This window comes from Nicotiana tabacum, chromosome 22 (assembly GCF_000715075.1).
Source record: "Nicotiana tabacum cultivar K326 chromosome 22, ASM71507v2, whole genome shotgun sequence".
Classification (NCBI taxonomy): domain Eukaryota; kingdom Viridiplantae; phylum Streptophyta; class Magnoliopsida; order Solanales; family Solanaceae; genus Nicotiana; species Nicotiana tabacum.
Window position 1 is genome coordinate 193,054,844 of NC_134101.1, and position 144,179 is coordinate 193,199,022.

The following is a 144,179-nucleotide window of genomic DNA, read 5'->3' on the forward strand; positions in this document are numbered from 1 at the left end:
GACAGTGATGCATGCACAATTAAACAGAGTAGGGTTTCTATAAGGTATTAGACCGGTACCCTTGAGCGGACAACTCAAGAGGGAAAGGCATGGAACCGTCGACTACACCGTTGATCGACTGATTTTACCGCAAATATGCCTTTGCCAAATTTAGGGGGTAATGATATCGGAAGGGCGCAACCACTCATTATAACCGTTGCTATGGTATTTTGTTTGGCACGAGTGGAATATGATGTTGAATATGCAGTTACAAGTTGTCATGTATTTGCACGTTCATAAAGTAATGATTACAATAATTGCTCATAATTACAATAGTATTGAAGGAAAGTAGTAAAAGAAAGCATTAAAGAAAAGAAACAAGGAGCCAAGTCAGTTTCGTAATAGAAGAGAAATAAAGACAATAAATAAAGGCAATAAAGAAGCAGTAAAGTCACAAATAACATGAGGTGGTAAAAGCCTAAAAGAAATATCCCCAGGAGAATCGCCACGCTGTCGCGCCCCCTTTTTCTCGTGAAATCGGGCTTGTGACATTTGGGAGGACAACTCGTTCCCTTTTGGGAATTAGGTTTTGGAACTTGAATAGTCGCCACCTAATGATTAAGTACATTAGGACACTAAGAAGGGTTTGAGTTTGAAGAACCATAGTTTGGGTAAGGGCTAGAAATTATCTCGAGGGGAAGGTGTTAGGCACCCTTCAAGATCCACTAGTGTGGTTCCCGGCCATGTTACAATTGTGACTTCACATAATCAAATAAATAATTAAGAGATCAAGTAAGAAGGGGTTCACATATTGTTGCAAGCAAATTGAAAGTTTGAAGAGAATAAAGAAAGCAGAAATTTTATGGAAATATTTCGGACAATAAAACAAGTTAAAAAGAAAGGGGCTCCTAGGTTTACAAACAATATGGATCACATCAATGCAATACCCGGTAATCACTCCTCAAAAGAGGGGTTACACGTGGTATTAGCGCATCGGTCATCATATCCATATCTACCATTTCCCACCCCGTTAAGGTATTAAGCGCAGAATAGTATCGTTACTTATTGAATGCTAGCACCCGCCCCAATCCTATCAGTCCCGGAAGCATTTGGGACTACTAGTCCTAAAGGGATGGGAGATTTGGCTTTTCAGAGTTTTAAAAGGATAAAATTCTAGGGAGACAATCAAAACATATAAGGCAGGTATGAGGAGAAGACATAACAGTTTAAAGGGCTCAAACGGGCCTCCTCATTTAAAGAAACAAATTATTTTGCATGACTTACAAATACTGGTTATGTTCTGAATTTAAAGCGCTATGGTAGGCTAATTCATCACATATTTCTCAGATGAGGAGTCCGAATTAGCCTTCCCTGGTTGTAATTTATCAAAGACTGATGCAGTTAATCAATTATCTACTGGCTTGCCTAGGTGAAACTTATAGGCATGATATCTAACGATGCTTACTCTGATTTTAAAGAAGGCTTACTGATTGTAAAAAAACATAAGATCTGCAGATATTAGACAACATTGCAACTGATTTTAAACTTGTAGATGAAATAAACAAATCAGATTCAACTGGTAACACCTATAGGCATGATTTCTAGGTGTTGTTGGTTTTAAGACGATTATGAAAGTGCAGGGAGTCCTATTGACATGGTATCTAGAAGGCAGCTGATTATTGTTTTAACCTATGACCGTTTGCTTAATGATAGATAAAAATGCAGAAATGCAAGACACCTATAGTCATGATTTCTATATGCAGAAGTGCAGAAACTTATAGGCAGGATTTCTACATGATGTGCATAAGTGCAGAAACTATAGGCAGAATTTCTATATGACGTGCATGAGTGCAGAAAACTTATGGGCAGGATTTCTACATGATATGCGTAAGTGCAGAGCTTGTAAATAGTAACGCCTTTGAGCATGTTGTCTACCCTTTGCATACATAAATGACCCTCCCCTTTTCACTAGAACCCCATAAGTTATTACAACATATTACAGACCAGAATGAATTAAGAAAAGTAAAATTACATCAGAAATTAAGCTAAAACCAAGGAGCCTAATTCAGATTCAAAGTCTAACAATATGAGATGAACCAACTTCCAGGATCAGGTTTCCAAAGCCTTTCTCTTATTTGGGATGTATAAAAGTTCCCAAAAGTCTCAAAGGGCTCCGGGCAATGCTTACATCCCAAACACATTGCAGAATTAAGAGCATAGTGCAGTGTGGAAATGGCAGCCCTCAGATGCCCAAGTTCAGAGGGAACTCAAGGTCCCAAGCAAGGCTCATAAGAGAGGGACAGAACTTAGAGTCTAAGAGAGATTTCAAGTGCATAGAGGGGCAATTAGGGAGAGTCGTGGCAGGTAGGTGGTTATGCCCATTAATTAGGAGAGCTGGCACACCCCTGGCCAGCCTGTTAGCCAAATTTTGAGAGTTGGGATCCATTGAGGATCAGGTTCAGACCTAAGCAGCAATTTGGATGTTGTCATGCCCTGAACCTTAACTTAAACACATAAAAGGGAGTGGGTTATAGGGAATTCACAACAAACATGTACAACAGATGCAAAGAGAGAGTAGCATATTCAGTACAGAACATGAACAACAAAGTAGACAGGAGTGAAGCAATTGTAAATTAAACACATAGGGATGGTGCTGAAATCAAAATTGAGACACACCAGTTTTAGGGAAACAAATAAGTGAAAGCTAAAGTCTTGTAAACCAAATTGCAAGCAAACAGTACAAAAGATCTCAGAAGAGAGTAGAGTATTGAAAGAGTATTGTAATTGAGAGGTGTGTGTGTAAAGTATTGAATTCGAAGTGTTGAACTGAAGGTTCAAGGTTAAGTTCTCTGGTCTTAAAATTGCAAAAGGGAAGCCCCTTTTATAGTGCAGAGAAGCAAGTAAGAAAGGCAAAGAAATATCATTGAAATCAGTCTCCCTTTGGTTAAGGGATTCTGATTCCAACTGGTAAATTTTAATTAAGGAAAGAAATTTATAATTAAAACCTTTCAAAGTAGACAAAAGGGGTAAATACATAGAAGTTATTTAAGGGAAAAGTTCAATAGTACACGGAGTGGAAAAATAAGGAAAGGGAATAAATCAAACAGCTAGGGAAATCAAAATTACAAGTTTAATTTGAATGAACCAAGTTAGGAAAAGGTAAAGGAGGTTTAATTAAAGAAAATCAATAACAATCAATCAAACCCCCGTTAGAGGGTTTTAGAATCAATTAATTAGTTGGTAAAAACCTTTTGAAAGCAGAGTCCTTATATATAAAGCACACAAATATGTAAATACCAGAAGGGATTGTCAAATTATTTAGAAGAGAGTTTAATCAAAGAAAGGTTCAAAATTATAAGCAAAGGGATACATGTCTAGTTTGCAGGCTCACAATGATTCTGAGAGTCCAGGGTCCCAAAGTGGAACCCTAACTCGCACACAAAAGATCAAATTGCCAAGAAATCCCCAAATCTTAGGGTTTCGAATTGAGTCAGACGATAGAGATCAGAAGGCAAGCCACTCGATAGAGGCTCAGGAGTTTTTTCCAAAGACTTATGAGAAACAAACAGACGCGATACACAGTCAAGAGCATAGAGAACACGTTTTGAGAAAAAAACGCAGAACTTAAACAAATTCTTAGGTAAAAAAATATGAATCATGCTTAGTAATAACATAAACATAGTCTAGTAAAGCAAACAACATCAAAGAACTCACAGTAAACACATATAGTAGAAGAGTAAGGAAAACATAACACAGATTAACATGTGAGTACAAGAGAAAAGAAAGTAGAAGGATAGTACATGCGTAGTAAAAGAAGTCATACGAGCATAACACAGACGAACACACATAAAGAAAGAACAGAAAGAATCAGAAAGATATTTTGAAGAAACCTTTTAGAAACCCTAAATCGAGATTAAATGATTTTGAAAAGAAAATTTGGGGAAAAAGTTCAGTAGACCACAGACATATTCCAAATCTAAGAAAATAAGCAAGTAAAGAACCTCGGACAGCTTAGGGTTTCAGAGAAAAGCCTAGAAATGAGAAACGTCTTGAGGAAAGTCAGATTCTGAGTCGAAAAGACTCATATTGCTTGAACATGCTGGAATAATAGTCGGAGAAGCCATAGATCTACAGATGAAGGATATGAAGAGAGCCATCGGGGTCGGTCCTTAAAATATCGAACATCCAAGTTTGAGTGGTGGAGGGGAGTGAGTACCAACCATCCATGGCTTGAGAAGCCATGGATTCCGGTGAAAGGCGGTTGAAAAGGGGTAGGAGGAGGCTAGGGTTCCGTAGAGTTTTGAGAGAGTTTGAGAGACGAAGGGTTTCAAGGCGGTGGGTCAGGTGAGAATGAGGGAGATTAGGGTAGTCGTTTAGGAGTTAAAAAGGAAAGGGCTAGTTTTGGCCGTTGATCTTGAGTGATCAACAGTCCAGATTTAAGTGGTAGGTAGGGAACGGGTTGGGTTATTTAAAATCGGGTCGTGGGTTGGGTTAAAATTGGAATTGGGTTGGTTTTAATTTGGGCGGAATTGGGGTCAAATTGAGGTTAAAATTGAAAGTAAATGAGGCTGTAATTGAAATAGAAATAGGCTAAATATTAAATAGCTAGTTTTCCCTTTTATTTTATAAAAATAGTAAAATTGATTTTAAAAACAAATTAAAAGTACTGACCCAACTAATAATGCGTAAATATTAATTTAAAAATATTGAAACTAATTTTACAATTATAGAAATGCTATTAATCTTAAAAAAGGCTATAATTGCAATTATATGCAATTTAGTCTTTTAAATACCAAATAAATTTGTAAAAATATAAAAAATTATCTTAACTATATGTTGGTATACATATGGGAATAAAATAAATTATTCACCAAAATTGATGATTTTGGGAATAATTATGGATTTTGTACTGTTAAAATTGATAGTAAATAGATTTAAAAACTTTTCAAAAGATTTGAAAAATACTAAAACACTTGGGTATGCTTATGTATGCATATATATATATTATTTTGAAAGTATTTGTATATAAAAATACATAGGGAAAAAATTGGATATCAACACCGTCGTAGTTCGAACGAGGTCGAACTTATACTTTCGTCGATGGCCTTGGCCATTGGGATGTTGCTTCGAACTGTCGTCGAAGTAGAATCCCATTGTAGTTCGAACGAGGTCGAACTCATACTTTCGTTGATGGACTTGGCCACTGGGATATTGCTTCGAACTATCTTCGAAGTAGAATCCTATCGTGGTTCGAACTAGGTCGAACTTGTACTTTTGATATTGCTTCGAACTGTCGTCGAAGTAGAATCTCGTCATTGTTCGAACAAGGTCGAACTTATACTTTCATCGATGGCCTTGGCCATCAGGATGTTGCTTCGAACTGTCGTCAAAGTAGAATCTCGTCGTAGTTCGAACGATGTCGAACTTATACTTTTGTCGATGGCCTTGACCATTAGGATGTTGCTTCAAACTATAGTCAAAGTAGAATCCCGTCGTAGTTCGAATGAGGTCGAACTCATACTTTCGTCGATGGCCTTGGCTATCGGGATGTTTCTTCGAACTGTCGTCGAAGTAGAATCCCTCGTAGTTTGAATGAGGTCGAACTTATACTTTCTTCGATGGCCTTGGCCATTGGGATGTTGCTTTAAACTGTCGTCAAAGTAGAATCCCGTCGTAGTTCGAACGAGGTCCAACTCATACTTTCATCGATGGCCTTGGCCATTGAGATGTTGCTTCTAACAATCGTCGAAGTAGAATCCTGTCGTAGTTCGAACGAGGTCAAACTCATACTTTCGTCGATGGCCTTGGCCATTGGGATGTTTCTTCGAACTGTTGTCGAAGTAGAATCCCATCGTAGTTCGAACGAGGTCGAACTTATACTTTCGTTGATGGCCTTGGCCATTGGGATGTTGCTTCGAACTATCGTCGAAGTAGAATCCCGTCATAGTTCGAACAAAGTCAAACTCATACTTTCGTTGATGGCCTTGGCCATTGGGTTGTTGCTTCGAACTGTCGTCGAAGTAGAATCCTGTCGTAGTTCGAACAAGGTCGAACTCTTACTTTCGTCGATGGCCTTGGCCATTGGGATGTTGCTTCGAACTGTCGTCAAAGTAGAATCCCGTCGTAGTTCGAACGAGGTCCAACTCATACTTTCGTCGATGGCCTTGGCCATTGAGATGTTGCTTCTAACAATCGTCGAAGTAGAATCCTGTCGTAGTTCGAACGAGGTCGAACTTATACCTTTTGGAGATTTGATCATATTCCCGTAGGAAGACGTCACATGTCGATAGTGGAGATCTGGTTCTGCACATATAATGGAGATTTGATTCCATTCATACAATGGACATTTGATTCCGTACACACAATGGAGATTCAATTATCTGTGTAGTCCCTTCATTACTTTGATCAGGAGGTCGTATCGACGGGTCGAGGTAATGAACAGCATGTCGATTCTTAAGGCTACCCCCTTACTGCCTCGTTAAAAACCTCCCTGGGAAAACCCGATTGGGACAAAACTCGGGTAAGGGAAAAATTTTACGACTTAGGTGACACCTTCTTTTGGAAGTGGAAATACTTGAGATGAGCGATGTTCCAGTTGTTTTGGAGTAGTTTTCCCCCCATTGTTTCTAGCTGGAACGCTCATTTGTTTGCTGCTGCTACGATTTTGTATGGTCCATCCTAGTTCGTTCCCAATTTTCCTTCATTAGGGTCTTTTGACGCTTGTGTTTTGGCCTTGAGAACGTAGTCGCCAACTTTGAGTGGTTGCACCTTTGCTTTCTTGTTGTAGTATCTTTCTACTTGCTGCTTCTAGGATACCATTCTTATGTGAGCCATGTATCTTCGTTCTTCAACTTTATCCAGATCTTGTAGCCTACTTTCATCGTTGCCTGTTCCGCTCTTATTGGAGTATCTCAAACTGGGCTCCCGACCTCGATGGGTATAACTGCGTCGGTCCCGTAGACCAGTGAATATGACGTTTCTCCTATGATAGTTTTTGGCATAGTGTGGTATGCCCATAATACTTCTGGTAGTAGTTTAGGCCATAGCCCTTTAGCTTCCTCAAGCTTCTTCTTCAATATGTTCAATATTACTTTATTGGAGGATTCGGCTTGACCATTGGCGGCAGGGTGGTATGGCATGGAGAGTATTCGTTTGATGCGCCACTTTCCGAAAAACTCAGTCGTTCTTTTTCCGACGAACTGAGGTCCGTTGTCGCAGCTAATTTCTTTGGGGATGACAAAACGGCAGATAATATTTTTACATATGAAGGGGATGACCTCTTGCTCGCGTATCTGAGTGTATGCACCTGCTTCCATCCATTTAGAGAAGTAGTCAGTTAAAACCAGAAGGAAACGTACCTTACCTCGTCCTACTGGGAGGTGGCCAACTATGTCCATTCCCCACTTTATGAACGGCCATGGCGAAGTAACGGAATGAAGGAGCTCCCCTGTTTGGTGTATCATAGGGGCATACTTTTGACATTGTTCACATCTCCTGACATAGTCGGCAACTTCTTTTTTCATGGTGGGCTAGTAGTATTCGGTGAGGCATCGGACGAGGGAGGAGTTTCCCGTATGGGCGCCGCAGTGCGCTTCGTGTACTTCTTCTAGTACTCGCCTTGTTCGATGTGGCCCAAGGCATTTAGCTAGGGGGCCGCCGAACATTCTTTTGTAGAGATCGTCGTTTACTAGGTTGTACCAGGCTGCTTGTACCCGGAGTTTTTTTGCTTCTTTTTTGTCTTGCGGGAGCGTTCCATCCTGCAAATAGGCTACAAAGTGGTTACGCCAGTCCTAAGTTAAGTTTATAGAATGTACCTCGACGTGGTCTATTGCGGAATGAAGTAGGGTGACCACGTTTTCCTTGTTGATATTCTTGGTGGCCGCATCCAGTTTAGCAAGGCCGTCTACTTCGATATTGTGCGCCCTGGGTATTTGGTCGAGCCGGCATTCGTCAAATTCTGGCAGTAGTTTGTGGATTTTTGACTGGTATCTTTGTAGCCTCTACTCCTTGATTTGGAAAGTCTCGGTGACCTGATTTACCACAAGTTGAGAGTCGCAGTGGAGGACTAGTCGTTGAGCGCCATATTTGAGAGCTAACTTCAAACCTGCAATCAAAGCTTCATACTCGGCCTCGTTGTTAGTCATCTCGGGGCATCGTATGGACTGGAGAATTACTTCACCTGTAGGGACTTCGAGGACGAGTCCCAGTCCCGATACCGAGGCATTAGAGGCCCCAGAGGTCGGTACGTGTAGAAGTGTGGAGTGTTTTCTGTTCTACCTCGGGCAATATTTCTGTGCTGAAATCAGCGACGAAGTCTGCGAGCACCTACTACTTGATGGCAGTTCGCGGTTGGTATGTTATGTCGTGCTCGCTTAGTTCTATGGCCCATTTGGCTAATTTACCCGATAGTTCGGGTTTGTGTAGGATACCCCTTAGAGGGAAGGTTGTCACCACTATAATGGGGTGACATCGGAAGTACGGTCTAAGCTTCCATGAAGCTACGACTAGTGCCAGAGCTAGTTTTTTGAGGTGAGGGTACCTCGTCTCGGCATCGATTAAAGTTTTGCTGATATAGTAAATCAGGGATTGTGTACCTTTATTTTCACGTACCAAGACCGTGCTTACCACGACTTCGAAAACTACTAGATACACCAGTAGGCATGCACCTGGGTCCGCTTTAACGAGCAGTGGTGGCAAAGATAGATATGTTTTCAGCTTTCTCAGGGCGTCGATACATTCATCATTCCATTGCAACCCATTATCTTTCCTTAGTACATTGAAGAATTTATGGCATCTATCTGAGGATCGTGAAATGAACCTTGATAGGGTAGTTGTCCGTCCTGTCAATTATTGCACCTGCTTTTTGTTGGTCAGTATTTCTGGTATTGCATTGATGGCCTTGATTTGGTCCGGGTTGACCTCAATTCCCCTTTGTGACACTAGGAAATCGAGGAACTTTCCAAAAGTCACGCCAAAGGCACATTTTTCGAGATTTAGTTTCATTCCGTACTGCCTTAGTATTTCGAAGGCTTCCTTCAGATGACTAATATGATCTTCTTTCTTTGCCGCCTTCACTAGCATGTCATCGATGTAAACCTACATTATCTTACCAAGCTGTTCTTTGAACATTTAGGTGACTAACCTTTGATAAGTGGCCCTTGCATTCTTTAGCCCGAATGACATCACCTTATAGCAGTATGTACCTCGGTGAGTGATGAAAGTCGTCTTTTCTTGATCTTCTTCAGCCATTAGAATTTGGTTATAGCCGGAGTATGCATCCAAGAAGCAGCAATTCGTGCCCTGCTGTTGCATCGATAAGTTGGTCGATGTGGGGTAACTGGAAAGAGTCCTTAGGGCATGCTTTGTTCAAATCGGTAAAGTCGACACACATTCGCCACTTCCCATTCTTCTTTTTGACCATGACCACATTGGCAACCCATTGGGGGTATTTTGATTCTCTGATGGAACCGTTGGCGAGTAATTTATCAACTTCTTCGCTGACCGCCTCATTGATTGCGGCATTGAACTTCCTCCTCATTTGTCATATTGGCGGATAAAGTGGATCGACATTTAGCTTGTGTGTGGCGATATCCCTTGGTATTCCTGGCATATATGAGTGGGAAAAAGCAAATAAATCGGCGTTGTTAGTTAAAAACTCACGATACTCACCTGGCTCCGAGAGGTTGTGTCCAACATAGGCCTTTTTTGTACAGTCGGTGTTATCTAACTAGACCGGATCAAGGTCCTCCATGGTTGCTCTGCAAGCTTCTACAATGTCAGGATCTTTGATGGCCTCTACTTGTATGTCAGGTTTGGTGCCCGACATGGCTGACTGTTATGCTTCCGCGCTTGCCCCTTTTAGCTGCTTGGTGTGTGTGCAATCTTGGGCGATCCGGTATCATTCTTGGGCAGTGCATGGCTCGCCTTGGACGTTGAATATCCCCCATGGTGTGGGAAATTTGATCACTTGATAGAAGCTTGAGGGGACGGCTCGCATGGCGTGTATCCATGGTCGCCCTATGATGGTGTTGTAGGCATTTTCCTGGTTCATGATGTGAAATGTTGTTTCCAGGGTGACCCCTCCTGCTAGGACAGGTAGCACTATTTCTCCAGATATCCACTCTACTGCATTATTAAAACCCATTAGTGTTATGCAAAGTGGTATTATTTTATTCTCGAGCCTCATTTGCATGAGAACTCGCGGGTGAACAATACACCTGCCGCTTCCGTCATCCACCATGATTCTTTTTACATCGGTGTCAGCGATGCGTAAAGTTATAACCAAAGCATTGTAATGAGGGAAAGACAAACCATTGGTATCTGACTTATCGAAGATGATACTATCATCGAGGTCATCATATCGTTCATGGGCGACTGTCTGTTTGAGTTTGTGAGTGCTAGTGAACTTCACATGGTTGATTACCGTATCATCGCCGCCACCAATGATCATTTGTATGGTACGCACTGGCGATGGTGGCTTTGGAGGTCCTTGAGATGGGTCGCGCCCTCGAGCGAAGTTGGCCCTTTCTTTATCGCTTAGCAGTTCTTTCAAGTACCCCTGGTTTAACATCCTAACTGCTTCTTGCCGCAGACCTATGCAATCTTCGGTCGTGTGTCCTCTTTCTTGGTAGAATTTACAAAGGACGTTCGACCTCCTGGTGCTTGGATACGATTTCATCTTTTGCAGCCACTGCACCTTTATGCCCAGTTTCTCCAGTGCGTACACTATTTCTGAAGGGGAAACACAAAAAGTATGAGCAGATAGTAGTGGAGGCATACCTCTTTTGTTTCGGAGGGGTGCCGTGTGTCGTGGCACGACGTCCGCGTGTCGCGGAGGGGCGGGTTGGATGTACGGATATAAGGCTGATGCCTTTCTTGATTGAAACATGGTGGTTGATCTCTTCGCCCATCGTTACGTCAATCTCTCCTTGTCTCGGTTTGGATCGATGTTAATCACTGAAGCGATCCGTTCAGGTCGTCCTCATCTGCCCTTACCTCGGCGCAATAGGCATTGTGGATTTCTTCTCATGTGGCAGGAGGGGTACTTCATGAGTCTACTGAGCAGTTTTTTGGTTGCCTTTGTTCCATTCCTGTTAAACCCATTTTGAAAGGCTTTTACTGCCATCCCTTCTGACATGTTCGGTATACTCATTCTTACTTTGTTGAATCGGGCCAGGAAATCCCGACGTCCCTCGCCCGTCGTTTGCCTGACGATAAAGATATCGTTGAACCTAGCCTCGGCCTTCTTCGCTCCTGCATGGGCGGTGGCGAATTTATCCGCCATCTCTTCGAACGCCGATATCGATCGCGCTGGTAGTTGGGAGTACCATGTCAATGCTCCCCCTGTCAAAGTTTTGCCGAACTTTTTTAATAGCACAGACGGTACATGTTCTTTTGACAGATCATTGCCTTTTACTGCAGTAACATAATGGATTAGGTGATCCTCCGGGTCCGTGGTCCCGTCATATATTTTCAAATATGGCGGCATCTTGAAGGTCTTTGGAATAGGATAAGGAGTAGCCCCTTCACTGTATGGTTGTTCGACGAATCGGCCCACGTCGCGTTTTGGTAATAGCATCGGAGTGCCCGGTATTTTATCGACCCTCTCCTGATGTTCCTTCATTTGGTCGCGGAGTGTTTTGTTCTCATTTTCCATCTCTTCCATTTTCTTTAAGATGGCCATGAGTGCATCGTCACCTGCATTAGTAACAGTGCGGGTGTTACCTGTTCATGTAGCACTTGGCTCGTCGGGGGTATCTGTGGTTTCCGTTGGTGGCACGTCTTCAACATCTCCTTGAGTGGGTTTCTCGAGCATGTTGCTCAAAGCACTCGTTAGCCATTCTTCTAGTAGCCTTTTGACTGCAGGTGAGGCTTCCCCCATCGTGGATGTTGAGGTTCCCCTTTTGCATAAGATCGTTAGATCTCCGTGTGGAAGAGGTGAGATCTCTCTCTCCGGTGTAGCGCTTGATGTTGCATTCTCATTGTCTTCTGTTCCGGTTTCGTTGAGGGACTTCAGGAGATTATTCGAGACATCTGCTACCGCATTTAGCCTCGCTTCCTTTCCCACCATTGTTGGTTTATACGAAGTTTGAAGAAAAGTAAATATCACCTTCAGGGATCTAGATGAGAACTATGGTTTAAGCTATAGAAATCCTCACAGACGGCGCCAAATTTTTTGACTCAAAAGAATTTAAAACTTTTTTAGACAAATCAATCAAAGATGAAGGGGTAAATCGTAGTTGAAGATAATAATCTCTAGAATAATAATAAGTAAAAAGAAGAGAGTTGCCAAGTTTTCGTTTTGTTCGAGATGGATAAGTTTCCCAGAATTTCGCCCCCTTTACAAGGTCCTGTTTTTCCCCTTATATACTAGAGAGAAAACATTCGAAATTATAAGAAATAAAAATACAAGGAATATTCGACGGAATATTCTTAATGTCTCCTAATGGGCTTACATTTTTACAAGGGTCGTACAGTTTCTACTTTTGCCTTAAGGTCGCCTCCCTCGGGACGCCGATTCGAAGATATTCGGTCGTTGGTCGTACTCATCATAGGTTGAGGTTGGTCAAATTTGGACTCATACAGTTGATAAAAGTGTTATGCGATATCAAAATATCCAAAAAATGAAAGAGAACATTAATCTACTAAATGGTGTAAGCGAACAATTTTACCAATGTCTTGAAAAAGGATAAATTATTGTAGATTTTAATTTAACTAATCTCATCTTATATTCCTTAACAGATATTATTTGTATAACTTAGACATGCATGTCATCTCCTAGTTATGCGATGACAGCTTTTACCTTCGTGTTAGACTCCCCTTTTAAAGCCAATAATGTTATATGAACATGGTATATACATTTACATATATATTATATAAATATATTCGGGGTGTAACCGAAAAAGATTTGAGTGCCTAATGTCGAAAGTTGCTTTACAAAGAAATAATTGAATGTGTCATGGCTAAGATGCGTAGAAGCCGTCAGTCGTCCAAGGTCAACGGTTTATAGCCTGTTTAGCCAAGCTTCTCAAGGGAAAAAAGTGTTTTTTTTTTCAAAAGCACTTTTTTTTTTTAATTTGAGGTATTTGGCCAAGCTTATTTGGGGAAAAAAAGTGTTTTTGGAAAGACGCAGAAGCAGTTTCAGAGAAGCAGAAAAAAGTAGTTTCTTTCCAAAAGCAGAAGCAGAAGCAGTTTTGGCTTTTCTTCTTACCTAAAATACCCTTAACAAAATATAGTATATACCAAAATAACCCTTAAACCTAATACTTAGGATATTAGTTTATAAATATTTCTTCTTATTTTTAGGAAAACTTTTTAATATATAATGACTTTAGGGGTGAATGCTTTTATATTTGTTGAAGGAATTTTAATATATTTAACTTATATTAAAAGAATTAAGTACTTTTAAATTTTATTTTCATATTTTACTTAAATAAAATGAATTTTTTTAATTATTGCATGTAATAACAAAATTTTGATATTATTTATTTACTTATAATATTAATTATTAAGTAAATATATTCATGTCCTTATTCGTAATTTGACACTTAAAAGCACTTTCTAAAAAGCTTGGCCAAACACAAATTATTTCTCAAAAGTGCTTTTCAGACTAATTAGTCAAACACAAACTGCTTCTCTCCAAAAGTACTTTTTTCAAAAGCACTTTTGAAAAAAGCACTTCTCAAAATAAGCTGGTTTCTCCGGCTTGGCCAAACAGGCTATTACTCGCCTCACTTTTTCCTTTACAATAATTACTTGACCTAACTCTTGCTAAATTCGAATGAAGAATGAAATATCTTTACTAAATAAGCAAAGCTCTTTCTTTCTTGGTTACCATGTCTGATTGCAGATAAGTACCTTTGGTAGAAGCGGAAGCTGCTATTTTTGGCTCGAGGTTTATTTAGAGCAAATGATACTGGAAGTCAAACCATTTTAAAAATCTAATTGTCGCTCCTGAACAATAATATCAGTCTCTAGCCCTTCTAACTTTTTCCGTGGAAGCCAATATTTAATATTGCATAAATTTTCAGGCGACAACTTAAAACGCAGTGTTTCAGCTTTAATTGTTTTTCTTTTGCTTCTTTTCATATTTCTGTTAATTTTTTACTTAACCTGCGATAAAACGTAACTTTGTCTAAAGTGTGCATAAACTACCATGAGAACATATGATATAGCATTAAACATGTTAAACTAGACCTTCCTCTCACTTCTAGATCTTAATTGTTTCTCTAGTATATAATCCTAAATATCAAATATTAGAGAATACTTTAAACTGCATGAAAATGCATTTCCGCAGGTGGATTTAAAACATTAATTTTAGGGAGCTAAGACCAAATAGTGGATGATATGACTTGGGACGACACGTGGCACCTAGGATTGACTTGCGGTTACCAACCATACCACCCAGGCAAAGACTAGACAAATGTCTTATCAACACCACCAAAATGTCCTTTTTGGGGTCACTTTGTCTAAATCCATCTCCCCCACCATCCCAAACAACCTGTCATTGGCCTCTATAATATAAAAGAGAAAAAAATAAGAAAAGCTATAGCACTCATAACACAAAAACATAACTTTTTTTTGGGTATACTAAACTTTTATACAACATTAAAGGTATAAACTTAGTTATAATATTAGAGTAATATGCAATAATTGTTACAACCGAAAAAATCTAGGTGTCATGCAAAAGTTAATAAAGCAAACCTTGAACGACGATAAATCAGATAACAAACAAGAAATATACCAAAAGAGATAAAAATATTTAACGTGGTTCGGTCAATTGGCTTACGTCCACGCGGAGATGAGCAATCAATTATAATAAAAGAGAGTACAAAATATCGAGAGAAAAAACTCACGAAGTGGCAAACACAAGTGGCACACTAACACTTGTCTCGTAAAGTTATCCCCCTAAACATTACTCTCAAGCCTCATATGGCTACATTGTGGATGCTAGTGAATGAGAAGGAATGATCCTCAATTTATAGAAATCTAAAACCTTTTCCCCAAAGAAAAGGGACTAGTCAAATATGAAAAAATTATATTTTCCTTCTAGGAAAAGAAAATCAAATTGTGATGAACATGTTGCCTTTCCTTCAAGAAATGGGAGAACCAAATATGGTAAGAAATTAGGACAAACACCTAACAATACTTCTCTTTGGCTTGAATTTTCTAACAAAATAAATTTGATCCACCTTTTTCACATGGCCTTCAACAGGTCGCATCTCCAAATATCCACCGCAAAGTTTGTCCCAAAGTTTGCACTTCAGTCAAATTTTTCAGGCAAAAATCATGATTACCATCAAATAAGTTGCGGTTAGAACTAAACCTTCCAAGATGAACCTGTCTTGAACCTTGCTCTGATACCATTTGTTAGAACCGTAAAAATCAGGTGTCATGCGGAAGCTAGTAAAGCAAACCTTGAACGACGATAAATCAGACAACAAATAAAAAATATAGCAAAAGAGACACAAACATTTAACGTGGTTCGGTCAATTGACCTATATCCATGACAGAGATGAGCAATCCACTATAATAAAAGAGAGCACAAAATATCGAGAGAACAACCTCTCGAAGAGACAAACACAAGTGGCACACTAACACTTATCCTGTAAAATTCTCCTCCTAAACACGACTTTTTGACCGCATATGGCTAAATTGTGAATGCTACTGAATAAAAAGGAAGGATCATCAATTTATAGAAGTCTAAAATATTTTTCTCAAAGAAAAGGGACTAGCCAAATATGGAAGAATTATATTTTCCTCCTGGGAAAAGAAAATCCAATTATGATAAACATGTTGCTCTTTCCTTCAAGAAATAGAAGAACCAAATATGATAAGAAAATCAGGGCAAACATCTAAAGGGTTTCTAAACATGTTTTCTAAATTATACACCAATACTGATTATAAGAAATTACTAGTAATTGCTTTTAAAAGATATATATATATATATATATATATGGGTTGACTTCGCCAAAGTGTCAGTGACAAAATAGCCTGTGCGGCGCTCGTACTCCTACCTGACTACATGCCAGCTTTTTCTTATCCCCGATTTTCTAGCACGATCCTATGCCTATGTTGAATCTTGCCTTAGAGGCTTAGCTTAATTCTCGGTCACAACCCAAATCCTAACATGTCGTGATGGCGCCTATCGATGGTACCAGGCAAGACGACATTTTGAAAACACTTCCGCTATTACACAGAAGATAAATCAAAAGGTCGTAAATAAAGCAGAGTTTTCGAAAACGGAGTTTAATCTCAAAACACAAGTGCGGAATAATAGCCCCAACATCGGGATGTCACTAACTCATGAGCAATCTAAGCAGCTAGTCTAAGAAATAGCGTCTACAAGAGTCTGTATCAAATACAAATAGAGAAGAAGACAATGAGGGAGAAACAAGGACTACGAACGCCGGCAGCTACCTCATAAATATCCGACAGTAAACCGAGCATGAAATCAACGCCACCGTGTCTTGAAATACCTGGATCTGCACATGAAGTGCAGGATATAACGTGAGTACAACCAACTCAATAAGTAACAATAATAAATAAGGAACTGAATGATAGTGACGAGCTACACAAATATATTGCATTTTTAGTAGTCTCAGCAAGGAAATATAGACATGCTTCCCAAATTCGGTAAATCAAGTCAAATCGGTTTGTTTAAGTCAGGCTCAAGTAAAAACGGGATAAAAATATCTTTCAAAAGTTTTTAAAATAATGATATAGGGCAACTGTGTGCATCAATAATAAAATCATATACAACCTCTCATGCAATCATCACTCAGTCTTCCCATGCATTCCAGCCTCACAGTTACTCATTCCTCACAGTCACTCATTCCTCATGATCACTCAGCACTTATCACTCGAAAATCACACTCAATAGGTACCTGCGCTCACTGGAGGCATGTACAGATTCCAGAGGGGCTCCTACAGTTCAAGCGTTATACTAGGCCAATCATGGCATAAATTAGTGAAACATGATGCGGTGCGCAACCCGATCCCATAAATATCCTTTCAATCAGGCCCTCGTCCTCACTCAATCATCAATGTCTCCAGTCTCTCCGGCTCTCATAAATCAGAAAAAATCAGCCCAAATAGCAATAATATTTTGTATCAATAAGGATAATAGAGACTGAGACACGATATGCGAGTAAAAACAGCGACTACATACAAATAACATTTAAATGGCAATTAATAGATAACGCGATCTTTGTAGGACGCAACAATACTAACACATAGCCTAAACATGGTTATGACATGATTCACAGTCAAACTTTTGTAACACATAGAGAGCATATAGATAACTACAAGATATTCATTTTTATAGTTTTACGGGACAGACCAACTTACAATCCCCTCGGTGCACGCCCACACGTTCGTCACCTAGCATGTGCGTTACCTCCAAAATAATCACATGACAAAAACTTCGGGGTTTCATACATTCAGGACCAGATTTATAACTGTTACTTACCTCAATCCGAGCAAAACGCTACTACAAAATGCCTTTGCCTCACGAGTCGGCCTCTAAATGTCCCGAATCTAACCACAAACAGTACAACACAATCATTACAGGCTAAAAGAATCAATTTCACAAGAAAAATACAAGATTATAGCTCAAAATCTGAAATTGGCTCAAATCCGGCCCTGGCCCACGTCTCGAAATGCGACAAAAGTCAGAAAATTCGAAAGCCCATTCATTCACGAGTCTAACCATACCAAATTTACCAAAATCCGACTTCATTTGGCCATCCAAATCCCCCCAAATTCACTTTCTAAATCCCTAGCCCCAAACCCCCAAATTTAACCCCATAACCACACAATCTAGATGGGAAAAATAATTGGGAAACAAATTTTATGATAAAAAATGAGTACAAGAAGCTTACCTCAATAATCCCCTTGAAAATCCTCTCCAAAATCGCGTAAGTCAGAGTCCAAAATGTTAAAAAGAGACTACAATCGCGAACCCTTGTTTTTAAATATTCTGCCCAGGCTTTTCGCACCTACGACCACCTATCCGCACCTGCGGAACTGCTTCTGTGGTTAAATTCCCACTTCTGCGAAAGTCACTTATCCAGCTGCCTCCGCTTCTGCGATCACAAGATCGCATCTGCGCATATCGCAGGTGCGGAAATACCATCGCACCTGCGGATCAAACTCGCATCTGTGCCCTTCTGCCCGCTTCTGCGACCATCGCAGGTGCGGGAAAGTCTTTGCACCTGCGACCTCCGCTCAACTCTTTCCTTGGTCGCTTCTGCGATTCATGCCACGCTTCTGTGGGCTCGCACCTGCGGTGCCCACTCCGTAGGTGCGGTTATACTAGTATCAGCAGCCTTTCAGCTGCTTCACCAACTTAAAAATCTAGTTCGTTAACCACCAGAAATCAACCCAAGGCCCCCGGGATCTCAACCAAACATAACAACAAGTCTTATAATCCGGTACGAACTTAGGCGAACCCTCAAATAACCTCAAACAATATAAAAAATACGAATTACACACGGATTTAAGCCTAATGAACTTCGAAATTTCTAAATTCTACAAACGACGCCAAACCCTATCAAATCACGTCCGATTGACCTCAAATTTTGCACATAAGTCATGAATGACACCACGAACCTACTCCAACTTCCGGAAATCCAATCCGACCCCGATATCAAAAAGTCCACTACCGGTCAAACATTTTAAAATTCCAACTTTCCTCAATTCAAGCCGTATTCTACTATGGACCTCCAAATCACAATTCAGACGTGCTCCTCAATCCAAAATCACCTAACAAAACCATCAAAATTCAAATTCGAGGTCGTTTACACATAAGTCAACATCCGGTCAACTTTTCCAACTTAAGATTTCAATTAAGAGAGTAAATGCCTCAATTCGCTCTGAAATCACTCCGGACCCGAACCAGCTAACTCAATAAGTCATATAATAGTTGTAGAACATAAAATAAGCAGAACGTGAGGGAACGAGGCTATAACTCTCAAAATGACCGACCGGGTCGTTACATTCTCCTGTGCCGCCCGTTTGATGCCAAGGCTTCAACCTCATCTTATTGACATACTCCTGTGGTACATTTTATAAGTTGGGTCTTGATACTGCGCACACCAAGGGTTTGGCTACGGACATGTCAATCCCTCGCTTGGCATTGAGTGTTGCTCTCGTGCACACAGTCCAGGCCTCAACCTTGACACTCGCTTGGGCCTTAGCACGTTGTTGTGTGGGGCATTTGCATCTATACCCGCTTTTTGGGTCACATTTTAACTTGTGCCCGCTTTGCAAAAAAAATTGAAAGCGCACCCACTTTTTCACATAACTTCAGCATACAGGGCTGAAGTAGCAAAGGCAATAACGCAAAACTTCAGCATTCTAGTAGACGAGCCTGAAGTAGCAAGTGTGTTGAACCAAGTGTGCTGAAGTTTTTATTTGTAATTGCTGAACTTAAGCATAGTAGCTGAAGTTTTGTTCTCTATTTGCTGAAGTTTTTGTTTGTAATTGCTGAACTTAAGCATATTAGCTGAAATTTTTTCTCTATTTGCTGAAGTTTTAGTTTGTAATTGCACTAAATAAGCTGAAATTTTTTGTCCTAGATTCATTAGTTTTGTCATTAAGCTTTTTCAAAAACTTCAGCAGAAAGATGCTGAAGTTATTTAGTTCATTTATAAAAACTTCAGCAATAAATAAGCTGAAGTTTTTTGACCTGGATAAAATTTTTCAAAAACTTCAACAGAAGATGCTGAAGTTATTTAGTTCATTTATAAAAGTTTCAGTACTAAAAGTTGAAATTTTTTGTCCTGGATTAATTAGTTTTGTCATAAAGCTTTTTCAAAAACATCAACAGAAGATGCTGAAGTTATTTAGTTCATTTGTAAAAACTTCAGCACTATATAAACTGAAGTTTTTGAAAAAGCTGAACATAATTATCATTGTATACTAACTTACGTACGTGGAAATATTCACAAATTATTGTCTACTAACTTAGTAATTATTTATAATTTGTTTTAAATAATATGATAAACATAGTTATGACAATCATCCTATGAACTGAAGTTTCATAGCAGCACCAACAACAACAGAAGAAAGAAGAAGAAGAAGAAGAAGAAGAAGAAGAAGAAGAAGAAGAAGAAGAAGAAGAAGAAGAAGAAGAAGAAGAAGAAGAAGAAGAAGAAGAAGAAGAAGAAGAAGAAGAAGAAGAAGAAGAAGGAGGAGGAGGAGGAGGAGAAAGAGAGCTGAAGTTGTTTAAAAAGTGGGTACAAGTTAAAACTTTTTTAAAAAATGGGTATAGGTTAAATGGGGGTAGGGGTGGCAAAATGGTTCAAAGAAAATAGTTAACCACCCATATTATCCACTAAAAAATGAGTTGAATAATGAACTTTTTAAAAACGGGTCAAATATGGATAAGAACCATATTATCCATTTAGAAAATGGATAACCAATAAGTAACCAATGGATAACCAATGGGTCTAACTTTTATATTTATAAAGCCTCAAATTGGAGGTTCCTCAAGTTAGGGAGACTAAGAATTCTCTCAAAAGTGATTATATACAAGAAGTTATGGATAATATGGGTAACTCATATTATCCGTCGGTTAACCCGTTTTTTATCCGTATTAAATATGGGTCGGGTCGGATAATTGATCCGTTTTTTTATTACCCGTTTTCGACCTGAATCATATCCGACCCGACCCGTCCGTTTGCCACTCCTAAATAAGGGCGACCAAATAGGACATCCCGTGCAATTTTTACTGGTTGTGCTTTGCCCGAGTAAGTTAACCTTCAATCCTTGGGCTTTGCCAAAGGCACCTTTATATATATATAATCCTTCTACTCTTGGTTCTATACAAAAATTGATATTTTCTCCCATTACTTTTTTCCTTTTCTATTTTCCAATCTAAATCGAATCATATCACAGATCTCTTAGGACTGCTATGCTGTGGTTACTAAAACTAGTTTTAATTGTCGAAGTAAATTAGAAACCGTTTAATATTCAATCGAGAAGAGACTCTCTTTTTTTCTATAATAAAAAAAAAAAGAACATTTTCTAGTATAGTTAATTAGTGATTTTACCCTATAAAATCAGCCGTGGATTGTAATTTACGGAAATAAAATAACATTGATTAAATCCGACCAAATAAACTAGAAAACGAAAAGGCATGACTTGAAAAACTTGATACTTACAGCTCGTTTGGCCAAGTTGAAAAAAAAATAGTTATTTTAAAAAGTATTTTTGTTCAAAAGTACTTTTAAAAAAATACTTTTGGGGATGAACAATTTGTGTTTAGCTAATTCATTTGAGAAGTGCTTTTGCAATATTTGATAAACATATTGTGTTTGGTCAATCATTTCAAAAATTACTTTTGAGTGTCTAATTACAAAAAGTAGAGCAAAGATTTAGTTTACAATTAGTATTATTTAAAAAAAATATTTTTTGTTAAAAAATTAAAGTATTTTTTTAGTTTAATAAAAGCATAAAATATGAAATAATATATACTAAATTTTCAATCAACATAAAATATAGAAATACCAAAGCAATAATACTGGCGAGTACATATATGCTTACAAGTTATAATGTATAAAAATAACTATTATTCTTGAGAGCACAACAAACTAGGTAATATATTATTTTGTCAACAATAACATATACGTACACGTTAAAAATCATATAAATAAAAACATAAACTGGAGACCATATAATTTTAGTATATTACAAAAGAAAAAAAATTATATTTTGTGAAGAGAGTGCTTGAATCCGATGATTGGCCTTGTTATATTAAAAAGTAATAGGAGACAAAAGAAAAATGACGGAAGATAAAAGAAGAGATATATTCGTAGTAAAGAGATTATTCCACAGAGGACTAGGAGGAGCAGAATAAAAATACTATAAAAATAACAACAACAAAAAAAGGAATAATAAAAACAAAAGAGGTAAAAAAAAAAGATTATATTATTGAGGGATAATTTAGAAAATATGAATTTATGGTAAGGATATTTTGTCTAGAAAGTTAATTTTCTGCTTCTGCTTTTTGAAAGAAGTTAGAATTTGTAACTTCTTCCCAAAAGCAGAAAACAACTTCTATTGCAGCTCAAGAACACTTTTAAGTCTTGGCCAAACACCTTAGATTTTCAAATAAGTACTTTTTTTATTAACCAAAAAATAATTTTAGCCTCCTAAAAACTTAGTCAAACATGCTCTTAGAGTCTGTTTGGAAAGTCACCCTGTAATTGGAATTGATGCAATTACTAGGGTAGTAATTACACAGCCTAGTAATTACATAGTTGTGTAATTACGACGACTTATTTATTTGTCATAGTGTAATTACAGTGTAATTACAAGTTTACTGTTTGGTTGCACAAGTGTAATTACACTGTTAGATTAAATTTTAAATTAAGTACTTATCAAAAATTAAAAGTTAATAATAAATATATGCCTATAAATTTTTATAAGTGTAATTGACATTATATTTGGTATTTAAGATGTATATTTTTTCGTGAATATACATTAATTAGTAATCATATATTTATAACTAATATTGTAAAAATAATTTATATATATTTTTTAAATTAATAATATTTAATTTAGATACTTGCAAAAACTAAAAATATACGTTTTGTAAGAACATCATGGAATTCATGTTTGATAAAATAAATTAATATTCATAAATATAGTGTTATAACTGTGAGCACGTGATTCTTTCCCTAAGCAGATTATTCCCAAAATCCCAAACAAAATAATTTTTCTAATACTGCTAAAATAAGTAAATTGGAACCATATCAAAATTCAAAAACAAAAAAAAAATTGTTTAACATATGTCAAATTCCAACATAATATTAGTAAGTCCCACTGCAACTTAAGATTAGGAAACATGACAAGTCTATAACCACATTCAACAACGAAATTTCACTTTAGTTTCATCACTCATTATATGTGTCACCCCTCCTTTTTACACACCCGAAGGTAGTACAAGGGAGTTTTTCCAATTAAAGTGACATTATTCGAAATGTGATTATTTATTCAATTCAGAGTCGCCACTTGGAATATTTTAATTGGTGTTCCAAGTAACCAGTTCAAATCCCGAATCGAGAAAAAGATTGACTCTGTATTATAGTCCGCGAACACAGAAATCCGGGTAAGGAATTCTGTTAACCCGGGAGAAGGTGTTAGGCATTCCCGGATTCTGTGGTTCTAGCACGGTCGCTCAACTGTTATATTTGGCCTAGATACTTGATTTTAATATATGTTTTAGCCTATGGTTCAATTTTAACTTTAAAACCGCTTTTATTTATTATTTTTAGAAAAGATTCAACGTCATCTAAAACACGTCTTGAACCACGTCACATAAATGCACTCGTGGTTCACGACACATTCTGTTTAACCTTATTGAAAATTGGATTTGGGTCACATAAATGCACACCCGAATTTAGAAAGATAACTTTTAAAAATAACGCACTTAAAGCAAACTACGAAGATCATTGTAAATGGTTTCCCTAGACACTGTTAAAATAGTGCCTATAACAAACAATTTCCTCCAGTTAACTCTGAACAACAAAACAACAATTATTAGCGGGAAGAATTTCCTCATCTTATTTAACAAACTAACTCTCCTGCCTATACTATAAATATCCAACCATGTTAATGAAATGCTATGTACGTTAAAGTAAATCTGATTTTCAATCCAATTAGTACCTCTGTCTAGTTTCTTTGCATCGTCATGAAATATAAAGCCAATTGAGTCATTGTAATCCAGAAATTATGCACTACAAACTCATTCAAACAGGGATTTGCTAGGAAAAAAGACACAAAGGGAACATAACATAATACTAAACGACACAAAATTAAACAAAATTTCAGAAAAACGCTAACAACGCAAGCCAAACAAGAATATTAACCAAACGATTCATCAAACATGAAGAGTAGTACTTCTGAACATACTAGCCGGCGACAGAATCAGCACCGGAGACTCGACGCGACAACCTCGAAAGGGCTTCGGCCAAAAACCAATAGAAACGATCATCGATATTCAATCGGAAAACTCGGGACTCGCCGGAACCACGACGACACTCAACAACGGGCCTCATCGTGAATTCCAATCGCTCAACAAACTCCGTTCATGGAGAAATGAAAATCTGAAATTAGGGAGATGAAACAAAATGTTTTATGCGCTCTATTTTGTTGTTGTCTTGTGAGTTTTACATCAAGGAAATCTCAAAGTATGTAGGTTCTTGTGTGTGTGTAGAGATCCGCTGGATGGCTTTTGTTTAGCCGCTGTTAGTTCTCGATGGAGAAGATGAAGTCCAGGTCCAAAATGGCGGATCGTCTGCTTCAGGTTTTGGTCGTTGTTTGGGTGTAACGAGGAGTTCGCCGCTGGTGGGGAGCGGAGAGTCCGGCGTGAGCTATGGAGATGGAGCTAAGTTCTAGGGCTTTGTGGTGTTCTCCATGAAGAAGATCCAGAAGTTACGCTGGGGGGCGCTTGGAGAAGACGACGCGTGGGGGGGGGGGGGGGGTCGTGAAAGCGGCGTTGTAGCTTTTGCAGAGTGTCTCCTTTCTTTAGATTTTTAGGTGTCCTCCTCTTTTAATTTAGGGATTAGGTACTATTATATAGAGGTAGGGATTAGGTTAGGGGTATGGGCCTAGGAATTATGGGCTATGTCCAAAATTAGGCATAAAAATAGGTTGCTCAAGCCCAAGTTTTATTCTTTCACTGCGAACAAGATTAAAAATGCGATCTCATTTATTAATTAATCCTACTTAAGTAAAATAAACTGTTAAAATAAGATTGACCGCTAAAATAAACTATTATTTTTTTTGGTATTTTTCAAGATTAAAAATGACTACAAAAATATTAATGAAACTATTTTTTTGTAATTTTTATTTTCCTGTAATAAAATAAAGTAAAAGAGTCAAATTAATTAAAATAGCTATATTAGGCCTAAATTAAATATTTACATTCTAAAATATAAAAAATCTTGGGGAGGGTCAAAAATCACATGTCTACAGTTGCCCCTCTTTGACTGGAAACACGAAGAGTTTTCAGACAAAGAATGACTAGACAGGTTTTTTGACCCGACCCTTATTTAAGGAGACCAAAAACTAAGAGAAATGAGAATGTGACCGAGCCCTGGTATCTGAGCTGCCTACATATCCTTGGCTATAAAGGAATCAAGCCACGTGTAGTTGAGAAGCGAATGAAGTGATAGAGTATACTGAGGTGGAGAGCCGGTCGAGGTGCCGTTCCTCTGAGGTTCCGGTCCGCGGTCCCGTTATTACATCATAATCAAAAATGAAAAAGACTAACTAAGCCTATCAGCTACGAGTTACAAGATTCCTATCATGAGTCTTCTGAAGCTTGATCTTAAGTCTTGGTTGGTTCTTCATGCGGACCCTGATCTGAATCTTGATGCTTGTTAGCTGCAGGTGTTGGTTCAATCTTCTTCAGCTTTTCAAACCAAGACGGGACATGCAGAGCTTGTGACCTGAGCTCTGTCTTGAGCAGCTCACATCTTTCATCAACTTCTGCATTTGGATTCACTTGTTGTCTTTCTTTTTGTTTTTTTTTTCATTCTGGATTGTGACTAACTTCTGTTGATCATCAAAGACTGCTGACTCGCATTCTTGACGCGAGCTTCTTTTGTTGCTGACCTGAATTGCATTCTAACATGAATTGTCTTCTTTTGAGACTTGAACTCCTTTACCTTGAAACTCAAACTGTTTTCCCTTACACCTTAAACCATTTTCCCTTGAAACTTGAACTGTCTTCCTTCAAAACTGTTTTCCCTTGAAACTTGAGTTGTCTTCCTTTAAAACTGCTTTCCTTTAAAACTTTAGTTGTCTTACCTTGTTCTCCAGGTGGGAGCCTAATTACAACAAAACAGACAAACAAAAGAAATTTTCCTGCCTCGGTTTGATATTGGGAACATCTGTGAGTGTTAACAAAACTATAAATCACCCGCGCTGGTGATGAAGGATGCAATGATGAGAGTAAAATTAATGACTCGACTAGGATGTGCGTCCCCTAAACGTGATTGAGCTTGCGAAAAACTATAAACTAAGCTTGACTAAAGTAAAAACTGACCCTATTCTCCAGGCGGGGCCCCATGACTTCAAGAAAACTAAAAATTGACCCTTTTTTTTCAAATCCAGACTTCCCTTCTTTTTTTTCGAATTCAGACTTCCCTCTTTTTAATTATTATCCTAGGAGAAAATTCATCGGACTAGGTTTTCTATCTTAGGAGAAAGATTCATCAGACTAAGATTTTGATCCTAGGAGAAAGTTCATCAGACTAGGTCTTTTTTTCGGTATCTTAGGAGAAAGATTCATCAAACTAAGATTTATATCCTAGGAGAAAGTTCATCAGACTAGGTCTTCTATCTTAGGAGAAAAATTCATCAGACTAAGATTTTGATCCTAGGAGAAAATTCATCAGACTAGGTCTCTTTTTTTTTCGGGATCTTAGGAGAAAGATTTATCAGACTAACATTTCTATCTTAGGAGAAAATTCATCAGACTATGCCCTTTTTTTTGGTATCTTAGGAGAAAGATTCATCAGACTAAGATTTTGATCCTTTGAGAAAGTTCATAAGACTACGTTTTCTATCTTAGGAGAAAGATTCATCAGACTAAGATTTTGATCCTAGGAGAAAGTTCATCAGACTAGGTTTTCTTATCTTAGGAGAAAGATTCATCAGACTAAGACGTTTATCCTAGGAGAAAATTCATCAGACTAGGTTTTCTATCTTAGGAGAAAGATTCATCAGACTAAGATTTTTATTGGAAGGAAAATCCATCAGACTAGGACTTTTTATCCTAGGAGGAAAAATGTGAAGATCAATGGCAAGATTTTATGCACAATAGCAAGACAAATAAAGGCAAAGATTTGAGAAACTTCCTGTTGTCAGCTCTTCTTTCTTTTTTTTTCTTCTCTTTTTTTTGTTTGTTTTTTTTTCTTCTTTTTTTTTCTTTTTTTTTTTGAACCACTTTCCTTGCACTGCTTTGTTCCTGTTTCACACAAAGAAAAAATTGTCAGTTTTGAAAATGGTGGTCGGTTTGTGGCCTTGAGTCTTGGGCAGCTTGGCTTCTGCTCAATCAGCTTGAGTCGGTTTCAAGAGACTTTTGTTCTGCACCAACTCTGATTGTTTCACACCCAGTACCGTTTGTATTTGTAGCTCAAACAACCTTATCCCAACTGGAGATCTTTGCTTAGGTGACCTTTTTCGATATCTTGAATGACTTCCTGCTTTTGAGCAATTTGTCTGTCAGAGAGAATCACCAGTTATCTTTGCTTGCGCCAAGTAGGCTGACAAGAGTCTTTTTGGGGGAGCCTTTGCATGAATCCTCAAGGCATGTTGACAGTAACAACTGAGTGTGCTGGCCAAATTTACTTTATGCAACTGAAAAGCTGGTAGCAGATTTTGAAATCTTTTCTTGCTTGTTTTGACAAGGACTGACTCAGAGTGGAGGACACAATGGTGCAAGAAACAAGTATTAACAAGAAATGCCCCTGTCGGAAGGACAGAAGGTAGAATTTTTTTTCTTTTTCTTTTTAATAACTAGCCTTAATGATCATGACATGCATTTTGAATTCAACGACCTGATCTATCAAACTAATCCAATATTTCCTTTTACCATTCTTATGATCTTTGAAGTCGGGCCTATCCGTGCCAATCCTTTGCATCAGCTTCACGACTCACTTTCGACTAATGGTGCCCCGAGGAATTTTCACCAACAAGCCTCTCTCATTTATTCATCTCTACTTACCGTCGCCTTACTGTGCCCGTGAGGGTTTTCACTAGTAAGACTCTTTCATTTTTCTTTTTCTTTTTCTTACTTTTTGTGAGTAACTTGACAGTGTTATATGTCATGTGACAATCGTTGCTCATTGCATGCTTCTCTTGGCATTCTTGAAGGCATATTGGGAGGTCTTTATTTGGAAGGTTTTTGGATAGGGTTGGACGAAAGGCCGACATGAGGCTCAAAACAGACTAAAGATGACGGGGTTGTATACTTACAACTTTTGGAATCGACTCTTTTAAAAATGAAATAAAATCTTTGCCCTAGTTTTAGATACTGAGGGTTTTTTTATTTTTCTATTTTTCTTTTTCTTTTTCTTCTAAACTCTTATTTGGTTGGACCGAACTGTGAGGCTGCCTACGCATCCTTTTTTTAAGGAATCAGGTCGAACGTAGTTCAAACATCTGACCTAACTAATTTTCTCATTTTTCTTTATGTTTTTTCTTTTTTTTTTTCTTTTCTTTTTTCTATCTTTTTTTTTTCAAAACAAGTTGCCCCAGCTTCTATATTTTTTTAGGGCATGGACCTTTGACAATTCTTCTTCTTTTTTTCTATTTTTTTTACTTTCTAAGAGTTGCCCCAGTTTGTACTTTTGGGGAATGGACTTCTCTTTTTCATCATTTTTTTCATTTTTTATTGGAATTTTAACTCTAAACTTGATTCCAAAAGAGGGTGGTAAAAGAAAATAACACGGGCTCAAAAGGGGTAACAAAGGGTATAAAGTGTTTGGATAACATAAAAAATGCCTTCGTCATTCCAATCTTCAAACTATGCCAAGTACAAACAAATACAATTTAACCAAAGAAAATCATACATAGTATCTCTTGACTGCATCGGAATTGATGGCCATCTCTATACACTTGCCTTCTATATCTATTAAATACAAAGCACCATTTGACAACACTCTAGTTACGATGAACGGCCCCTGCCAGTTTGGAGTGAACTTGCCTTTGGCCTCAGCCTGATGTGGAAGGATACGTCTCAACACTTGCTGACCCACTTCAAACTTCCGTGGACGCACCTTCTTATTATATGCTCTTGCCGTTCTCTGTTGATACAATTGGTTGTGACACATAGCTGCCAATATCTTCTCATCGATCAAACTCAATTGTTCCAGGCGGGTTTTGACCCACTCATCATCATCGATTTCTGCCTCCACGACAATTTGAAGGGATGGGATTTCCACTTCTGCGGGTATCACTGCTTCGGTGCCGTACACCAGCAAATACGGAGTTGCCCCTACTGAAGTACGAACATTAGTGCGATAACCCAGCAATGCAAAAGGCAGCTTTTCATGCCACTGTCTAGAACCCTTCATCATTTTCCGAAGTATCTTCTTTATATTCTTGTTGGCCTCTTCAACTGCTCCGTTTGCCTTGGGGCGGTAAGGGGTGGAATTACGATGTGTAATCTTGAACTGCTGACATACCTCTTTCATCTGATGACTATTGAGATTAGCCCCATTGTCTGCAGTGATCACCTTTGGTATCCCAAACCGACAAATGATATTTAAGTGCACAAAATCAACCACCGCTTTCTTATTTACAGACTTGAATGTTTTAGCCTCTACCTACTTGGTGAAATAGTCGATGGCCACTAGAATGAACCTTTGCCCATTTGATGCTGATGGCTCAATTGGCCCAATGACATCCATGCCCTACGCAACAAAAGGCCACGATGCAGACATTGTGTGTAATTCAGATGGTGGAGAATGAATCAAATCTCCGTGCACTTGGCATTGATGACACTTGTGCACGAAATTAATACAATCTCGCTCCATAGTGAGCCAATAATAACTTACTCGGAGAATCTTCTTTGCCAGCACGTATCCACTCATATGCGGTCTACAGACTCCAGAATGTACCTTGGTCATGATAGCTGTGGCCTGTCTAGCATATATGCATCTCAATAATCAAAAGATCTGGAGTCCTTTTGTACAAAACCCCTCCGCTGAAGAAAAATCTGCTCGCCAACCGATGAATTATTCTCTTTTGATCACCTATGGCTTGTACCGGATACACCCCCATCCCGATATATTCCTTGATATCGTGAAACTAAGGCTCACCATCAAGTTCTTCTTCTACCACATTACAGTAAGCATGTTGATCATGGACCTGAATATGCAACGGGTAAACATAAGCCTTATCCGGGTGATGTAACATTGACGCCAAGGTAGCCAAAGCATCAACAACCTTATTATGGATCCTTGGAATATGCCTAAACTCTACTGATTGAACCGTTGACAAAGATCATGCAAACATTGTCGGTACGGTATGAGTTTCAAATCTCGTATTTCCCATTCCCCTTAAATCTGGTGCACCAGAAGGTACAAGTCCCCCAAGACTAAGACTTCCTGGACACCCATGTCTGCAGCCAACCTCAAACCCAAAATACATGCCTCGTACTCAACCATGTTGTTAGTGCAATAGAAACGAAGCTGAGCCATAACAGGGTAGTGATGCCTTGTTTCAGAAATGAGTACAACCCCTATCCCGATGCCTTTCATATTAGCAGCTCCATCAAAGAAAAGTTTCCAACCTGGCTCTCCAACTGGTTTCAACTCATCAATGTGCATCACCTCTTCATCAGGGAAGTAGGTCTTCAACGACTCATATTCTTCATCCACCGGATTCTCGGCCAAATAGTCGGTCAATGCCTGGGCTTTCATTGCAGTCCGGGTCACATAGACAATGTCGAATTCTGTGAGCAAAATCTGCCACTTTGCGAGCCTTCCTGTGGGCATAGGCTTCTAAAATATATACTTTAATGGATCCAAACGAGAGATGAGGTAAGTAGTGTAAGATGACAAATAATGCTTCAACTTTTGTGCCACCCAAGTTAGGGCGCAACATGTCCTTTTCAGGTGAGTGTACTTAACCTCATAAGATGTGAACTTCTTGCTGAGATAATAGATGGCCTGCTCCTTCCTGCCAGTGATGTCATGCTGACCCATCACACAACGAAACAAATTGTCTAAAACCGTCAAATACAAAATCAAATGTCTCCCTAGTTCTGGTGAGACCAACACAGGTGGGTTTGAAAAGTACCCCTTTATCTTATCAAATGTTTCTTGACACTTATTTGTCCATTTGACCGCATCATCCTTCTTCAACAGTTTGAAGATAGGCTCACAAGTTGTCGTAAGCTGAGCAATAAACCTGCTGATGTAATTCAACCTCCCTAATAGACTTATCACCTCAGTTTTGTTCCTTGGGGGTGGAAACTCTTGGATAGCTTTGATCTTTGATGGGTCCAATTCAATACCTCGACGGCTGACTATGAATCCTAACAATTTTCCAGATGGCACCCCAAATGGGCATTTTACAGGATTTAGCTTAAGATTGTACCTGCGAAACCTTTGGAAGAATTTTCTCAAATCTCTGACATGATCAGACTGCTTTCTAGACTTTATGATTACATAATCCACATAAATCTATATCTCCTTATGTATCATGTCGTGGAATATGGTTGTCATTGCCCTCATGTAAGTTTCCACAACATTTTTCAAACCGAAAGGCATTACCCTGTAGCAGCATGTTCCCCATGGCATGATGAATGCCGTCTTCTCTGCATCTTCCTCATCCATTAGGATCTGATGATAGCCTTCGTATCAATCCACAAAAGACCCAATCTCATGTTTGGAGCAATTATCAATCAAAATGTGGATGTTTGGTAGTGGGAAGTTGTCTTTGGGACTCGCCTTGTTGAGATCACGGTAATCAACACACACCCTGGTCTTGCCATCCTTCTTTGGCACAGATACTACATTGGCTAACCAAGTGGGATACCGAGTGACCCGAATGACTTTTGCATCGAACTGCTTGGTGACCTCTTCTTTGATCTTCACACTCATATCAGTTTTAAATTTCCTCAACTTTTGCTTGATAGGAGGGAATGCCGGGTCAGTGGGCAATTTGTGAACCACCAAGTTAGTGCTTAAACCCAGCATGCCATCATATGACCATTCAAAGACGTCTTTGTACTCAAGTAACACTTTAATTATCTTCTCCCTAAGTTGAGGTTCAAGATGGACACTTATTTTAGTTTCTCTGATATTATCTAGGTCCCCTAAATTGATTGCTTCTGTATCACTCAGGTTAGGCTTAGGTTTTTCTTTAAAATGGCTTAATTCTTTACTAATCTCTTCAAAAGCCTCATCCTCATCATATTCTGATTCATCATCACACTCTATTTCTTGAATTACTATTTCATAATTAGATTGGCTTTTAGGACTAGGCCGAAGATTCCTCATGCATGTCATGTTATTGAAACCAGCATAAAAAGAACTGTACAAGGAAGAAAAGAAAACAAAAATAAAACTACCAGGAATGAAGAAAAAGGGAAATTGCATTTCATTGAAATTAAAAGATAACAAGGTTTATACATCCAAATAGACGGAACATAGAATCTGAATTACAACCCTGGAATAATCCAGATAAACTGAAAGAAAATCAAAGCAAACTACCAAAACTCATTCCTGGTGAGGATAGGAGTAACTTCCCAATTGTTAATCTTTGCACTGGGCCCAACAAATTACACATATGCCTTGCTAGAACCCTCTCCAGCTTCCACCATGTTCACATCATTGAATAACTTCTCGAACCTTTCAATCAACTCTTTATCAGGACCAACCACAGAACTGGGAACTGTTGTTACTGGGCGTTTCTTGGTGCCAGGCCTGACAAATGATCTAGAGAGCCGTGGGATGGGCTTTGGGAGGACCCAGGCCCTCTGTTTCAACTTTCTGGCTCTTTTCACGTACACAACTATGGGCTTGCGGAGATGCACCCAAACCCTTGTCTGGTACAAAACCATTTTTCAACATTTCAACGGCTACCATGACTGATGCAACAGCTACTCTTGGAGTTGGAACGCACTTCCCTTCTGGAATTTTTTCTACCAATACCGTGTCAAAAACCTGATAAACCCATGGCCCCTTGTCGTCTTCAAACTCTATGAACGGAACAATGGCGTCACTGGGAACACACAAATTATCTTCGCCGTGCACAACAATTTCATGTTTATCCCATTCAAACTTGACTATTTGATGCAGAGTAGATGGGACTGCTTTGGCCGCATGAATCCAGGGTCGAGCTAATAGCAGATTGTAAGAAACAGCCACATCGAGCACCTAGAACTCCATGGTAAATTCAACTGGCCCTATTGTAAGCTCAAGTACTATGTTCCCGACTAAAGCTTTCCCTCCACTGTCGAATCCCCGAACGCAAATACTGTTCTTGTGAATTCTTTCATCATCCACCTTCAACTTGTTCAGCGTGGAGAGAGGGAAAATGTTCGCACTAGAAACATTGTCGACCAGTACCCGAGTAACCACGGAATCTTTGCATTTCACCGTAAGATAGAGGGCTCTATTGTGCTCAGTACCCTCCACGGGCAACTCATCATCAGAAAAAGTGACTCTATTTACCTCAAATATCTTGTTAGCTATCTTTTCCAAGTGGTTTACTGAGATTTTGTTAGGAACGTGGGCCTCATTCAGGATCTTCATCAAAGCCCGACAGTGCTCGTCTGAATATATCAATAATGACAATAGTGAAATCTGAGTCGGTGTCTTCCTCAACTGCTCCACAATGGAATAGTCCTGCACTTTCATCTTTCTCAAGAATTCTTCTGCTTCTTCCTCGATCACAACTTTCTTCACTAGCACCGGGTTATCTTTGGATATCTTAGCTTTTCTCAACTCTTCGGGGGCAAAGCATCTCCCCGATCGAGTCAAACCATGGGTCTCACAAACTTCTTGTTTAACCTCTTTTCCCTTGTAAGTCACTGTCACTCGTTCATAATTCCACGGGACAGCCTTGCTGTTGACTATTGGTAATTGGGTGATAGGTTTGATAATTACAGGATCTGTGCGAGCACCCTCCATAATTATGACAGGCTTGTTCGCTACCCCTGGCACCACCACTTTTGCTTTTTCCTGTTTCACTGCAACACCACTTGAAGACCCTTCCTTGACTACCGCAGATGGTTCACTTTTTGCCCCGCTCAACCTAATCACTGATTTATCAATTATTGGCATTTCAAACGGCCTGACTTCACTGGACCGAATCATCATGACGGTCTGTGAAGGCTTATTAGGCTCCCCTCCCCTTTGCACTATCTCGATCATATTTGTCTCATGATGGGCCGACAACGGATTCTGGTTGATATTGGGCGCCTCCAGAGCTTGAACCTCAATCCGATTAGTATCAATGAGCCCTTAAATAGATGTTTTCAATTGCCAACATTTATCTGTGTCGTGCCCCGGAGCACCAGAACAATATTCGCAACTCACAGAGTGATCAAGATTCCTCGAGGGAGGATTTGGCAGTTTTGGCTCGATCGAACTCATCATACCCAATTGTTGCAACATGTGGAACAAACTGGTATAGGATTCTCCCAATGGAGTGAACGTTTTCTTCCTCTGCAACCTCTTGTTCTTAAATGCTTGGTTGGGCCGGAAACCTAATCCAGGAGGGTTTCAGTAGGCTCTTGGGGGTGGATAGGCATTTTGTGGGGCTGGGTATGTATTTTGTAGGACTGGCGCATGCCATTGTGTGTGGGCCGGAGGTTGGCTGTATGTTTGGGCATGATGGACAGAAAAATGGGGGTCTGGTGGTGGGTAGTAGTGTTGTGGTAGGCTATATGGGGTATGAGGGTAGGTTTGGTGGTGGGGTCGAGGCTGGTTATAGTAATGTGATGGGCCCCTGGGTCCGAACCAAACTCCTGACTCGATCGTTGCGACATCCTCTTTCTTCTTCTTTCCAATTGCTCCCCCAGTTCCACTTTGAATAGCCTGGGTGGTTGCCTTGATCGCCGAATAGCTCATGATTTTATTTGTCTTGAGCCCTTCTTCTACCATACCGCCTATTTTTACCACTTCATTGAAGGACTTGCCTATAACCGATACCAGATGTCCGTAATAAGTAGGTTCTAAGGCCTGCAGAAAATAATCCACCATTTCACTTTCTTTCTTTTGAGGGTCAACCCTCGCTGCCTGCTCTCTCCAACGAAAACCATATTCTCTGAATATTTCATTGTGCTTTTTCTCAAGTTTCGTCAAAGACAGACGATCCGGAATAATCTCGAGATTGTACTAGAAGTGACAAGCAAATGCTTGGGCCAGATCATCTCATGTGTACCATCTTCCGTTATCCTGCCAAGTATACCATTCCAGCGCTGAACCACTCAGACTCTGACTGAAATACGCCATTAGCAGCTCGTCTTTCCCGCCAAATCCCCTCATTTTGCTACAAAAACCTCTCAAATGCGCCACTAGATCACCGTGCCCATCATACAAATAAAACTTGGGCATCTTAAACCCTGCCGACAATTGCACATCTGGAAACAGACATAGGTCTTTGTAGGCCACACTTACTTGACCTCCCAACCCCCGCATGTCTCTGAATGACTGTTCTAGGCTTTTAACTTTCCTGAACATCTCCTCATATTCGGGATTTTTAGATTGTTTTTCGGTTTCCATAGAGAGGTCAAAATAAGAAATGTAGGAATAGGGTCTGGGAACCTTGAAAGTGGGCTCTGGGGGGTAATACTGGTTGTCATTAGTCTGGAATAAAGGCTCACTGGAGGATCAGTGTAATGCAGCAGGTGGGGGTGCCACAAAAATATGAGTGACTGGTGGAGGAGGGTACAAGACTTGTTTGGGTGGTGGAGTTTGTGATGTATGGGAAGTGGTGTCGTGGCATTATTGGTAGAGGGGAAAGGCCGGGGATGAGTTCACAGTGGGAGGTTCCTGGGGCTGAGCCAATGGCGGGATAAAAGCAAGGCTAGCGGGGTAAACTAGCAGTGGGTGCCCTTTTGCCCATGCTTGGTATATTTCAGCCATCTTCTGCTTCAACTTATACAACTCATCTTTCAGATTGACCTCCGATTCTTCCATCTCTTTTGACGGATCGACAATACATGCCTCAAGTTCCTGGTTGGCCATGTTCAACTTGTTTTTGGACCGGGTGTTGTAGGAGTGAGTTTCCAGAATGCCAATTAAACTGACCACCTGCCTGAACTGGACTTCATCAATAACAAACTTGTTAGCGATTAGGGCTTTAACAGATAGGCAACCACATATTTGAGGAGTGAATGCACCTAAGCAGTTAACCGTTTCTATTATGCATTTGATCAGTTGCTTGCGTCATTCCAGCTTTTCCTTATTTCCATTTGCAACTTCTCTTCTCTCTCTCTTTTTTTCTCTTTTTTATTCTTGCCTTTTCTTGCTTGATCTCTCTTTGTTTTTATTCTCTCATGTCTTTTTCTTGTTTTGCCATTGTTCCCTCCCCATGGTTTCTTATTTTTCTCTCTTTTCTTTTCTTGTTTTTCTCTTCTTTTTTCTTCTTTTTTTTCTTCTTTTCTCTTTTTTCTTTTGGTTATGGTTGAATCCTATGGAGATTGCCTACGTATCATGACCCCACATGAATCAGACCAAGCGTAGTTCTGGGGGATAAGTGTAAAAGTAAATGATAAACACATTTTGGGATTTTCAAACAAACAGTTTTGATTACAACGACTCGTCCTAAAAACTAATAGACTCGATAAGGGAAATTGACAGACCCTGACTCAAAACAAGACCGATAGACTCTGACAGAAAGGTGAAAATAACAAATTTGAAAACCAACTAATAGACTCCAACAAAAGAAAGTACAGACTCGCAAACAGACTAACAGACTCCAATGAAAATCATGAATACATTAATGCCTCAAATGCTCCTAGGGCCCGTGGGACATCATTCGGTCTCGCCACGGACCTATATGCAAGATCCCTTTGAAGCCTTTCCAAGTCTCTCATTATCTGTCGGACAAATGTCATCACTGCCACGAAGAAGGTGGTGCGAGTCATATCCTCACATGCTTGGCATTTTACAACAATGTAGTCGGCGATGGTTCTGATCCTCTCTTGGATTCTACCCTTTTCCTAAAGCAGACGCCCGACCTGCTAATTCCGGGCTTCTAACACCTAAGTGTCGTGGAGACGTTGATTTTGCAGTTGTTGTATTTCTTCCTCCATCTGAGCCATCAAATCATAACAGTGTTCCCTGTCAGCTTTAAAGTCCTTGGCCTGCTTGGCTGCCTCATTCTCGAGGGTAGTCATTTTTCTCTTCAGGCTGGCAATTGTCCCTTCATACTTTCTTTTCATTTATTGCACAAACTGTGCTCGCTCTTCCGCCTTCTTTGCCCATCGTGCCCAGACTTTTGCTAGGCTGGCCTCAGACTTTTCCAGGTCATCTTGACACTCAAAGACTTTCTTTTTCAGACTGCTTATAAGCCTTTCATCCGCTGGGCTTCTTTCCGGGTTTCTAGCAGCTATTCTCATTTTCTGAATTTGAACTTTGAGGGCTTCATTTTCCTGAGTTAACTTCTTCTTCTCACCTTCATCTGCGACGGCTTGCAACCCATTCTCAAACTGAAGGTCCATGACTTGCTTTTCCAGCCTTCTTATGGTGGCTCGGTACTCATTTTCTTTGGCCATCCAGTCCCCTTGCTCTTGTGACGTCTCGATAAATTCTTGAAGATGGGGCCTTTTGGCCGGCCTTCTAAACTCAACTTCCCTTTTATACCAAGAAAGGTATTCTGGTGCAACTTCACCTCTGGAAGATCACATACTCGAGTGTTTGTCGTCAAGTACTGACACTCGCTCCAAATCTGGCGAAGCACTGCTTCATGAAATTGACCATCGGGACCAATCTCGACCAAATGGCGACTAATGTCTTCATTCCTGGGAACTATTTGACATCTCCCTAACTGTCTCAAAACCTGATATGGGGCATAAGGCTGGATACTCCTGAGACCCATCAAAAGGAAGTGAGGCCCGGTAGCTGGCATGTATATGATCTCATCTACGAGAAGCCACCCAAACGTCCACTCTATTTGACTTGCACTGATGGAACGGAGATGTGATACCCATTCTGTGACCCCCTATGGTAAGCTAAACCCATCAACTCTTGTATGGAATTCCTCTATGCAGCTCTTCTCTGTCAACCCATAACTCATGAATTGAGGACGATGACATAGATGTTCAATCATCCACATTTGTAATAACAAGTTGCACCCTTCAAAGAAGTCTCCTCCGACTTTGTAAGTTGTGAGGGCGCGGAAGATCTCAGACACTATCATGGGTGCGAGGGTACCTTTAGCTTGAGTAAGCAAAGTGCTGACAACCCCAGCTATCCGTATATCGATAATCTCATCTTTCCGGGGAAACACCAATAGGCCCAAGAAAACTACCATAAATGTGAAACACCTGTATTTGAGGTGGCTTCCTTTGCTGCAGATTTTGTTTTTTGGATTGTTAAACCCCCTTATATGACCATATCTCTTGTATATAAACTGCAGAGTGCAAAAACCAGCTGCCAGATCTGGGTTGTGGACCCCCTGCTTATCTTTAAAGAATCTAGGAACCTGTGTACGACTACGACCCTTGGAGCAATCAAGTACTGGTGTCTCAGAGGAACTTTGGGACCACCAATATATCTGGCTATTTTTTCCAAGGTTGGAGTAAGTTCAAAGTTTGAGAAATGAAATACATTGTGGGCCGGGTCCCAGAATGTAACCAATGCATTTACGATGTCTCCCCTAGAATTAATCTTCAGCAACCCGGTGAGGCCTTCCAAGTATAGATTGACCGTATCTTGCCCTGATTTACCGAGATCGTTCCACCACATGTGCAGCTCCAAAGGGATCTTGTTCATGAATTATTGACAAATTTTGATTCGTGCTCATTCTGCACATTTATTAGGGTGGTTAAGCAAAATCATAATTCATTTGACTCCAAAAACAAAGTTAACACTTTTTTTTCATGTCAAAAATAAAAATCCGGCTTTGCAAATATGGCCTTTCAGCACTTCCGTGAGAAGATTTTAAGGCCGTGTTTGATAACCGACCAAAAATTTGAAAAAGAGACCAAAGGCGGTTGTTCTTGAAAAAATAGTCTTCTGACATCCTTTTAGGGACATTCGGCTATTTTTGACAAGAATGGCGTCGCCTTGCTTGTTCACCACAAAAAAACAATAAGATTTTTGGTTCTTTTGCGCTATTTTGCAAAAAAGGAAGTTGGACCCGATGAAGGTTGCCTACGTATCCCACATCCGGTGAGAATCAAACTGGCGTAGTTCGGGCAATTTCGATAAAACAAAAACCAACTCTTTTTTTAAAACAAAACAAATTTTTTTTTTCAAAATTTCGGCAGAGTTTCAGTATATTTTGGGACATCGGTTTTTCAAAACACGAAATTATCTCTCTTAGCTTTTCATTGACTTTCCCTAAGTTTTTCTCCTACGAGCCGGTCAACATGCAAATCTGAAGCAAATGAATGCACAAGTAGCAAGTAAGATGTATCAGGATGGTCTTTTCATTTCGGGTACACCTGTCCTAGATAGACCCAATCCCTGTGTTGAGTCTCTAAAGTCAAATGCACATGATGCAAACAAACGTTCTAGGGATCCGGCATGAGGCTGAGTTATTCTAGGTTCAAAACCTGGGTATTTGTTCTAGACTTGTGTACCCGAGCGGACAACTCGAGCCGAGGAGGGGGCTACGTACCGGGAACCAAAAGGCCATCCGGCTTAGTACCTTGTCCGAGCCTCTTTCTTATTTCAAGGTATGACACTAATAGAATAGGGAGTCTCGACTAGCGAGCACATCCCCGAAGATGAGAAGAGAAGGGTTTCATAACATATAGTTCAGATAATATCAAAGCGGTAAAAGCAACATTTAGCACATTAGGCCCAAACATGCCATAAAATCAGATAACAAATAAAACCAAATATAACAATTCATCTTAGATCGAATTTTTGAAGCCTGAACCAGAGATTCTGGGTTCGATCCCTAGCAGAGTCGCCAGAGCTGTCACACCTCCTTTTTACACACCCGAAGGTAGACAATGGAGTTTTTCCAATTAAAGTGACATTATTCGAAATGGGATTATTTATTCAATTCAGAGTTGCCACATGGAATATTTTAATTGGTGTTCCAAGTCACTAGTTCAAATCCCAAATCGAGGAAAAGATTGACTCTGTATTACTGTCCGCGAACACAGAAATCCGGGTAAGGAATTCTGTTAATCCGGGAGAAGGTGTTAGGCATTCTCGGATTCCGTGGTTCTAGCACGGTCGCTCAACTGTTATGTTTGGCCTATTTACTTGATTTTAATATATGTTTTAGCCTATGGTTCAATTTTAACTTTAAAACCGCTTTTATTTATTATTTTTAGAAAAGATTCAACGTCATCTAAAACACGTCTTGAACCATGTCACATAAATGCACCCGTGGTTCACGACACATTCTGTTTAACCTTGTTGAAAATTGGATTTGGGTCACTTAAATGCACACCCAAGTTTAGGAAGGTAACTTTTAGAAATAACGCGCTTAAAGCAAACTACGAAGTTCATTTTAAGTGGTATCCCTAAACACTGTTAAAATAGTGCCTATAACAAACAATTTCCTCCAGTTAACTCTGAACAACAAAACAACAATTATTGGCCGGAAGAATTTCCTCATCTTATTTAACAAACTAACTCTCCTGCCTATACTACAAATATCCAACCATGTTAATGAAATGCTATGTACGTTGAAGTAAATCTGATTTTCAATCCAATTAGCACCTCCGTCTAGTTTCTTTGCATCGTCATGAAATATAAAGCCAATTGAGTCATTGTAATCCAGAAATTATGCACTCCAAACTCAGTCAAACAGGGATTTGCTAGGAAATAAGACACAAATGGAACATAACATAATACTAAACGACACAAAATTAAACAAAATTTCAGAAAAACGCTAACGACGCAAGCCAAACAAGAATATTAACCAAACGATTCATCAAACATGAAGTGTAGTACTTCTGAACATACCAGCTGCGATAGAATCAACACCGGAGACCTCGATGCGACAACCTCGAACGGGCTTCGGCCAAAACCAATAGAAACGATCATCGATATTCAATCGGAAAACTCGGGACTCGCCGGAACCATGACGACACTCAACAAAGGGCCTCGTCGTGAACTTCAATCGCTCAAGCAAACTCCGTTCATGGAGAAATGAAAATCTGAAACTAGGGAGATGAAACAGAATGTTTTATGCGCTCTATTTTGTTGTTGTCTTGTGAGTTTTACATCAAGGAAATCTCAAAGTATGTGTATTCTTGTGTGTGTGTAGAGACCCACTGGATGGCTTTTGTTTAGCCGTTATTAGTTCTCGATGGAGAAGATGAAGTCCAGGTCCAAAACGGTGGATCATCTGCTTCAGGTTTTGGTCGTTGTTTGGGTGTAACAACGTGTTTGCCGCTGGTGGGGAGCGGAGAGTCCGGCGTGAGCTATGGAGATGGAGCTAAGTTCTAGGGTTTTGTGGTGTTCTCCATGAAGAAGATCCAGAAGTTACGCTGGAGGGTGTTTGGAGAAGACAACGCGGGGGGGGGGGGGGGCGTGAAAGCGGCGTTGTAGCTTTTGCAGAGTGTCTCCTTTCTTTAGATTTTTAGGCGTCCTCCTCTTTTAATTTAGGGATTAGGTACTATTATATAAGGGTAGGGAATAGGTTAGGGGTATGTGCCTAAGAATTATGGGCTAGGTCCAAAATTAGGCCTAAAAATAGGTTGTTCGAGCCTAAGTTTTATTCTTTCCCTGCGAACGAGATTAAAAATGTGATCTCATTTATTAATTAATCCTACTTAAGTAAAATAAACTATTAAAATAAGACTGACCGTTAAAATAAACTATTATTTTTTTGGTATTTTTCAAGATTAAAAATGACTACAAAAATATTAATGAAACTATTTTTTTTGTAATTTTCATTTTTCTTGTAATAAAATAAAGTAAAAGAGTCAAATTAATTAAAATAGCTATATTAGGCCTAAATTAAATATTTACATGCTAAAATATAAAAAATCCTGGGGAGAGTCAAAAATCACATGTCTACCATATGCCAAGTTTGTTAATGACTCATTATTTCTAATATTAGGAGGTGTAGTTTCAAATAATATAATAATAAAATAAATAAAAAATAAAATATAAGCAATTACATGGAATCACAAGAAGTAAAGATAGAGAAATAAAAAATAAATAATGTACAAATAAAAATATATTTTAAAATTTCAAAAGAAATTAAAAAGTAAAAATAAAATTTAAAAATTAAAATAACAGAAATAAAAAATTATAAAGAAAATAAATTAAAATAAAAACAAAAACAAAAACGAAAAAAACTAAAAAGCAACCTTGTAATTACACAGTGTAATTACCACCAATTCTCAACTCCCCTTTGAGAATTGAAGAGTGTAATTACCCCCTTCAATTATACCCAATTCCATGTTGACCAAGTAATTACTTGGCCAAACAAACATGTCAAACTGTGTAATTACACCCAATTACACTCAAATCCATTTCTAAAGTGGTTTTCCAAATAGGCTCTTAATGTTTAACTCAATGAATCTCCCTAGAGTGGAGGACTTCATAATGTAATTTTGCCCCAAAAGTAGCATATGCCTAATATTTACTCGTTTAAATTGTTAGTTTAATTTCTTTTCCTGAGGATTAACTATCTATTTCTTCAATTGAAATATTAAGAGTAACTTTGATTTTTCTAATGAAAAGGATGAATGGTACATGGAAAGCTCTCTTTCAATATATCGATATGTGTTGTACATAGATTTATGTATATAGAGTATAATCAAGAGTTCTAGAGCTCCACATACGATAACAGAACCTACTCAAGCTACGCAGTGAGCTTCTAAACGTAATTGAACTCTACAGACTAAACATTATCCTTCATCATTCCCCCTCTAGTTGAGGAGGGTGTTGAACCACGGTCTGCAACAACCAATATATTGTTTTAAGTTCTAATGTTTCACCTTTTGATTTGAGATTTTCTATAAGTTCATATGGTATTTTAGAACTTGTGAGGTGGTTGGTTTCTAACCCCTTGGGACTTGAGAGAATTTCGACACCATTTGCAATGAAAGTTTAAGGAATTTTAATAGCAACCATACTCCTCCTTGCCAGTGTTTACGCTCCGTTTTATATTTTGAGGCTTTGAATGTGAGATGATCCATTGTGTTTTAGAATCAAATCGGGGTTTCAAGGCCTAAAAAACCTCATTTCCCTTCTCCTCGATTTATGTCAGTTTGTGCGTATTTCCGGAAAGCTTTTATGTAAAATTTAAGAAAAATATTGAAATTTGCTTTTAAAATTGATTAAAGTTGACTTCGGTCAATATTTTTGGTAAACGGACGCGGACCCGTAATTTGATGGTCCCGTAAGGTCCGTAGAAAAATATGGGACTTGGGTGTATGCCCGGAATCGAATTCCGAGGTCCCTAGCCCGAGAAATGAATTTTTGAGGAAAAGTGTTTGCTGGAAAATATAAGGATTTTTTAGAAATTGATTAATGTTTGAACTTGATGATATCGGGCCCGTATTTTGGTTCTGGAGGCCGGTACAGGTTTGATATAGTATTTAAGCCGTATCTATGAAATTTGGTAAAAAACGGAAGAGATTTGATATAAATCGGACCATTGGTTGAGAAAATAGAAATTTCAATGTTCTTAAGAATTTCATGAGTTTTGGTATTAAATTCGTTGTTTAAGATGTTATTTTGGCGATTTGATCGCACGAAAAAGTTTGTATAATATTTTTGGACTTGTGTGCATGTTTGGGTTGGAGCCCCGAGGGCTCGGGTGAGTTTTGAATCGGCCACAGAGTAAGTTTGGACTTAGAAAATTTCTGTTGCATCTGGTATTTTTGTTGCAGGCTCTGATCTCGCAATTGTGAGGTCAGACTTCGATTGCGAGCCTCACAGGCTTGGCAATTGCGAGGGCTTGATCGCAATTGCGAAGAAAGCCCTGGCCAGCACAGTTCACAATCGCAAACATTTCCTACGCATTTGCGAAGTCAGCAGGGAGGGGTCAACCATCGCAATTGCGATGAATTGCTCGCAATTGCTAGAGGAGCAGACAAGCAACAAGTTTGCAATTGCGAAGCCTGTCTCCCATTTGCGAGTTTCGCAATTGCGAAGCTCCTGTTGCAATTGTAACATCTGCACCTGATCAAAACATCACTTGGACGGGATTTTGAACTCATTTCACAAATTTTCAAACCCTAAGCTCCCATATGCGATTTTCGAAAGGAGAGTTCTTCCCCAATCATAGGTAAACGATTATTAACTTATTTTCTTCAATCTATTCCATCTTTTTACATGATTTTATCTCAAAATCTAGGGGTTTTCATGGGAAATTGGGTTTTTTTAAGTAGAATTTAGGAATTTCGAATTATGGGAATTTAGATCTCAAATTGAGGTCGGATTTCAAAACCAATTGCATATTTGGGTTCATGGGTGAATGGATAATCGAATTTTGGTTCGAACTTCGAGTTTTGACCAAGCGGGTCTGGGGTTAATTTATGACTTTTTTGGGAAACCTATATTCATGCATTAGAATTGGTTTATTTAACATTTATTGATGTTACTAAGTAAATTATGACTAGATACAAGCGGATTGGAAGTGGACCGAGAGGTAAAGTGGTAATTGAGGCTTGATTTTGTCCGTGGAATCGAGGTAAGTGTTTGGCCAAACCTTAGCTTGAGGGAATAAGAGTTGTTGTCTTATTTGCTATATGTTAGTGTTGAGTACGACGTATAGGTGTGGTGACGAGTATCTATACATTGGTGTCGAGCATGCAAGTGAGTCTTAAACTGTGACCGTTGTGATTCTTATTATGTACTATTCATGCTTAAGTTGATGATTATCCATGTTGAACAAGACTTATGATATTTTTCTTGGTAATTGACCATTGTTGAGTATTGAATCAAGTTGAGATTTATTTTGTGAAGTTAACTATTGAAACGAGTTTGTTTATAGCTGATTCCCTTGCCGGGATGTTATTGTTTCTATTGTTTATTCCCTTACCGGGATGTTATTTTTTCTATTGTTTGGGTAAGGAAGAGTGTAAAGCACGAAGGGTGATGCCGTGTACAATATTGTGAGAGAGTGTTAAAGCACGAAGGGTGATGTCGTGCCATATTCAGTGAGTGTTAATGCACGAAGGGTGATGTCGTGCCATATTTCTGTGAGTGTTAACACGAAGGGTGATGTCGTGCCATGATTATGAGAGAGTAAAAGCACGAAGGGTGATATCATGCCGTCTTTGTTGATTTCTATGGTGAGGACGAGAGTAAAAACACGAAGGGTGATGTCGTGCACTTGTTACTGTGTTATCCGTTCTGTTGGTTCAAAGTTGATATTTACCTTGCTTCTTTACTTTATAACTGTTAGAATTTGATATTCCCCTCAGCATGTTCTCCTTTCCTGTCTTTATCTGTTCAATTCTATTATTACTGTTTCTCGTATATGATTTAACTGCACATTTATATGGTTGTCGTATCCTAGCCTCGTCACTACTTCGTCAAGGTTAGGCTCGACACTTACCAATACATGAGGTCGGTTGTACTGATACTGCACTCTGTACTTTTTGTGCAGATTTAGGTGATGGACCACGTGAGTAGTGTTGACGTTGCTGCTTTTAGTCCATGCGAAACCCTAGGTAAATCTGCCCGCGTTCGCAGACCCTAGAGTCCCCCTTCCCCCCTATTTTGGTTTATCTGTCTCTTTCCATTCCGAGAACAATTGTAATTCCTTTAAACCAGTATTTGTAGAACTTCTTAGACGTTTGTGAATTGTGACACCAGATAGTTGGGGTAAATATGTATTGGAGTATTTTAAACTGTATAACTTCTGCACTTTATATTTGTTTAGCATTAATTACTCTTTATTTCTATTTGGGTTAATTTTTAATGTGTTAAAAATCGTAGTTATTGTCTTGCCTAGCATTCAATAATTAGGCGCTATCACGATCCCAACAGTAGGAAATGCAGGTTATGACAAGTTGGTATCAGAGCACTAGGTTGCTTAGGTCTCACAATTCACAAAAAAGCCAGGTAGAGTTCAAGGGATCGGTACGGAGACATCTGTGCTTATCCCCCAGAGGCTACAAAGTTTAGAAATGACTTCACATCTGTTCTTCTCTGTCGTGCGATTTGACTTCTCAATGCTAACTGAACTTCTACTCTGTTTTTTCGCAGATGGCGAGAACACGTACTACTTCATCCGCTGATCAGCAGCCTGAGCCTCCAGTGGCAGCTCCTACGAGTGGTAGAGGACAAGGTCGAGGCCGTGTTAGAGGACAAGGCAGGGGCATGGCTCAGCCTAGAGCTCGAGCACCAGCACCAACATCGGAGCCTCAAGTAGTGTTTGAGGATGAGGTTCCGGCCCAGACCATTCTAGCAGGGCCAACTCAGGTTCTAGAGGGGTTCATCGCTACCCCGGTACTTCAGGATGCTTTGGTCCATCTAGTAGGCCTTATGGAGAGTGTCACTCAGGCAGGCATACTTCCTGTAGCACCAGCCGTCTCTCAGGCTGGGGGGGGAGAACAGACTCTCGCTACTCGCACTCCAGAGAATATGGCTCCTCAATTCCAGACTCCAGTAGCTCAGCCAGTGGGAGTAGCACAACTAGTTGTTATAACTCAGGTCGTTGGTGATTCATCTATGTCTTATGAGGCTTTGTTGAGGTTGGATAAGTTTACCAAGCTTTTCCTGGTTCATTTCAGTTGGGAAGCTTCTGAGGACCCCCCAAGATTATCTTAACCACTGCCATGAGGTGTTGCGGGACATGGGGATAGTATAGACCAATGGGGTCGACTTTGCTGTGTTCCAGATCATAGGGTCTGCCAAGAGTTGGTGGAATGATTTTGTGTTGACTAGACTAGCTGGTTCGCCTGCCTTGACTTGGGACCAGCTCTCTCAGCTATTTCTCGAGAAGTTTCTTCCTGTCACTCAAGCAGAGGACTACCGCAAGTAATTCGAGCATCTTCAGCAGGGTTCTATGACTATTACCCAGTACCAGACTAGGTTTGTTGACTTGACTCATCATGCTCTTCTTATACTCTCCACCGAGAGAGAGAGGGAGAGGGCGAGAGAGAGAGAGAGAGAGACTAATGAGGTTCATTGAGGGACTCGCTCAGCCTATCAGATTGCAGATGGCTAAGGAGACGGGTAACGAGATTTCCTTTCAGGTTGCAGCCAATGTGGCCTGGCGAGTTGAGGCAGTTCTAAATCAGGGGATTGGTTAGGGGCCTGACAAGAGGCCTCGTCATTTTGGTAGGTTTAGTGGTACCTCGTCTAGAGGCAGAGATTCTTTTGGTAGGGGCCATCCTCCCAGGCCATTTCATTTATCACTTTAGGCTTCTCACGGTGCTCCAGGTGGCCGTGGTTCTCATATGTAGTATTCTGATCAGGTACCCTATAGTGCATCACCAGCTCCTATCAGTGCACGTCCGCTCTAGAGTTTTAAGGGTGGTTACTCAGGCCGTTAGGGTCAATTTCAGTGTCAGCAGTACCATCAGCCGAGGACTTGTTATACTTATGGCGATCAGAGGCACATTGCTAGATTTTGCCCTCGAGCATCGAGCAGTTCTCAGCATCAGGGTTCTCGTGCCGTGGTTCTGGCACCGGGTGTTCCACCGCCTGCTCAGCCAGCTGGAGGTAGGGGTTAGCCAGCTAGAGGTGGAGGTAGAGGTACTAGAGGTGGAGGTCAGGCCGCTAGAGGTGGAGGCCAGCGGCAGGATGCCGCCCTAGGGATATGGTTCAGAGTAGTGGGGCCCAGCCTCGATGTTTTTCTTTCCCAGCCAATCCTGAGGTTGAGGCATATGATGGCGTTATCACAGGTACGGTTGCAGTTTGCAGTAGAGATGCTTCAGTTCTATTTGATCCAGGGTCTACATACTCATATGTGTCATTTTATTTTGCTATATATTTGGTTGTGCCTCGTGATTCTTTGAGTGCTCCTATATATTTGTCCACACTAGTGGATGATTCTATTATTGTAGATCATGTCTATCACTCGTGTGTGGTTATTACTGGGGTGCGCCGATGTTGTTTGTTAAGAAAAAGGATGGGTCGATGAGGATGTGCATAGATTATCAGCAGTTGAACAAAGTCACCATCAAGAACAAGTATCCATTGCCAAGGATTAATGAATTATTTGATCAGCTTCAGGGTGCCAAAGTGTTTTCGAAGATTGATTTGAGATCTGGCTACAATTAGTTGAAGATTAGGGCCTCCGATGTCCCTAAGACAACTTTTCACACTAGTTACGGGCAATATGAGTTTCTAGTGATGTCATTCGGGTTGACAAATGCCCCAACAACATTTATGGATTTGATGAACTGAGTGTTCAAGCCCTATCTGGATTCCTTTGTGATTGTTTTATTGATGATATGTTGATCTACTCCCGCAACAGAGAGGAGCATGAGCAGCATCTTCAAGTCGTTCTTCAGACTCTGAGGGACAACCTGTTATATGCTAAGTTTTCGAAATGTGAATTTTGGTTGAGTTCAGTTGCATTCTTGGGTGATTTTGTATTAGCAGAGGGCATTCAGGTGGATCCTAAGAAGATTGAGGCAGTCAAGGACTGGCCTAGACCCACATCAGCTATAGAGATCTAGAGTTTCTTGGGTTTGGCAGGCTACTACCGTCGGTTTGTGGAGGGGTTTTCATCCATAGCAGCCCCGATGACCAGGTTGACCCAGAAGGGTGCCCAGTTCAGGTGGTCAGACGAGTGTGAGGCGAGCTTTCAGAAGCTCAAGATAGCTTTGACTATGGCACCAGTGTTGGTATTGCCCACAGGTTTAGGGCTATATGTAGTATATTGTGATGCATCTCGTATTGGACTTAGTGAGGTGTTAATGTAGAATGTCAAGTTATTACATATGCTTCGCGGTAGTTGAATATCCAAGAGAAGAATTATCCAGTTCAAGATTTGGAGCTAACAACCATTGTTCACGCGTTGAAGATTTGGAGGCATTATTTATATGGCGTGTCGTGTGAAGTGTTCACGGATCACAAGAGTTTGCAATACATGTTCAAGAAGAAGGGTTAAATTTGAGTCAGATGAGGTGATTGGAACTATTGAAAGACTATGATACACTATCTTGTATCATCTTGGGAAGGCCAATGTAGTGGCCGATGCTTTGAGTAGGAAGTCAGCCAGTATGGGCAGCCTTGCGTATATCCTAGTCGGTGAGAGACCACTTGCTTTGGATGTCCAGGCTTTAGCCAATCAGTTCGTGAGGTTGGATATTTCTGAGCCTAACCGTGTTCTAGCTTGCACAGTTGCTCGCTCTTCATTATTTGAGCGTATCAGAGATCGGCAGTATAATGATCCTCATTTGGTTTTCCTTAGAGACACAGTGCAACACGGAGGTGCCAAGCAAGTTACAGTTGGATATGATGGCGTTTTGAGGATATAGGGTCGAGTTTGTGTGCCTAATGTGGATGGAACTAGAGGATGCCCATAGTTCTCGGTATTCTATTCATTTGGGTGCCGCTAAGATGTATCAGGACTTGTGGCAACATTATTGGTGGAAGAGGATGAAGAAGGATATTGTTACATATGTAGCTCGGTGTTTGAATTGTCAGCAAGTTAAGTACAAGCATTAGAGACCTGGTGGTTTGTTTCAGAAGATTGAGTGGAAGTAGGAGCATATCACTATGGACTTCGTTGTTGGACTCCCACAGACTTAGAGGAAGTTTGACGTAGTATGGGTTATTGTGGATATGCTTACTAAGTCAGCGCATTTCATTCCTGTGGCAGTTTCCTATTCTTCGAAGCGGTTGGCGGAGGTTTATATCCGTGAGATCGTTCGTCTCTATGGTGTGCCCGTGTCTATCATTTCTGATCGAGGTACGCAGTTTACCTTGCATTTCTGGAAGGCATTACAAGGTGAGTTGGGTACGCGAGTTGAGTTGAGTACATCGTTTCATCCTCAAACGGATGGGCAGTCCAAGCGTACTATTTAGATTTTGGAGGATATGCTCCGAGCATGTGTTATTGACTTTGGAGGTTTGTGGGATCCGTTCTTGCCGTTAGCAGAGTTTGCTTACAACAACAATTATCAGTTGAGCATCCAAATGGATCCTTATGAGGCATTGTATGTTAAGCGGTATCGGTCACCGGTTGGATAGTTTGAACCGGGAGAGGCTTGATTGTTGGGTACAGATTTAGTACAGGATGCCTTGGACAAGGTTAAAATCATTCAGGATAGGCTTCATATAGCTTAGTCCAGGAAAAAGAGTTATGCCGACCGTAAGGTTCGTGATGTGGCATTCATGGTCAGAGAGCGAGTGTTGCTTCGGGTGTCGCCCGTGAAGGGCGTGATGAGATTTGGAAAGAAGGGCAAGCTAAGCCCTAGGTTCATTGGACCTTTTAAGATCCTCGATCGAGTGGGAGAGGTGGATTACAGACTTGCATTTCCGCCAAGTTTTATCAGATGTGCATCCGGTGTTTCATGTGTCCATACTTCGGAAGTATCACGAAGATCCATCCCATGTGTTAGACTTCAGCACTGTCCAGTTGGACAAGGATTTGACCAACGAGGAGGAGCGGGTGGCCATTTTAGATCGACAGGTTCATCAGTTAAGATCGAAGAGTTATCCGTCGGTTCGTGTGCAGTGGAGAGGTCAACCTGTTGAGGTAGCTACCTGGGAGTCCGAGTCCGATATGCAGAGCAGATATCCCCATCTTTTCTCCAATTTAGGTACTTTTCTATGTCCGTTCGAGGACGAACGGTTATTTTAAAGGTGGAGAATGTGATGACCCAAAGGGTCATCTTATGTTTTAGAATCTGAATCCGGGTTTCGAGGCCTTGAACACCTCATTTTCTTCCTTCTCGATTTACGTGCACAGTCCAGGCGCGTTTTCGGAAAGCTTTTATGTGAAATTTAAGAAAAATATTGAAATTTGCCTTTAAAATTGATTAAAGTTGACTTTGGTCAATATTTTTGGTAAACGGACACGGACACATGATTCGATGGTCCCGTATGGTCCGTAGAAAAATTTGGGACTTAGGTGTATGCTCGGAATCGAATTCCAATGTCCCTAGTGTCACGACCCATTTTTTGAACAAGTCGGGACCGCCACCCCATCATTAAACATGACCGAGCGAACCATCTGCGCTTATCAAATCTATTATAACTTCAAAATTTACATGCCACAAGGCATTACTGTAACCAAATACTTTTAAATAATTTAAATATATAAAATAAGCCAACTTCAAAACTTTATTTGTAGTAACTAATGAAATGCTGCTAAGTTATTATCAAAAACATCTGAATCTTCACCCACCGACTGTGTCTATGAAGCCTCTACTGATAAACTAACGCACTGCTCAGGACATGAGATTTTCTGGACAGTTCTCTAAGTAAACAAAGAAATAGCTAAGTAAAGATGCCTCTAAGGAATACTCCACGAACAAAACCGGAGCTCACCAATAGCACTGGAAGAGAAGGAAGTCCTAACCCGTAGCCTGCTCGCCTGCAAAATCGGTTCCTACATTGTATCACAGACCAATGTAGGTTCCCAAAGGTGAACGTCAGTACCATCCATTGTACTCAGTGAGTCTTAACGATAGGGGACGAAACTTTAATAACATATACATTACGAGCAAAGATTCTAAATGCATGTAAAACATAAAGCTTATAAGAACAATTCTAAAATAATTTCATAATAGCAGTTTATGAATATTCTAAAAGAAATTCTTTTCTTTTTCTTTCTTATAATAAGAAAAATACTTCACTTTATACTTTGGGAGTTCCAACTACCCTGACTTAATTCTGTCTCAGTCACCGTGTGATCGGCATGAGTTCGATCCCAACCTGATCGAATAGGCCCAATCCACGAGGTGTCACTCACTTCATGGTTCTCAGCGCTCATGTATCATACCTTAGCATGACTAAGTAAGTTCTCAGCAACGAGAACCTCGGCTCGTGTGCTCCCTACTTTGGCACAACTAGTTTCAGAAAGTCAATGCTTTGGTCAGGACCCTCGACCTGGACGATGGCCCCTTCTCAGAATAAAGGATACTTCCAAAAATCTTTTCTTTCTAAAACTTCTTCTTGTGAATTTCAAGTCTAAATATTTTCTTTTTGGAACATCATGTACATGCTCATGCTGCTATCCTTATATGTAAAGCATGACATAAGAATGAAATAAACATCTAAAAGTATTTCTAAATATTCTTGCTTCTTCATAAATTTTCAACATGAAAATAACATATAAGAATAATACAAAAATCTGAAAATTTATGCACATATATCATAATAAATCATCTAAACTTTTGCTAGAACAATTCTAAGTTAATAGGTACTCACTCGCTCCAATTAAGTAAATATAAATTCTTTTAAGCAATTCATCAAACACCTTGTATGCGTGCTTTTATGAGTTAAACCACTTTAGTAATGGGTTGTATCAACTTACCTCAAAACTTCTCGAGCCAATACGTAGGCCCCAGTCCAATTGACACCAGTCAAACAATCGCTTCTACAATAACCAGTGCATTTTAATCAATTTTAAAGTTTCACACCTAAACATGAAATTTACTGTTGATATAGAAGAAGGGAATTAACTATTCAATTCTTGCCTATTACCACTGTAGGATAATTGACAATAGAAAAATTTACGTACCCGAGTTCAAGAATTAGTGATTGATAAAGAACCCTAGAATTTTATTTTATTATCTGCGTAACAGAACAGTGTTCTGTTTCTTGTGAGTATAACTTTGTCACATTCTTTCATTGGACCTTTTACGTCCAGGCTAGGCTTTAAGGCCTTAAGCCTTCCCTTTGTCTTCAACAGCCCTTTATGGGCTTTAGTCCCTTCTCCTTTTTTTTAACTTAACTAATAATTAATGATACTCACCTTTAATAATTAAAAATATTAATATTCTCCTAATTGTATATCCAATTATTTATAAATAGAAAAGTAACTCAAAAATCAATCACATGGGTTTAAATCCGTAATAAAGTATAATTTAATATAAAAAAAATTAAATTCTATATTTAGCGTATTTTGAAACTTTTATAAATTTGAGGAGTGTTACACCTAGCCCGAGAAATAAATTTTTGAAGAAAATTGTTTGCTGAAAAATATAAGGATTTTTTAGAAATTGATTAATGTTTGAACTTGATGGTATCGGGCCCGTATTTTGGTTTTGGATCCCGTTACAGGTTTGATATAGTATTTAAGTAGTATTTGTGAAATTTGGTTAAAAACGGACGAGATTTGATATAAATCGGACCCTCGAGTGAGAAAATAGAAATTTTAATGTTCTTAAGAATTTTATGGGTTTTGGTATTAAATTCATTGTTTAAGATGTTATTTTTGAGATTTAATCTCATGAACAAGTCCGTATAATATTTTTACACTTGTGTGCATGTTTCGATTGGAGCCCCGAGGGCTCGGGTGAGTTTTGGATAGGCCACGGTGTGAGTTTGGACTTAGAAAATTTCTATTGCATCTGGCATTTTTGTTGCAGGCTCTGATCTCGCAATTGCAAGGTCAGACTTCGCAATTGCGAGGGCTTGATCGCAATTGCGAAGAAAGCCCTGGCCAGCACAGTTCGAAATTGTGATCATTTCCTTCGCATTTGCGAAGTCAGCAGGGAGTGGGTCAACCATCGCAATTGCGACGAATTCCTTGCAATTGCGAGAGGAGCAGACATGCAGCAGGTTTGCAATTGCAAAGCCTGTCTCGCATTTGCGAGCTTCGTAATTGCGAAAATCTGCACCTGATCGAAATATCACTTGGATGGAATTTTGAACTCATTTCACAAATTTTCAAACCCTAAGCTCCCGTAGGTAATTTTTCAAAGGAGGGTTCTTCCCCAAATCATAGTTAAATGATTTTTAACTCTTTTTCTTCAATCTATTCCATCTTTTTACATGATTTCGTCTCAAAATCTAGGAGTTTTCATGGGAAATTGAGTGTTTTTGGGTAGAATTTAGGAATTTCGAAATTTGGGGATTTAGACCTCAAATTGAGGTCGGAGTTCAAAACCAATTGCATATTTGGGTTCATGGACGAATGGGTAATCGGGTTTTGGTTGGAACTTCAAGTTTTAACCAAATGGGCCCGGGGTCGATTTTTGATTTTTGGGAAAAATATTGGGAAATCTATATTCATGCATTAGAATTGGTTTATTTAGTATTTATTGATGTTATTAAGTAAATTATGACTAGATGCAAGCGGATTGAAAGTGGAACCGAGAGGTAAAGCGGTAATTGAGGCTTGATTTTGTCCGTGGAATCGAGGTAAGTGTTTGGCCTAACCTTAGCTTGAGGGAATAGGAGTTGCTGTCTTATTTTCTCTGCGTTAGTGTTGATAATGACGTATAGGTGTGGTGACGAGTATCTATACGTTGGTGTCAAGCATGTAAGTGAGTCTTAAACTGTGACCATTGTGATTCTTATTATGTACTATTCATGCTTAAGTTGATGATTATCCATATTGAACAAGACTTATGATATTTTCTTGGTAATTGACCATTGTTGAGTATTGACTCAAGTTGAGATTTATTTTGTGAAGTTAACTGTTGAAACGAGTTTGGTTATGCTGATTCCCTTACCGGGATGTTAATACTTCTATTGTTGATTCCCTTTCCGAGATTTTATTATTTTTATTTTTTGGGTGAGGAAGAGTGTAAAGTACAAACGGTGATGCCATGCACGATATTGTGAGAGAGTATTAAAGCACGAAGGGTGATATCGTTCCATATTCAGTGAGTGTCAATGCGCGAAGGGTGATGTCGTGTCATATTTCTGTGAGTGTTAATGCACAAAGGGTGATGCCTTGCCATCTTTGTTGATTTTTATGGTGAGGACGAGAGTAAAAGCACGAAGGGTGATGCCGTGCACTTGTTACTGTGTTATCCATTCTATTGGTTCAAAGTTGATATTTACCTTGCTTCTTTACTTTATAGTTGTCAAAATTTGATATTTCCCTCAGCATGTTCCCCTTTCCCGTCTTTATCTGTTCAATTCTGTTATTACTGTTTCTCATATATGATTTAACTGCACAAGTTTATATGGTTATCGTGTCCTAGCCTCGTCACTACTTCGCCGAGGTTAGGTTCGACACTTACCGGTATATGGGGTCGGTTGTACTGATACTACACTCTGCACTTTTTGTGCAGATTTCAGTGCTGGACCATGTGAGTAGTGTTGATGTTGCTGCCTTCAGTCTACGGGAGACCCAAGGTAGATCGGCCAACGTCTGCAAGCCTTGGAGTCCCCCTTCCCCCTATTTTGGATTACTATCTCTTTTCATTCCGAGAACAGTTGTAATATCTTTAAACTAGTATTTGTAGAACTTCTTATACGTTTGTGAATTGTGACACCAGATCGTTGGGGTAGACATGTATTGGAGTATTTTAAACTGTATAACTTCCGCACTTTATATCTGTTTAACTTTAATTACTCTTTATTTCTATTTGGGTAAATTGTTAATGTGTTAAAAACGTAATTGTTGGCATGCCTAGCATTCAAGAGTTAGGCACCATCACGATTCCGACGGTGAAAAATTCGTTTCGTGACAGAATGGTTCATATAGTAATTTTAGACTTGTTGAGATAATTTAGATGGACCCTAAAGTCTCCTAGTGAGTATCGAGTCAATCAGAGAGGAAGAGTAAAATTAAAAAAAAATTGCATGGTAAGGAATGGGCTCCCATCGCACATCTAAATCTTGCACACATTCTTTAATAAAATGGGTATATTTTTTATACAATATCTAAATGAAAATAAGTTGAACCACTTAAAACTAGACTTAAAGTGCTATAATTTTGTTTTATAAGTCATCCCCAACTTCGCTATAAAGTGGGAGCTATTGTCTTGCAAGTCAGGCCAAAATTTCATGCCTGAGAGTACTTATGCATGCGATGCACACTCATAACCACAAGAAAAATTCCAAATTTCTATAAATAGCCTTTATTTTGTAACATTCTTTACCATGTTGTAGAACTGGGAGTTCGATTTTGAGTGTCTTAGAGTAAGATTAATATCTATAATGTTGAGCTAAATGATCTTAAATCGAATTTACGATTATATCATGGATCTATCATTGATTTTATATTGAGAAAATAGATTGAAAAGGTGAAATTGATGATTTTTTTGGAAAAAACCTAGATTCCCTTAAATATCAATATGAATGACTAAATGGGCTAAGAATGAAAACTTAAGTATAGATTTGGACTCGTAAGTTTATGTGTTAGTATGATTTGACTTTTGTTTTAAAGCTTAACTATGGGGGCTCAAGTTTGTATTTTTTAGTTGACTTTGACATCAAACTAGCATTAAATTATGGAGTTGATTCCTATGTATTGTTTAACCTCATTGAGTATACTTTTGGCTAGATCAAGGTCAATTGGAAGATTTTGAGGGGAGAAACGCGTTTTTTGAGACTTGCCTTTAATGAGGAATTTTTTCTCAAATCAGCTTATTTATCACGTGTTATGTGTTTGGTGATAATGTATATGTGAAGTGACAAGCTATATGCAAATGCCATGTATTTTTGTATTTGGGTAGAAAGATAAGCTTCATATACTTTATTTGTTTTACTTGATTTAATAGCTTAAATGACTACTTGAGAATCTTATTCTTGCTAGTATTATATTATAAGCATTTCTCCACATGCTAATTTAACATGATCATGTTATCTATGTTGGATTACATAAGTTACTTTTCAATCATATACTAATCATTTCTAATCTTTGAGTCATGAATATTTATGCATTTTTAAATACTAGTATCATATTATAGGTACCTCTACACATGCTAGTTTAATATAATAGGTTACATGAATGTCGAGTTACATGCTTGTTTGATAGTCATGCACTGAACATATGCATCTTCATCTGCATATGAGGTTCACAAATAGATGTGGTTTTGGCATGTTGAGTTGTCCCTGTGGGTTATATTGTGCATGTTGATTTGGCAATGCAGTCTGGGTGTGTGGATTTATGTTCCTATTAAGATATCAGTTACGACATGTTATGTCATGCTCCTGCAAGGCGTGTGAACATACATTGCTATTTAAGTATTAGTTGGGCATGTTTCATCATGCTCTTCTAGGACATATAAGATTTCTGTTCCTATTTGCGCATGGATATGAATCGCCCCTCATAGGTCACTTGATCACCCGTATTACCTTGGGTCGTGTATGTGTAAGTTTGTAAGAAAATGATGACTTTTTAGTTTGGTGGACACTTTAAGGATACCATTTGAATTAAAGTTCGAGTGTTTATCAAGCATATGCATTCATAGACTCTTATTTAAATGCTGATTAGTGCATATCATTAGATATATGCTCTTTCGATTTATTTCACACATGCGTTGAGTTATTTGTTAAGAAATCATGCATCATATTATATGCTTCTCTGAATTTTCTCTATTTTTGCGATATATATATATATATATATATATATATATATATAAAACCACATTCCCAAATTTGAAGATGCACCAACGTTTCTAAATACAAGCTACTAGTTGTTCATGGTAGCCTAGAGACTGTGCTTCTGTTTATATATATTTAAACTAATGACATATTTTCTTCATATCAACGTTGTATCTTATTCTTAGAAGTTTATTGTCATGACCCAAAATTCTATCAAAGATTGTGATGGCGTCTAACTGCTTGCTAAGCAAGCCAACACATAACAACAACAATAGAATCTAATTATTAAGCCACTTAATTATTTTTTATTATATATATATATATATATTCGGAATGGACTGGTCTTCGGCGGTTAAACAGTTATCAAATATTATTTTCTACTATAATTAGAAGTGTACCTTATTTAGGACTCCCCTATTATATAAATGGGGATCCCATTCATTTGTATGGATTCATAGTGATTGCTTCAGTGCTTATTCTGATAACACACGTTATTTTCACACTTTTTCGTGTCAAGTATTTTTCTCTCATGTTAAAGCATGTCAAACTCGCAAAACGCACCCGTACATGGTGATGATGGTCTTGGATTTCACAGGGAAAATGACAATGTAATTGCTCTAGGAGCTGGGGTGCCACCGGCTAATCTCAGGGGAGCACCGGTCGCCGATCCAGTCGATATCAGTTCGCATGTTGCTCTAAATAAGGACATAGGCGCAACCTCGAAGGAGTGTATGTAGGGAAGGCCAGTCTGGTGGCCAAGGTACACATGGTAGAGAAGACGAGGGAATTAGCCTCCAGATTATATTCGAGATGCTACAGTCTCAGCAGGCCGCTATTGCTCAATTGCAAAATCAGCATAGGACTCCAAGTGTGGTCGAGCCGGAAATCACTCGCCGTACCGAGCCAGTGCCAGAAAGATCGAATGGTAACAAATCAAGGATTGATCCTGCAATAATGAAAATGCTATAGGAGCTCACCAAAAGAATTGAGTCGGGAGATAAAAAAATCGAAGATAATGATAAAAATGTGGAAACATACAACTCCCGAGTTGATCAGATACCGGGGCACCCCCGATCCTGAAGGGTTTGGATTCGAAAATGTTCGTGCAGAAGACTTTTCCTCATAGCGCGGCTCCGAAGCCCATTCCTAAGAAGTTCCGTATGCCAGATATACCTAAATACAATGGGAGAACCGATCCTAATGAACACATCACTTCGTACATGTGCGGAATAAAGGGAAATGACTTAGAAGATGATGATATCGAGTCCGTTTTGTTGAAAAAATTTGGGGAAACTTTGTCAAAGGGAGAAATGATTTGGTATCACAACCTTCCACAAAATTCCATCGACTCATTTGCCATGTTATCAGATTCTTAGGCCATAAAGGTCGCAACAAGAAAATCAAACGTTTTCAAGATAAGACAAAGGGATAAAAAAATGCTGAGGGAGTTCGTATCCCAATTTCAAATGGAACGCATGGAGTTGCCACCGGTCACAGATGATTGGGCCGTTCAAGCTTTAACCCAAGGGTGAACGAGCATAGTTCGATAGCATCACGACAGTTGAAATAAAATTTGGTCGAGTATCCAGCTGTAACTTGGGCAGATGTGCACAATCGATATTAATCGAAGATCAGGTTCAAGGATGATCAATTAGGATCACTTTTCGGTTTAGTACATCCAAATAGGTTGGTAGTTAAAACCCTAAGGGACATAGATAGGGAGCCAAGGTCAAAGGAACAATGGTTCAGGATGCAATCCCTCCCAGAATGATCGAAGAAGCGACCAAAGACAGAATTCTCGGGGACTTATGAGCAAAAATGGTTTTGATAAGAATGCCGATCCGGTAGAGGCACCTCGGTTATCGAAGTATAACTTTAGCATCGACACATCAGGCATCGTATCGATAATCGGAAGGATCAAAGATACTCGGTGGCCCAGACCCATACAAACCGATCCTTCCCAAAAAACCCAAATTTGATGTGCAAGTATCATGGCACCCATGGTCACAAAATAGAGGATTACAGGCAACTAAGGGAAGATTTAGCCCATCTATTTAATGTGGGCCTCCTTCGAGAGTTCCTCAGCGATCGAGCTAAGAATCATTTCAAAGAAAGGGACGCCAACAGGAAAAATGAACAGGAGGAACCCAGCATGTCATTCATATGATCGTCGATGGGGTCGATGTTCCACATGGACCCATATTCAAATGCACTAAGGTGTCAATCACTAGGGAAAAACGAACCTAAGATTATGTGCCCGAAGGCTCCTTATCATTCAACAACGAAGAAGCAGAAGGCATTTCTCACCCACAAAACAACGCTCTGGTAATTTTTATCTTATTAAATAAAGTTTAAGTTAAGCGTGTTTTAGTGGATCCAGGTTGCTCAGCCAATATCATCCAATCGAGGGTCGTGGAGCAACTCGGCCTACAAGATCAAATCATGCCCGCAGCTCGGTTCCTAAACGTCTTCAACATGGACAGTGAAAAACTAAATGAGAGATTATTTTACCGGTGAATGTGGATGGAACCATTAAACATACCGAATTCCACTTCATCGAGGGTGACATGAGGTATAATGCCCTCCTCAGAAGGCCTTGGATCCACAAAATGAGGGCAGTCCCCTCGACTATCCACCAATTGATGAAATTTCCGACGACGAACGGTGTAAAAACAATACACGGGGAGCAGCATGCCGCAAAAGAAATATTTGCAGTCGATGAGGTAACACTAGTATCAACACTATCAACTTCGGAAAGGTCGAGCATAAAACGTAAATATGAAGCCAAATAGCAATCACAGCCACTAGCCTCGACCGAATCGGGAAAGCAGGAGATAGAAAAAGAAGAGGAGGATTTTCTAATCCCTTGAACCTTTATTATTCTGTAAGACTCCAATGCCTCCAAATAAATGGTCGAAGAGCTGGAACAAGTTATATTGATCGAGTACCTGCCCGAGCGAACGATATACCTAGGAACATGATTAACCCCCAAATTCAGGAAAAAGCTTATTCAATTTCTTATTGATAGCATGGATTGTTTTGCTTGGTCCAATTTAGACATGACAGGGATCCCACCAGAGATAATAATGCATCGCCTAAGTCTTGACCCCAGGTTCAAATCATCGAAACATAAGAGAAGGCCTCACTTTGAGGTAAATCATGCATTCATAAAGGACGAGGACCATTTGGCTGATTTGCAAGAAATGTTCGAGATTAACATGAAGCTCAACCCGAGAAATGTGTTTTCGGTGTCGGTTTAAGCAAATTCCTGGGCTTTATGGTGTCGAATCGGGGGATCGAGATCAACCCCGATAAAATCAAGGCCATTGAATACATCACCGCCGTGGACAGTGTAAAGGCCGTGTAGAGGTTAACTGAATGGATAGCTACTTTAGGCTGATTCATCTCGAGGTTGTCGAATCGAAGCCACTAATTTTTTTCTTTGCTCAAAGAAAGGAATGATTTCACCTGGACCCCGGAGTGCCAAAAAGCATTAGATGAATTACAGCGATACCTATCGAGCCCACCACTACTTCACACTCCAAAGGCAGATGAGAAACTTTACATGTACTTGGCAGTATCAGAAATCACGGTAAGTGGTGTCCTAGTTTGAGAAGAGCAAGGTATGCAATTTCCCGTTTATTATGTAAGCCAAACCTTAGGAAAAGCAAAAACTAGATATCCACACTTAGAGAAATTGGCACTTGCATTGATAAGCGCTTCTAGATAGTTAAAACCATACTTTCAATGTCACCCTATATGTGTATTAACCACTTACCCACTTCATAATATTTTGCACAAGCCCGAATTATCTGGCCGATTGGCCAAATGGGCTGCCGAACTCAGCGGGTACGATATCGAGTATCAACCTCAAACAACCATCAAGCCCCAAATTTTGGCGGACTTTGTGGCCGATTTCATGCCAACCCTTGTACCTGAAGTTGAAAAAGAAATTCTATTAAAATTAGGCACATCATCGGGGGTATGGACCCTTTTCACAGACGGTGCTTCGAATGTGAAGTGGTCCGGGTTAGGCATCATTTTGAAGCCGCCCACGAGTAGTACTATTAGGCAGTCTACCAAAACTTCTAGATTGACTAACAATGAGGCCGAGTACGAGGCCATGATTGTAGGTCTCGAGCTAGCTAAAAGCTTGGGAGCAGAAGTCATCGAAGCCAAGTGTGACTCTTTATTGGTGGTGAATCAAGTAAATAAAACCTTCAAAGTTTGAGAGGATAGAATGCAAAAGTATTTGGACAAGCTGCAGGTAACCTTGCACCATTTCAAGGAATGGACTTTACAGCATGTACCTCGAGAGCAAAATAGTGAGGTCGATGCACTTGCAAATTTGGGGTCATCGGTCGAGAAAGATGAGATCAGCTCGGGGACTATCGCTCAACTCTCGAGATCTGTGATCGAAGAAGGTCATGCCGATATAAACTCTACAAGCTTGACTTGGGATTGGAGGAATAAATATATTGAATACTTGAAGAACGAAAAGCTCCCATAGGACCCTAAAGAGTCGAGGGCCCTACGCACCAAAGCTGCTCGATTCACATTGGATAAATATAGAACATTATATAGAAGGACATTCGATGGACCATTGGCAGTATGTTTAGGACCAAGAGACCCCGATTATGTTTTACGAGAGATCCATGAAGGCACTTGTGGGAACCCCTCCGGCGCTAAATCATTGTTTCACAGAATCATTAGAGCAGGATACTACTGGGATAGCATGGAAAAAGACACTAAGGAGTTTTTTTGAAAATGTGATAAATGTCAAAGGTTTGCACCGATGATCCATCAACCCGGAGAGCAACTTCATTCAGTCCTATCCCTGTGGCCATTCATGAAATGGGGGATGGATATTGTCGGTCCTCTACCAACACCCCTAGGTAAAACTAAGTTAATTTTATTTATGACTGACTATTTCTCTAAATGGGTTGAAGCACATGAGTTCGAGAAAGTAAGTGAGAAAGAGCTTATAGACTTCATCTGGAATCACATCATATGTCGATTTGGGATACCTGCCGAAATAGTGTGTGACAATGAAAAATAATTTATCGGCAGCAAGGTAACAAAATTCCTTGAGGAGCACAAAATAAAAAGGATATTATCAACACTGTAGCATCCTAGTGGGAACGGACAAGCCGAATCGACGAAGAAGACTATCATTCAAAACTTAAAGAAAAGGCTGAACGACTCTAAGGGGAGGTGGAGAGAAATATTACCCGAAGTCCGTTGGGCATATCGAACAACATCAAAGTCCAGTATGGGGGAGACCCTATTCTCTTTAGTATACGTCTCCGAGGTCTTGATTACGATCAAGATTGGGGAACCTAGCGCTAGATTTTGACATACGGTAGAAGAATCGAATCACAAGGACATGAATACTAGCCTCGAGCTATTGGATGAAAAATAAGAGATTGCGCTCGTTCGGATGGATGTGCAAAAGCAAAGAATTGAGAAATATTATCATAGAAGAACCAACTTTTGCCACTTGAGAATCGGGAACTTAGTTCTAAGGAAAGTCACCCTCAACACTCGAGACCCAAATGAAGGCAAACAAGGCCAAAATTGGGAAGGACCATATCGGGTCCTCGGTGTCATCGAAAAAGGATCTTACAAACTTGGTACAATGGAAGGTGAAAAATTGCCAAACAATTGGAATGTATCATTCCTCAAACGATATTATTGCTAAGGTATGATCTTCCCCCTTTTCTATTTGTATTAGATACTAACTTGTTTCAGGTGTTCGATCGAGGCGTCGAGAAACTTTTCAACACAAGGACCTTAGGTTTTAAAGCATGCGTTGCACTCTTTTTCCCTTAGATAGATTTTTATCCCAAATGGGGTTTTCCGGTGAGGTTTTAACGAGGCAACAATTATGTGCTACCTAAGGAAAATTTAATAGTATCCAAGGCTTCTTTTCAATCGACCTTGAATACTCAGGGTCATCATCCTCGGACGTTATATTTTCGAGGAAAATACTTCATGTCAAAGGGTCTCAATAGGAAAACTTTGTAATAGGCCAAAAGTTCGAATAAATAGTGTCCATATAGATTAGTCAAGCCCCGATAGCAAAACATGTACGCATGTATAAATTATTTCAAGAAGCATTCTTTCTATATCAAATATTTTGTGTCTCAAAGAAAACTTTCTGCTATACGAGCTCCGTACTTATGATTTTGTGAGAAATGGATTAAGGGCCAAGCACAAATATACCTCGAACAATTGAGGACTATCATCGACGATCAATATATTCGAGTTATCTAAACTCGAATTCATAAGACCTCAAAGAGGCACCCCTCGATCTATAGGCCAAGGTCATCATTCCCAGGGACTAACACCTCGAACAAGTTTGAAGTGTTATTGGAAAACAAGCCCATGGGGAATACCCAAAGGCTACGGTTAAATTCATGCGGCTCGGAGATGTCCGAATCTCGCAATAAAAATTAGGCCTTCCAATTGTTTGAAAAACCTGTTAAAAAAGGCTACCCTTAGCAAATAATCAAAAGGGCTTAGATAAAATGAGCCCTCGAAAAACCTTAAGAGGTATCATACTATCTTAACACAAACGTGCTAAGGCACAACAAGCAGAGGGGTTTTAATCGACATCCTCAAAAAACCCAATGGGTAAAAAATACATGCTAAGGCATAACCAAAATTTTACTAAGTATTTTAAGCCGAAAGAGGGGAATAATAGCCATCTTTTAGAGGCCATATTGGCCCGATCTAAAAATCCTAAGGGCCAATACACTTAGAGTTAGAGATCTTGTTCGCACTCCATCCGAACCCAAGGGTTCGAATATCCCGAGCCCAAACAAAAAATAACTTGAATATGGCTCGGGGACTCACCTTTATCCGACACAAACCCTTAAGGGTCTATGCCTCAAGTTCGAACCTTTTTCGAATTCGACTATGGTGACTTCGAGAAAGCCACCCAAGACCAAAGTCTCGAACACACCATTCAAAGCATAAGATTGTGCTAAAAATTTTACAAGACAAAAAACATGTTTATAAAGACCGAGAAGGCATTTAAGAGAAAATTTCCTTTTTATGTTTGAAGAGGGATATGTACAAGAGACCGACAGAAGTCTTACAAAAAAAATAAGGAAAAGAAAAATAAAATCCTAACTATGCCCGAGGCTGGTTTCTCCCTCGGGGGGAGCTTATCCTTCGGGCCCCTCATCATTATTAGATCCACCTTGGTTGCCTTTGTCATCATCATTATCATAGGAGGAGACAAGTAGCCTGGCAGCAGCTTCAAGCGTCTTAGCTTGAGTTATCTCTTTAGAGAGGTCAAAACCTCGAGCATGGATTTCATCGAGGGTCTCCCTCCACAATTGGAACCTCGCCAAGTAATTGCTCTTTTCTCTCGATCGAAAGCCTCACTTAGCTATGCCTGAGCAGCGTCGACATCATCCAAATACACGGGTATGGACTTATCAACCGAGATCTTCATCTTCCCGACCACCCCCTTGGACTCAGTAAGCTCGTCTTCGAATCCTCGATCCTTTTGGCATGGGCTAAAATTTTCTCTTTGATGCCTCGAAGTTGGACCTTGACCGACGACAATTTGGCCAAGGCAACCTCTTTATCTGTAGCAAGGTGGTCCATGTTCTCTTTCCATTGATCGCAGTCGGCTTTGACCTGATCGACTTCCCCTCGGAGCAGCTCGATACTTTCCATCTTTTGCTATAGCTGAGATATTGAAGTATTAGCTTCCACAGTTGATTCGAGACCAAACGCTTTCAAAGGATAGTTACCTACGTATCTAGCTCGGTCTTTTCCTTACGAGCCTGGGCCAAGTCTGCTCGGAGGTCCCTGATCTCCTCTTCTTTCTTCACATAGAGGCATTAGAGGACATCTCTCTCCTCAGTAAGCTTCTTGAGTTCGTACTTACACCGGTTCAGCTCAGACTGGGACTTGGAGAATGCTTCTCGATGAAACACCGCAGCCTATGGAGAAAGGGAAAAAATCAACAAAAAGAAAATAAAAGCAAACATAATAACGGGGAATGAAGTTTACCTGGTTCTGGATACGCTGGGCCTCGTCAAAAACCATCTTCATATCTAGGTCGGAAACATTATCGACCCCCACGAGGAAACTACAAAATATGTGTTCCCAATCGTGGGGTGTTCCCACATCGGCAGTCCCCATATCCAACCTCCCAAAATTGCGCTTCAAAAAATTCAGGGCCAGGCGGCGAATCATCAATATGGATTTCTCCAAGCAAGTTACTTGGGGAATACATCCCCTTCTAAAGGGCCCTAGAATCAGACCCTTCAGGCACATTCGCCGGTTGTTCATCATGGTAGGAAATATCTTGGGCCTCCGATGATGCGGGGACTTTGCTCGGAGTACCTTCTGAGATATCCTCAGTCCCCGGGTGAGTCTCCTCGACCATCACTGGCCCAATTGCCTTAGAAGCTTCGATGCTTCCCCTATTTCGAGGCATTAACTCATAACCGACGTCCTCTCCCTGCTCTTCCTCATCTCGTAGCTTTTGGGCTACACCGACAGACAAAGCAATAAAGTCATCCTTCGGCTTACGAGCCCTACTTTTCTTAGGCTCTGGGGTATTAGAAGTCGAGGCCCTTTTACTCTTCTTATCCTTGGCCGGTTTGGGAACAACCTCTTCCCCAAGCGAGGCCGACCTCAATTCAGCAACATCCCCGAGACATGCGAAAAAGGGAGTCAAGTATGAGCGAAAGGAAATGTTTTAGAAAACGACGTTGCAAGCATACATGATAAACTTACCATGATATTTAGCCTTCCATCTACCCCTGGGCAAGTCACGCCAGCAGTGCTCAACATGGGAGGAAGTTGAGACCAGCTTCCGAACCTAGTCTTCAAGGTCGGGGATCGCGTGAGGCATCCATGCAACCGCCACATATAGATGAAATTGTTACACAAAGCAAAAAATAAAGTACAAAGATTAATGGCTAATACTTACGATCGAGGTTCCACTTCTCGGGGAACGACAGTTTCTCCTCGGGGATGAGGTCGCAGGTCCTTACCCGCACGAAATAGCTCATCCAACCTCGGTCCTTGTCCTCATTGATACTTGAAAAAAGGACTTCATTGATCGGCTTTGAAGCTTGATTAATCCTAGATAAAGTCAAGGTCGATACAGCCTTATGAGGTGGCTGATAGTGAGTTCCAACCCCTTGGCCTTACTAGTGAAGAAGCAGAGCATAATCACTATGCACCAGAACGAGGGATGCACCTGGCCAAGGGTAACCTGGTACATCTTGCAAAAACTGATGATATCTAGGTCATGAAGACCCAATGTGAAGGGGTAAGTGTAAACACATAGAAACTCCTCCACATGAGTTGTGATACTTTCTTCACGGATGGTGAAAGAGAAGAGACAGAGAGAGGAAAAGACTTGGAAAAACTTGATGAAGATGGAAGTAAAGTTTTGATTCAACTAAAGAACCAGTATTTATAGATCCACGACGACGTTTTGGTGGTGCTAGTGGCTGACCACCCACTGACAGTCATTAATGATTTGGGGAACTGAACCGACAGGACATTTCTATATGCGGCGAAATCAGAGGGCCTAATTTCTTGCTATCAATCACTTTAGACGGATATCCCGAGACCCTGAGGACATGGAGTTGCGACCGAATCCCCTCCCTCGGGGCTCGTCGAGGCCCGACTCAAAGAAGACGAAGATCGAGGCTAGAGCAAAAATGGGAATTCCCAAGGCACGTGGTTTAGACTGATAGAGCCGGCCTACCCAAAGCCTGTGTCTAGGCGTCACATCTAGCCATCCCATATCCATGCTTTTATAAGTAGTATATGTTGTGCTATAACTGAATTTCCCTCCTATATAAAGGGAATCCGCACCACTTTGTAAGAGGCTGTTGTTGCTTCAACCATTCTACATAAGATCAATAATATCTCTCTCTCTCTTTTCTCTCTAACTTACTTGCTCGAGGCTACTCTTTCCATTTCTTGCTTTCATACTTGTTCTTCATTTATTGTTCGATATTGGCCATTAAGAGCCTTGTTTAGTTATTTCTTAACTGTTATTCCCTTTCCCGTCTACCCTCGATAGCTCGAGCTCGAGCCGGATATAGACCCGAGGCCTTTCATCGACCAGTCCGAAGCTTGGGTAGCAAGCCATTCGGTTTGATCACTGCCTTGTTTTAACTCGTATTTCATCATTAAACTTCATATGCCCAGCATCAACTGCTCTAACAACTAGCATAAAAATAGATCACATATTTTTAGAGTCCCATTTACAAATTTAGATGTTGTTACCATTTTCACAGTAAACAGTTTGGCGCCCACCGTGTGGCTAAAAATAATAGCGATTATTTTTTTGCTTGTTTCATTACACGAACGCAAGTTATCTTTCACGAATTTTCTTGTTCGAGATCTTTTGATTTCCGGTCAAAATGTCTGGCTTGGTAAATAGAGTTGAGAATGACAACCTCGAAAATAACGGGGAAAGTTGTGTAGCTGTTCCGGCTGTCGGCGCTCCACCACAGAATCCCGATAGCGCGCCCGAACCGATTTTAGCGGATGCAGATTCATAGGACGCACAACAGGTCAACGAAACCTAACACACCGATAGGAGCATACGACATGTCGACCAATAGGAAGCCCAAAAACCCCAGCCCGGGAAGAATAGAAAGTTAGTCTTCATATTTTGCAGGCACAACAGTTGGCCATCGCTCAGTTACAAAGCCATCCGAAGACTCCTAGCACAGCAACACCGGAAACATCTCCCCCAGTCGAACAGGTACCTGAGAGATCGAGCAATAACGGATCGGTAGCCGACCCTGCCATAGTAAAAATGCTTGAGGATCTCACCAAAAGGATCGAATCGGGCGAAAAAATGATAGTAGCCAACGGTAAGAAGGTCGAGATCTACAAGGGCATGGATTCAAAGAAGTCAATACAAAGGCTGTTCAACAAGGAAGCTGCCCTGAAACCCATCCCAAAGAAGTTCAGAATGCTAGAACTCCCTAAGTACAACAGGACCACCCACCCTAATGAACATGTTACTGCCTACACCTGTGCAGTAAAAGGAAACAACATAAAAGACGAGGAGATCGAGTCTGTCTTATTGAATAGGTTCGAAGAAGCGCTCTCGAACAGGGCCGGGAGGCAGCACCATAGCCTAACTCCCAACCCCATAAACTCACTTACGTACTGGAGTAGTAGCAACAAGGAAGTTCGACGTAGTCATGATTAAGCAGAGGGAGAATAAAATGCTGCGAGAATTCGTATCTTGCTTCCAGACGGAACTAATGGAACTACCCCTGGTCTCCGACAACTAGGCGGTACAGGCCTTCACTCAAGGCCTGAATGAACAAAGCTTAGTGGCCTCAAGGTAGCTGAAAGAGAATCTGATCGAGTACCCCACTGTAACCTGGTCAGACGCCCACAACCGGTACTAGTCAAAGATCAAGGTCGAGGATGACCAGCTGGGAGCCCCCTCGAACTCAGAATATCCAAGAAGGATCCTAGCAAAGAAACCGATGTCAAACAAGGAGAGACACCAGTCGTACGCCGTAGATAGGATAATGCCCTAAGACATAACCTACCTCGCTATGATTGGAGAACTGATTAAGGACAATATCCTCAAAGAATCATCAGTAGAGCCAGATTCGACGGGGACACAAGGCCAGGAAGGGTGCCTCGCCCATCAAAATACAATTTCAACACCGCTATACCAAACGTTTTGTTCACCGCCGGCGAAACTAAGGACGTCAAATAGCCCAGACCAATTCAGTCGAATCCCTCTCAAAGTAACCATAACTTGGTGTGGGAACTATATAACAAGTACGGTTGCGGGGCCAAAGATGTCCACCAGCTCCGAAGGAAAAAGGCCAAGCCACTCAACAAAAATCACCGTTGAGAACTGCCGAGCAACCGGGCTCAAGCTCAGTCCCGAGTAGGGAAGGCGGCCAAGAAGAACGAAGCAAATGGGCCGCGACATATTATCACGATAGTGGAGAAGCGACGACACTCTCCAAGAACTCATAAAAAGGAGAGTAAAAATGCTCGTCACTAGAGAAAAGCGGGTCCGGGGATATATTCCCAAGGACGCCCTCACATTCGGCGAAGAGGACACTGAGACCCTGTCTCAACACAACAACGACACACTGGTAATCTCCTTCCTTGTAAATTCTTTTCAAATAAAACGTGTTCTCGTGGATCCAGGTAGCTTGGCTAATATTGTCAGGTCGAGGGTGATAGAGCAGCTCAGATTGCTCAACCAAATCGTGCCCGCCACTCGGTTCCTCAATGGATTCAACATGGCGAGCAAAACAATGAAAGGAGAAATCATCCTCCCAGTTACTGTGGCCGACACGACCCAAGACACCAAATTCCATGTCATCGAAGGAGACATGAGCTATAACGCCTTATTCGGATGGTCGTGGATACACTGCATGAGAGTAGTGCCATCCACCCTTCACCAGATGATACAATTTTTGACAAAGGACGGAATTAAAACCATCTACAGGAAGCAACACGCGGCAAGGGGAAAGTTCGCATCACATAACGTATCGCCGGTACCAGTATATCCACTCCAGAAAGAGTCAAAGGGTAAGCAAACCATATCTTCGGCCGAGCCCGATTAAACACAGCAGAGGGCTATACTAGAGCCCTCGCTCCAAAATAGTAGGGACATATCGGACCTCGGAACATCGCCCGTGCATCCCGCAGTAAGGTAAAACTACCTCCTTCCTTCGTTATTTTACGCTAACTTGTATGCAGACACCCGTCCAGGGCGTTCGGAAGTGTTAACTCTACTCGAAGATCCCAAGGCCTTAGCGGCACCCGTCGCACTCTTTTTCCTCAGCCAGACTTCCGCCCCGAAGAAGGTCTTGCTGGCAAGGTTCTTAGCGGAACGACATGCCTCCTAAGGAGGATCCGATAAGCTAGCAGGGCTTCTTTTGCAATCAACCCTGAACGATGGAGGGCACCCCCCTTGAAGGCGTCGCCCACTCGGAAGGGACGGGGAACAACAGACTAAGTTCCAATAGGAAATCATGTACCGGTCCAAATGGTCAAAGGAGCCGTGCCCGCGTAGATTGAGCTCACGGCAACGAAACAACATGTATTTACACCAAGCAATCAAAGAATATCTTTTAGCATCTCGTACTCCAAAAAAGAAAAATTTGGCATGCTCATGGCAAGGATTCCCCAAACGAGTACGTCCCGAAATACTCAGAGACTTAGTATCAATAATTTGGCACCCGCACGACCTCAGGGTCGGAACTCTGTGCTCATAAGGCCCAAGAAGGAAATTCCAAGCTCACAAGTAACGACCTTCGAGCCTAAGCAAACTCAATGACTCGGAGACTGTCGCCAATCACCATTTACTGGAAAACCGAGGCCGTAAGACCCCGAGCGGGCAGACTCAGTCTAGCCAGATCTAGTCTATGCAACAACAAAAACTATAAAACCTCAACAGGCATGAAAAAACTGTAAGACCTCAACAAGCATGAAATTTTTTGTAAGACCTTACTATAGGTATAAAACTCAATCCCGAAGTTTAGGCTATACGCCGCATTTGTAAGACTCCCGAAAAGAGCATACCCTCGATGTAGACGCCTCAACTATCACTCGGGATCAAAAATGGCTCCGGCCAAACACATATGACTACAGTCAAAACGGCTGCACCAGCAAAATTAATGCAACTCGGGGATGCCCGACCATCGCTAACAAAATAACAGGCCAGTACTTCGAATCTACTTCGAAAAAACCCGGTTAAAACAGGCTACCCTCAACAGGCAAACGAGCTTCGACCATGTCAACGCCAAATCACAAGGCTTCGAGCTACTCAGCCTATGAGCTAAACCTTTCGAGGTGCTTGAACATCGCCGCTAACGACTTGAATTAGACGTTCTTCCCGAACCGACGATGGGTCAGGCAAAATTATTTCAAAAAGTCCTTAACGAGAGGAAAACAAAGCCAACATATGCCTATGGGCAAAAATGTAAGAGCCATTGTCGCCAGCTAAACGAGCCTCAGGGCCACATATTAAAAGGTTGCAATGACCAATAGCATAAGAGCCACTATCACCAGCTTAAAAATTGAAAACTTGAGGATTAAAATGAGCTCGAGTCGTAACCCGATTTGGAGATCGGATCCAAAATAGCTAACTGCACATGCCTAAGGGCAAAAGCATAAGAGCCATTGTCGCCAGCCAAATGAGCCTCAGGGCCACACACTTAAAAGGTCGCTTCGACCCAAAGCATAAGAGCAATATCATCTGCCCATGCAGGCACAATTGTTTTTAGGGTCAATTAAGCTCGACTCGCAACCCGACTCGGAGACTGAACCCAAAGTAGTTGAAATGCAAATGCCCAAGGGCAAGGCGTAAGATCCGTTGTCATCCGCCCGTATAAGCACATAAGATTAAAGGTCAAGTAAGCTCGAGTCAAAAACCTGAATCAGAGACTCAACCCAAAACAGTTGAGCAAAGCATAAGAGCTATAACGCCAGCTTGTACTAAAGGCCGCATCTACCAAGCGTATAAGAGCCTCCGGGCCTACCTGATGAGATATGGAAGACTTATTACGAATCTAAGGGTTCCCACCAAACTCCGAAACCAGCCCGCCTGGTCAAAAGCAATGTACAAAGAGATACAAAAGAGATAAAGCTTCAAGTTTTTTTTATTTACATACACAAAAGATGCGTTCTCCATCTATAAATGTGCTCCGCAAATATCTAGTACAAAATGGAAAAATCTACGCTCCGCTCCAGAAGGCTACAGCCTGCCAGCCCCGTCTTCACTCTCCATGGCATCGGCAAGAAGTGATCGAGCATCACACTCGTCCGCCCTCTCTTGAGCCAACTCTTCGAGGAGAACAAAACCCCTGGCGCCAATCTCTTCAAGCATCTCTCTTCGGGATTTACAACGAACATATTCCTCAATCATCTTTTCACGATCGGGGGCCCGCTTTAACTCGGCTTGGCATCAGTAGCGTCCTTCAAATGAATCGCCATCTCCTGATCAGCCTTGGTCCAACTCAATGCTACTACATCCCGAGCATTGATTATTTCAGCCCTGACCTTCGAGAGATCGGATTCGGGTTTCGCGATCATATCCGCTTGAAATGAAGCGTTGTCATAAGCCAAGCGGAGTTGGGCCTCGAAGACGGGAATTTTAGCCAAGGCACCCTCCTCCTCTGAAGCTTGAGTCTACACCTAAGCTCTTAGTTCATCACAATCATTCCTAACTCGGACGGCTGCACCCCTAAGGTACTCCAGAGCCTCCGTCTTTTTCTACAACTGAGATAGGAAAAACAGATTAACCTTAAGGTTTAAAAAGGCGAAATGCATACTACAAGAGGTTACCTGCTTCATCAAATAACTTTCGTAATTCGAGCTCCAAAATGCCTCATATTACTAGTGCATCAACTCAACGTCTTTCTCCTCGCAGAGGAGCCTAAGGGACCTACCCTTATCCAGAGCTTTCCGAAGCCTAGCCCCACGATGGAGCAACTCAGATATGAGCCTATCAAAGGCTTGCAGAAGAAAAACTCGATAAGGAAGGGAAGACACGCGACGCGGAAAGACTGTGCTGAAACTCATCGCAAAGTGAAGTCGGTGGACTTCCTCGAAGTTCGAGCACACTCCTGTTGGTCCAGCCTCCTCCGCCATGGGAGAACCGACTCCTGTCGAAGCATGATCACTCGAAGGAACCACCACTCCGAAACCGGAGACTTCAGGAACAGTAGGCTCGGGCGATGTTTTCTCCTTAGAGACATAGACCCGTTTAGCCCCGCTAAAAGCTCTATCGCACTGCGAGTGCAAATCTTGTTTATCGCCATCGTCCCTTGGTTCGGAGGCCGATGACTCCTCCCCTTCTTTGGAGGAACACAGCCTCGCCCCAAGGAACCACCTAATACCTATGACGGCAAATCTAGTACAAAATAAAGAGGAAAATGTCATCTCAAACCTACGAAGACCAAGGTAAAAGTAGCGTATGCACATACCTTGGTGTTTCGCTTCCCATCTTCCCCGGGACACAACTCACCACCTACGCTCGTCGCAAGTCGAATGGGTCGCCAACCTCCGAAACCAGCTACACAAATCGGGACCTTTGCCCGACGTCCATAAAGTTGCTGTAGAAAAGGAGGAAACACAATTACTCAATTGGTTTTCGCTATAAGCGAGTCTAAGAAAGCACGATACACTTCACTCACGCGCGTAATTCCATCCCTTGAGAAATGGCATGAGCTCCACGGGGATAATGTCAGCCATCCGAACCGGGATGAATCGACTGACCCACTCTTGATCCCCATCTTCCTCATCATCAACGACAAAGGGCATAGGAGAACAGCACCGCAGAGTTAGCAGGGCTCGATGGTGGAAGGGTCGATATAGCCTGATGAGGTGACTAATCATTAATTCAAGCCTGGCCTTCTCCGTAAAGAATCTCATCATCAGCACTACTCGCTAAAACAACGGATGTATCTATGCCAAAGTAACACGATACTTCAGGAAGAATTCAAGCACGACCCTATCAAGAGGTCCTAGTGCGAAAGGGTATAAGTATACATTCAAGAATCCATCAGCAGAGTCCGTAATACTCTCATCCGGGGTAAGTGCCTGTAATGCCACCCGCTCGCCCAATCCATAGTTTCTCCTCACCATCTCTAGATGTTCCACTCTTATCGAAGACATAGTCTTTAGAGTAAGCTCCCGCAGATCCTAAGCACTGGGAGTGGAATTCTCTCCTCCCTGGCAGGCAAACCCTGAAGTGGCAGTCATAACTATGGTGGAATTGACAAACTAAAGCAGGGACGTACGCCAACACTTTTGTGCTTGAGGTAACAAAGGACTCGATGCCGAGGCGAAAAGGTAGATATCTAAAATAGTGGGATCTTCCAAAGAAGCAAAAGACGGCCCATGTATATGCGGGATACAACGACAATTCGCCTACCTAGGATAAGCCCCGGGAGGCCAACTACCTGAGAATGGATCCTGAGGTGGTGCCCGACCCCGGAGGTCTCCATCAAGAAGAAGTTAGACCACAGAGGGTTAGCAACATCGTCTCCAATTCTGAGGTGGTACCCGACCTCCATGTTTTGCCTCAAGAAGAAAAAATAAGCACTTCGAGCCCCGATCACGAGGGCTTGAGCGTAGAAAATCACCTAAATACGAATAGCCCCTTCCTCAGAAGCCTGCCTACAACAACTTAAAAGGTTATCTACATCAAGATCAAAGTAAAAGCTCCAAACGACCGAAGTCGACTTTCGCTTCGGTGCTCTATCTCTATGAGGCTCAAAGGGCCTGATGATCCAGGTTCACCGGATCACTTCAGGCTTGATTTTGGGAAAAACAATGAGCTCGGAAAGGAGCCATTTCTGTCGACTGAAGGTCGGAAAAATATTGACGATCGTCAACAGAGGCATACATACAAAATCTCCACAAACACACAAGAGTATACAAGAACGTGACAAAAATCAAAAGCAGAAGTAAAGGAAACATCTTCATATTTCATAAATATTAGCTACAACGACCCTCGAGGGGTCCTTACAAACAAATTACAAAAGCCCGCAAGGGGTCCTTATGCAGAAACAAAGAAGCAAAGGGATGCACACACGTGCTAAAAGCCTAGAGCCTAATCTACTCTCGAAGGTCCGCCTCCTGCAACAACGCCTCTGGGCACGCATCCTCAGAAGCCTTATCCCGGCCTTCCGCACTAATATCCCTAAAGGATAAGTCGAGAAACGGGGAGGGATGAAAAAATGCCATAGCCCGCCAAAGGTCGAGAACCCTCACTAGCCAAGAGAACCTCAAAGAGACAACAGACCTGGCAAACATCAGCCTCGCTTGCACGGCTACTTTGAATCCATTTCTTGGAACATTAAGTTGTGCAAGCGGCCACCCGGGACAGAGAGCCACGTCGAGCCGGGGTATAAAGGTGAGCAACAGTGTATAATCCGAGCCCCCTTTTGAGCAACAGTATATGATCCGAAGAACTTTTTACGAGCAAGGAAAGTTGAACCCCACATGTCATCATATCGAGCAAACAGGGACAGCGACAACAGATGTAACAACAACCACAATAGTGATAGAACAACATAGTCATGCTCGACAAAGGGAAGCTCAGGTAAGAGGCCACAACACTGCCTATGGGAGCTCTTCCATACGACCTTGAGGCCGCAAACCCCAAACATGATATTCAACAATAGAGGAAGATGGCAAGTAGAAAAGGGCAAACAAGTTGATGAAGACACTTGGATAGAAAAACAATGCCAGAACGCCTCCATTTATAGGAGGTAATAACGCGGTCATCGAGGCCTTTAAAAGGCTGATCGGTGGATGCAATTACTATGTTCTTGAAGAACTGAATCGATGGTGGTACTTTCACCTTGGAGAACGGGAAGCGACAATGCATTAAATGATGTCGAAAACACAAGTCTATGGGATGTACCGATTATCACAAAAACTTGTGCCATAGGTTGAGTCATCAATATGATGTCGCCATGAGAAGCTAGAGGAATTGGGTGTCAGTCGTTTCCCATCACTTCGTTCTGAGAAACGCGGAGACTATCTGTTTGCGGCGAAATCACATGGCCTAATTTATTGCTATCAAGTCACTTCGGAAGGATATCCCAAGACCCCGAGGATGTGGAGTTGCGACCGAATCCCCTCCCTTAGGGCTCATCGAGGCCCGACTCAAAGAAGACGAAGATCAAGGCTAGAGCAAAATGGGGAATTCCCAAGGCACGCGGCTAAGCCTGACAGAGCCGACCTACCCAAAGCCTATGTCTAGGCATCATGTCCCATATCCATGCTTTTATAATTAATATATGTTGTACTATAACTGAATTCCCCTCCTATATAAAGGGAATCCACACTACTTTGTAAGAGGCTGCTGTTGCTTCAACCATTCTACACAAAATCAATAATATCTCTCTCTTTCTCTCCTCTCTAACTTACTTGCTCGAGACTACTCTTTCCATTTCTTGCTTTCATACTTGTTCTTCATTTATTGTTCGATATTGGCCAATAAGAGCCTTGTTTAATTATTTCTTAACTGTTATCCCCTTTCCGGCTACCCTCGATAGCTCGAGCTCGAGCGGGATATAGACACCGTGGCCTTTCATCGACCAGTCCGAAGCCTGGGTAGCAAGCCATTCGGTTTGATCACTGCCTCGTTTTAACTGATATTTCATCATTAAACTTCATGCTCCTAGCATCAACTACTCTAACAACTAGCATAAAAATAGATTACATATATTTAGAATCCCATTTACAAATTTAATTATTGTTACCATTTTCACGGTAAACAGTTTCGATTACCTCGACCGCTTATGTCACGGGGATGACGTCATTATCGAGGTCTCCAGAAAATCGAGGCTCAAGTCGTTTCTTATCATTTTATTCTAAGAAACGAGGGGATTATCTGTAAACGGTAAAAATTGGGGCTACCCGATTTCGTTCTTCGATGAAAAAGTGTTACTATGTCGGAAGGCCAGGACGCCGAGCTCGGGGTCAAAGCTCCTTTCCATTGTCGAGGTCGATATCACTCACCGAGGTCAAAAGAAGGCATGCTTCGAGATGATTCCAGTATGATTCAGTAATGGAAAGAGCGAGATACCCGCAACGGGCCGGAAATCACAGCGTGAATTATTCGGAATGGACTGCTCTTCGGCGGTTAAACAACTGTCAAATATGATGTCCTACTATAATTAGAAGTGTACCTTATTTAGGACTCCCCTATTATATAAAAGGGGATTCCATTCATTTGTATGGATTCATTGTTCACTGATAAGAAAATATACGCACATTACTCTCTTACTATTTCACTTACTGTTGATCAAAGTTGTTTTATCATTTGTTATTCCCATCATTATATCTCGAGACTATCACAGGTCAAGATCGAGATTTAGCTTACACACTGGTTTGATCTACTTTGTTCGTTAATTTATCTATTTAATTCCTTGTTTATCAATTGGTATTAAATTAAATCACATATCATTAAAACCACAATATAAGTTTAATTGTTACTCGAATTTTAGGGTAAACATGGTGCAAGATCAACAATATAAAAAACCTTAATATGGAGACAAATTTTGAGATTGTCATATTCCTTATACTAATTAATCAAAACAGAAATGGCAAATTCTTTATTCGATACATAAGATAAGGGGAATGGTCGAGGAATTATGAAGTGGAATTTAAACATATGGCCAACTGGGTGAAAGTACCAAGAGGAAGACTTTATTCACTGAAGCTATCTCTCTTCCAAGACAGGTGATAGCGACACTGAAGAATTTTCATGAAGGAAGATGTAACTTTAAAACAATGCCTAGGAATGGTTTCTTTACTATCAAAATATTTTATTAGTTGGGGAACAATTGTTTAGGTCCCAGCTTTTGTTTTTGCCTATTTTATACGCATTTATGGATGTATGTTTAGCCAGCTATTTAGAGGCAACATGCTTATCGAATGTGTAATGAAACGGCTAGGTCTGGTCCTCCTCTTTGTAACCTCTTTTGTGCTGTGAGTATCACGATTCAAAATTCAACTAATCGTGATGGTACCTAACCGAACCCGCTAGTTAAGCCAATTAACAATAAACCATAATATAATGATAATGATAAGAGTCAAAAATGAAATAATTGAATTTTGTACAATTCCCCAAGGAATGGTAGTACAAATCATGAGCTTCTATGTCTTAGAGTTTATAAAGCTGGTATACAATAAATACACCATCTGTTCAAAACGTACATTAACAAACTAATAAATTTAAAGCTACCAAGAACAAGAGGCAACTATAACCAGAACGTAAGTACATCTTCAAAGCCAGCTCCCATCACTCGCAGCAATATCAACTCCAAAATCTGCACGCAAGGTGCAGAAGTGCAGTATGAGTACAACCGACCCCATGTACTCAATAAATAACAAACATAATCTTAAGTTGAAAGCAGTGACGAGCTTGAAAAACAGTCAAAGTCCAACACCAATAGCCAAGAACAACTCGTAACAATATAATAAAAGTAGCACAAGTAATAACTCAAAGATATGATGCTTAGCTCGTTCACAACTATGGAAAAATAGGCATGTTTTTCAGGTATAACAGTAAAATCCAAATATTTCACCGAAATCACCAAAATATGAGTAAATCAGAAAACTGTAATTTTCCCCAAAAACATTCAACAACAGATAATATATTTCATTCTCAGATAGCATGAGGAAAGTGCATCTCTATGCCTATATGTCAATGTGCATGTGAAATCATGAATGTCACAAAACCGTGTAGCATGAGTAAATGCATCTCTATGCATATATGTCAAGTATGAATATCAAATGCAATACATCATAGTGATGAACTCATATGCTCACATTCTTAGAGTACTCAATCTCACTATCTCTCATTCCCACACATCACGCTCAATTGCTCAACATACTTAGTCACTCAGCACTGTACGGTGCCTGCACTCACTGCTGGAATGTTAGACTCCGTAGGGGCGGATCCTGCCCAAGCGCTAATATAAAACAAATATGACCTGCAACTGCGTGTAGCCTGATCTATCAATAATAATAAAGCCTATAAGGCCTGTTGCGGCGTGCAGCCCGATCCCAACACACACACACACACATACATACATATATATATATATATATATATATATACACACACACACACACACACACACATATATATATATATATATATACCGATCCCATCAATATCACTCATAATCCTGCCCTCAGGCCCTAACTCAATCATTTCTCTCCCCAGTCTCTTGGTCTCACAGATCTCATGCCAATTAAACAATGATAACATGATGTGACAACAAATTATAAGAAAGACTGAGATATGATATGCAAATGAATGAATATGACTGAATATGTAATTGTAATTTAAGGAAATAACTCAATAATAGAAATGACCTTAGTGGGTCCCAAAATAATAAGCATATAACCTAAACATGATTTCTAACATGGATCACAGCTCAATTACTCTAGCATGTAGAAATTTCATAGATAGAAACAAGATTAGGTAACTACATAGTACCACAAAATCAAGCGAGTCATACTTCATACAGTGCATGCCCTCACGTCCGTCACCTAGCATGTATGTCACCTCAATACCAAATACATAACATGTTTGTTCAGGGATTCATAACCTTAGCACTAAGTATAGAAGAGTTACTTACCTTGAATAAGCCGAGTCCTATATCGAGCTAGCCAAACAATATTCTAGAAATGCCATCCCGCATGTACCGATCATCGAACAACTCGAAACTAGCAAAAAGCACCTCAAGAACATCAAATAATGCCAAAATAAACCTAATCCATTAAGGTGAAATCTTTAATCAAAAACCCAAAGTCAACCAAAAAGTCAAACTCTGTTTGACATCTCAGAATCTAATAAGACATACAAAATCCTATAACCCATTCAATTATGAGTCCAACCATACTAGTTTTACTCAAATTCGAATACGAAGCAATATTCAAAACTCAAAAATTCTTTTTATGAAATTTTAGACAAAACACCCTAAATATAACTTTGAAATCATCAATCAAATGCCAAAAAAGGGAAAAACCCTAAACCCGAGCTCTGGCGACAGGAGATCGGCGAAGACAAACTGCGCACAGCTCTCGCGAGGTCTTCAATAGCCTCTCCGGCCGGCAGCCAGCCTCATCCTATGGCTGGTCATCCCTACCAAACATCCCCTTCCATCCCTAAAAACAGTACAACAATCCCCAAGCCATTAGATTACTCAAACATATTGAAACTAGCCACTATAAATCCATCAGTGTGTGCAAGTCCTAGTTCGCATCAAATAGTTGAGTCAATTCCCATACTTTAACCTACATTGCTTCATGGAATGCCCATCGTCAAGTTTACTGAATCGGAAGTGGAGAAAATGAGCATGATCGAGGGTCTTTAATATGTTATCATTGGTAAACTATCCTATGGGTGTCCAGATTTGCAACAATTATGACGCTTGATTCCTGGACAGTGTGGTATCAAAGGAGAGTGCAATATTGGTGTTCTAATGTACAAGCATGTTTTAATAAGAATGACATTATGGGAAGACTTTATATGTTTTACGTCGAAGAATGCTCATTACATTAAAGATAAAGATGGTTATGAGTATCACTTAAGGCCTTTGATCTATGATGCCAAATTCAAAGTTAGTGAAGAAACTCCAAAAGCCATGGCATGGATATCATTCACAGGTTTGTTGCCTACATATTTTGTTAAGGAATATTTATTTTCCTTAGATTCTACTGTGGGAAAATCTTTGCACCTAGATATGGCTATAATCAATAAAACTAGGCCTAGTTGTGCGAGGGTAAATGTTCTAGTTGATCTTCTTGCTAATTTTCCTAAAAGGGCAAAAATGGATATTGAGAATCAGGCAACTGCTGAGATTGAGATAGAGACTGAATGGGTAAAGATCCAGTATGATATATTTCCTAGGTATTGCAAAACATATAAGTTGCAAGGACATGATGAATTGGAATGCTGGAGATTACATCCAGAGTTATATATGGACAAGGATAAAGTAAAACAAGATGTGAATGCTAATGCTCAGAACAATACTAACCAACAACCTTTGATGGTTCTTACGAGTGGAAAAGTAGTGGGGAATGTAGCTGGTACCTCAAAGGAACAATGGAAAGAAATCAAGGATAATAGTGTTAAGGCTATCTTTTTTCCAGCAATCCGCTAAGCAAGCGCCTAGGGCTATTTTTTTTATTATTAATTAAAAAAAGAACAGAAAAATACAACAATTAGGAACAGTACAAATAAGGGGGACAATAGCACCGGTATTGTTACCTATATGCCTTGGCTATATAATCACTCCTCTGCGCCTCACATTGCGTTATGATGGCAGCCTCATGTAGAGGATTCATGGTGTAGCTGCCGGCAATGTCTCACGAGGGCATATAATCTCATAGCCGTGTGGATATTTTTCCAAAGGCATAGGATCAAGGCAACTCAACCGGGCTAAACCTTACCTTACTAATCCTATTGAGGCAGAGAAAAGGCCTCACCTACTAGCACGCATGTAAAAAATAAGAACTGGAGAGTACCAAATATTCAATGATCATCACAGAGTTTATAACATACTCTGTGATGATATTACAAATGAGAATACTAATAAAGTGGTATAATAGAATGAAGTACCAATTTGGTTCATGTCCCTTCTTTTCCAAACATGTAAAATCTTCAATTTGCAGTTCTTTGTTGTTTTCCTCAACCGTGTTCAAAAAGTATTCAAAAATTATCATTTCTTTTTGAACGGTTGGACCTCGTTGAGGTAGTTGGGGCAGCCTTCTTTTGTTTGGCAACTCTCATTGGAGGTCGCCTAACATTTAAAAAATCACTGACCTTGTCGTCCCAACTATTTTTCCTTGTATGTGCTTTTTTTTTCCACTATGCATAGGTGATAGGTCACCTTTTCTTGATGCCTCTGCCCGACATTGATTTAAGATATCATCTTCCTCCCCTTCTTCATATATATCTCTACCTACCAAAATTGTATTTGGCATGTGTTGAGAAACACCTTGAGTCATCAATGTATTTCCAGCTTGTGCAGGAACCATATTTGCCCTACTTTGTTGTTGTTTTTATGATTTGTTCCTGCTCACATTCACACGACAAGTGCAAGAGACTGTATGACTTAAAGAAAGTAGAGGAGCAGTACTTACAATTACATCAAGTAGTTGTCTCTCCTCAACCGAAATAATTGGAGTAGTTGTTGTGAGTTGCTGCTGCCCAGAATTTGGTTTTGTTGCTACTGTGCGATCACCAGTATGCATACTAGTTGAGGCGTGCAAATCATTTTGTTGCTGCTGCATTTTAAGTGTTGGTGTAATCACAATTTGACTTGTATTAACACCTGGAGTGGCCTGCTTGGCACATGTTTCCGCAGCGCTAACCAACCTTCCAGCTGCTGCATCTGGCATAACAGCAGTAGTAGAGTTTCTGCGGATGAAAATAGGAGAATGAATATTCAATTTGGTCGTGGGACTTGATGTTGTTGCCTCATGAGGCTTTGGCTTTACTGGAGGATCGATCTCCTCACCTGCACTCTCCTGATCAACCTCCTGCTCACATTCTTCAGATGAATAGCCAGCAAACCCATCACCCCAATCATCTTCATCATCCTCCTCTCGTTGTTCACGCCACAACTTAGAATTGATAGCCATTTCCTTTACCTTTTGTTGGATAACCTCATTGTTGTTCCCAGTTGATAGGACAAGCTGCCCAGATTCACCTTTGAACTCCCCAAAAGACTCTACTGACTGAGAAGGGACATCAAACACGGATGTGTTCAAAGTCACCATTGGTTGTTTAACCAAGGTGGTGTTCATTACCATTTCTGCCTGGGCCTGTTTGATAATGTTTTCCACTTGTGAACTGGAAAAAAGAATCGTAGGAGTGCTGGACCTTGGTACAAGCTCGCCCTTTGACACTTCTGCTACACTGCTATTTATAGAATTTTGTCGCTGCTCAACCTGCATCATTTTTTTCCTATTTGGAGTGCCTTTTTTGCTGGAAACCATTGTCCAGTTATTCTTACTAATTTGCTGTCCAGCTTCCTTTGTATCTTGTCCAGCATCTGTAGGTGTTGAAACAATTTCAGCTGGAACTAAAACAGCAGTAGATACATCTACAGGAGTTGTACCTGCTGCTGCTGATTTCTCAACTGGTTCAACTAGTGCAACAACATGATCAACAGTTGTTTTCAATGCAGTAGTAGACTTCGAATGTGCACCTACACCACTATGTCCTGCCCCTGCTACCTTTAGTTGGTTATTAGCAATGTTTGCTTGATTCAAAAACTCCTCTTGCATATTATTTTGTGTAGAAGTTCCTTGGTTTTCCTGTTGCCCAGCCATATACCTTTCTTTCTGCACATTACCTATTGGTTTTTTAACCAAATTAACAAATGCAGCTGTAGTTTTAGGAGCCCCAACCAAATGTCGCTCCCCCGATGCAGTCAATACAACAGTAGACTCCAACGTTGAACATATAGCAACTGCTTCAATTCCAGATTGCACAACATGTCCTACTACTACATCTGTTGCATTATTTGTGGCCTTGGTTTCTCGATCAACAGTAGTATTAGCCATCCTCGCAGCTGAGACTTGAAGTTGTTTAGTTTGTACATTCACCACTTTATACCCTATTGAAGCTGCATATTCCAACTCCATAACATCTACATGGTTTACCTCAACAGTAGTTTCCACACCAGTTTTTTTTGAAGTAACAGCTCGATCATTACTATTTTCCAGAGTCCCAGCAGTATGTTTCAAAGGAGCTGTAGGTTTCAAAGCTCCAATATTAGCCTGTACACCTGCAGCTGAATTTTCCATATTCACAGCCTTACAGGCTGTAGCATCAGCACACTCCAAGGCCTCAGTACTTACATGTTCCTGCCCCTCCTCATTCACAATAATAGCTTTGTATCCTGCTGCATTATCAGCTTGTTCACCTGTACCATTAATAGGTCGATCACCTCCCGCTACTGTCCCTATAATACTGCCATTCCCTCGATTCCTAGCTAAGGCACGATCGACAGGAACAATAGCGACACTCTTTGAGATCCCAGAATTGCTGAGAATCTGTGCACCATCAGAGATATTAACATCAGTTTTTTCTACTTGCACAGCACCTCTAACACCTGTTGCATCTGCCCTTTTACTCAAATCATCACCCACCTGCTGCCTAGCATTCTTATCATTTTCTGATCCTTCTATAAGTTGTTGCCCAGCTCTCTTAGCATTCAAAAAATCTCTTGCATCACCCTGCAATTTTTCAACTATTTGATGCTTATTCTCATCACAAACACGAGCTGTTTGAACTGCCTTTCCTTTTAAGCGCCGACATTGATTTTCTTCATGTCCTTGATGCTTACAATGGCCACAATACGAAGGCAAATTATCATAGATAATTTCCTGGTAATCCTCAACAATCTTACCAGTTTTAACATCAAGATATTGAAGCCTAATCTTTTCAGGAAGTTTGTCAAGTAAATCAATGATAACCTTGACTCTTGCCGTGCTAGGACGAGATCTAACTTGTGTTGCCTTATCAATTGCGATTGGTTTTCCAATAGCAGCTGCAATGGACAATAAAGGCTTACGAGCAAACAGTTCAGGCGACAAATTCGGCAAAGAAATCCAAATAGCCACCTTCGAAGTTTCCTGGTTTGGATTATATCCAACACTCGATGGGAAAACTCTATATTGATGCTCCCTTCCATTATGTTGAAAATAGTTTACAGATCTTGCCAAACAAGCAACATAATCTTCATGTTGATCACAACGAATTAAAATTTGTCGTGGAGCCAAAGAACCGAACAAGCAATTACCTTTGATACCAAAGATTTTCGGCAGAATACTCCTTAAAATCTGTAAATTTGGTGCGTCGCTGGACAGTTTTATCATCACTGCTTGATGTAATCCTTCCTCCTTTGCAAATTCTTCACGTTCATCCATGGAAAATTGAATCGTAGGAACTCCATGAACAATTTCAAAAGGTTTCAAACTCATTTTTGTGAGAGATGTGGCAGATTGCTTTTGATTCAAACTTGCTGCATATGTAACAAAGTTGTTGATGTTTGGAGTAACTTCATTTGAGTTTGGATTCTGCTCTCCCACAGCCAAAGGATGGGGAGAGACGTTGGCTTCCATGGAAAGGCTCTATTACGCAAAATTTTCAACACTACATCGCACAGAAAAGAAGAAGCTGCCCAGATACACTATTTTGCTACAGTAATGGACGAACCAATTTGTAGATCTGTAACAATTGGCTAAGGATTTGAGGGTGAAACCAATTGGGAATTGTGCACAAAGAGAAAATGAATCTTTTGATATAAAGTTTGCGAAAATCCATTGCTAGATTCCGAAGTTATGGCCGATGAATAGTAACGGATTTACTATTCACCCTTCTTCCTAGAGAGAAGGAAGAGTCTTACCTTTTTTTAAGGCTATTTTGCAGTAGCCTACAGAACAAGCTAATACCGGGAAGGAAATTGTCCCAGTACAAAAGGGAAAAAAGCAACTAAGGTAATAGAGGAATTAGAGATAAGAATGATGGAAAACAGAATGAACTTCAAGGGAAGACTAGGAAGGAACTTGTACCAGTAGATCAAAGAGGAAGTAGTTAGGTTCAAGTGGGAAATAAGTTTGCAGTTTTACAAGTGATTAATGATGAAGAAGAAACTGATAACCACTTGGTATTGGTGGTTGATCAACCAAGTCCTAGGCCTGCAACAACTAGGAATCTAATGTAACCTCAACAAGTTCAAAAATCTATTCCTAAGAATGCAGGGAAGTTAAATTCTGTAGCTCTAGTTTTTAATCCAAATTCAACTGGAACTGGCTCAACTACTGGACGTATGTATGCCACTACAACTGGAAAAGGGAATGAGACAGCTAAAGCGAAGCAATCAACTACTCAGTGGGTACAAAGAACATTTAATACTAATGTAGTTGGTATTAATACTTCATGTCAAGACATATTATCACAAGACACTCGTGTAGAAAGAGATCTGGCCAAAAAGTTCAGAAAATCAAGCTAAAAAGAGGAGTGATTTTCCTAAGGTGAATGAGAGAGTGTAATGGAATGGTGGCAGGCTATGGTCTGAACAACTTGAGGAGGATCCTGATGAAGCTGAATTTCCAGATAGTGTATCATATGATGATGAACCAGTAAATGATGATCAAGAGGGAGAGTAACAAAGTGTAAATGGAGATCCCAATGTTAATTCAATTAACACTACTGAGAAGACTCCTAACAATGTTACTATAGAGGCCAAGGAACATGAGGATGGGTAGGGAACACTAAGAAGTGATGGAATGGGTACAGAAAACACTGAAAGAATAGGGACAACTACTGTTTATCCAGGAGGAACACGGGAAAGTACAAGACAAAAGTTGATTGTTGATGATAATCCAAAAGTGTTAGCAAAGCTTGGGAAAGAGTAGCTGCCCATTTCACATCTTCTAGTTGAACCTAGGAATATTGTTCCATTGGAGTCCACACAATTGAAGTTGTAGAAGAAAGGAGAGGAACATGCTATGGTGCCTAAATTTCAGAAGTCAAATACTGTGGCTGCAATGGGTGGTAATGGTGCCAATGATGTAGAGGAAGAAATTGACATAACAGGCAGGGATTTGGATCAGTAATCTACAACCCAGAATTTTCTCAATGTAGCTAGGCAGGGTGATCTCTTACCCAAGCATATTGAGAAGGTAAAATCTACAACAAAAGGAAGGAAGAAACGATAGAAAGATAACACTGTTGTGGATACAGGAAGTGTTCAAATGAGGAGGACTCTGACCAAATTAAATAATCAGTAATGGATGAACTTATCTGGAATATAAGGTCAGTAAATACACAACAAGCTTTTGAGAGGCTGATCAAAATGCATAGGCAACATCATTTTAAATTTATAGTATAAATGGAGCCAATGCAACATGCTAGAAAATTGGAAAGGTATAGAAGGGAAATTGGTTTTGCGCATGCAATTGCAAATGTTTCAAACAAGATATGGGCTTTCATTAATAAAGTATTTAATGTTACCATTCTATATAACATGGTTCAACAACTGACTCTAAGGCTATTGCATATTGAAACACATGTAGAGTTTATTCTTACCTTGGTATATGCTAAATATGATGCCATTGAGAGAATAGAATTATGGGATTCAATATATGACATGGCAAGGGACATGACTGTGCCATGGCTTGTAGGTGGAGATTTTAGTGCCATTTGGGATGAAGAAGAAAAGTTTGGTAGGCTGCCAGTATCCTTGAATGAAATAGATGATTTCAGCACTACATCAACACTTGCAACTTATTTTATCTTGGCTTCAAAGTAGTATTTTTACTTGGTGGAATTGGAGGGAATAAGATGATTGTATCTTCAAGAGGCTGGATAGATGTCTCACTCATGCTGAATTTCAGCAAACATTCCTAGGAATTGAAATAACACATTTGTCAAAGATAGGATCAGATTACAGTCCTATGCAATTGAAATGTGACATAGAGGCTCGTCCAGTGAAGAAACCTTTCAAGTTCCTTAATTTTTGGGTTGAGCATGAGTCATTTAAAGATGCTGTGAGGGAGAATTGGAAGGCTGATTTTGTGCAAGTCCATTTGTCATGTTCAATTACAAACTAAATAAGTTAAAAAAAGGCTTTGTTAGTGTCGAGTAGAGCAATATATGGAGATATATTTCAGAAGGTTGCAAGTTTGGAAGAGGTTGTTATGGTTCATGAGGTAGAGTTTGAAGCTAATCCTAGAAGAATGAATAGAGAGAGGTTGTAGAAAAGTGCAGGCAAAATTGATCAAATTTCTAGCTTTGGAGGAAAAATATTAGAAGCAGAAATCAGGCATGGTTTGGTTCAAAGATAGTGACAGAAACACTAAATTCTTTCATGTTCAAGTCAAAGGTCGAAGAAAGAGGTTACAACTTAAAAGGATTCAAAACAGTCATGAAAACTGGATTGAGGAAGATGAAGAAATTGTTGTTGAAGTAGTTAAATTCTATGAAGATTAGTTTAAAGAATCAGTAGTATCTACCTCATTTGGCATTATGTATCATATGCCTAATCTGGTTGATATGGAGCAGAATATAGAACGGGTAAAGCATCCAACAAAGAAGAAGTTAAGAATACAGTGTTTGGTTTAATTTGGGACAGCGCAGGAGGGCCAGATGGTTACACAGGCATCTTGTATCATTCATGTTGGGACATAGTTGGATATGATCTATTTGATATGGTACGAGATTTTTTCAATGGCCATGAACGGCCAAAATATGTAACACACACAAATCTGGTCCTACTTCCAAAGAAAAAAGAGGTGACGACATTTTCTGATATAAGGCCTATATGCCTTAGCAATTTCTCAAACAAAGCTATCTTGAGGGTGATTCATGAGAGGTTAATTGGGCTACTGCCTAGTCTTATTTCTGAGGAGCAAGCTGATTTTGTAAAAGGGAGAAGCATTATAGAATATGTATTGCTCACATAGGAGATCATTACAGACATTAGACTTAGAACGAAAATTGGTCCAAATATGGTAATGAAGCTTGACATGACAAAGGCATATGACAGGTTATCTCGGATCTTTCTGACTAAGGTGCTTAGGAAAATGGATTTTCAGAGAGATTCATTTGCTTGGTGTTTGGTATTGTCTCAAATAATTGGTATTATGTTCTCATCAATAGGAAAGCTGATGGTTTTTTCAAATCATCGATAGGAGTCAAGCAAGGAGATCCATTATCGCCTACATTATTTATCTAGCTGCTGAGGCAGTATCGAGGGGTCTAAATGCTTTGCACTTGAATTTATACTTCTATGGCTTTGGTTTATAACCAATTAGCCTACGCAGATGACCATCTAGTCTATGCAGATGATACTATCATTTTTTCTTCTTCTGATGCTACATCTTTGTGCTTAATAATGGAAGTTTTGAGTGTATATCAGGTTGCATTAGGGAAGTTGGTAAACAAGACAAAATCAGCTATTTACATGGACCATTCAACAAATATAGAGCTGATTACAAAAGTGGAGAGAATCACTAGGATCTGTAACAACCCGACCAGTCATTTTAAGAATTTACGCTCCGATCCTCTATTAACTGCATTCCCTATGTTTGTTTCTGCTATTGTGAGTGGCCGGGAGGATTTATTTGGAGTTTCGAGGAGTTTTGGGACATTTAATCCCTAAATGAGAGTTTAAGTTGTAGAATTTGGGCCGTAGTCGAAGTAGTGTGAAGACGACCTAAGAATGGAAATTTGATTGTTCCGTTATCTCCGTTGGGTGACTTCGGGATTAGGGGCGTGTTCAGATTGTGTTTTGGATGTCCGTAGCTTAATTAGGCTTGAAATGCCGAAAGGTGAAATTTTGAAGTTTCCGGTTCGATAGTGAGATTTTGATATCAGGGTCGGGATGGAATTCCGGAAGTTGGAGTAGCTCTGTGGTATTGAATGTAACGTGTGTGCAAAGTTTCAGGTCATTCGGACGAGGTTTGATAGACTTTTTGATCGAAAGCATAATTTAAGAGTTTTTGAAGTTCTTAGGCTTGAATCCGATGCTAATTGGTTGATTCGATGTTGTTTGAGGTGTTTTGAAGATTCATATAAGTTTGAACAGTGGTATTAGACTGTTTTCTGCTTTTGGTTGAGGTATCGGGGGCCTTGGGGTAATTTCGGTTGGTTGATGGAAAGATTTGGAAATTTGAGTTTGCAGCTGAAGTTATGGCTGCTGTCATAACGACATCTGCGGTTGAGAGGCCGCAGATGCGACTCCTGCAGATGTGGATTTTGGGTCGCAGGTACGGCGAAGGGAATTTAAGTGGGAATTGCATAAGCGGTTACCTTGACCGCAGAAGTGGCCTCGCAGATGCAGATTTACTGGGCAGAAAATGGAAATTTTGAGGGTTTAGTTTCAAAAGTTAGAAAATTAATTTGGAGCTCGGGAGAGGGCGATTTTGGGAGGATTTTGAAGAGGAAATCAGTGGATGACTATTCCTAATCCCTTTCTAGTTGTATTCCTATACTCTAATCTTAGTTTTGTCATTTAATTTCGGATTTTGGATGAAAATTGAGGAAAATTTGGAGAAAGTTCTTAGACCTAAATTTCAAGTTTTGATTGGGGTTTTGACATTGGATAATTTTGGTATGGTTAGACTCGTGAGAGTGTAAGGTTTCTGAATATATAAATTTTACCCCGATTCTGAGACATGGGGTTGAGGGGTATTTTGGTTATTTTACCTAATTTCGCGTATTAGCTCAGAATTAATTAGTGAAATCAATTACTTTGTGTGTTATTTATATTATGCAATTGATTTGAATAGATTCCATTTGGAGTCGAGTACTCGTGGAAAGAATTTGGTTTCGAGTTGATTGATCTGGTTCGAGATAAGTGGCTTGCCTAACCTTGTGTGAGGGAAACTCCCTTTAGGATTTGGTATTATTGGTATTTGAAATGCCTTGTACATGAGGTGACGAGTGCGTACTTGTGCCAATTGTTGAAAATCCGGTTTTCATTAAGTAATTATAATTGTGTTTCTTTTTCCAATTTATTCTACTTGCAATTTAAGCCTGCAGTTAGCTTAGGGAATCATGTCTAATTAACTTAATTGCTTTATTTGCTAAAACGGCCTTATTTTGACTATGTGAAGCATGCTAGGTTAGAAATACATGTTTTACCTTGGAGTGAAATTGAATTTAATTGAGTATTCTTTGTGTTGTTGCTACGTGTTTAATTTGGACTACGGGACGGTATCCCGGGAGATCCCTTGTACATATATATTGATTTGCACTATAGTGCGGGATACCAAGAGATCCCCAACACATATTGAGGATATTAAGATATCCTTGGAATACCGAGAGATCCCCGACATATATTGAGAATACTAAGAGATCCTCAGGATACTAAGAGATCCCCGACACACATATTGAGGATACTAAGGGATCCTTGTGATATCGAGAGATCCCCAACATATATTGAGGATACTAAGAGATCATCGGGATATTAAGAGATCAATAACATACATATTGAGGATACTAAGAGATTCTTTGGTTACCGAGAGATCCCCAACATATATTAAGGATACTAAGAGATCCCAGACACACATATTGAGGATAGTAAGAGATCCTTGGGATACCGAGAGATCCCCAGCACATATTGAGGATACTAAGAGATCCTCGAGATACTGAGAGATACCCGATTGTTATTTCCGTGTTATGCTGTATTCCTTTCTGAGATTATTGTGTCTCTATTATAGTCGTTGTTGTTCTTTCTATCCGGTGTTACTTCTTACTGTTGCACTTAATTATACTATCTTATTCTATACTGTTATACCTTATATTTCATTTAACCTCAGTAAGGCCCTGACCTTCCTCGTCACTACCAGACCAAGGTTAGGCTTGGAACTTACTAAGTACTGTTGTGGTGTACTTTTGCCCTTTCTGCGCATGTTTTTCATGTGCAGATCCAGGTACTTCGACTCAGTCCTATCACCCTTGAGGCGGGGCGCTGTTGTAGAGACTCTGAGGTATATCTGCCGCACCCGTAGACCGAAGTCTCCTTTTCTATTCTCAGTATTACTAAAGCCCTTATGTATTTTCCTTGTTGATAGACATTTCTGGAGTTATAGCTTTTTAGGTAATCTCTTAGCTTGTGATTCATGAGGTTCCGAATTTTGGGAGTGTTAGGTTGAGATTGTTGTACCGTTATATGCTAGGCGACATCTTAAACACTATTTCATTTTGCTTTCTCAGTTTTTAAATTTTTTTCTTTCCGCAACTGTTTCTTTTCTGCATTTGTTAGGCTTACCTAGTCGTAGCAACTAGGTGCTGTCACGATAGTTCATGGAGGGCGAACTAGGGTTGTGACAATTTGGTATCAGAGCTCTAAGTTCATAGGAGTCATGAATCACAAGCCGGTTTATTAGTGTCAAGCGGATCAGTATGGAGACATTTGTACTTATCTACGAGAGGCTATGTAACCTTTATGAAAATTCCACTTCATTTGATTTCCCTGTCGTGTGAGATTTTTGAAATTACAATCCTAAACCTTTATCTTCCATTCTCTCACAGATGGTGAGGACACGTGCTACTAAAGATGATCAGGCACCCGCACCCCCTACTGGAGCCATAAGAGGTCGGGGTGGGGGTAGAGGTTGAGGACGCGCACGTAGTAGAGCTAGAGCACCCGTGCGAGCTGCTACTAGCTGTTCCAGCTGGAGTCCAGACACCTAATACGCCTACTGCTACTACTACTTCAGCACTTTAGGAGACCTTAACATAGTTCCTGAGCATGTTTGGTACATTGGTTCAGGCGGGATTGATTCAGGTTGTACCAACTACTTCACAGATTGGGGAAGGGACCCAGACTTCTGCCGCCCCCACTCTAGAGCAGCGCATTCGCATTGGTCAGGTTCTAGGTTTCATGGAGACACAGCCTGTGGTCCCGGTTTAGTGGGTGGTGAGGATCTCTCATCGAGTAGAGGACGGATGGGTCCAAGAGAGAGATGACAGACGAGGTTAGGAGAGAGAGTATAGGGAGGCAAGGAGACCTTGTAGATCAGAGAAACCCACTGGTCCTTATTTTGGAGGAAGTGTATGATATGGTAGAGGTTTTGTGGGTCAGCTAGCTCAGTTTGTGCCTCAGGCTTCACACAATATTTCAGTTGTTCAGGGGTCTCGTAGTACCCGTATCGCACAGTTCCCACTGTCACATCAGGTGCGAGGTTGTTTTGAGTGTGGTGACATACGCCATGTGGTGAGGTATTGCCCTAGACTAGGTAGGGGTACACCTCCACAGATTGTTCAGCCACAACATGCCCCGCAGATTTCTCAGGCTATAGTTACAGCTCCAGTTGCAACCCCACCTGCTCAGCCAACTAAAGGTCGAGGTTAGGGAGGTAGAGGTCGCCCTAGAGGGGGAGGCCAGGCCAGATATTATGCCCTTCCTGCCCATACCGAAGCCATTGCCTCCGATTCTGTCATCAAAGGTATTGTACTAGTTTGCCATAGAGATGCATCGGTTCTATTCGATCTAGGCTCCACTTATTCTTATGTGTCTTTTTATTTTTCTCCGCATTTGGGTGTACCTCGGGATTCTTTGAGTTCCTTTGTTTATGTTTCTTCTCCTGTGGGAAATTCTCTTGTTGTGGACCGCATTTATCGATCGTGTTTGGTTGCTCTTGGTGGTTTTGAGACTAGAGCCGATTTATTGTTGCTCAGCATGGTAGATTTTGATATTATCCTGGGCATGGACTGGTTGTCGCCCCATTATGCTATTCTTGATTGTCACGCCAAAACTGTGATGCTGGCTATGCCAGGTATACTGCGAGTAAAGTGGAGGGGTACCTTAGATTATACCTCCAGTAGAGTTATTATATTCCTTAAAGTTCAACGAATGGTTGAGAAAGGGTATGACACATACCTAGCTTATGTGAGAGATGTCAGTATTGATACCCCTACAGTTGATTCAAACCCAGTAGTACGGGAATTTCCTGATGTGTTTCCAGCTGATCTTCCGGGCATGCCACCCTATAGAGATATTGATTTTGGCATTGATATGTTGCCGGGCACTTAACCCATTTCTATTCCTCCATATCGTGTGGCCCCTCCTGAGTTGAAGGAGTTGAAAGATCAGTTACAGGAATTGCTTGATAAGGGTTTCATTCGGCCCAATGTATCATCTTGGGGTACTCCTGTCTTGTTTGTAAAGAAAAAGGATGGTTCTATGCGTATGTGCATTGGTTATCGCTAGTTGAACAAAGTTATAGTGAAGAATCGTTATCCTTTGCCCCATATTGATGATTTGTTTGACCAGTTACAGGGCACACAAGTGTTTTCTAAGATTGACTTGCGCTCAGGTTACCATCAGTTGAAGATTCGGGAGTCGGATATTCCGAAAACTACATTCAGGACTCGGTATGGTCATTACGAGTTCCTTGTTATATCATTTGGGCTGACCAGTACCCCAGCAGCCTTCATGCATTTGATGCAGAGTGTGTTCCGGCCATATCTTGACTCGTTCATCATTGTCTTTATTGATAATATTATGGTGTATTCTTAGAGTCGGGAAGATCGTGGGCAGCACCTGAGGATCATGCTTCAGACTTTGAGGGAAAAGAAGTTATATGCAAAGTTCTAGAAATGTGAGTTTTGGTTGGATTTCGTGGCATTCCTAGGCCACGTGGTATCGGGTTGGGGTATTTAGGTAGATCCGAAGAAAGTGGAAGCAGTGCAGATTTGGCCCAAACCATTCTCAGCTACAGAGATCTGCAATTTTCTTAACTTGGCGGGTTATTACCGTCTATTTGTTGAGGGGTTTTCATCTATTGCAGCCCCTATGACCAGGCTGACCCAGAAGGGTGCTCCGATCCAGTGGAGGAAAGAGTGTGAGGCGAGCTTTCAGAAGCTCAAGACAGCTTTGACTACAGCCCCAATTTTGATATTGCCTACAGGTTTGGGGTCTTATACTATCTATTGTGATGGCTCGAGGATTGGCCTTGGAGCAGTATTGATGCAGTATGGTAGGGTGATTGCCTACGCATCCAGACAATTGAGGTTACATGAGAAGAATTATCATGTCTATGATCTCGAGTTAGCTGCCATTGTTCACGCCTTGAAGATCTGGCGTCATTATTTGTACGGTGTGCCTTGTGAGATTTATACGGATCACCAGAGTTACAACATCTGTTCAAGCAGAAGGATCTTAATTTGCACTAGAGGAGATGGTTAGAGTTGATGAAGGACTTTGATATCACTATTTTGTATCACCCTGGCAAGGCCAATATGGTAGCCGATGCTTTGAGTCGTTGGCCGGAGAGTTTGGGGAGTTTGGCTTATTTACCAACAGCGGAGAGGCCCATGGCGATGGATGTTCAGGCCTTAGCCAGCCAGTTTGTGAGGTTGGATCTTTCGGAGCCCAGTTGAGTTCTAGCTTGTGTGGGTTCCCGGTCTTCTTGGTTGATCGTATCCGGGAGCATTAATTTCATGACCCTCGTTTGACGTCCTCAAGGATAAGGTTTAGTACGGTGATGCCAGAGATGTGACTATTGGTGATGATGGGGTATTGAGGATGCATGGTCAAAATTGTGTACCCAATGTTGATGGGCTTCGGGAGTTGATTCTAGAGGAGGCCCAAAGTTCGGGGTATTCCATTCATCCAGGTACCGTGAAGATGTACTAGGATTTAAGGCAGCATTATTGGTGGAGGCGGATGAAGAAAGATATAGTTGGGTTTGTAGCTCGATGCCTCAATTGTCAGCAGGAGAAGTATGAGCACTAGAGACCGGGTGAGTTGCTTGAGCAGATAGAGATTCTAGAGTGGAAGTGGGAGCGGATCACCATGGACTTCGTACTTGGACTCCCACAGACTTTGAGGAAGTTCGATGCCATTTGGGTGATTGTGGATCGGCTGACCAAGTTCTTGCATTTCATTCCTATGTGTACTACCTATTCTTCGGAGTGGTTGGCGGAGATTTATATCCGGGAGATTGTTCGTCTGCATGGTATTCCAGTTTCCATCATTTCAGATAGAGGTACTCAGTTCACATCACGGTTCTGGAGGGTTATTCCGCATGAGTTAGGTACTCGGGTGGAGTTGAGTACTGTATTTCACCCTCAGACGGATGGATAGTCCGAGCATACTATTCGGATTCTTGAGGATATGCTCCGTGCGTGTGTGATTGGGTTTGGAGTTTCTTCGGATCAGTTCTTGCCATTGGTGGAGTTTGCCTACAACAGCAGCTATCAGTCCAACATTCAGATTGCACCGTATGAGGCTTTATATGGTCGGTGGTGTAGATTCCCGGTGGGTTCGTTTGAGCCGGGTGAGGCTATATTATTGGGCACAGACTTGGTTCAGGATGCTTTGGAGAAGATTTAGATGATTCAGGATAGACTCTGTACAGCCCAGTCCAGATAGAAGAGTTACGCGAACCGGAAGGTTCGTGACGTTTCCTATATGGTTAAAGAGCGGGTTCTACTTTGGGTTAAGTCTATGAAGGGCGTTATGAGATTTGGGAAGAAAGGGAAGTTGGATCCGAGGTTTATTGGTCCTTTTGAGATATTGCGGTGTGTCGGGGAGGTTGCTTATGAGCTTGCCTTACCTCCCAGCTTGGCAGGAGTTCATCCGGTATTTTATGTTTCGATGCTCCGGAGGTATCACGGTGATCCGTCGCACATGTTGGATTTCAGTTTAGTCCGAGTTGGACAAGGATCTATCTTATGTTGAGGAGCCAGTAACAATATTGGACAGGCAGGTTAGAAAGCTGAGGTCAAAGAACATTGCATCAATAAAGGTGCAGTGGCGGGTCCAGCCGGTCGAGGAGGCGACCTGGGAGACTGAGCAAGATATGCGCAGCTTTTACCCTCACTTTTCACTACTTCAGGTATGTCTATATGCTCGTTCGAGGACGAACAAATGTTTAAGTATAGGAGGATGTAATGACCCGGCCAGTTGTTTTAAGAATTTTTGCCCCAATCCCCTATTAACTGCATTTCCCGTGTTTGTTTCTGCTATTGTGAGTGGCCGGGAGGATTTATTTGGAGTTTCGGAGAGTTTTGGGACACTTAGTCCCTAAATGAGAGTTTAAGTTATATAATTTGGGTCGTAGTTGGAGTTGTGTGAAGACGACCTCGGAATGGAATTCTGTAGGTTCCGTTAGCTCCGTTGGGTGACTTCGGGCTTAAAGGCGTGTTCAGATTGTGTTTTGTAGGTCCGTAGTTTAATTAGGCTTGAAATGCCGAAAGTTGAATTTTTAAAGTTTCTGGTTAGATATTGAGATCTTGATATCGTGGTCGGAATGGAATTCTGGAAGTTGGAGTAGCTCCGTGGTATTGAATGTGACGTGTGTGTAAAATTCCAGGTCATTCGGACGAGGTTTGATAGACTTTTTGATCGAAAGCGTAATTTGAGAGTTTTTCAAGTTCTTAGGCTTGAATCCGATGCTAATTGGTTGATTCGATGTTATTTGAGGTGTTTTGAAGATTCGTATAATTTTGAACAGTAGTATTAGACTTGTTTGTGCTTTTGGTTGATGTCCCGGGGGCCTCAGGGTGATTTCGGATGGTTGATGGAAAGATTTGGAAATTTGAGTTTGCAGCTGAAGTTATGGCTGCTGTCATAACCGCATCTACGGTTGAGAAACCGCAGGTACGACTCCCGCAGATGCGGATTCTGGATCGCATGTGCGGAGAAGGGATTTAAGTGGGAATCGCAGAAGCGGTTACCTTGACCGCAGAAGCGGCCTTGCAGATGTGAAAATTGGACCGTAGATGCGGATTTACTGGGCAGAAAATTGAAATTTCGAGGGTCTAGTTTCAAAAGTTAGAAAATTGATTTGGAGCTTGGGAGAGGGCGATTTTGGGAGGATTTTGAAGAGGAAATCAGTGGGTAGCGATTCCTAATCCCTTTCTAGTTGTATTCCTATAATCTAATCTCAGTTATGTCATTTAATTTCAGATTTGGGATAAAAATTGGGGAAATTTTGGAGAAAGTTCTTAGACCTAAATTTCAAGTTTTGATTGAGGATTTAACATTGGATTTGGATAATTTTGGTATGGTTAGACTCGTGAGAGTGTGAGGTTTCTGAATATGTAAATTTTACCCGATTTCGAGACGTGGGCCTGATGGGCGTTTTAGTCATTTTACCTAATTTCGTGTATTAGCTTAGAATTAATTAGTGGAATAAGTTACTTAAAGTGTTATTTAGATTATGCATTTGATTTGAATAAATTTGGTCCATTTGAAGTCGAGTACTCATGGCAAGAACGTGGTTTCGAGTTGATTAAGTTGGTTCGAGGTAAGTGGCTTGCCTAACCATCTGTGGAGGAAACTCCCTTTAAGATTTGATATTATTGATATTTGAAAAGCCTTGTACGTGAGGTGATCAGTGCGTACTTGTTCTAATTGTTGAAAATCCAATTTTCATTACGTAATTATAATTGTGTTTCTTTTTCCTGTTTATTCTACTTGCAATTTAAGCTTGCTGTTAGCTTAGGGTATCATGTCTAATTGACTTAATTGCTTTATTTGTTCAAACTGCCTTATTTGGACTATGCGAAGCATACTAGGTTAGAAATACCTGTTTTACCTTGGTGTGAAATTGAATTTAATTGAGTGTTCTTCGTGTTGCTGCATGTTTACGTTGGAACTACAGGATGGTATCCCGGGAGATCCCCTATATATTTATATTTATTTGGACTGTAGTGTAGGATACCAAGAGATCCCCAGCACATATTGAGAATACTAAGAGATCCTTGGGATACCGAGAGATCCCTAGCATATATTGAGGATACTAAGAGATCCTCGAGATACTGAGAGATCCCTGATACACATATTGAGGATACTAAGAGATCCTTGGAATAGATCTCCAACATATATTGAGGATACTAAGAGATCATCGGGATACTGAGAGATCCCTGATATACATATTGAGGACACTAAGAGATCCTTGGGATACCGAGAAATCCCCAGCATATATTGAGGATACCAAGAGATCCTCGGGAAACTGAGAGATCCTCGACACACATATTGAGGATACGAAGAGATCCTTGGGATACCAAGAGATCCCTAGCATATATTGAGGATACTAAGAGATCCCCGGTTATTATTTTCGTGTTGAGCTGTATTCATTTCCCTGCTTATTTTGTCTCTATTATAGTCATTGTTGCTCTTTCTCTCTTGTGTTACTTCTTACTATTGCACTTAATTATATTGTTATACCTTATATTTCATTTAACCTTAGTAGGGCTCTGACCTTCCTCATCACTACCCGACCGAGTTTAGGCTTGGCACTTACTGAGTACCGCTGTGGTGTACTCATGCCTTTTGTGTGCATGTTTTTCATGTGCAAATCTGGGTACTTTGACATAGTCCTATCACCCTTGAGGCGAGGCGCTGTTGTAGATACTCCGAGGTATATCTGCCGCGTCCACAGATCGAAGAGTCCCTTTCTATTCTCAGTATTAGTAAAGCCCTTCTGTATTTTCCTTGTTGATAGACATTTTGGAGTTAGAGCTTTTCATGTAATCTCTTAACTTGTGATTCATGGGGTTCCGAATTTTGGGAATGTTAGGTTGAGATTCTTGTACTGTTATATGCTAGTCGGCATCTTAAACACTGTTTCATTTTGATTTTTCAGTTTTTAAATTATTTTCTTGCCGCAATGAATTATTATCAGGATTTGATCACTAAGGTACTGGACAAGTTGCAATCATAGAAGGGGAAGTTGATTTCTATAGGTGGCAGAGCAGTTCTGATTACTCATGTGATTCGTAGTATGCCCATACATTTATTCTCAGCATTAAACCCGCCAAAAAATATCATAAATAAGCTACATAAAATATTTGCAAAGTTTTTCTAGAGCAGTTTAGTAGGATGCAGTAGCAGGCATTGGGCATCTTGGAACACCTTGTGCATGCCATATGAAGAAGGTGGTATTGACTTTAGATCAATGTATGATGTCTCTAAAGCATTGTTCTTCAAACTATGGTGGAACTATCGTACAAAACCAAGTCTGTGGAGTTCATTCATGTGCCAAAAGTATAGTAAGAAACTGAATTTTATGATTGTTCCACAGAAGCATGGGTCACATGTTTGGAGGAAGATGTTATAATGTAGGGACTTAATTGAACACCAAATAGTGTGGCATCCAAAGATGGGATCTTCATTATTCTAGTATGATAACTGGACAGGATTAGGAGCTCCATATTTCATTGTTCCACAAGATTTTGGAGTTGATGAATCAGTACATAATATATATGATGTTGTTGAGGAAGGGGCATGGAATGTGAATAGGCTAGTGGAGGTATTACCTAAAGAGTATGCAATGCATATAGTGGAAAAAATTAAGCTACCTTCTATGAAAGATGTGTTAGATGTTCCCTACTGGATGTTGGAAACTCAAGGTTTTTTGAGTGTTAAAACAGCATGGGAGCATTTGAGAAGGATAGATGAACCAAGGGCAGCTTATAAGATGATTTGGGTGAAGGGTATACCTTTCAAAATTTCATTTCATGGGGAATGTCTAGAAAGCAAAGCTGCCACTGGATGACTTCTGGGCTATTTCATGCCCTCTAAATGCTGGTGCTACATACAGCCTAAGGAAGAAACTTTACAACATTTGTTCTTCAAGTCTGATACTTCAAGAAGTGTATGGAAGTACTTCCTATCGAGGGCTGGTATTTCTATGGATGGTTTATTAATGCATCAAGCCATTATTAAATGCTGGACCGCTAAGGTTTGTCTTAGACTCAAACCTATATGTAGGCTTTGCCTTCTTGTATAGTTTGGGAATTATAGAAGATAAGGAATAGCATGAAGTATGGAGATGCAGTGTCAACTAGTAGAGTCATATATCAAGTTTCTACCAGTCTACAACTCCTAGTAGAAATAAGAAAGCCAGGAGTGAATATTGTTCCTCACAGATGGCATGGGATAATACAGATGATGGAAAACTACACTCCTCGATTGAGGTTTCACAAAATTTGTTGGGAATTTCTAGAGGAAGGTTGGCTCAAGGTTCACACATATGGTACATCTAGGGGGAATCCAGGGAGGAGTGCATTTGGATTTTGTGTGAGGAATGAGAATGGGATGTATGCTATGCAGTAGGAAAGGAAATAAATAAAGCCACAAACACTGAAGCAGGAGTAGTGGCTATTGTTGAAGCACTGACGTTTTACAGAATTCAACAGTACCCTCATATATGGATTCAAACAGACCCGATGCTAATGAAGAAAATCATCGATGGATCATGAAATCCACCATGGTGTATAGCTGATGAGGTGAAGGAGATCATGCAGCTCTTGGAAGGGAGTAACTACAAGGTGTCACACACTTTTAAGGAAGGGAACAAGTTGGCAGACCATCTTGCCAACTATGCTCTTGATTCTGGGGATATAGAATACCAAGAATTCTGGAAACTGAACACTCAAGGGAGGAGGATAGTGAATGAAGATAAACTGTAATGTCCATATTTGAGAGTAAAGGTTGCCAAGAATTAAGGAGTGAGGAGATAAAGAAGTGCAGGAGACAGAAGTGTACACTGGATCATCCTATTCAAGTCCTTTGGGAGGAGAATATATTGCTCATTTTTTTCACTAACCTTGTTTTCTTTTTTGAAGGAGAAGATACTATATTCATGTCTTATCATATCTTACATCTTCAAGTGGTGGTATCAGCACTCAGTGCTCATTCCCTTGAAGGAGTAACTATGATAAGAATAAGCATAAATCTGGAGGACTCACAGGTGTGGTTGGTTATGTGTAGGTTATGGAGCATTACCTGTATGAATCTGAGCATTCACACCACAGTCACAGAAGTCATAGGCACTTGAGGGACGACAAGTAATTTTCAATATGTGGCACACAATAAGCCTGTACCAAGCTAGAAGTTTAAACTGTTCAGAAATGTGCAACATATGCCCCTAAACATGGGGACAATAGGAGTTGTATGGATCACATCAATAAAGTTCAATTATCCTACAATACATACAGGGAACCAGGCAAAATTACACATGAATATTAAAACATACAACACTGCAGAGGAAATTGAGTATACTAGAGACCAAACACTCAATAACCATGGTCAAATCCTTATGGAGAAGAACATGGTGATTAGTTTTTTAATCTAATATTGTGTTCTTTATTGTAGGAAATGTTACTGTGGTCATGCCCTGTCCTTTAAACAACTCCCATTTGGTGGTATTAGTACTATGTACTGATTCCAATGGGAGGGAAGCAGGGGTAGGCACAAGCATGACAATGGAGATTTGCAACAACACACTGAGTTATTACGTGCTTCTGAAGGAAATTTATCATGAGAAATTCCATGTTTATGGTCTCATTTTAACTAGGAATGTAATTAACTCAGAAATTGCTTACATGATACAAGCTATCAAGGAGTCAAAAAGCCACAAGACACAGTCAAGGCCTAGATTTTCATGACAAGGCAGGGTTATTCAAAAGAATCTACAAGCTGCACAAGCTGGACAAAATGTAGTTGCTTCATACCAACAACATTACTGATATGCAAAGAACATATCCCTGAAGAGAAGTAACACATGGGGTCAAGGATTGAGCTGTAATTCTGGACACAAAAGACCACAGGTATAGAGCTGCCTAGATTTATATGGTCGATACATGGTGATTCATTTGTTTGCATGGATTATAATAGCTGGATTTCAAGGAGATGTTATACATCAGTGACACTACTGATATACATGGAAGGTTTTCTGGGAAAGGATTATCATTCAAACATGTAAATCAATAGGAATTTATGGACACAAAAAGTACTCTCCAGGAGTTTAAATCGATGGTCAGTGCTGAAATGGCTATTTATGCAATGCTTCATTATATATCTGCGATTTCAGCTATGTGCAGATTGTCAACATATAACAAGGATTAGTTTCATCTAAAAGATACAACCTCCACAAGGCTTAGAATTTTCAGGAAAAATAACCAATATGGCACACTCACTAGCAGTATTTGGAATTGTGGCCAGTTTTACAATGTAGTTCTTCTTTGCATTAGCCACTTTATAGTACATTATGTGATATCAATTTTCAGTGTTACACCCAAGATTGATAATAGGGATGATGTAATTACATTAGATATCCAGCTACATTTTTAGCTACATTGACATTATATTTTATTTATTTTAGATATATATAAAAACAAGCCCTAGGCATCTCGCCTAGTGGATTTATTAAAACAAATGCCAAAAATGAAGATGAATACATAAAATAAAACTAAAAATGACTATAGAACACTTACTCCAATTCATGTGGTGAAAATCACCTCCAAAATTGCCTAAATTCGAGCTCCCCAACTCAAAATATGACCAAATGAACAAACCCTCGATATTATATGCTTATGCCCAACTGTTCTACCTTATTTCTTGTGTCAAACGATCCCAAAACTCGCTTTTGATACCTCCAATGGATTCTTTATAAAATTTCAGTCAAGTTAGGCTTTTGAATCACTCCATTTGACCTTATAATGAAGGAGATATATTGGTTTGAGTATTTGAAAATAGTGTAGATTTTTAATTACGAATTTAGCGGCAATTTCGTAATTAATCTAAAAAATCTGGAAGTCCAATTCTTAGTAAAGTGGCCTTAAATTTCTTATACGATGTCGAAACTTGATGATTCTAGTTGTTATGGTTCCAAAATTATGATATAAATATTATGGTTTTGTCAAAACGCGAATCAAAGGCCGTTTGATCAATATGGTAATCTTTATGCTCAAATCGACATCGAAACCAAAAACAATCACCTTACAACCCAAACTTATCCAAAACTATTCGAAATTTAACCAAACTTTTTGTACATATTCAAAGTCATCAAACAAACTTATTGCATTAATTAAACCCATATACGAGTCTGTTTACCCAAAAATTAAACCTTGGTTTATTCTTCCAATTTAAAGCTTCTAATATGAGAATCATTCTTCCAAATTAATCCCAAAAGGCTCAAAAACCAAAACCAACCATACACGCAAGTCATATATATAATAAGAAGCTACTCAAAGTCTCAAACTATCAAATGGTATGCTAAAGCTCAAAACGATCGGTCGGGTCGTTACATTCTCCCCCACTTAAACATACGATCGTCCTCGAACATGCCAAGAGTCGTTCCAAAGCCATAAAATCGCCATATACTCTTACCTTACCCATAACCATGGGTGATCCTACGTTACTCCCAATCCATATAAGCCATACAACACCACATAATAGAGGATCCTTCAACCTTAGTCCCATAAACCTTAAAAACCCAAATTCCCAACATCCGGAACTCATTAAATGAACCAATTCTTGCATTTATGCACCATATAACTCTGAACAAGATGTATCAATCCATAACTATATCTGAAGACATAATCACATGACATACCATATAACTCAAATACTCATAACAATAACTTCTGACTGCAATAGCTGCTCGATAACCAACCCGGCACCGGTAACAAACCTCATGTCAACTAAAATCTTATTCTGAACCTTCGTACACTGCCAGTGATGAAAGAAACTCACAACCAACCATCAGATTAATAAGTCATGGAGCTCTCTTATCCAATAAGAACCATAGCCAAAATCTAAGAAGACTAGTGATACAATTCTTGCGAACATACCTTAATCAAATTTTATGGCACTCGTTTTAGGCCAATAATTGAAAGAGAATGGAAATGAAGAAACCATCCCACCAGCTCAATAGATACCACCATGAAGCGCAATGCTATCAGTTCACCACACAAGGGGAATTCATATCCTAGCATAATGCCGCTGCGATGCATGACCCAATCCGAACACCGGTTCATAAGAAATAACTCAAGCCACAATGCTCAAAATCAACAAACCCATACAATTCGACATCAAAGACATGAAGTGCATTACAAAGTGGTGATAATACTCGGCAAAACCAAGGAAACTCTAAATCTTTGTAGCTTAAGATGGTTTAGGCCAACTCTGAACTACCTCAATCTTCTTTGAATCTACCTTGATCCCCTCATTGGACAACACATGACCCAAAAATGCCACTGAATCAAGCCAAAACTCACACTTTGAGAATTTTGCATATAACCTCTTCTCTCTCAAGGTCTGGAGCACGATCCCCAAATGCTGCTTATGATCCTCCCGGGTTCGAAAATATACCAAAATGTCTTTAATAAACACAATGAAAAATGACTCAAGATATGGCTGGAATACATTATTTATCATGTGCATAAATGATGTTGGGGTGTTGGTTAGGCTAGATGGAATCACTAGAAACTCATAGTAACCGTACCAAGTCCTGAAAGCAGTTTTCCGACTATCTGGATCCTGAATCTTCAACTGATGATACCCTGACCTCAAATCAATCTTCGAGAATACTTTGGCACCCTGAAGCTGGTCAAATAAGTCATCAATGCACGATAATGGGTACTCGTTATTCATTGTAACCTTGTTCCAACTGCCTATAATCAATACACATCTGCATAGTACCATCCATCTTCTTCACAAATAGTACTGGAGCACCCATGGCAAAACACTCGGTCGGATGAAACCCTCATCAAGAAACTCATTCAGTTGTTCTTTCAACTCATTCAACTCTACTAGTGCTATACGATATGGTAGAATAGAAATGGGATAAGTGCCTGACACCAGGTCAGTACCAAAATCGATATCCCTTTCGGGCAGCATGCCCAGTAAGTCTGCTCGAAACACATCCGGGAAATCTCTCACTACCGAAACTGGCTCAATGGTAGGAGTATGAGCACTAATATCCCTCATAAAGGCTAGATATGCATCATACCCCTTATGAACCATTCGATGTGCCTTAAGAAAGGACACCACCCTATTAGTAATATTATCCAATATACCCCTCCACTCCATCCGCGATGAACCTGGCATAACCAGTATCATAGTCTTGACATGAAAGTCTAGAATAGTGTGGTAGGGAGATAACCAATCCATGCCCAAGATCACATCAAAGTCTACTATATTGAGTAGCAATAGATGAACTCAGTCTCATAACCACCAATAGTGACTAAACATGACCGATAAACACAGTTTACAATAATAGAATCTCCCACAAGCATAGACACATATACAAGAGCAATCACAGAATCATGTGATATACCAAATATGGAGCAAACTAAGATGACACGTATGAATAAGTGGATCTCAAAACAAATAAGACTGATGCATCCCTATGACATACCGGAACCATACCTGTGATAACAACATTCAATGTAATTGCCTTCGTCCTAACAAGGAAAGCATAGAAATGAGCCTCACTTCCCCCTCTAGGGAGACCTCTACTAGTCTGACCTCCACATTTCACTGGCGGTATAGGTGGAGCAGCAATTGGAATGGAAACCATGGCTTGTGAACCCTGTGGACCTTGTGGAATCCGTAAAGCCTGTGTAGTCAGTAGAGGTGTACCCCTCTTGAGTCTAGGGCAGTCCCTCTCCATATATTAGGTATCACCACACTCAAAGCAAGCTCTCGGTAAGTGTGGCTGTTGAAACTAACCCTGGCCTAGTCGGCTAAACTGATCGCTAAAGTCACCTTGTATAGAAGATGCATTGGAAAGTGGATATGCAAAATAGGAAACATGCGACCTCGGAGTAGCTGGAGCACTACTAGAAGCTGAAGTGCTGAATGAATAGATGACTCACATAACCCCTGCCATGTCGAGATGAAACTACAATGTGGCCACCACTAAATCCTCCAGTACCTCGAGGCCTCTTGGCCTCCATGTCCTCTCTATCTTGGCCCCACAAACTCTCCAACTCCATGCAATCTCTACAACCTGCTGAAATGGAGTATCCGTCTCCTACTCTTGAGCCATGCTGAATCTAAGACCATAAGTGAGCCCCTCGATGAATTTATGGACTCGCTCTCTGACTGTACAAACCAAGTCAGGTACATGCTGGGACAACTCGCTGAATTTGACAACATACACTAACACTGACATAGTCCCCTGATGCATCTGCTCAAACTCTGTATGCCATGCATCCCAACGGTATAGGGAACAAACTCGCTCAAAAATATCTCTGAATATTAAGCCCAAATGAGTGGGGCTACATCAGCTGTCCTACCCTCCTTGTAATCCTACCACCACCAATATGCCGCTCCTAATAGCTGAAATTTAGTAAAAGCAACTCTACACACCTCCATAATACTCATGGTATGGAGAATACGATGGCACTTTTTTAAAAATCCATGCGCATCCTTTGTAACTATGCCTCAAAAAGTAGGAGGATCATAATTCTTGAACCTCTCAAGCCTCCTCTTCTCTTTCTCGGATGCCTCTGGCCTGACCTCAGGCTGAACCGGAATAACAGGTTGTGCTGGCATGACACTTGGGACCTGATCAATATGGACCCACTACTCCTCCCCCAGCCTAAGATGTAGGTGGTGCAAGAGGAATCAATCCCCCCTGAGCTAGAGTGTCGAATATGTTCAAGAATTGTGCTAGGGTCTCCTGAAGTCTAGGGGCAGCTACAGACACCTCAGGTGCATGTCCCCCAACTAGAGCTACTGGTGTCTCCTTATTCACTACTCGGGCAGGTGCTCTAGCAGCAGTAGGTGCCCCTTTTCAGCTTCTGTCCTGTCCCCGTACTCATTCGACTCTAGAGAGGGAGCGAATGTCTTATCATTAGATCTAGCAGTGTGTGTCTTCACCATCTATGAGAGAATAGAAAGACAAAGACTCAGATTTCAAAATTAACAAATTTGCACGATAAAGAATGAAAGAAGTGTAATTTTCCAAGCAGTTCTATAGCCTCTCGGAGATAACTAGAGACGTCTCTATACTGATCTGCAAGACTCTACTGAACTTGCTTATGACTCATAACACCTATGAACCTAGAGCTCTAATACCAACTTGTAACAACCCCAAATTCCTTACCTTAGGATGTCGTGACAGCCCCTAGTCTCTAAGACTAGGTAAGCCTAAGATTCATTGATAGCTTAATAGAAGTGAGGCTTGAACCACAAGTCATCCCCAAGAGAGGCAGTTTCAAGTACATTAGGTAGGTTATTGAGGGAGATGGGGAGATCAACAAGGATGTCACACACCGTATAAAGGTGGGGTAGATGAAATAGAGATTATCATCTGGAGTTTTGTGTGACAAGAAAGTACCACCGATACTCAAAGGTAAGTTTTATAGAGTGACGGTTAGACCAGCTATGTTGTATGGGGCTGAGTACTGGTAAGTTAACAACTCATATATCCAGAAGATGGAAGTATCAAAAATGCGGGTGTTGATGTGGATGTACAGGCACACTAGGGTGGATAAGATTAGAAATGAAGATATTCGGGATAAGGTGGGCATGGCTACTATGAATGACAAAATGCGGGAAGCGAGGCTTAGATTATTCGGGTATGTATAGAGGAGAAGCCCAAATGCCTCACTAAGGAGGTGTGAGCGATTGGTTTTCACGGGTAGAAGAAGAGGTAGAGGGAGGCCTAAGATGTATTTGGGAGTGATAATCAGATAGGACATGGAGTGGCTTCAGATTTCCGAGGATATGGCCCTTGATAGGAAAGTGTGGAGGTCGAGCAATAGGGTTGTAGGTTAGGAGATAGTTGAGAATTAAGGTTGAAGGGTTGTCATTATTTCTATGATTTTTTGTTGATGGTACTAATATATTATCTCTTTTCGTCCTTTTGCGCTGAGGGTCTATCGGAAACATCCTCACCACTCCTTCGGGATAAAGGTAAGGTCTGCATACACACTACCCTTCCCAGACCCTACTTGTGGGATTTTACTGGGTTGTTGTTGTTGTTGTAAGATGAAAATAACTCTGAAACAGATCATCAGTAACAAAATCCTCAAATCCAGTGGAACTGAATCATAAGCTCTACAAAAAGTTACAAAAATCTCTAATACAACACTGTCATATAATAGGAATAATATCAATATGAAATAGCAGAAGGTGACTCTGAGGCCTGCGAACAACGAGTAGTTATACCTTTAAGTCTCTGAAATATCTAAATGATCACTAGCATCCAGCACAAGTAGATGTACCCGGATCTACACAAAAATGTGCAGAAGCGTAGCATCAGTACACCATGACGGTACCTAGTAAGTATTAAGTCTAACCTCGGTAGAATAGTAATGAGGCCAGGTTAAGTCACCAACTAGGACAAGATACACTGAACAGAGTATAATATAGACCAATAATGGAAAATGAGAAAATGAATAATAACAAACAGTACAATAATGTAGACTAGTAATAGAATTTAAGGCGAGAAAGACAAAGAGAAGTGAACACATAATGAGAATAACAAGTACTCAAATACAGACAAATACAAGTAAGACAATGAATAAACAACAGGAATTGTTCAACTAACAAGCATTTTAAACATGAAATGTACAACAAGAATCACAACTGAGGTACCATGACTCATATTCACATTTCACATTCTCAATCACAATCTTTCCTGATATCGCCGCATGAGACTTATATTAAGATATTTTTTTGAAAACATTTTTCCAAAATAGCTATGCGCGCTTTATCCCCCTTATCTCGCTGTGTGGCATCATGTAATTCCATTACTAGCAATACACGCATAAATCCGACCTTATGTCGCCACACGCACATCAACCCTATCCTTATACCACCGCATGCGCATCAATATCACAACACAATAACAACTCGCACCACATGTGCCCATATGCCACAACTTACCAAAATCAAAAATATCAATATTACCACAACATATAGCACATGGCTCAACCACAATGTGAACAAGATCCTCAATGATAGAAAAATGAATGAGAACACTTAACGAGGAAAGATATCTTAATAATCAATGACTTCAACTCAATGCGTTAATAGCTTTCACAGCTTCAACTTCAATAACTCAACCTGAAGGTATTCCCACGAAATGAAAACTTCAAACTAGAGTAATTCAACAATAAAAGAGGTAACAAGATAATTAGAGAAGTAACAACTTCAACTAAAGCATATAAGAGCAAACTTAACAATAAGAGATAGAACATGTGCTAACAATATCAAATAGAGCATGTGAGAGTAAATTTAGCAATGGAGATATAACATGTTATGAAAAATTTAATTAAAGGCATGGAAGAAGTCTAAAATTCTAAACTGGTCAAAATACCATATTAGCCCATGTACACACTCGTCACCTCATGTACACATCTTCCACATAGTGCAAATAATACATTCAACTCAAATCCTAAGGGGTAGTTCCCCCACACAAAATTAGGCAAAATACTTACCTCAACTAGGCCAGATCAACCCTCGAAAATAGCTTTTCCCCTAAACTTTGGCTCGAAATGGCTCAAATCTAACAAAAATGACTTAATATCATCAAACAATTCAAGGAAAACCAATTACTATAGATAAACTATGATTTTTACACAATTTACCAAAAGTCAACAAAAGTCAACCCCGGGCTCGACCGATCAAAACCTGGGTCCAAGGGTAGATTTTGACTACCTATAACCCCACGAGTCCATATATGTATTTTGTTTTCAAATCCGAGTCCAAATCGACTCTCAAAACCTAACTTTTCATTTTTTAAAACTTTGAAAAAAATACCCAAATTTCCTCTTTGATTCTTATAAATTTGATGTTAAATTTAATATATAATCATGAAATATAGTTGGATATTTGTTAAAATTACTTACCCAATGATTGTAGATAAACCCATCTCCACAACTCCTCCTACCGATTCTAGGGTTCTAAAATGAGAGAAAATGAGATAAAATCCCGACTCCCAACCCTTTTGTTCAGTTGCAGATGTCGCAATTGTGATACAGGGGTTTGCAATTGTGAAGAAATCATCGCAAATGAGGCACTGACAATGTATGAGGGAAGTCGCAAATGCGACATTGGCTTCGCAATTGCGAAGCTTGCTCCTTTCGTAATTGCGACAAAATTATCGCAATTGCGATCTTTCCCAATATGGCCTACACTTTGCAATTACGAGTGGGACATCACAATTATGATACATGAACCTCATCTACTCAATTCGCAATTGCGAGGCTGGTGCTTGCAATTGCTACATCAGATACACCAGCACACCAACAACATGTATTGGGTCTAAACCTTTCCGAAACACGTCTGAAACTCACCCGAGCCCTCGGGGCTCCAAACCAAATATCCACACAAGTCTAAGAGCATCATACGAACTTTCTCAAGCAATCTAAATACAAAAATAACATCTATAACTATGAATCAGATAATAAAAGGCATGCATTTCAAAGAAAAGTTCAAGAACCTCTAAAATAGCAACCAAGCATCTGAATCATATCAAATCAACTCCAAATGACACCAAATTTTGCCGACAAGTCCCAAATAGCAAAAAAATACCTACTCCAGGTCCTCAAACTAAATTTGGAACCCATAGCCCAAATGTCAATCTACGGTCAAACTTGAGAAAACTTCTAAACCTCCAAGTGCCAACTTTCGACAATACAAGTCAAATCAACCTAGGGACCTCCGAATTCAATTCTAGGCATACGCTTAAACAAAAATCATGATACAAACCTATGGAGCCATCAAAATATCGCTCCAGAGTCAATTTCATAAAATCCATTCTTTGGTCAAAATTTCAAGCTTAGGCTTCTAAGCCAAGAACCAAGGGGTCCTATGATGACCCAGCCGGTCGTCTTAAAAATTAACGCCCCGATCCCCTATTAAATTCTTTCCTCAAGTTTATTTCTGCTATTTCGATTTGTCGGGATGTTCGATTTTGAGTTTCGGAGAGTTTTGGGACACTTAGTCCCTAAATGAGAGCTTAAGTGTTGAAAAGTTGACTGTAATCGGAACAGTGCGAAGACAGCCTCAGAACAAAAATACGATGGTTCTGTTAGCTCCATTGGGTATTTTGGGGTTAGGAGCGTGTTCGGAGTGTGTTTCGAAGGTTCGTAGCAAATTTAGGCTTGAAATGCCGGAAGTTGAATTTTTGAAGTTTCTGGTTCGATAGTGAGATTTTGATCAGAGGGTTGGAATGGAATTTCGAGAGTTTTAGTAGTTCCATCATGTCATTTGGGATGTGTTTGCAAAATTTCAGGTCATTCGGACGAGGTTTGGTAGACATTTTGATTGAAAGTGTGTTTTTAGAGTTTTGGGAATTTTTAAGCTTGAATCCGATAAAAATAGGTGTTTTGATGTTGTTTTGAGCATTCCGAACGTTGGAACAAGTTTGAATGATGTTTTAGGATTTTTTGGCAGGTTTGGTTGAGGTCCCAAGGGCCTGGGTGTGTTTCGGATGCTCAACGGGTCATTTTTGGAACTTAGAAAAGTGTAAAAAATGTTGCAGCAGTTAGTTCTGGTTTCCTTCATCGCGTTCGCGAGTGGGTTCTCGCGTTCGCGAAGAGGAGCTAGGACTGAGGGAATGTTTGGCCTTTGCGTTCGTGAAAGGGCCTCCGCGTTCACGAAGAGGTTGGTTGGTTGAGTTACGCGTTCGTGATTGGGCTTCGCGTTCCCAGAAGAGGAATTTGTCTAGTGGATTTTTGTGCATCGCGTTCGCGTGGTGACCGTCGCATTCGCGAAGGTTCGTCTGTGCAAGGCATCGCATTCACGGAGTGAGGGACGGGTTCGCAAATAAGGAAAAATGGTGAAAGTTATTTTGTGCTTCGCGAACGTGAGGTTTTGACCGCGATCGCGAAGAAGGAATTTTCTGGGCAGATATAAGATTTCAAAATCGAGGGTTTTAGTTATTTTTATCAAAATTTAAGCTTGGGAGCTCGGATTTGAGCGAGATTTTGAGGGATTTTCAGAGATATCGATTGGGTAACGATTCTTAACTCATTTTTGCTTGTAACCCATTAATCTAAACATGAATTCATCCTTTAATTTCGGAGTTTGTATGAAAATTGGGGAAAAGTTCTTAGGCCAAGAAATTGAGTTTTGATTGGGGATTTGATATAGGATTTGGATAATTTTGGTATGGTTAGACTCGGGAGAGTGTGAGGATTTTGAAACTATAAATTTTACCCGATTCCGAGATGCGGGCCCGAGGGGAATTTTGGTCATTTTACATAATTTTGTGTATTAGCTTAGAATTTAATTGTAAAATCAGTTACTTGAAGTGTTATTTACATTATGCAATTCAATTGAATAGATTTGGGCCATTTGGAGTCGAGTACTCGTGGTAAAGACGTGGTGTTGGGTTGATTTTGAGTCGGTTCGAGGTAAGTGGCTTGTCTAACCTTGTGTGGGGGACCTTCCCCTTAGGATATGATATATTTGATAATTGAAATGACTTGTACATGAGGTGACGAGCGCGTACTTGAGCTAATTGTTGAAAATCCGATTTTTCCTTAAGTATTTCAATTGAGTTCTTTTTCCTGTTTTATTCTACTTGTGAATTTAGCCTGTTGCTAGTTTAGAAAAGTATGTTTAGTTGACTTAATTGCCTATTTGCTTAACCTGCCTTAATTGTATTACGTGAAGCATCATAGGCTAGGATTAACTGTTTATTTGGTACAAAATTTATCTTAATTGGGTATTCATGTGTTGCTGCTGTGTGTTTTACTTTGGGACTACAGGACGGCATCCCGGGAGATCCCCTGTATGTATTTATGATCTGAACTGAGGTGCGGGATACTAAGAGATCCCTGGCACGTATATTGAGGATACCAAGAGATCCTCAGGATACCAAGAGATCCCTAGCATATATTGAGGATACCAAGAGATCATCGGGATACCAATAGATCCCTAGCATATATTGAGGATACCAAGAGATCCTCGGGATACCAAGAGATCCCTAACATATATTGAGGATACCAAGAGATCCTCGAGATACCGAGAGATCCCTAGTACATATTGAGGATACCAAGAGATCCTCGGGATACCAAGAGATCCCCAGTTATCATCCTTGTTATGAGTGGTACTTCCTTGTGGTTTGACTTCATCTCTGTTTCATTTATTGTACTCTTGTTATCCTGTGTGTATTCTTACTGTAGATTTTTAATTGCGCTGCTTATCTTATCCTGTCATCTTTATATTTATTTAATCTCAGTAGGGTCCTGACATTCCTCGTCACTACCCAACCGAGGTTAGACTTGGCACTTACTGAGTACCGTTGTGGTGTACTCATGCCTCTTTTACGCATGTTTTTCATGTGCAGATCCAGGTACTTCTACTCAGGCCTACCATCCTTAAGGGAGGCGACTACTTAGAGACTTCGAGGTACATCTGCCGCGTCCGCAGACCGAGGAATCCCTTTCTATTCCTGCTTTCTAGTATTTAGCCCTTCTGTACTTTCTGTTCTTATTAGACAAATTCTGGAGTTAGACCTATGTAGTATTTCCTTTTCTTAGCTTGTGATTCATGGGTTTCTGGGTCTTGGATTTAGATATTGGTTTTGAGATCTATATAAATATGGTGTATGCTGAGCGGCATATTTAACCCTGTTATTGCCTTATTTCTGTTTTTAAATTGTTTACTTCCGCAACTTTTGGTTATCTTCCGCAATTTAGGCTTACCTAGTCGTAGAGACTAGGTGTTGTCACGATGGTTCACGGAGGGAGAACCAGGTTCATGACAAGTTGGTATCAGAGCTCTAGGTTCATAGGAGTCATGGATCACAAGCCGATTTATTAGAGTCTTGTTGATCAGTACGGAGACGTATGTACTTATCTACGAGAGGCCAGGTAACTGTTAGGAAAATTTCCACTTCATTTGATTTCCTTGTCGTGCGATATTCTAACATCACAATTCTAAACTTATGTCTTCTATTCTCTCTTAGATGGTGAGGACACATGATACTCAAGATGATCAGGCACCCGCGCCCCCTATTGCAGCCGTCAGATGCGGGGGTCGGGGTAGAGGCCGAGGACGCGCACGTGGTACAGCCAGAGCACCTGCGCGAACTGCCGCCGAGGTACCACCAGCGTATCCAGCTGGAGTCCAGGCACCTGACACGCCTACTGCTACTACTACTCTAGCTCTTCAGGAGACTTTGGCATAGTTCATGAGCATGTACACCACCTTGGCTCAGGCAGGGTTGCTTCCCCTTGCTGCAGCTACATCTCAGGATGGGGGAGGAGCATAGACTCCCGCCGTCCCCACTCCTGAGCAGCGAGTGCATGTTGAGAAAGTCCTTGAGATTATTCTTGTGCCACTGCAATGCCAGTTCAACCTGAGGACATGGCAGCAACTTCCAAGGATGAGCAGTTGAGGCTTGAGAGATTCAAGAAGTACAAGCTCCCTGTATTTAGTGGTCTAGCATCGGAGGATGCTTTGGGATTTCTTGATGACTGTTACTGCATTCTCCGTACCATGGGTATCTCAGGATCGAGCGGGGTTTCTTTCACTACCTTCCTGCTTCGAGGAGCTGCCTATGAGTGTTGGCGCACCTATGAGTTAGACAGTCCAGATGAGGCTGCTTCACTGACTTGGACTTAGTTTTCAGATCTGTTCCTGAAGAAGTATGTCCTTAGAGCCTCAGGGACGTATGGCGCACAGAGTTTGAGCATTTTCACCAGGGTTCTATGACTGTCTCAGAGTATGCTGTCCATTACACTAGTTTGGCTAGGCATGCACTAGCTTTGGTTTCCACTGTTCGCGAGAGGCTTTACCGGTTTATTGAGGGCCTTATTCCGAGCATCAGGTCAAGCATGGCTCGTGAGTTAGAGATGGACATTTCTTATCAGCAGGTGGTGAGCATTGCTAGGAGGATTGAGGGTATGCATACTAGGGAGAGAGAGGAGAGGGAGGCCAAGAGGTCTCGAGAGTCGGGCCATTATTCTGGTGCTCATACCCCAACTGCAGGTCGTCATGGTAGGGGTTATATGAGTCGTCCTGTTCATCAAGCTCTTCCAGCATCCAGTAGTGCTCCAGCTCCTCCTAGGCCTTAGGAGCCTTATTATGCACCTCCGGTTTCTAGCGCACCTCCTGTGCGGGGTGCTTTCAGAGGTAAGTCCAGCAGACCTAGCCCTAGCCAATCACAACTACCGCGTCCTCCCAAGGCTTATTTTGAGTATGGTGACACACGCCACATGGTGAGGGATTTCCCTAGTCTTGGGAGGAGTGTACCTCCACAGACTTCTCAGCCACAGCGTGCCCCGCAGAGTTCTCAGGCTATGATTACAACTCTAGTTACTACCCTACCTATTCAGCCATCTAGAGATGGAGGTCGGGGAGGTAGAGGTCGCCCTCGAGGGGGAGGACAGGCCAGATACTATGCCCTTCCTACTCGTACCGAGGCTGTTGCCTCCGATTCTATCATCACAGGTATTGTCATGGTTTGTCATAGAGATGTATCGGTTCTATTCAATCCAGGATCTACTTACTCTTATGTGTCTTCTTATTTTGCTCTGCATTTAGGTGTATCTCGGGATTCTTTAAGTTCCCCTATTTATGTTTCTACTCATGTGGGAGATTCTCTTATTGTGGATTGCGTTTATCGGTCGTGTTTGGTTGCTCTTAGTGGTTTTGAGACCAGAGCCGATCTATTATTACTCAGCATGGTTGATTTTGATATTATCTTGGGCATGGACTGGTTGTTGCCCCATTATGCTATTCTTGATTGTCACGCCAAAATCGTGACGTTGGCTATACCAGGTATACCGCGTGTTGAGTGGAGGGGTACTTTATATCACACTCCCAGTAGATTTACTTCTTTTCTTAAAGCGCAGAGTATGGTTGAGAAGTGTTGTGACGTGTATTTAGCTTATGTGAGAGATGTCAGTATTGATACCTCTTCAGTTGATTCAGTCCCAGTAGTTCTAGATTTTCCCGATGTGTTCCCAGTTGATCTTCCAGGCATGCCTCCTAATAGAGATATTAGTTTTGGCATTGATCTGTTGTGGGGCACTCAGCCCATTTCTATTCCTCTGTATCGTATCGCTCCTCTTGGGTTGAAGGATCAGTTACAGGAATTTCTTGATAAGGGTTTTATTCGGCTTAGTGTATCTCCTTGGGGTGCTCCTGTCTTATTTGTGAAGAAAAAGGATGGTTCTATGCGTATGTGTATTGATTATTGCGAGTTGAACAAGGTTACAATGAAGAACCGTTATCCTTTTCCTCGTATTGATGATCTGTTTGACCAGCTTCAGGGTGCACGAGTGTTTTCTAAGATTTATTTGCACTCAGGTTACCATCAGTTGAATATTTGGGAGCCAGATATCCTGAGACTTCTTTCAGGACTCGGTATGGTCATTACGAGTTCCTTGTTATGTCATTTGGGCTGACTAATGCCCTAGCAGCTTTATGCATTTGATGCACAGTGTGTTCCGACCGTATCTTGACTCATTCATCATTGTCTTTATTGATGATATTCTGGTGTATTCTCGGAGTCGGGAAGATCATGAGCAACACCTGAGGACTGTGCTTCAGACTCTAAGAGAGAAGAAGTTATATGCTAAGTTCTCGAAATGTGAGATTTGGTTGGATTTAGTGGCATTCTTAGGCCACATGGTATCGAGTAAGGGTATTCAGGTGGACCCAAAGAAGATAGAGGCCGTGCAGAGTTGGCCCAGACCATCTTCAGCTACCGAGATCTGCAGTTTCCTTGGCTTGGCTGGCTACTACCGTCATTTTGTGGAGGGGTTTTCATCGATTGCAGCCCCTATGATCAGGTTGACCCATAAGGGTGCTCCGTTTCAGTGGACGGAGGAGTGTAAGGAGAGCTTTCAAAAGCTCAAGATAGCTTTGACCACAACCCTAATTTTGATATTGCCTACAGGTTTGGGGTCTTATACGGTCTATTGTGATACCTCGAGGATTGGCCTCGGAGCGGTGTTGATGTACGACTGTAGGGTGATTGCCTACATCCAGACAATTGAAGATACATGAGAAGAACTATCCTGTTCATGACCTTGAGTTAGTTGCCATTGTTCACACCCTGAAGATTTGGTGCCATTACTTATATGGTGTGCCTTGTGAGATTTATACTGACCATCGGAGCTTGCAGCACTTGTTCAAGCAAAAGGATCTAAATTTGTGCTAGAGGAGGTGGTTAGAGTTTCTAAAGGACTATGATATCACTATTTTGTATCACCCGGGCAAGACCACAGTGGTGGCCGATGCTTTGAGTCACCGGGCAAAGAGTTTGGGGAGTTTGGCTTATTTACCAATATCGGAGAGGCCTATGGCGATGGATGTTTCGGCCTTAGCCAACCAGTTTGTAAGATTGGATCTTTCGGAGCCCAGTTGGGTTCTAGCTTGCATAGTTTCTCGGTCGTCTTTAGTTGATCGTATCAGGGAGCGGCAGTATGATGACCCTCATTTGCTTGTCCTAAGGATAAGGTTCAGCAAGGTGATGCCAGAGAGGTGACTATTGCTGATAATGGGGTATTGAGGATCTAGGGTTGTATTTGTGTTACCAATGTTAATGGGTTTCGGGAGTTGATTCTGGAGGAGGCCCATAGCTCGCGGTATTCCATTCATCTGGGTGCCCTGAAGATGTATCAGGATTTGAGGTAGCACTAGTGGTGGAGGCAGATGAAGAAGGATGTAGTTGGATTTGTAGCTCGGGGCCTCAACTGTCAGCAGGTGAAGTACGAGCACCAGAGACAGGGTGGGTTGCTTCAACAGATAGAGATTCCGGAATAGAAGTGTGAGTGGATCACCATGGACTTTGTAGTTGGGCTCCCACAGACTTTGAGAAAGTTCGATGCTATTTGGGTGATTATGGATCGGCTGACCAAGTCCGCTCATTTTATTCCTATGTGTACTGCTTATTCTTCAGAGCGGTTGGCGGAGATTTATATCTGGGATATTGTTCATTTGCATGGTATTCCAGTGTCCATCATCTCAGATAGGGGTACTCAGTTTACATCATGGTTCTGGAGGGTCGTTCAACATAAGTTGGGTACTCGGATGGAGTTGAGTACACCATTTCACCCTCATACGGGCGGACTGTCCGAGCACACTATTCAGGTTCTTGAGGATATGCTCTGTGAATGTGTGATTGAGTTTGGAGGGTTTTGGGATCAGTTTGCCATTGGCAGAGTTTGCTTACAACAACAGTTATCAATCCAGCATTCAGATGGCACCGTATGAGGTTTTATATGGTAGGTGGTGTAGATCTCTGATGGGTTGGTTTGAGCCGGGTGAGGCCAGATTATTGGGCACATACTTGGTTCAGGATGCTTTGGAGAAGGTTAAGGTGATTCAGGATAGACTCTGTATTGCCCTATCCAGACAGAAGAGTTACGCAGACCGGAAAGTTCGTGATGTTTCCTATATGGTTGGAGAGAAGGTTTTGCTTCGGGTATCGCCTATGAAGGGCGTTATAAGATTTGGGAAGAAAGGGAAGTTGAGTTCGAGGTTTATTAGCCCTTTTGAGATATTGAGGCGTGTTGGGGAGGTTTCTTATGAGCTTGCCTTACCTCCCAGCTTGGTCGGAGTTTATCCAGTATTCTATGTTTCGATACTCTGGAGGTATCACAATGATCCATCGCACGTGTTGGATTACAGTTCAGTCCAATTGGACAAGGATCTATCCTATGTTGAGGAGCCAGTGGAAATATTGGACAGGCAGGTTAGAAAGCTGAGGTCAAAGAACATTGCATCCGTGAAGGTTCAGTGGTGGCGTCAGCCGGTCGAAGAGGCAACCTGGGAGACCGAACAGGATATGCGCAGTCGTTACCCTTATCTTTTAGCTACTTCAGGTATGTCTTTATGCTCGTTCGAGGATGAACGAATGTTTAAGTGTAGGAGGATGTGACGACCCGGCCGGTCGTATTAAGAATTAATGCCCCGATCCCCTATTAACTGCTTTCCCCAAGTTTATTTATGCTATTTCGATTTGCCGGGATGTTCGGTTTTGAGTTTCAGAGAGTTTTGGGACACTTAGTCCCTAAATGAGAGCTTAACTATTGGAAAGTTTACTATAGTTGGAACAGTATGAAGACGGCCTCGGAATGGAAATATGATGGTTTCGTTAGCTCTGTTGGGTGATTTCGAGGTTAAGAGCGTGTTCGGAGTGTGTTTTGGAGGTCCGTAGCTAATTTAGGCTTGAAATGCCGGAAGTTGAATTTTTGAAGTTTCCGGTTCGATAGTGAGATTTTGATCCGAGGGTCAGAATGGAATTTCGAGAGTTGCAGTAGTTCTGTCATGTCATTTGGGATAGGTGTGCAACATTTTAGGTCATTCGGACGAGGTTTGGTATACTTTTTGATCGAAAGTGTGTTTTTAGAGTTTTTGGAATTTTTAAGCTTGAATCCGATGAAAAATAGGTGTTTTGATGTTGTTTTGAGCATTATGAAGGTTGGAACAAGTTTTAATGATGTTTTAGGATTGGTTGGCAGGTTTGGTTGAGGTCCCGGGGGCCTCGGGTATGTTTCGGATGATCAACGGGTCATTTTTGGAACTTAGGAAATTGCAGAAAATGTTGCAGCAGTCAGTTCTGGTTTCCTTCATCGTGTTCGCGAGTGGGTCCTCGCATTCGGGAAGAGGAGCTGGGACTGGGGTAAAGTTTGGCCTTCACGTTCGCGAGAGGGTCTCCGCATTCACGAAGAAGCTGGATGGTTGAGTTATGCGTTCGCAATTGGGCTTCGCGTTCGCAGAAGAGGAATTGGCCCGGTGGAGTTTGGTGCATCGCGTTTGCGTGGTGCCCATCGCGTTCGTGAAGGTTCGTCTGTGCAAGGCATCGAGTTTGCGGAGTGAGGGACGTGCTCGTGAAGAAGGAAAAATGGTCAAAGTTATTTTGTGCTTCACGAACGCAAGGATTTGATCGCGTTCGCGAAGAAGGAATTTTCTGGGAAGATATAAGATTTCAAAATCGGGGGTTTTAGCCATTTTTATCAAAACTTAAGCTTGGGAGCTCGGATTTGAGCGAGAGTTTGAGGGATTTTCAGAGATATCGATTGGGTAATAATTCTTAACTCATTTTTGCTTGTAACCCATTAATCTAAACATGAATTCATCCTTTAATTTCGGAATTTGTATGAAAATTGGGGAAAAGTTCTTAGGCCAAGAAATTGAGTTTTGATTGGGAATTTGACATCGGATTTGGATAATTTTGGTACGGTTAGACTCGTGAAAGTGTGTGGATTCTGAAACTATAAATTTTACTCGATTTCGAGACGCGGGCTCGAGGGGCTTTTTGGTCATTTTACATATTTTTGTGTATTAGCTTAGAATTTAATTGTAGAATCAGTTATTTGAAGTGTTATTTACATTATGCAATTGAATTGAATAGATTAGGGTCATTTGGAGTCGAGCACTCATGGCAAAGACATGGTGTTGGGTTGATTTTGAGTTGGTTCGAGGTAAGTGGCTTGTCTAACCTTGTGGGGGGACCTTCTCCTTAGGATATGATATATTTGATAATTGAAATGTCTTGTACATGAGGTGACGAGCGTGTATTTGAGCTAATTATTGAAAATCCGATTTTTCATTAAGTATTTCAATTGAGTTCTTTTTCCTGTTTTATTCTACTTGTGAATTTAGCATGTTGCTGGTTTAAAAAAGCATGTTTAGTTGACTTAATTGCCTATTTGCTTAAACTACCTTAATTGCATTACGTGAAGCATGTTAGACTAGGATTAACTGTTTACTTGGTACGAAATTTAGTTTAATTGGGTATTCTTGTGTTGTTGTTGTGTATTTTACTTTGGGACTACGTGACGGCATCCCAAGAGATTCCATGTATGTATTTATGATCTGAACTGAGGTGCGGGATACCAAGAAATCCCTTGCACGTAACTCTAGTGGAACTGAAGCAAATACAATCCATTAAGCACGTTATGTTCCGACATATGGTTGCCAAAAAATTGCAAATGCAATAAACCTAAAGCACCTTTAATAAAACCTGCACATGAAGTATGTAACTACTTGCTTGTCCTACATGGTCTATATACTGCAAGACCTCCACCAGAATGAGTATGATAACATGTTAATAACATTGTAAATTACCTAACTATATGTAGAGAAATAAAGAAATAAATGACTTGGCAAAAATAGACAGTGTATAACAATAGGTGTTCATTAGTTTGAAGTTCTTCCATTTGCAATCCTAACCCAAAGACTAGGGAGTTGAGCCTTGTCAATGATCAAAAGTCTCCTCCCTAAACCAAGCGGTTTAGAGAATGAACGGAAAATGAATGTACCTGCAAAAGAAAACACAAGGTTAGCTAAAAAATTTACAACAATGTTTCCTTCTCTCAGTAATGTTGAAAGATCATATTTAAGTTATCATTTATCTTTCTTACGTCAACAACAATGCACCAAGGAGGATCCTATTCACCCTCTATAGTCTTCTTCATAACCAAAGAGTTAGTTTTCCACATATTATGCCAACCCATCAACAAGTCCTTTTGACTTAGCCACGATATTAGTTGTCTCTTCAATCTCTAAATTCTTTGCATAAACCAGATCCCCTTCACAATCTCTCATACAGAATCCAAAAGAAGTAGGATCTAGATTTCCTCCTGAAGCATCATCTATATTACATTTTTACCAACCATTACTAGGAAATTGCCATGTTAATATCTTTGTCACAATTGGCTTATACCCTTCCAAGAACTGAATCGTTTGAAGCCATAAGAAAGGAATATTAGGCGGTCATGGATACCTTACCTTAAAAAAATAATGTACTGTATTATTGATCTCATGGACAACTGATCTCGTCCAAGTCATACCTCTATATGAGGTTATGAAACGGCGATCCAATAGTAATACCCAATAGAGAGTCCGGGTCGAATTCCACAGGGAGCTATATGAATGGGATTTAGAGGTATATATTATGGTGAATGAGCTTGAACTATCATAAATTACACTTCCAAAGAGGTGGTCTAGGTCTAGTTTAAACTAAGATTGCTAGATAAATAATTGAAACCCAAAAATTGTTGTTATTATTGTTTTCAAATAATGTAAAAAGGCCTAGGGCTATAACCTTCACCTAGGTGTTTGCATAATGGGTTTTAAACTTTAAAGCTTGTTTTATTGGCTGGGGTGTATTATAGCTTTCAACACTCAAATACCCACTCAATACCTCTCGGTAAGAGAGCAATTTTGAGCAATTTGGATTTCTCAAGTCCAAATAGGTATTGAAAAAAATGGTTGATATAACGCTCAAGTCGGGATTTACTATCTCTAGGTTCAACCCTTTAATTGGAACTATCAATCTCTTGATATTTACCAATTTTTTGTTAGCCAAGTTTTCCTAGACTAAGTCTCTCTATCTCAAGTAGAGACCAAGTCAAATACGGATGAACTAATATTTGCAACCATTAATTCTACAATTAAAAGAAAGAACAAGGGTAAATAATAAACACCCAACAATAAACAAGCCATAAATCAAACACCTATTAGGTTTACACTCTAGGGTTGGGTCACAACCCTAGTGGGAATCTAACTACTCATAGTGGATATAGAAGAAAACAATTAAGAAAGCATGATAAAACTCATATTAAAAGATTAAAATATGAAAATCTAATGTTAAATCACCAAAATAAGCTAAAGCAGCCTGAAGAAGTAAGAAGAAACGGCTACAATGCTTTGAATATTCAAAACTTGACCTAATTTCGTGAAACTATTGTATTTGTACAATGCTAGAATTTTCAGACAAAAATGACCTTTCGGAGGTTCTGTGGCTGCAAAATTCCATGTGTGGCCACAGAATTCTAAAATGTGGCTGCATCTCTCATATTCTACGGTCTACACAATTCCTAGTGCGACCGCGTAGGGCTTCTACGGACCACACATTTCTGAGTGCGGCCGTGTAGTTGACTTCAACGGCCGTACAATAATTGTACGGTCTGCATTTCTTTTAATCCTGAAATGATAACTCTCTGAACTTCTACTCTTGGTTAGCTTCTACGGCCGCACATGGTGCAGCCCGCACTTTGCACTAGGTCTCTGATGTATTTTCCTTCACATTCTGCTACCGCAAATGGAAATCTGCGGTCCGCACTTTAGCTTTTGTGCTTGATTTTTCCTTTAGTTCAGATCACTCCTTCCTGAGTTGGATTTCATCTTGTGGCACATTTTCAAATACTCTGGCAATTAAGCATATTTCATCAATTTTTTGGAATATAATTAAACACTTTTAGTCTAAAACGAAAGCTAAAAGGCGCTAATAAGTAGTCAAAATCTCCACTTATCAACTTTCCCAAACATAAGCTTTTACTTGTCCTCAAATAAATAAGGTAATTCCCACATCCACAGCTATTCCAACTAATCTAAGATGCATCAATTACAAATCAATTGGGACCAACAATTATCCACAACACTTATGAATTATCAACAAGGCAATAATTTGAAGTTTTAAGCAAAAATAGTTCTAATGTGATGCTTGAGCATCAAGAGTTGACTTTATTCATCAAGGAAGCTCGCTCTTTTATGTAGGTCATTGTGGATCCCAAACTCCTCCTCCTCTACTCTCTGTAAGCATATCTCACTTCAGAATGTAGTACTCAATTCCAAGATTTGTGAAAAGTTCACTCATCTCTCTCAAAAGAATGCCACAAGTACGGCTCTAAGTAGAATATGCTTGCCCCTCATGTAGATCACCACTAATGTAAGTTCACTCGGATTGAAATTACGTAAGGCTTTTTCAGAACGTAATGAAGGCTTTTGGACTAAAGTTGGATATGTTGGAATAGAACAAGTTCATCTTTTCTTAAGCACTCCATTTTCTCTTTTTGGCTTATGTTTTGCAGACTCTTCGTGGCATTTTATTTTTCCTTAGGGGAACTAGAGAGACTTAACATCACTCTTTCTTGGTCATGTTATTCATTTTCTCCTTCTTTGTTTTCTCCATGCTTTGCATCGTCACTTTTCTTTGAATCCCTTCAACTCTTCTACTTATTCACTTTCTTTTTGCATTTTTCTTTTTGTTCTTTCTTTCTTTTTTCCTTGCTTTCCTATTATTCATTATTTTCTCTTTTTGTGCCTTGATACCTCTTTCAACCTCCTTGTCTCTCCCCAGAACTTATGTTTTAGCCAATTATTTCTCAAGACTGTTAGGAAAGCTCAGGTGCCAAGAGAGGGTCACTACAAAACAGGAAAAGGCTTGTAACGTGGTTATCAAATAAGAAAGGTCTTAGGCTCAAATGGGTTGACTAGGGATAGCAACATTAGTGGGACATGAAAAATTTCAAGCGGGTCAAGGACAGCCTACAATCACTTCTCAAGCCAAGCAAAACTTAAAATTTCGCCTAAAAACACATCCGGGGCATGTTCTAGACCATTCACACTGGTACTTGGACTTGCAATAAAACATCTCATCTCTCACACAGCTAGATCGTTAAAGAGGATAGAGTCGAGGGCCCATAACAACCATATACAAGATTGAAGATTACTAATGGTTCAACTAAACCACTCGATGATTGCTTAAGTCAACACCAGAGTAAGAAGGTCATTAACTAGAGCTATTTCTTTCCAAGCACTTGTTTTTAATTATAAGCACGTAGTTAAGTGTGTTGGTATCAAGTGAAGCATGTTTTACTCTTATAGTCTGACTCAATTAGATCTTTCTATTCATTATCACTACTATTCTTACCTAAACATAAAAAATAGAGTCAATCCTTTAAGAAGGTTATCACGCCATCCTTCATTGGGAAGAGTCACCCGGTTCACACAAAAACTACCTTTAGAAAAAATTGTGGCATTAAGAAAACCAAAGGCTTATTGATCACTTAAACATGAAAAGAAACTACTATATTAAAAAGAAGCTATTAAAGTAAACAAGAAGCTATTAACTTAAACATTGACTACTAAGAAAAAAAATAAAGAAGCTACAAATTAAGCTACTAAAATCATAAATGAATATACCAAATGAGAGAGGAAGAAAGAAAATATATACATCAATAGAGAGGGAGAAAGATATGTACATAATGAAAAGAAAAAGAGAATGTTATTAGTTATTACAGGGCAATGCCAAATATCAAGTCAAATAAACTCCAAACCTCCCCTCCCCCTCCCCCCCCCCCCGACGAATAAAAATAAACATTGTCCCCATTCCTTAACAAAATAAGAATAATGAAGGGAAAGAGTAAAGAGGACTCCCTATGTGGTCTTGGACATATCTGTGTCTATAGTTCCCTCAGGCTTCTCCAACTGGATCTCACCATCCTCTGCTCAGGGAGTGGCTGGGTTGGCGAATATTTGTCAGACCGCCTCAGCAGTGTGGGTAGCGACGTATGGCTCTTCAGACTGGCCAGCTGGTGCCACAAGTGGTAATGGTGCTGATGGGTCTACTGGTACTGCTGGAGATTTCTCCATCAGCATATCAAATGGCAGATCCCCAGCGGCTGCTATCTTGGTGATCTCTCTCCTCAATCTGTCCACTGACTTCTTGGATGCCTAGCATTTTCTCATATTCTTTACCTGCTTCCCAAGATCCTCAATCGCTCCTCCATGTGCCACCAAAGTGTCCATGATGGTCTTCTAGTTCTCCAATATCTTCTTCAAAGTGTCCTCCACTATCGAAGAAATCTGGGGTGCCGGGGTAAATGTCTGTGCTGCAACAACACTGGATAGGTCAGACAGCTTTGCAGTAGCTATTTGCATCCAGTTATTGAGGCTTGCCAGTGTTTGGGAGACTCTCAGAAGAGAAAGTGGATGAGTAGGCATAGGCACCGTCTTTAGAGTAGAAGTGGAGGGAACTGATACTGACGACCTTGAAGATGGAGGTAAATGCATGGCGGCTGTACTGGTAGAAGGTTCGGCTGAAGTGGAAGGCAAATCAGCTCAGCCTGCAACTACCACCAAAGGCTCATTAGACTGGCCTACAGTAGTAGTCGGCTGACCTTTGTTCTTCGGGTTCCTCGGGTCCTTCAAAGAGTACCAAGTAAAGGGCTTCTTTGCCCGAACCTTTGTGTCAAAACTCTCCACCCTCGCATCTGATACTCCGTGATAGTGTTCAGATACGGGTAGGAGCTATCACCTTGCCTACCAACCAGAGACATGTTGGCCGACATGATGGCACCCACATTGATTTGGTACCTGGCCATGATGGAAGCAACTAGAACTGCCCTCGGGATTGGGAGATTGTTTTCATTTTGGCATGGATCTAGTCGATTGCACACAAATGCCTGCCACCTTTTTACTTCAAAGTTCAGGGTATTCCGCTGAATAGGCACCCCTACTGTGATCCATGGTAGTGCTGGTCCTAGAGCTGCCTAAATCTCAGCTAGCCAAGGGCGAGCTGCATCACCTTGTGTGAACTTCTCCAAATATTGCACTGGCTCCACATCCTTGAGCCCCAAATATGTGTTCAGGGTGCTCCGATCAAATCTAAATTTTAAATTCCTCACTTTAGTCACCTTGGTCCCCTTCTTGATATGCGCCACATTGGCGTAGAATTCCAGGACAAGGATCCTTGGCATCCACCACACTCTAAGTGAACCATGTCCACCTTTTTCTCTCCCGGAATTGTCATGACACATTTGGGTTGTACATATCCAAGTCTTTCAATACAAACTAACGCTTAAGAGTGAGCGATCTCTGAGGCCACCACTCTCGAAACCTGTTGAATGTCGTCAGGCTCACAAACCTATCTTCCCAAATTTTTTTCTTCTTCGACCTCTCAAGGCCGGTAACTCTGGTATCACCCCCCCTCCCCCGACCATTATCTAGAAAATCATCATCATCAACTATAGTAGCTAGTGCATCGGGGGCATGTAAGATGAGGGATCTGAACCCTAACTATCATCTTCCGAACCATCAAAAGTGCTTGTTGAGGTGGAAGGCTCATCTCGGAGCTGAAATCTCCCCTGAAGTTGCCGTGTCTGTGATTGAGCATCAGGTTGCTCTTGCATAGAGTCGCCCTTCGATGCTTCCCTAGACGGGACCTATGAACTAGACTCAGCATGCTCTGGAGCTCTCCCAGCTGTTGACTTTTTGGCTATAACTCTTTGCATGGAGAGTGGTAGGGTACCCCTGCCTCGGCCTCGGGAGAGTTCACCCTTTCCGTTTGATGTATCACCACATCCTCGAGATCTAATAATTTTTTGCAATAAACAACAACAGGAGTCAGTTATAGTTCAAGTGCACAATAACAGACAATTGCAAAACAAAACAGTATGTAGGGTAGGGAAATGTGGTCTCCACATTTTTGAGTGAGACCGCATATGGGTTTGTGCGGACCGTACAATTTGAAAGTGCGGTTGCAGTGATCATTCTGTGGTCCACACCATTTTTAGTGCGACCACACAATTGAAATGTGGTCTGCACAATTTTGAGTGCGGCTGCACATTGACACCTTGAAAATGACAACTCTCTAAAGACAGAGAATTTCCTGATCTGTGGAGCACACACTTTTCTGTGGCCACAGTTAAATTTTTGCGGACCGCACAATTTCAAATGCGGTTTGCATAATCATGCTACATCAAGTGCCCTAAACTAACGATTTGCGGGCCGCACAATTCCTTGTGCGGCCGCACAATTCAAAATCAATCGGGCAGTAAACTTATGGTTTCTAATTTAATTTGCACACAAATTTGACATGGTAGTAGAAATTAATCATGACAACCCAAATACCCATCCCCCATATAGAAAATAAGAAGTTACCCAACACAAATTACAGCCCATATGATTATGAATTTGTCAATTGGTCTAAAATAACTAAACAAAATATAAGCTAAATTAAGAAAATTGAAAAATTCTAAAGGTGATGTGAACATACCAGTGATGAAAGTGTTATGGAATGATCAAAGATGATGAACTAAGTGTCAGATGAGTGAGTCTAATGTGTTTGCCTTTATTTTAATTTCTCAGAGTTCGTAAAGTTTCAACGGTAGTGAGAAGGCTACTATTTATACTTAACGTGATTTGCCAAAGGTTCAAAAGAAGAGTGTGGCTGTAGAATTACTGTTGCAGTCCGCACTTATTACCTAATGTACGTTTTCCTTTTGATGATCTGCGGTCTGCACATTTTTTAGTGCGGCCACTGATTTTGGTGCGGACCACACATTTTCTTGTGCATCCGCACTTTGGCCATTTCTCTGACAGGAAAACATCTGAGAGTGTGCAATTTTTGATTTCTAGTTGTGCGGTCGCAGATCCTCTTCTGTTATGGTATTCTAAATTATGCAGTCTGCACAATAAATGTGTGGTCCGTAGTTTTTCCATACTTAGCCAATTTTTTTGAGAACAATCCCTACTAAGCACACTCATTCCTGCAACACACTTCAAAACCAATTAGCACAAAATAAGACCTATCTAAAGAAAAAGAACAAGAAACATGGGTTGCCTCCCAAGAAGCACCTGATTTCACATCACGACACGACACAGATTACCATCATCACTTGAAACAAATTACCGCCACGACATGGTCATCTCCAACTTTTCCTAGATAGTGCTTCACCTAGTGACCATTGACTCTAAACACCTCATCGTTTCTATTCTTCAAGTCCAATGAGCCAAAGGGTGTCACACCCACAACCTCGAATGGGCCACTTCATTTAGACTTCAACTTTCCCGGAAACATCCGTAACCGAGAATTAAACAACAACACAAGATCACCTTCATTAAACTCCTTATTTTGAATGAACTTGTTATGGAGGTACTTCATCTTCTCCTTGTATAAGGATGAACTTGTATATGCATGATACCATAACTCATCTAACTCATTCAATTGTGCCGCCCTTAAGTTGGCGGCGACATACCACTCAAGATTCAACTTTTTAAAAGCCCATGTGGCTTTGTGCTCAAGTTCCACCAGAAGATGACAAGCTTTCCTGAACACCAACCAGTATGGAGACATTCCGATAGGTGTTTTCTAAGCCGTACTATAAGCCTACAAAGCATCATCAAGCTTCTTTGACCAATCCGTTCGATTAGCATTCACTGTTTTGGACAAAATACTCTTTATCTCCAAGTAGGAGACTTCCACTTGACCGTTTGCTTGAGGATGACAGGGGTTCGTGACTTTATGAGTGATACCATACTTGGTGAGTAAGGTGTCGTAAGATTTATTTCAAAAATGCGATCCCCCATAACTTATGATAGCCCTTGGAGTATCAAATCTTGTAAATATGTTCTTCTTCAAAAACAACACCACACTTCTTGCTTCATTGTTGGGCAAAGCAACAACTTCAACCCATTTGGACACATAATAAACTACAACCAAGATGTAGGTGTTTCGACAAGAACTCACAAAAGGACCCATGAAGTTAATACCCCACACATCGAAAATATTAATCTTCAATATGGTGGTGAGGGGCATTTCATTTTTCTTTGAGATTCCACCAGCCTTTTGACATTAATCACAATGCTTGACAAGATCACTTGCATCATTATAGAGAGTGGGCCAATAGAAACCACAACTTAACACTTTGGCCGTTGTTCTTTCTCCACCATGGTTACCACCATAAGGCGAAGAATGACAAGCCCCAATAATTTCAACTTCATCCTCCTCTGGTACACATCTTCTAATCACTCTATCCATACAAATCCGAAAAAGGTACGGTTCATCCCAATAGTAATCTTGACAATCCCGTTTAAGCTTCTTTCTTTGGTTTGAAGAGAACTCAACTGGAATAACACCACTCACAAGATAATTGGTTAGATCCACGAACCATGGCACCTCTTTCATCGAAATAGCAAAGAGTTGTTCATCGGTGAAAGAGTGATTGATTTCAAGGCCATCATGCAGCCTTCCATCCTCCTCCAAACAAGACAAGTGGTCTGCCACTTGGTTTTCATTCCTTCTTGATCTTGAATGTCTATATCAAACTCTTGAAACAGAAGTACCCATCTCATCAATCGGGCTTTGGAATCTTCCTTGCTCATAAGATAACGAAGTGTTGCATGATCTGTATAGACATCTACTTTTGCAAACACAATGGCAAGAATCTCTTTCTCTGTAATGATGTAGTTGACTTGGGAACTATTCATGGTCTTTCTTGCATAATAGATCGGATGAAAATTTTTGTTGATGTGTTGCCCCAAAACAACCCTTACAACTACATCACTTGCATCGCACATGAGCTCAAATGGAACACTCCAATTTGGAGAGGTGACAATGGAAGTAGTAGTCAACTTGAACTTTAGAAATTCAAAGGCTCTCATGCAATCATCATTGAAATAGAACTTGACATCTTTCTCCAAAAGCTTGCACAATGGGTTAACCACTTTAGAGAAGTCCTTGATGAAACGCCGGCAAAATCCGGCGTGGCCTAAGAAACTTTGCACGCCTTTTACTGAAGTTGAAGGTGGAAGTTTAGAAATCACCTCAATCTTTACCTTGTCGACTTAAATGCCATTCTTTGAGATCTTGTGGCCAAGGACAATACCTTCCTCAACCATGAAATGACATTTCTCCCAATTGAGCACCAAGTTTGCTTCTTCACATCTTGCCAATATTTTATCCAAGTTTGATAGACAATCATCAAAAGAATTCCCGACCACCGAAAAGTCATCCATGAAGACTTCAAGGAAATCCTCTACCATGTCCGTGAAGATATCCATCATACGCCTTTGAAAAATCGGCAGTGCATTGCACAACCCAAATGGCATCCGCGAGAATGTGAAAGTACCATAAGGACATGTAAATTTAGTTTTCCCTTGATCCTCTGGAGTAGTAAGAATTTGATTATAGCCAGAATACCCATCAATCTATCAAGCATTTGATCTAGGAAGGGAAGTGGAAAATGATCCTTCCTTGTGACTTTGTTGAGCTTACGGTAGTCCATACACACTCTACACCCGGTCACCGTTCTTGTAGGAATCAACTCATTCTTATCATTGGTGACCACCGTCATGACCCCTTTGTTTGGGACACATTGAACTGAAGAAGTCCATGAACTATCGAAAATAGGGTAAACAACCCTGGTGTCTAACCTCTTGATGATCTCCATTTTGACAACCTCTTGCATAGCTTCATTGAGTCTCATTTGATGTTCAATAGATGGTTTGGCACCTTCCTCCAAATTAATCCTGTGCATGCAAAATGCAGGGCCTATCCCCCGAATATCCACCAAAGTCCATCCAATAACCTTATTCCTCTTTTGTAGCACCGCCAATGTAGAATCTACCTGCACGTTAGTCAAACAAGAGGAAAGAATAACCGGTAAAGTAGAAGAAGGGCCAAGAAATTCAACTAAAGATGTGGAAGAAATGGCTTTAACTCCAAGATGCGAGGCTCCTCAATTGAAGGTTTTGTTAGAGGAGTGGTTCTATTTTCGAGATCCAAGGACAACTTGCGGGGCTCATAAGTGTATGACCCTATTCCTTACAAAGAGTTCACACATTCCATGTACCCTCCATTTCTTCATATCATAATTGAGCAAGACAGCCTCCAATGTATCATCAACGTTCATCATAGCACTTGTTTCATACACAATCACATCAGTCACCAAATCTATGAAAGAACACGCCTCATTACTATTGGGTTGCCTCATAGACTTACACACATGGAAAACCACTTTTTTCACCAACCCGAAAAGTAAGTTCTCCATCTTTAACATCAACTAGAGCCTTCACCGTAGCAAGAAAAGGTCTCCTAAAAATAATGAGCACATCGTAATCAACCTCACAATCAAGAATAACAAAATTCGTCGGAAGCATGAATTTATCAACATGAACCATCACATCATCAATCACTCCCAACGGTCTCTTTATGGTACGATCCGCCATTTGTAATCTCATAGGTGCCGGTTTTGGTTTCCCAATTCCCAAAGTCTTGAACACCAAATAGGCATAAAATTATTAGTTACCCTAAGATCACAAAGAGATTTAGCAAATTTGGCACTTCTAATGGTACAAGGGATTGTGAAAGTGCCAGGATCTTCCAATATAGGATCCATTGAATGCACAATTGCACTCACTTGGTGAGTTACCTTTATAGTTTCACAATTCATCGATAGCTTCTTTGTCACCAAATCCTTTATGAACTTTGCATAAACCGGGCATTTGCTCCAAAGCTTCAACCAATGGTACATTGATGGATAGACTCTTCATCATGTCAATGAACTTTTTGAATTAATTCTCGCCATTTTGCTTGGCAAGCCTTTGAGGATATGAAGGGGGAGGCCTAGGCATTGGTGCCTTAGACCTTTGCACTACCAGTTCCGGTATGTCAACAATGTGCTCCCTAGACGGGTTCACTTCCTTATGAGTCTTCTCCACATTGTCATCAATATCAATCCTCACATCATCAATTATTTGCACCACATTGTTTGGGATCTCATCTTCTTGTACCACTTGCTCATCATCCACAAGTTTCCTTTGACTTGAGGTGGGTGCATCCCCACCCTTTTCACTCCTTGTAGTAATGGACATGGCATGTCCAGTGTTGTTCCCACCATTTGGTTTTACCACCGTGTCACTTGGTAGTGCCCCCTTAGGATGAGTATTTAAAGATTGGGAGATTTGCCCAATTGAACTTCCAAATTGCGAATTGATGTGTTGTGTGAGGCTAGTTGAGCATCGGAGTCGGCATTCTTATCCATCATTTGTTTGAACATATTCTCAATTCATCCCATCTCATTGTTGGAAGAACTTGGACCATGGGAAGGATAAGGAGTGTATTGTTCGGTTGTTGATACATCGGGGGCCTTTGAAAAACTGACCCCCGATTGCCTTGATTATTGTTCCACCCCCTTGGTTGTTGTCTCCCCAATATCCTTGATTATTGCCACTCCAATTGCCTTGGTTATTTTGACCATTCCAATTTACTTGATTATTTTGACTATTCCAATTCCCTTGGTCGTTACCACCATTCCAATTGGTTGTTAGAATTCCAATTCCCTTTATTACCTTGAGTTGCCATTGTTGTTGATTCGAGCTTTGAAAGTTTTTTCTTTACCCTTGGAAGTTGTTCGCATATTGCACTTCCTCCTCTTGTTCATTGTAAGATTCATCTTGGTCAAGTCCCTCTTGGAACTAAATCCCTCTTGTTCATCTTGGAACTAAATCCCTCTTGTATACCTTGTAAATCCCTCTTGTAAATCCCTCTTGGTCAAGTCCCTCTTGGAACTAAATCCCTCTTGTATACCCTTGGAACTAAATCCCTCTTGTTCAGGCTTTGGAAAAGCTTGAGGAACATTTGCTCAACTTTCCATGCCGATGAAGTATCCTCTATCACATCTAAAATCTCACAAGCTCCTGCATATGGAGTTGTCATGAAATTTCTACTAGCACGTTGGTTGACCACACATTGATTGGTAGTATTGATCCCCTTATAGATAGTTTTGTTGAATTATAGCCTCCGTTATGTCATTATTTGGGCACTCTTTCACCATAGTTTGGTACTTCTCCCATATTTCATACAAAGGCTCATCGGGCTCTTATTTGAACGCTAGAATCTTGTCTCTAAGAGTAGTCATGTGCCCTAGAGAAAAGAACTTAGAAATAAATTTCTCCGCCAATTCATCCCATGTATGGATGGAATGGTTTGGCAATCTCTTTACCAATCTAAGGCTTTCCCCCAATGAGAGAAAGGAAACAGCCTAAACCTTAAAGCATCCTCGGAGATGTTTGTATGTTTACTTCCCCAACAAGTGTCCACAAACCCCTTCAAGTGTTTGTATGCATTTTTATTCAGTGCCCCGGTGAAGAATCCCCGTTGCTCTATCAATGTGAGCATAAAATTCGTGATTTGAAAGTTTCTCGCCCTAATGCGGGGCGGGACTATGGTACTTTCATACCCTTCATTCAGCAACACCCGGTGTGGAGCCGCTTTTGGTGGAGGCAGGGTGGAACTGGGTTGTTGTCTTGAGGAGGTCGACCTCGTCTATTAGCTTGAGGTTCAAGAGGAACCTCTTCAACTTGGTCATCTTCTACATCCACATCCCCCATAGGCATGTTTTCGAGTGGATCATTATGAGAGTCATTGTTGCACATATAATTGATTCACAAAAAAGATTAGTAGCACGGAAGGAAAAGAAGGCAATTCACACACAAAACTAAATATATAGCTAAATCTGTTTTTAGCTCCCAGCAACGGCGCCAAAAATTTATCTCGTCAAAGTCACACCTCTATTTGAGGATATAAAACGATCGAGGCAATAGTATTACCCAACAGAGAGTCGGTGTAGAATTCCATAGGGAGATATACGAATGGGATTTAGAGGTATATTATAGCTATCAACACTCAAGTACTCACTCAATACCTCTCGGTAAGAGAGTGATTTTTCCCAATTTGGCTTTCTCAAGTCCAAATGGGTATTGAACAAAACAATTGATAAAACTCTCAAGTCGGATTTTACTATCTCTAGGTTCAACCATTTAATTGGGACTATCAATATCTTGAATTTGTCCCAATTTCTTGTTAGCCAAGTTTTTCTAGACTAAGTCTCTCTTTCTCAAGTAGAGACCAAGTCAAATAGGCATGAACTAATGTTTGCAACCATTAATTCTACAATTAAAAGTAAGAACAAGGCTAAGTAATAAACACCCAACCATAAACAATCCATAAATCAAACACCCATTAGGTTTACACTCTAGGGTTGGGTCACAACCCTAGTGAGAATCTAGCTACTCATAGTGGGTATAGAAGAAAACAAAGAAGAAAGCATAATAAACCTCATATTGAAAGATTAAAATATGAAAATCCAATGTTAAATCACCAAATAAGCTAAAGTTGCCTAAAGAAGTAAGAAGAAATGGCTACAACACTTTGAATATTCAAAACTTGACCTAATTTCGTAAAACTATTCTATTTATACAAAGCTGGAATTTTCGGACAAAAATGCCCTTTTGAAGGTTTTGCGGCCGCACAATTCCATGTGTGATCTGCACTTTTCTTCAGTCTTGACAGGAGTTGAATCTATGGCTGCACAATTCTGAAATACAGCCACATCTCTCATATTCTGCGGTCCACACAATTTTGGGTGCGGCCATATAGGGCTCTTCTACGTACCGCACATTTTTTAGTGCGGCCGCGTAGCTGACTTCTGCGGCCGCACAATAATTGTGCGGTCCGCATTTCCTTTAATCCTGAAATGATAACTCTCTGAACTTCTACTCTTGGTTAGCTTCTGCGGCCCCACATTTCATGTGTGGCCCGCACTTTGCACTAGGACTCTGATATATTTTCCTTCACTTTCTGCAGCTGCAGATGGAAATCTGTTGTCCGGACTTTAGCTTTTGTGCCTGATTTTTTCTTGAGTTCAGATCACTCCTTATTGAGTTGGATTTCATCTTAACGGTACATTTTCCAATACTCCTGCAATTAAGCATATTTTATCAATTTTCGGGAATATAATTATACACTTTTGGACTAAAAGAAAAGCTAAAAGGCGCTAACAAATAGTCAAAATCCTCACTTATCAATAACCAGATTGAAAGAGATAGTACCTCCATTCATCATAGTGTTCATTCTTTTATGTAGCTACCAAGTAATGATGGCAAGAGCTACTTGATACAATGGCTTAAGCTTTAAACAACAATCAAAACTCCATTATACCCTTGTCACTTATTATATCAACCCGACCGATTGTTTTATGTATTTGAGTCTTGTTACCTTATTTGATGCTTCTTGTATGTTTTTTATTATTTTATTACTTGCAAACATGGTTTGTTTGGTTTCAATAAAGCTTGAGAGTGATTTCAGATATTTAGTCTCATTTTGGAAGCCTAAGTTGCTAAAGTTTACAAAAGTTTGACTTTTGAGTAAACGAACTTGGTTTGGTGTTTGAATGATTCCAATAAATTCGTATGGTAATTTTGGACTTGGAAATGTATTCGAATTTAGATTAGGAGGTTCCTAGAAGTTTTTGGCTTTATTTTCCAAAAGTTGGCAATTTGAAGGTTTAAAGAGTTCAAAGGTTTGACCGAAATTTGACTTTGATGTTATCGGGATCCGATTAGAGTTTTGAGACTTTGCATAGGCTCATTTAGTTTATTGTACTTGAGTACTAAGTTTGGATGAAATCCTAAATGTCTAAAATGTGAGTCGGACGCATTCGCCGACGTTGGAATGTTTGAAATTTAATAGAAAACTTTTGATCTTTGATTCTTGGTTTTGATGTTATTTATAGTGTTTTGAGCTTTTAAATAAGTTTGAATTAGGTATATGGACTTTTTGGTATGATTGGATGGGGTATCGAGTGCTCGGGTGAGATTTAGGGTGGTTTCTAACCATTTCCATAAATTTTGGAGTTGTTGGTTTTCTGATGTAGGTTGATGCTTCGCAATCACGGAGCTGGTCTGCGGTCATAGAGAAAGGAGCAAGAGCTGGTAGGCGAGGTTTTTTTTCTCTGTATTTGCATGAATGGTGTCGCATTCACGGAGGGTTGGGGTAGGAGCATCATGTTAGCATGTATAGGGTCGTGTTTGCTATGTTATAGAACCATGCGGAGGATTGGCCTTCACGTTCATGGAGCAATGCTCCCATTTGTGTAGGCTTGGCAGACTTGGGCAACGCATTCATGAGAGGTTCTTCTTATTTGCGAAGTCTAGCAGTAGCTAGAGGTGAGTTTGGCTTCGCAATCACGATGCATATCGCTGGGTAGACTATTTTAAGTTGGAATTTTGGGATTTTACCCATTATTTTATATTGTGAACCCTAGACTTCGAGAGAAAGAGATTTTAAAGAGAAATGTCACTACTTCATTGGAGGTAGCGAATTTTCACTTATATTTGATTATATATCTTGGTTTCCCATGGAACTCTATACCTAAACCTTGGAGTTTGGAAGTGAAATTTCTTTTTTTGTCTATAACTTAAGAAAGTGTAATTTGGAGATTTGAGGGTCATTTGGACTCGTTTTGTAAATCTAATCACATATATGGAATCATGGGATTATGGGTATCTGAGATCTACCCTTTGACTCGGTTATTGACCATGTCGGCCCGGAGTGAACTTTTGTTGACTTTTGGAAATTTGATTAAAGATTGAAGCTTTATTATTTTGAATTATTTCCAATAGCTTTTATTGATCTTATTGAGTTGTATTTAAGTAGACTCGAGTTGTTTGGAGGTTGATTTAAGAGGGAAGGCTATTTTTGAAGGTTAAAGCTTACCGATGGAGGTAAGTCTCTTGTCCATCCTTGTAAGAGAGAATTCTCCTCATAGGTGATCTATGTGTTATTTGCTATTTGATTTAGATACTTCGTGTATGCGAGATGACGAGCATATATACGTGTCTAGGTTAAGACCATAACCGATTAGAGTTAAGCTTATATCATGCCTTCTTAAGACCTTATGCATTGTTATCCATATTTCATTGATTCTTTGACAGCGTGATGAATCAAAATCATGCTTAGAGACTATGCTAAAATTATGACTTGTTGATTTGAACTTGACATACTTCTTTTACCGTATTGGGCTTTCTACTTTTGCCATATTCATGCAATATTCGCACTTGACTTATGATTTAATGACTATTGACTTTTGTTGCTCATGTTTGATATCATGATCGGGCTTAAGAATACTAAATGAACAAATAGAACTGTTATGAAAAGTTGAATTACATGATTATCTATAGCATTCTTTTCTTCATGTTAGCGTTCATCCGCATTCTATTACTTTGTCCAGATGCATATTACATCATCTCATGTGTATATACATGAGTTGAAAGTGGAATATTAACAAAGGTTGAGGATTTTGAACAAAGGACATTATAAGTGGATATTAATTATGGATTTCAATATTATTAGTGCAACAACATTTGGATATGCATCTGTTTCTCCAAAGTCAAGTGATTACCTATGTTGCTTTGGGACCTATGAGTGTAGGCATCCATATTGGTTCTAGTTTGGACATTTGGCTAGTGTCGGCCATATAGATTGGTACTGTGTGGTATTGAGATTTTATCATGATCATGTACATGCATTCTAGATTCATGAAATAGCTCTCATATGTATATATTGATCGATTTATAATATGACTTTGGGAGTAATTGAGATATTTGACTTGGTATTATGTTTTCTTGCTTGAGAATCATGTTTAAATATTAGATATTATTGTGACTTGCCTTTATATCCATTTGATAATATCATGCCTTATATTTTTCTTTAGTTTATACTTTCACTTGCTTACAAACTGCAAGTAAGTGTTGGTATCATCTCCTTGTCACTACTTCTTCGAAGCTAGACTTGATGCTTACTAAGTGTCGTGATTTTGTACTCATACTACACTTATGCATAGTTTGTGCATATTATGAGGCTGGTCCAGTCATACTGTCCAGTCGCATAGAGATTTGCATTTGGAGACTTCGTGGTGAGCTGCCTAATTGTTCGATCCGCAGCACACGGAGTCCCCCTCCCTTAATTATATTTTTATGTTCTTTTGTTTCTTCCAGAAAAATATTGTTATAGTGATAAACATAGTTCACTCTTATTGGATGCTTGACACCGGGTTTTAGGCATTGCTAGATAGGTATGGTAGATTTAGATCCTGTCTTAGATATTTGTATCCTTATATAGTTTTTAGATTATTTCTACTTTTGTGTCTTGTTATAACTCAGTTAATAACTTAATAAATTGGATTTTCTTATTATTATTGGGTATTGGCTTGACTAGAAAGCATGTTAGGCGCCATCACGATCTTTTGTGGGATTTTGGATCGTGACACTTGATGAATCTGCACCAGTGGAACTTGTATACCTGCAGCTGTAAAAAAAGATTTTCCATGCTCTAATAGCAAAAGAACTATGAGGAAACAGATGGACTGTAAGTAACAATGGGATCTAGAAGGTCTTAAATACCCTATCCTCCAATTGTCATCGGTAGGCAACTTGAACTTCCAAAGTCTCCAAAGAAAGAAAACAAATCTTTAAAGGAAAACCTTTAATCCACATGAAGTTAAATTATAGATTAGGGTTTGCTTTATGCCTTAGAATATGCCAAGCAATACTCACTGTAAACTTCCCTTGACGTTGTAGGCAGCCACCATGGCTATTCCACTACTCTTCACTACTTTTAACTTGTATTTTATCTCTTATGTGCTCATCTATATCTTCAGGAAAAGACTGCTCTAGCAATTGTGTATTCCAGCCTTTATCACCCCTAAATTGTGCCACTTCCTACAGATCTTCATTGATATGGAAATCTAGTGCTAAAACATTATACAAAACATCAAGTTCGGTCCAATTTTCATGCCAAACTTTAGTAGTACCCATCTTTATTTCGCACCATATTTCATGTTCAACTTCCTATCCAGCCTGTAATATTTTCCTCCACACATGAGACCCTTTTCTAAATTGTACCATAGTTGGCAATTCCTTTTTATTGTATTTATTCCGCAGGGAGTTAGACCGCACAACTTTGCAAATAGGTCTATAAAGATATCAAATAATGACCTAAACCTAGTCCACCCTCTTGAGTAGGTATGCATAGATTAAGCCAAGATTACCAATGTTTGCCCCTTCTATCCTCTTTAGTGCTCCAAAATAATCTAACAAAGATCTTGTACATGCTACAACGTATGTTTTTAGGTGGATCAAGCATTGACAATAGGTGAATTGGTATATTTTTAACCACACTGGAAACCTGTGTAGCCTTTCTACCATAAGAGAGAAACTTCCTTTTCCATGAGTGTAGCTTGGACTTCACCTTCTTAATTAGATCATCATAATAGTCTTTCCTTCTCCTTATATAGAAGATAGGACATCCCAGTTATGTGAAAGGAATTTCTCCTCTTGTAGTGAATCCAGTGATGTCCCCTACTGATTTATACAAATCCCAAGCTATTGTAGCATGCATATAGAAGGAACTTTTAGCCTTGTTAATCAACTGCCCTGAAACCTACTCATACTTGGTAATCACATCCATCACCAACTTCAAAGAATTAGTATCAAAAGAAGCAAAGATAATAGCATCATCGGCATAGGCTATGTGGTTTAGTTGATCTATCAACTTTGGTACACCATAGCCAATATATTAATTCCTCTCAAACAACTTATTCAATGACCCGAAAAGCACCTCAGCAGGAAAAAAAAAGAATGAATAAGGCAGGAGAAAGGGGATCACATTGCTTCACACTCCTTGTAGAATGGAAAAAACCTAAAGCATTGCCATTAATTAGTACAGAATATTAGTTTTTAGATAATAATCTATAAAGTGCACATCAAACCCCATCTTCCTCAAAACATGCATCAAATATTTCTTAGAAACCATATAATAAGCTTTGACCATATCCAGTTTAATCACCACATTAGCAGGCTTGTCTCTCAAACTAATATATGTGACAATTTCTTGTCTAAGATGTTTTCAAAGTTAATTCTACCCTTCACAAAACTAGATTGATTAGGTGAAGTCATCAATGGTAAAATCTTTTCCAACCTGCAATGAATCACTCTAGAAATCATCTTATTAATGAAGTTACTTAAACTTATAGGCCTCAAGTATGAGATGATCTACACTTGTGGCTTCTTTGGCAAAAGGACTAAGTTGGTATATGTGATGGACATAGGCAAGAAAGCATACAAAAAATATCATTCAACATGCCATTTGTATCAGTACTTACTATATTCCAACAGTCCTGATAAAAGAATCTAGAGAATATATAAAGACCATCAGCATTAGTACCACTCAATGCAAAAATACCCTCATTCACCTCTTCCATAGTTTGAAACCTGCAAAGCTCCATATTCTATTCACGAGAGACCATAGAAGGAACATGTTTGAGTAGATCAAAGTCTGTAGGGTCTCCTTCCTTAGTGAACTGATTCTAAAGGAAATATTAGTACTAGCCATTAACTCTTGTGCCTCAAGCCAAAACCTAATCCTGAATCCTCTTCAATTGTAGCTTCTTCCTCTTTCCATTTACAAGGTTATGGGAAAAGCTAGTATTTCGGTCTCCTTCAGTAAACCAAGTTATATTTGCTTTTTGCCTCCAATATTACTCTTCTAAGCTCGATAATTTTACTAACTCGGCTTGTGCTCTCTAAAAGACACTTCTATATTCAATTGTTGGTTCTTCCTAAAATAGCATTTCCTTCACTTTCACAATATTCTCCTTTATAGAAATCTGCTTGACGAAGTCACCATATGTATTTTTGTTCTATTTAGACAAAGCACCTTTCACCTTCTTCAACTTCTGCTTGAACATAATAAATGGATCCCCTACAAAATCAACCACTCAATTCTGCATCAACATATTCTTAAATGACTCATGTTGAGTCCAGAAATTGATAAACTTGAAAGGTTTAACAAACAGTGTAGCTTCCTTTCCACTAAGCATCAACAAAGGGGCATGATCAGAACCAGTTCTAATGAGATGCAATATTTCAATAGTTGGAAATAATTTTTGAAAAAGGTAAGTTCACAAATATCCTATCCAACCTATTAAAGATATATTATACATTTGATCTACTATTATACCAAGTGAAAGGACTTTCTTTGAAATCAGATCAAACAACCCACAAGACAACAACAAAAAAAATCCAATGTAATCCCGCCAAGTAGGGTCTGGAAAGGGTAGTGTGTGCACAGTCCTTACCTCTACCCTGTGAACATAGAGAAGCTATTTCCGATAGACTCTCGGCTCAAGGCAAAAAAATAGAAGCATTAATAATAAGCATTGACATCAACAAGATTAGACAATAAGGAAACCAAAAAAGAGAAACTAAAGGTAGAATCAAAGATCTAGGTTTAAGAAAATAATATAATAGTACTAACACTACAGGAATGGAAAAAAGATACACTTGAATTCCTACTTACTCTCTATCCTGGTTCTCCATTTCCATACCCTCTTATCAAGGGTCATGTCCTCGGTATGCTAAAGTTATGCCTTGTACTACCTAATTGCCTCTCCCCAATTCTACTTAGGCCTACCTCTCCATCTCCTCAAACCCACCATGGCCAACCTTTTGCACCTCCTTACAAGGGCATCTATACATATCCTCTTCACTTGTACGTACCATCTCAACCTTACTTCCCACATCCTTTCCACCACGTTAGATACTCACACCTTGACCCGTATATGCTTATTCCTTATCTTGTCTCTCTTGGTATGCCTTCAATTTTTATATTTTTGTTTTCTGGACTAGCTCTTGACTGGCCAACACTCCGCCCCATACAACATAATTGGTATGATCACTCCTCTATAAAACTTACCCTTAAGTCTTTGAGGAACACTCTTATCATACAAAACACCATATGCAAGCCTCTATTTCACCCACCTTGCTTCAATATAATATGCAACATCTCCATCGATCTCCCTATTACCCTGGATTACGGACCTAAGGTACTTGAAAATCCATTGCTTGGGGATGATTGTGAATTAAGATTTATGTCCAGTTCCACTTCAGGATTTGCGTCACTGAATTTTCACTTCAAATATTCTATTTTAGTCCTGTTCAACTTGAAATCTTTCGACTCTAGGGCCTGTCTCTAAATCTCCAGCCTCGCATTAACTCCGCCTCACATCTCATCAATCATTACTATGTCATCGTCCAGATAACATGCTCCATGACACCTCCTCTTGAATTTGTCGTGTTAGTACATCCATCGCCAAGGCAAATAAAAAGTGACTAAAAGTTGATCTTTGGTGCAATTCTATCACAACTGAGAAGTATTTTGCATCCTCTCCCACTTTCCTTATCCGAGTTTTAGATCCATCATACACGTCCTTAGACACCCTAGTGTATGCTACATGCACTCCTCTAGCTTCCAAACATCTCCAATGGACCTCCCTGGGACTTTGTGGTATACTTTCTCTAGGTTAGTGAATACCATATGCAAGTCACTCTTCCTCTCCCTATACTGCCTCATTAATACTCTAACAAGGTGAATGGCTTCAATAGTGAAGAGGCCGACATGAATCCAAATTGGTTCTCGGAAATAGACATACTCCTCCTTACCCTTACTACCACCATCTCCCAAACCTTCATAGTTTGGTTTAACGACTTGATACCCCTATAGTTGTTGAAATATTTAGTATCACCATTTTTCTTATATAACGGGATCGTTGTACTTCAGCTCCACTTCTTAGGAATTTTCATCATCTTAAAGATGATATTAAACAAACCAATAACCCACTCCAAGCATGTCTTATCCGCATTCTTCTAAAATTCTACCGGGATCTCATCCGGCCTAACCGTTCTTTCCTTGCTCATCTTACGCATACCCCCCTCAACCTTCCTAACCTTTATATGCCTATAAATTCTAAAGTCTTGTTGACTCTCAGTGTGATCTAAATCACCTAGTACGATGCTCCTATTCCCTTCTTCATTCAATAGTCTTTAGAAGTATGTCTGTCTCTTCATTCAAGAGTTGACACAAATTGCAAATTCTTGATACTCAGGTGGCAATATTGGCAGGCCTCCAACATTCTCATCTTCGTGTAGTATCGCATTAAAATCCCCTCATACTATCCAAGGAATTTCCATGTCAAGAGCTAAATAATATAAATATTCCCATAATTCCATTATATCAAGTGCAGAACACTTACCAAACACAAAAGTACCCATCATGCATTGGCCAACATCTTAAAGGAACAACTTCAAAGTAATTTATTGGTCAGATTCCTGTATAATCTCCCACTGAACAACTGCATCTATAAACACCCAAATCTTTTCATTTATATTGGTCAAAACATACTCCATGCCTAGCCTTCTTCTATATCTTTGTATATGTTTACTATCTTAAAATGGTTCCATAAGTGCAACTACATAAAAAACTTAATCCCTATTCATTTGAATCACTCTTTCAAAGTCTTGTTGTGTAGCCACAGAACTTATATTCCATATTAGTACTTTAATCATCATTTAATCTTTGAGTGCCCTCTTGGGCTGTTATCTTAAAGGTTGAGGTGACTCCCGGTTGTGGATCTTCTTCTCACCTTTCGTGCCACTTTTTGCACTTGTTCGTGGTGACAAATCTCCTTCCCTTGATATCTTTTCAAAATTGGTTATAATAGTATCATCATCAACTTCATCTTCAATATGCCTCTAGTCCACCAAGGCTTTTCGAGTCTCCACAAGACTGTACTATGACTTATAAGATCATGAAGTATCTGATTTGGTGTCTTCACACAACTAAAAAGAATTAGCGATGGATAAATTTTGCAGCTAAATAGAAAGTTCTGTCATTGATATTTTTTAGCAATAACGATTGGTTGTCAAGAATTTATGTTAGCTATGAGCGTTTTAACGACATATTAGCGACAAAATTGGCAGAAAATTCCATGTAGTGTCAATGGAACATTAATCTACAGTTGCAAGTTCTACTCAGTACCAAGATGCACAACCTAAAGGTATTTTCACGACCCAATTCTATAATAGGTCGTGATGGCGCCTAATGCTGCCACTAGGCAAGCCAACTGTGAGCTAGCCACGTGATTTCCTCTTTTTACATAAATTCTTTCTAAGTGATTAAACATTCCTCAAATTTAAA